Source organism: Oncorhynchus tshawytscha, linkage group LG10 (assembly GCF_018296145.1).
Source record: "Oncorhynchus tshawytscha isolate Ot180627B linkage group LG10, Otsh_v2.0, whole genome shotgun sequence".
In the NCBI taxonomy this organism is placed as follows: Eukaryota; Metazoa; Chordata; class Actinopteri; order Salmoniformes; family Salmonidae; genus Oncorhynchus; species Oncorhynchus tshawytscha.
Genome location: NC_056438.1, coordinates 48,295,045 through 48,402,181, shown reverse-complemented (window position 1 = coordinate 48,402,181; position 107,137 = coordinate 48,295,045). Strand labels below are relative to the sequence as shown.

At 41.5% G+C, this 107,137-nt stretch overlaps 1 protein-coding gene across 1 annotated transcript; it reads right to left on the bottom strand.

Annotated features, from left to right (window-relative positions):
* Positions 1-48,236: 48,236 nt before the first annotated feature.
* LOC112260359 (phospholipid phosphatase-related protein type 5-like) lies at positions 48,237-106,890 on the bottom strand. Its single transcript, XM_024435401.1, has 6 exons — positions 106,466-106,890; positions 86,250-86,382; positions 81,643-81,893; positions 78,629-78,805; positions 57,336-57,476; positions 48,237-50,129 (listed from the first exon to the last, which is right to left on the bottom strand). The coding sequence occupies exons 1-6, from the start codon at positions 106,667-106,669 to the stop codon at positions 50,100-50,102; spliced, it is 936 nt and encodes a 311-aa protein (XP_024291169.1). The 5' UTR covers positions 106,670-106,890; the 3' UTR covers positions 48,237-50,099.
* Positions 106,891-107,137: the final 247 nt, after the last annotated feature.

The following is a 107,137-nucleotide window of genomic DNA, read 5'->3' as shown; positions in this document are numbered from 1 at the left end:
AGCAGTGGAAATTGTGTTTAGTGTTAGTGATCTAATTAATGTGTTTGTAGTTTACACTTCCTCAGGTGTTGAACACCAAAGTAATTATCCGATGATAGTTGGTGCACAAAAAGATGTATACAATTCATATCAACTGAACAAAATAAAAATATAGAAATTCTGGAGTCCTATTTTGACAGTAAAACATAGCTAAATTCATGACAATCATTGGATTAGGTTGTACAAAATAACTTTAGTCATGCATTCCTGCTTGGATGTGTTAGATGAAACAACGTATTTCTTGAATACCTCAGTAGTCTATTTATTACACTTCTTAATAAAGTACTATGAAATATTTTATACAATAATTACTCATGATTTGGGTCTGACGGTGAGTTGGTGGCAAGCACAGTGATGTGGGCTCGTGTGGATAAAATGCCAGGGCCGAATAATTGTACCAGTCTGCCCCTGACATTACTTTAAATAGAGGCAATCGGTAGGAAACTTTATGCTGAACAGTGGTGTAAAGTACTTCAGTAAAAATACTTGAAAGTACTACTCAAGTAGTTTTTTGGGGGTATCTGTTCTTTACTTTACTATTTATATTTTTGACAACTTTTACTTTTACTCACTACATTCCTAAAGAAAATAATAAAGAAAACAAAGATAACTAAGGTCAGGGCGTGACAATGTTGGTATTTGAAGTCGGTCTTGTTAGCGTTTATTATGTATCTATTTCATGTTGCACTGTTCCACAAGTAGGCTAAAATAGTATTTTTTTCCATTATTTTATTTACGTATAGCAAGGGGCACGCTCCAACACTCAGACATGATTGAAAAACAAAGCATGTCTTTATTGAGTCCGCTGGATCAGAGACAGTATGGATGACCAGTTCTCTTGATACTGTAAGCGTGTGAATTAGATCATTTTCCTGTCCTGCTAAGCATTCAAAATGTAAAGAGTATGCTACTTTTTGGTGAATGTATGGAGTAAAAAGTACATAATTGTGGTTAGGTCAGGGTGTGACGAGAGTGGTATGTGTGTTTTTGACTTGTCTAGGGTTTTTTTTGTGTATCTATGGGGTTTTTGTTTGTCTAGGTAAATGTAGGTCTGTGGTGGCCTGAATTGGTTCCCAATCAGAGGCAGCTGTTTAACGTTGTCTCTGATTGGGGATCCTATTTAGGTTGCTATTTTCCATTTTGGTTTTGTGGGTTATTGTCTATGTGTAGTTGCCTGTCAGCACTCGTGTTATATAGTTTCGCGTTCGTGTTGCTTTGTTAGTTTGTTTAGTGTTCTTCGTTAATTAAAGAAGAATGTATGCTTATCACGCTGTGCCTCGGTCTCCTCGTTATGACTAATGTGACAAACATCAATGTGAAAGTAACCAGAGCATAAAATAGCTGACAGTGAATGCAAACTATGCCAGATAAATCCTACACATGCATTGAAATAAAAAACATAAATCAAATGATTTCTTAGGCCTACAGCCGACAAGGACGCGTAGAGACAAACAAACTCGACCATGGAATGAAGAAAATCATGAAATACTAAAGGACAAAATCTAGATTAAGGCCATACCCTTGATTCAGAAACTCCTCGGGAACAGGGAGGCATGGAGCTCCATGGCGTATTACTGAATGGACAGTGTCTCTCTACTAGCCAGCTAGAATTAGGCTATGCAGTTTGAAGGCAGTTATCTTTTTTTTTTGTGCACAGTTGAGTAGCCTACAATGCCTGTACGAAAATCACAAATTGTTGGATCAATTGTAAATTGCCACTCATATAAAAAAAAGGTGTGCCACCCACTGCTATAGGCTATATGAAGCCCCCCTTGTGGAACGGCGAGTACAGTGCACTACGTTTGTGAAAATAAACGTTTTCCCCCCCCCAAAATTATTTTTTATTATTCCGATTTTTCATTACCCTTACTTCCTGCGGCTATGCATAGAACATAGACCAATGAACACAGGAAATAGCAATATACAGTAGGTACCTAATGTACAGCACCTACATAAAATACAGAACAAAGGCTAGATATAATACTTGAACAATGAACAGCAGGGAAGCCTGAATACAGAACGAGAACAATGAGTCACATAGGGCGGCGCACAATTGGCCCAGCATCGTCCGGGTTAGAGGAAGGTTTGGCCGGGGTAGGCCGTCATTGTAAATCAGAATTTGTTCTTAACTGACTTGCCTAGTTAAATAAAGGTTCAAAAATAATAATAATAATGAAATTGAAAGCAAAGTACACAGAACAATAAACACAACCCGGCCATTGAGCAATTAGATGATTATGTCAGTGCCCCAGCTGTGTTCAGTGAAGTCTCCTTCTGTTGGGCCACAGGCTGGAACAGCCATTTACACAACACAGCACACATAGTCAAAGTATCCAACACGCAACATACGGCATCCATATTAGGAAGTCCCTCAGTTGTCAGACTAAATGAGTTTTGTCTGACAACTAAGAGAACTTCATAATATGGATACTATGCACACATCGAAACTGAAAGAGACAGTACATATGAGGCTTTATTTTGCAGGCAGTAGCTCTATAAGTTCATAGGTGTGTGGGAAATATTTGAGCTATTTTTAAGATCACTATCATAATTATTTGAAACAAATAAAATGGGACGTCTAAAAGTTTTTATGTGTACAGGCACCAAAATCACATTAGGCTACTCTTGTTCCATGCACGTATGGGCAGTGTGTGTCACTGCTGGATACACTGCGTTTCCACCGTCAGAATTCATTCCATAACCAGCTGCATTACTGCTAAAACCAGCTTTTGGTTGGTCTTAAATATCCCTATAAGCGCTGCCTGAAATTAGCACTTTGGATCATGTTTTTAAGAACGCACCTCAAATATTTCCACCCTGCCCATCTGAGAACAAGCGAGCTGATATAAGACAGGTAAATTGCAGAACCTGGCGTTAGGGCTGGAAAATACCAGTGTGACAGTTTTTACATGATGAAATTTCAAACTAAACGTTTGACACTAGCACAGCCTTAACGCCATATGAAAATAGATCCCATACTGTACACAGTATCACAAATGTGGACATGCCTTCGTGCAAGCACACATTAGCGAACCTGAAAGATGCAGGGCTCTACTTTAACAAATCTAACACAATGCTAAATCTGAGTGCGGCAAGGTAGCCTAGTGGTTAGAGCATTGGACTAGCAGCCAAAAGATTGCAAGTTCAAATCCCCGAACTATTGTTCTGCCCCAGAACAAGGCAGTTAACCCACTGTCCCTAGGTTGTTATTGAAAATAAGCATTTGTTCTTAACTGACTTGCCTAGTTAAACAAAAATTCCAGTCGGTAGTGCTATATGTGTGATATAAATTATTTAGCTAATTTCACTATCACAATTATTGGCACATTTCCTGGCGCTGGCGCAAAAGGGCTGGGTTTTAATGAATGAAGAAGTTGTGGGTGTGTCGAGGATTGGCCCCTCACTGGCCGATCAGAACGTGCCCCATGGAGAAATATGTGGTTGCTTCAGGTTGTCTATTTATTGTCTTTTATGTATTGCCTTGGAATCAACTCCAATTCCAAAGTTAGTCCGTTAAATGTCTTACAAAAACGAAATGCCAAAACAATACAGACTAAATCCAAAATGGGACTTGCATGGCTAAAATAATATGGACCTGCCTAAAATGCATAGATAGAAAGGAAACGTCAGCTCACTGTTTAACTTCTCTCAAACTTCATATTTTAATAAAGCTTTGATGATTAAGATTTATTCCCTTGCAGTCTCAGGAGCCGAACCCTTTATCGGCAGTTTTGACTACTTTGCGTTTGTATTGGGCAGATCCACACAAAAAAAAGACAAATCGAGAGGGGAGGCTATGCTTGGTTTATAATCAAATAAAAGGAAAATGGAAAAAAAACATCAGTTTTTATGTTTCTAAATAGGAAGTGTACAGGCACCAAAAGCACATTAGGATAGTCTTGTTCGGGTGTGCGTCACACTGGATAGGCCTCGTTACTGCTAAATGCAGCTTTTGGTTTACAAGACAAAACTTGCATACCTCTGTGTGTTTGACACTAGCGCTGACTTAACGGCAGATGAAAAAAGAGCCCACAGAGAGACATGTATGCACGCACACATGTAAGTACGCACACACACGCACTTTCTTGTGAGAGTACCATAGTCTCTCTGATTAAGGATCACTCTGGATGAAAGAAAGCAGATACTTAGAGCTACTCTCATTTACCAAGAACAAAGCATTTGATTGCAGGCAGCCAAAGAGCCCTTATGATATGCAAGTGGCTAGTTTCAATATGGGTCCAATACTTCAGAACCAGCCTATAAACATCTTTCATTGAGCTTTCTCATCAGAAGTGGCCTCTTGAGATAATTGGAGCAACATCATTTTGGTGTTGTGGGAATTTCAAATATTGCATAAAACACTAATTGTAAATTACGTTTTTCAATTGAATTACTTTGTTCATGGAGCTATAGTAATGTTGTTGCATGGGGGGGATAGCAATTGGGCACCGGTCATGTAGAGTCATGTCAATCAATCGTCACAAGAGGACTCCACAGCTACAGCTGCAACTATTAACATATCAGAGAGTTCATCAAATGCTCAAGGCTGTCCTCACCTTTTGATGCAGTATTATGTCAACACATACTGTACCTCTCCAGAATAGTCTCTTCCCACAGCTGCCGTGGAGTGCCGTGAGTCTGGTAAGCGAGACTCGTCCAGAAAGCCTCTATGAGCTCACAAACATTTTGAGCCAGTGGCCATGATACTGTGTGGAACAAATGGAGCAAAAACAACAGATTCTTGGAATCATTTGAACCAATCAATCGCCTTGGTCGAGCAAGGTTATGATCACGGCTTCCATCCACCCGTACCCATACATTCACCCATACATTCATTACCACTGTGATGTTTTACTTCCTCTTCAAGTCAGTGAAACAAACAAACATGGCCGCCTCTCCCACACCCGAGGCTTCCTTGCTTCTTCCCTGTTGTCTTCGGAGAATGATCAACAAGCCAATGAATAATTGATGGTGATGCCACTCCAGGAGGTGCAGCCCCTTGTCTTATTAATACAGCGTCCCCGGCTTGGAAATTGCAGCTTGATAATTAGTGTCGATTCCAGGGTCGTGAACAGACAAGTCAAGTCACGCTCAAGGATGGTGAGTTTTTTCCCCTCATGTCTGACAATGGAAGTCACATTTAGGGACGGAGAGAAGAGAAGTTACAGAAATTCCTCTGAACTATGGCTGTCCTGACAGACCCCATGTTATAGCTGACACTAGAGTCTCTAGTGTCAGCTCTATCCCCAGTCTATCACCACACACAGTCATGGGTGGTATTTACTATGAAAGATCTGAGTGACAGGTATTTCATTCCAGACATCAGGATGAGATTGCCTGACTATCAATGCTTTTCACAGAAGTAAATAGCGTTTGTCTTTTTCTCGCCATTTTACTGTTATTAATGACCCCAAACTACTGCCACTCATATCTGAAATAAATCTTTGGAATATTGTTAAACTCCCCCTGAGAAGTCTATCAGCGTCTGCAGGTGGGTGGTGACTAGAGAAGGTATAATATAAAAAAGACGAGTTTCTCTCATCTTCTATAAATGGCACTGTTAATAACTTTCAGGTAATGCAACTTCCAGGGGATTGCCATGGTGATGCCATGGCAACAAGGATTATTACTGAAAGAGGTGGACACGGTCTGCGTCAATTAAGGACATTGATTTAGCAGTGTTTGTCACATCTAAATCCACCTAAATGCTATGTGGGAGTAAGAGGACTTATTCAAACGTGCATCCCAAAAAATGTATGTGTAGGGTACAAAAAGCAATGTCCTGAAAAAAACCCAAGAATAACCCAAACATGTTGAATGCTCCTACACTTATTGAACGCTAATGTTGTTTTGCAAAGTGCAATGTGTCAAGAAGATGGTTTTCCTAAAATACACTCTGTTTACAGCTAATGCTCTCACAGGTTTGTACAACTGTACATGACCCAACATTAACATTGGCGGTAAGGATAATCTATCGATTTGAACCGTGGATCCATTCACTTGCCGTGTATTAGTCATTCGGGTGTGACACAGCTTAGTCAATAACAGAGCCAGTGTATCATCCTACAGTGTATCATCCTGCATCCTGCGGTCCTGGCTACTCCCGATGCTGGGAGGAGAGATGCTGTCTGAGAGAGGCAGTTTGCTAAAGGTCAGGGGGAAACAGAACAGCAGGGTCCTCACATGAATCACCAGCTGGACTAACCTCCTCTGACAGGGAACTGTCACTCACTGCATGGGCCTCCGGTTCTTGGTCAATCGCATGCCAAAGGGGGGACAGGAGTGTCCACCTTGAGCTTAAATCTAGGCTAGATTGAATTGTAAGTATGTGTCTCTGTATGTGACCATGTGTGATATATGACATATAAGGAGTATAACTACAAAAGTTAAATGTCACTATTTCGACATATTCTAATGAGACCATTTTGTGACTATTCAAAGAGTTGATACATAGAATTGGTGATACAGTCTGTATCTGCATAGCTTCCATCTTTAACGTACAGACATGTAGACAGCTCTGCTCCAGAGGATGTGATGCTGAGTGGGTTTGATGAGGCAGAGAGTTTGTGAAGAGGGGGTAATGAGGTAACTGAACCTGAAGATGAGTGAGTCTCTGGTATGCTGTCAGTCACAGTCTGACGCAAGCCAAAGGATAGTCATTGAAAGGGTGAGCAAGGAGGCTGAGCTTCTGGTGGTTTACATGAGATGATTTACATGAAGGGGTTTAGTCTCACATTTAACACTAAACATGGTACCAAGTAGAATGTTCAAAATAATAACATGATAATACGACCTACAGGTACTTTTTCCTCGTCAGAAACTTGATCAGACGAGCTATTTATTTCCCATTTCTCGGGTTAGACAGACAATGATGGCTGCTTCAAATGTTAGGACCTCTGGCACCCATGGTTTTTGCATGTATTCCCTCCACCACCGGAGCCTTGGACTTGGATGCTTACCAGACTCTGTCTGACCTCCAGCGGATTGAACAGGCTCCACTGTTGGTTGTTGTGAGGGTGTCTGTACGAAGGAATTGCAGGTGAGTGGGTGGAATTGCCCTCAGGCTGAACTGTGGTCACTTGGTCTAGGACAGTTCAAAAAAGCAGAGGAAGAGGATATAACACACAGTTATGGGTCCGTGTACTTTATGTATGTTACTCTGGTTGCTTGATGCTGTAAGTGTTTGAATATGAATGTGTGCCTTTCCGCTGTCAAGTCACAGCAATTTTTCAAGTTAGTGCTTCAAAAGCGATCCTTGCCATATGTACTGAGGACTAGGAAATAAACTTCCAAGCAGTTAAAGGAAAAGAAAACACTAACTAGAAAACTGTGCTCCTCTCAAGTGTATGTTAATAATGCACACATAAAGGGCAGACTCAGCGTGATATGTGATATGCGTGATCAGATTTTAAGTACTGTTAGCAGTTGATGTTACTCTTCAATAACACAGACCACAAAGCAAATCAGGGGGAGAAAAATAGGTGTATTTAAAAAGGACAAATCATCGATGTTATGCTGAGAGGTAGATGTTCATCCTTTAGTCCTCTTGACTTTTAGTCCTCTGTGTTGTGTATTTATCTTCAAAATATCCTTACAGTAGGTTATCGACTTGGCTTAATAAAATTAAATATTCAAATCGCATTTTCTGAGAAAAAAAGGGAGAAAAGAGAGGGACTCCAGTGTCATCGATCTCAGTTTGTCATATATAGGCCCACCTGTTTTCCAGAATGACAGGAAATGACAAAACACCAATTCAGAGGGATTGACACAAGTGATTTCCAAGCAGCCTGTCATGTGAGGTTGTCAGTGGCAACTGATACGGTTGAACAAATTTAGTAGTATGATAGCGATATTACCAACAAGTTTTCTGATAGTTTTCTTGGTCACTAACTACGTTGGAACGTGATTCTTATGTAGGGTCTGTAACGTCTGCTTCCAAATCACACACTCAAACACAGATCCCCTGAACGCAGCTCACTCTCAAGATCCCAATCACTGTAATAGTGCCTGTGTGTAGCTGGTGTAGAGGAGTCAGGCGCAGGACAGCAGATATGAGTAATAAACGTGATTTACTCAAATATTCACAAATACAACACAATAAATCGAGCGCACAATAACGTACCGTATTACAAACAAACAATCACTCACAAACAACCATGGGGGAACAGAGGGTTAAATAATGAACAAGTAATTTGGGGATTGAAACAAGGTGTGTATGACAAGGACAAAACAAATGGAAAATGAAAAGTGGATCTGCGATGGCTAGAAGGCCGGTGACGTCGACTGCTGAAAGCCGCCCGAACAAGGAGAGGGACCGACTTCGGCGGAAGTCATGACATTACGATCTGGCTCTGATGCCAAGGTGCCAGAACCAGCTGATACCCCAGTACGCACTGGGAGGGGGAGAGGTTAGTGGAGGAGTGGCGGAGTGAGTTGTGGGCCATCTCTGCCCAGGGAATGAACGTTGCCCACTCCCCCGGCCGGTGCTGGCAATATTACCACTGGGCGCACTCCGAGCAGGAGGAAACATAAACCCTCACGTCCTTGGCCAAGGTGGACCACCAGTACTTCCCACTAAGACAGCGCACCATCCGACTGATGCCAGGATGACCAGAGGAGAGTGACGTGTGGGCCCAATAGATCAACTGGTCGCGAACAGCAGATGGAATGTACAGACGCCCAGCTGGACACTGGAGGGGAGTGGGCTCTATACGTAACGCCCGCTCGATGTCCGCGTCCAGCTCCCACACCACCGGTGCCACCAGGCAAGAGGCCAGGAGTATGGGAGTGTGATCCATGGACCGCTCCTCTGTGTCATACATCCGGGACAGTGCATCTGCCTTAGCGTTCTGGGAACCTGGTCGGTAGGACAGGGTGAACACAAAACGGGTAAAAAACATGGCCCACCTTGCCTGGCGAGGGTTCAGTCTCCTCGCCGCCCGGATGTACTCCAGATTGCAGTGGTCAGTCCAGATGAGAAACGGGTGTCTCGCCTCCTCAAGCCAATATCTCCATGCCTTCAGAGCCTAGACGATCCCCCACATCATAGTTTTGCTCCCGGTCCCCCACATCATAGTTTTGCTCCGCCGGGCTGAGCTTCTTCGAAAAGAAGGCACAGGGGTGGAGCTTCGGTGGCGTAGCGGAGTATTTCAGAATGTCGTCGATATACAGCACTACACCCTGCCCGTGCAGGTCCCGGAAAATCTCGTCAACAAAGTCCTGGAAGATTGATGGAGCATTCATCAACCCGTACAGCATGACGAGGTACTCATAGTGCCCTGAGGTGGTACTAAATGCCGTCTTCCACTCGTCCCCCTCCCGGATACGCACAAGGTTGTAAGCCCTCTTGAGATCCAATTTTGTGAAGAAGCGCGCCCCGTGCATTGACTCGATTGCACTGGTGATGAGAGGCAGCGGGTAGCTGTACCTCACAGTGATCTGATTGATACCCTGATAGTCAATACACAAGCGCAGACCGCCATCCTTCTTCACAAAAAAAGAAACTCGAGCAGGCAGGTGAAGCTGAGGGCCGAATGTATCCCTGCACCAGGGATTCGGAGACATATATTTCCATAGCCGCCGTCTCCTCATGTGACAGAGGATACATGTGACTCCTGGGAAGTGCTGCGTCTACCAGGAGATTTATCGCACAATCCCCCCGTCGGTGGGGTGGTAATTGAGTCGCCCTCTTCTCACAGAAGGCGAGAGCTAAATCGGCATATTCTGAGGGGATGCACTGTAGTCACACCGATGGAAACCCCTACACACCTCCCTGAGCACTTCCGTGACCACCCCTTGAGAGCCCTCTGTTGCCACGAAATATTGGGGTCATGACAGGCCAACCAGGGAAGGCCCAGCCTCACGGGAAACGCAGGAGAATCAACAAGGAAGAGACTGATTCTCTCCTTGTGACCCTCCTGCGTAACCATGCCTCATGGAGCGGTGGCCTCCGTAATCAGCCCTGACCCTAATGGTCGACTATCTAGGGCGTGCACAGGGAAGGGCATATCCACAGGAACAAGGGGGACCCCTAAACTATGGGCAAATGAACGGTCAATAAAATTCCCTGAATCTCCACCTGAATCTACGAGCGCCGTATGCTGGGAATGCGGGGAAACCCTAAGGAAATGTAATAAACACATACATGTGAGCAACAGGGGGCTCTGGGTGAGCCTGGTGCCGACAAACCTGGGGTGGCACGGTAGTGCCCTGCATGCTGCCTGAGGGCGTACACACTCTCACGTCCCGAAGGAGCCGGGTGGACGGTCGCCAGGTAGTGTTCCAGCTGGAGTAGAAACCCCTGGCATCCGGCAGCCGTCCCATCATACTCCCTCGGGAGCGCGAGCCGAGTCCTGCTGGGATCGGGTGAAGGAGGGGTGGACAGTGGGGCCTGCTGTAGTGGGGCTGGTGGAGGCGCTGGAAAACCTCCTCCTCTCTCCCAACGATCCCATCGCCTGCTGCACGCGATCCATGGCGGTGCCCAGATTGTGCAACATGGTCGCATGCTGCCGTTTTAAGCGCAATATTTTGTCACGAAAAGATGCTTGGCTATGCATATAATTGGCAGCTTTGGAAAGAAAACACTCTAACGTTTCCAAAACTGCAAAGATATTATCTGTGAGTGCCACAGAACTCATGCTCCAGGCGAAACCAAGATGAAACTTCAACCAGGAAATGGGCAGAATTTTTGAGGCTCTGTTTTCCATTGTCTCCTTATATGGCTGTGAATGCGCCGGGAATGAGCCTGCCCTTTCTATCGTTTCTCCAAGGTGTCTGCAGCATTGTGACGTATTTGTAGGCATATCATTGGAAGATTGGCCATAAGAGACTACATTTACCAGGGGTCCGCCCGGTGTCCTTTGTCTAAATTGGTGCGTAATCTACAAGCTGCACGCAGTCATCCAGTGATTGAGAGGAGAGAGGAGGCTTTCAACGAACGCTATATCATGAAGAGATATGTGAAAAACACATTGAGGATTGATTCTAAACAATGTTTACCATGTTTCAGTCGATATTATGGAGTTAATTTGGAAAAAAGTTCGGCGTTTTGATGACTGATTTTTCGTTTTTTTTTGGTAGCCAAACGTGACGCACCAAACGGAGCGATTTCTCCTAAACAAATAATCTTTCAGGAAAAACTGAGCATTTGCTATCTAACTGAGAGTCTCCTCATTGAAAACATCTGAAGTTCTTCAAAGGTAAATTATTTTATTTGAATGATTTTCTGTTTTTTGTGAAAATGTTGCCTGCTGATGCTAACGCTAAATGCTACGCTAGCTATCAATACTGTTACACAAATGCTTGTTTTGCTATGGTTGAGAAGCATATTTTGAAAATCTGAGATGACAGTGTTGTTAACAAAAGGCTAAGCTTGAGAGCTAGCATATTAATTTCATTTCATTTGCGATTTTCATGAATAGTTAACGTTGCGTTATGGTAATGAGCTTGAGGCTGTATTCACGATCCCGGATCCGGGATGGCTCGACGCAAGAAGTTAAAAGGCTGATTGATCATTAGAAAACCATTTTGCAATTATGTTAGCACAGCTGAAAACTGTTGGTCTGATTAAAACCTGTTGGGGATAGGTGGCAGTATTTTCACTTTGGATGAATTGTGTGCCCATAGTGAACTGCATCTTACTCTGTCCAAGATTGCTAATATATGCATATTATTATTACTATTGGATAGAAAACACTCTGAAGTTTCTAAAACTGTTTGAATTATGTCTGTGAGTATAACAGAACTCATAGGGCAGGCAATCTTCCAAACAGGAAGTGAAATTCTGAATACATGTCTAATTTCAAGTCATCGCCTATCCACTTCCAAATAAGATATGGATCTGGTAGCACTTCCTACGCCTTCCACTAGATGTCCTCATACAGTAGAATGTGGAATGGAGCTTCTGGTGTGAACTTTGACCGAATGGGAGGGGAAATAGTCACTGTCCCGACAGAATGCCATTTTCCTGTGGCCATTTGTCTGTGGGTGTCACCATCGTTACATTTGGCTGCAGATGAAAACGTATGCTCCGGTTGGAACGTTATTGGATATATATGAAAATAACATCCTGAAGATTGATTCTCTACTTAGTTTGACCAGTTTATTTGACCTGGAATATATATTTCTGAAGTTTTCGTCCGAGTTCTCCTGGACCAGCGTCAGCTTTTGGGCACGTGAGCTGAAAGTGCTAGCAAATGCAGCTAATTGGACACTAGTATTGGACATTATGGAACAAAACAATGATTTATTGTGGAACTAAGACATTCTGATGAAAGATCATCAAAGGTAAGGGAATATTTATGATGTAATTTCGTATTTCTGTTGACTCCAACATGGCGGAGAAATATATTTACGTCTGAGCACTGTCTCAGATTATTGCATGGTAGGCTTTTTTCGTAACGTTTTTAAAAAATCTGACACAGCTGTTGCATTAAGAACCAGTGTATCTTTAATTATATGTAGAACATGTATCTTTAATCAAAGTTTATGATGAGCATTTCTGTTATCTGGCGTAGCTTTCTATAATTCCTCCGGATATTTTGGAGGCATTTCTGAACATGGCGTCAATGTAAACTGAGATTTGTGGATATAAATATGCATATTATCAAACAAAACATAAATGTATTGTGTAACATGTCATATGAGTGTCATCTGATGAAGATTTTCAAAAGGTTAGTGATGAATTTTATATCTAATCCTGCTTTTGTGACTCTATCTTTGGCTGGGAAAAATGACTGTGTTTTTTTTTCTTTATTTGGTGGTGGTCTAACATGTGTGTTATGTTGTGTTTTCGCTGTAAAACATTTTAAAAATCGGACATGATGGGTAGATGAACAAGATGTTTATCTTTCATTTGCTGTATTGGACTTGTTAATGTGTGAAAGTTAAATATTTCTAAAGAATATTCAGCTGAATGGGGGGGGAGAGTTCCCCTAGGGGATCGCCTTGCCATAACAGGTTGATTAAAGAAGCAATACAACGGACCTTCTTTAGATTAGTTGAGTATCCCACAAATGCATCAGCATTTGCGGGTTCGTTTACAGGCTCAAAATGGTCGGAAACAAATACTTTTCTTCCGACACGTGCCGGTCTATTCTTGTTCTGAGAAATGAAGGCTATTCCATGCAAGAAATTGCCAAGAAACTGAAAATCTCGTACAACACTGTGTACTACTCCCCTCACAGAACATTTCAAACTGGCTATAACCAGAATATAAAGAGGAGTGGGAGGCCCAGGTGCACAACTGAGCAAGAGAACAAGTACAAGTCCTCAACTTGCAGTTTCATTAAATAGTACCCGCAAAACACCAGTCTCAACATCAACAGTGAAGAGGCGTCTCCGGGATGCTGGCCTTCTAGGCAGAGTTCCTCTGTCCAGTGTCTGTGTTCTTTTGCCCATCTTTATCTTTGTTTTTATTGGCCAGTCTGAGATATGGCTTTTTCTTTGCAACTCTGCCTATTCTACCAAGCTGGCAGTTCCTTGCCGTTTTCAGAGTTCCAACCAGGTCAGGTCATGTATAGTTCAATTGTCCTCTGTGTTTTCTCAGTCACACATTTCTCACTCTTACATTATTGGATTATAGCCTAATTATCCTAATTATATACATTTCACATAGTCTAATAATAACGTTTCGGGGTGGAATTCTTTAGTCATTACTTTAAACATATAAATTCCCTTATCACCAAGGACGGTGACCTGTGCAGACGAGATATCACAACGAACTGAATCTGGCAATGGAGTGCTTCTTCTATGCGTATTGCATGCTGTATCAGGCTATATAAAGAAGAAGCACTCCATTCATGAACTCTCAAGGGGGCATAACATTAACAATACCATCCCATTTTGTGTCAAATCACCAATTGGCAACCTAACCCTTATGGGATTAATTGACACATAAACAAACATTACAATAATTCACTATGGTAATTAAATGATCATTCTTCTTCCAGTGTTCTCTGCATTACGCATCGCATAAAGAGTGGTAAAAAAATCAATACATAATAGTAAATAAGGTTATCCTAACAATAATCACATCCCTAAAGCAGTAAAATAACATATACTGTCGTGTCGTTGACTATCATTAAATGTCAAGATGGTATATTATCAAATCACTTCTCTACGTGTAATTTAATTAAGCGATTAAACTAATCATGTAACTTTAATTAACTAGGAAGTCGGGGCATAGAATGTAAATTTCCTGAATATAACTCTTCAAATATTTTCACATCATATCAACACAGTCGCTTATTAATGAATTTTACCTCATTAGTTTCATTACTAAATGTTACAAACTCTTGGATATTTGCACAAACCCTAGCCTCGATCATGAATCAGCAATATACAAATTGGTTTAATTATTTATTTACTAACTAACCAATCAAATCACAGAAATACATGAAAACACACACACAATTAGTTCATACAAGGTTTACTACATGATACAAAGAAAATGTCCCCTGCGGATGAAACCGATATGACGGCTTGGTAGACAAAGGAAATGGGGTGGGGACCGCTCAAGAGCGGGAGACTCATAGTTGTTAACTACACTCATAGAAATTGCTAATACTTTGAATATGAACAACCGCTCATTCAAAAAGAAATTGCAATTTACATATTTACGAGTGTATGTCTTGTTGTCTCTCTCTTTGGTCGCCGGTCCATCTGCTGGAGAGAGTCAACAGAAAAGTCTCTGGTTGCGTTCCTAATGGATACGTTAGACGTACCCATGTTGTCGCATAGAATAGATGTTTCGGCGGTTGTCGGTATTTTTCATCCTAGGCAACGTACATTTCCAGCTGCAGACTGAAAAGGCCTCGTCTAATATTTGCTCTTTCTGTGGCAATGTTTTAGAGTTTAACCATGTCTAGCCGTGTAGCCAAAGCTACACGCTGTATGGTCTCCTCTGCCTATAGAGTTGTAGTTCTTAACCATTTCACATGTAGCTACCGCTCCATGCTTTTCTGGTCTTGTAGTTTTAAACTATTTGTCAGGCGTGTAGCCACCGCTGCACGCTGTCAGGTCTAATTTTGTAGGAATTGGGTTTTATACTCTGTGGAAGAAGGGGGCGTTCCATGACCCAGACCAAGCCTATGCCTACGTGGGCGTGGCCACTGACTAGTTAAAACTTTACATCTTAACAAGTATCGCATTTAGAAGGCCAACATAAAATCAAATAAAATGTTATTGGTCACATACACATGGTTAGCAGATGTTAATGCGAGTGTAGCGAAGTGCTTGTGCTTCTTGTTCTGACTATGCAGTAATATCTAACAAGTAATCTAACAAATTCACAACTACCTTATACACTGAAATACACACAAATGTAAAGGGATGAATAGAATATGTACATATAAATATATGGATGAGCGATGGCGTGTGGCATAGGCAAGATGCAGTAGATGGTATAGAATACAGTATATATAGATGTTTCATCATCAACAGCAGCATGGGGAAGAGGAATAAAGTTGACTGGCATTATCAGGTTGCGATGTACTGTCTTCTCCCGTCCAGTGGAGCTGTTCTGAAAGTGTGATTGTCCACATTCATTCCAGTGACAAGATAGACAGTATCCTCCCAACGGTCAGCGAGCTTCCGCTTTCAACGCTCCCCCTTGTTAGCCAGCAACACTCGATCACCAATCTCCACTTCTGCTCGTCTGACTCTGTCATACAGATCAGCATGCCTCTTCAACTCCTCTGCTGCAGATGCCTGTGCTGTATTCATGGCTTCTTTCAGATCTCTCCTCAAGGACTGAACAAACTTGTCATAGTCGACAACTTCTGGGTTCTCTATGACAGAGCCAAAGACTATGTCAACAGTCAATCTTGGCGTCCTCCCAAACATTAGCAGGAAAGGGGAAAAGCCTGTGGTCTCGTGGATTGTACAATGAGGGACTTCAGCGCCTAAGGTCATCTGTGCTTTGCTCTCGTCAGCAGGGCCCAGATCATGTTTCCCAACATCCTATTCATCCTTCCGCGGGACCCGTTCCCTATCAGATGGTACAGCGTGGTGTGAGACTTCTGAACGCCTGCAACACTCACCAGTTCGGCTATTAGAGAGCTCTCAAAGTTGGCTCCCTGAGTGTATACGGCAAGGCATCCCGTAGACACAGAAAGTGATGAGCTACAGACTTAGCAGACTGGTTTGGACACAAGAAGGCATGAGCCAATTTGGTAAAGTGGTCAGTAACAATGAGCACATCCAGGTACTGGTTTGAAGAATCTTCTGCAGACCAAAAGTCTATGCACACTAGTTCAAGAAGCTCAGTTGTTATTATGCTCTCCAGAGGAGCTCTTGCTTCTGGATCAGGAGTTTTGCTCACAAAGCATCTCCTGCAGCACTTCACATTTTCCTTTACCTCCCTCTCCAGGCCATGCCAGAAGAACCTCAGTCTTGTCAGCTACACTGTTCTCTGTTGGCACTAGTGGCCTGCTTCATCATGGGCACCCTTCAACACCATTGCTTTCATGGAGGCTGGAACCACATGCAGATACATTTTCCTCTTTGTAACCACATTCTTCGAAACATGATACAGTACACCCATCTTCATGGTCAACTTGTCCCAACTTCTGAGAAGACACAAAACCTCAACACTCTCGTGGGCACGCTCTCTCCGGGATGGTCTTCTCCCCCTCTCCACAAAGAAGATGACTCTGCTCATCACATTGTCTTGGCGCTACTTACTCATCAGTAGGTCGTGTGGCAGAACATCGACATAGGTCTGCTCTGATGGCATAACAGCCAGCGGAAGCTGTGGCAACAGCATTGCATGTGAGCCCACATCACCCACCCAGCACCTGTGTGAATGAAGTACAGCTGCAACTTCATGTCTTGATAAAGCACCAGATTGGGGGTCAACAGTAGCCTGGCAGCTGATGACCACCTCGTTGGAGTCAGATGTTTTGTCAAAGGGGTGGTTGGACCAGCGAAACACGTCTTGCACTCTGTCTGTGCGCACAACAATAGCTTCTGCTAGTAAGGTCTCGTACGGGACCCTTGTCAGGCGATGGAGTGCAATGGGTCATAAGATTGGCTCTCTGCTCAAAGAATCTGCAACAGCCCAGGGATGTACTCTCGATGTAGAAAGGGTTTGTCGAAGTCTGGATGGGCCAACAAAACCTGGTCCAGTAAGGCTTGCTTTAGCTGGAATAAGGCCTGTCTGCATTCTGCCGTCCAGTCGGCAGCCATCAACTTCCTGACAGGTGAGTGTCGCCCCTTTTTCCAGCGTGGAGCCTTGTGTCCAGTTGTCAATCCAAAGGGAAGCTTTGCAATGGTCGAGCAACCTTCAATGGACTGTTGGTAATCACCGTCCCAAGGAATGACCTCAATTTCTTCTGAGATGGCAGTGCCATCTTCCATCAGATCAGCTTCTGTCACTCCTGTAATGGCCCTCACCTTCTCAGGGTCTGTAGCTACACCATCCGCACTAATGATATGCCCCAGAAACTTCACAGGCCTCTGCATAAAGTGACACTTTTTTGACACCAACTTCAGGTTGTGAGCTTTGAGACGCTGTATAGCCAGATCTTCAGCATAGACCAACACATCGTCAAGTTAACACAACAGGCTAAAAAACTTCTGATCCCCAAAGATGTTTAGCATCATCCTCATAAAGGTTTCAGGGCTATTACATTACCCCTGTGGCATATGGTTGTATTCGTACAATCCAAATGGCAATGTAAAATCTGAATTTCCGGTCATCCTCATGCACTTCCAGATTTATAGTAGCCAAAGGTAAGGTCCATTGTTGCTAAAAAGACTTTGGGTGGGTGTCTTTGATGGTGCGAGCATTGAGCAAATGAAAATCAGTACAGAGTCTCAGGTCTTCAGACGTCTTCCAGACAAGGACAAGACGTGAGGCGAACTCACTAATAGACTTCCTTATGATTTCACATTCTTCCATCTCATTCAACGCTTGCTTGAGCATCTCATAATGATTGGGTGAAAGGCATCAGGATGGCATCCGAATGGGTTTCTCATCACTCAGTTGAATGCGATGAAGACATCCAGTAGCTTTTCCACAATCCAACTTGTGCCTGGAAAAGATGGACTGGTACTTGGCTATGAGCTGGATGAGTTTCTTCTTACCAGCAGGAGACACTTGACGTCAATATCAGTCAAACCTAAGACCCCAGGACTGCTTGAACTGTCAGGTCCGTCAAGTCGGCGTGAACCGTCATCAGTCAGAGTCATCTTGGCAGTCAGTGAGTATGCCAGCTCTTCTCTGCACTTGCTACTGTAAAGCTGCTGACGAATCATCATTCACATCCTTGGGCATTTCCATAAACATACTTGTTCTCCCCACTGTAAATGTATGTGTGATTTACAGTGATGAGGTAGTCATAAAAAAAATGATGTTAAACAGTATTATAACACACAGAGTGAGTCCATGCAACTTATTATGTGACTTGTTAAGCACATTTTTACTCTTGAACTTATTTAGGCTTGCCATAACAAAGGGGTTGAACACATTTTGACTGAAGATATTTCAGCTTTTCGTTTTTTAATTAATGTGCAAATATTTCTAAAAATATCATTCCAAATGGACATTATGGGTTATTGTATGTAGGCCAGTGACACAAAATCTAAATTTAATCCATTTTAAATTCAGGCTGTAACACAAAAAAGTGTGGAAAAAGTCAAGGGGTTTGAATACTGTCTGAAGACACTGTGAAATACCCATGTGTTTTATCATCTCCCCTACCTCATTCCCAGTATAATTTATATCAATAATGCAACAGAAAAATAGCTTAATAGTTTTTTTTATTGCAACACAAATTCTTGCAGTTTACCATCGCACCACCAGGGTGTGGTGCTTCACCTCTAGCGCCTGTACGTCTTGCGGCTATGCTTGCAGAATCAACACAATTTTGTCCAGAAACTCTCAAAACCTGAGTGGCGCAGTGATTTAAGGCACTGCATCTCAGTGCTAGAACGTGTCACTACAGACCCTGGTTCACTCCTTGAACTTGCTTCCCAACTCTTGCTGCACCTTGTTTCAGTGTCATTAAGGGATGGTTTGGCTGGGGTAGGCTGTCATTGCCTGGTTAAAGAACTGAAACAGCTGAGCATTAAGACTCCTGAGCATATATAGCCCCTAAATAAAAATATATTTGCTTTTAGATTAGCCCAGGTGGTTTGGAAGGACAGGGAGAGAGAACAGAGAACAGCTCTGTCCAGATCCATTGTCTGATAGCGGCATCTCTGCCACGCAGTAGACACACACTTCCCCCTGGCCTTTCCCTGGTGCTGCCGCCCAGTTAAACTGTTGACCTTTTAGTTTTTTTGTGCACATTTTTATTGGTTTTGTTATTCTTTTGTTGAGGGGTTTACAGGTACATTATCCATTTCAAATGATGAATTCATAAATCAAAGAAAGAAATGAGAGAATGTGTCACTGTGTGCTTCCTTTCTGGCCTCTAGGTCACCAGGCCGCTCGTTTATTGAGCACACTTGTCACCAGCGGTACACGCATTTGCGTATAATGACACTCACCTGGACTTCATCACCTCCTTGATTACCTGCCCTATATGTCACTCCCTTTGGTTTCTTCCCCAGTCGTCATTGTTTCTGTTTCAGTTTCATGTCTGTGCATTGTTCGTGTCTGTTGTTTTGGATTATGTTGCGTTTATTTATTAAAACACTGTGTTTTAACACTTTTTTGGTCTTCCACTATTATTCTACAATGTAGAAATAAAAAGCCCTTAAATGAGTAGGTGTGCCCAAACTTTTGACTGGTACTGTATATATTTACAACAACAAAAAATTGGGGATTGGAAATGATGCAGACAATTACATTGATGGAAGCTACAAAAAAACATTGGCAGTAGAATGGCTTCACTGAAGAGTTCAGTGACTTTCAACGTGGCAGTGTCATAGGATGCCACCTTTCCAACAAGTTAGTTTGTCAAATTTCTGCCCTGCTAGAGCTGCCGGGCAAAAGTTGCTATTGTGAAGTGGACATTTCTTGGAGCAACAAGGGCTCAGCCGCAAAGTGGTAGGCAAGAAAAGCTCATAGAACGGGACCACCGAGTGCTGAAGCGCTTGAACATCATCTGTCCTCGGTTGTAACACTCACTACCAAGTTCCAAACTACCTCTGGAAGCAACGTCAGCACAAGAACTGTTCATCAGGAACTTCATGAAATGGCCGAGCAGGCGCACACAAGCTTAAGATCACCATGCGCAATGCCAAGCGTTGGCTGCATTGGTGTACAGCTCGCCGCCATCGGACATCTGGAGCACTGGAAACACGTTCTCTGGAGTGATGAATCACGCTCTACCATCTGGCAGTCTTGACGGACGAATCTGGGTTTGGAGAATGCGAGGAGAAAGCTACCGGCCCCAATGCATAGTGTCAACTGTATAGTTTGATGGAGGAGAAATAATGGTCTGGGGCTGTTTTTCATGGTTAGGCCTCTTAGTTCCAGTGAAGGGAAATCTTAACGCTACAGCATACAATGACATTCTAGATGATTCTGTGCTTCCAACTTTGTGGCAACAGTTTGGGGAAGGTCCTTTCCTGTTTCAGCGTGACAATGCCCCCATGCACAAAGCGAGGTCCATACAGAAATAGTTTGTCGAGATCGGTGTGGAATAACTTGACTCGCCTGCACAGAGCCCTGACCTCAACTCCATCAAATACCTTTGTGATGAATTGGGATGCTGACTGCGAGCCAGGTCTAAATGCCCAACATCAGAGCCCGACCTCACTAATGCTCTTGTAGCTGAATGGAATCAAGTCCCTGCATCAATGTTCCAACATCTAGTGGAAAGCCTTCCCAGAAGAGTGGAGGCTGTTATAGCAGCAAAGGGGGGACCAACTCCATATTAATGCCCATGATTTGGGAATGAGATGTTTGACTGGCAGGTGTCCACATACTTTTGTTGTCTATTTCTCAATATTGTCCACCATTAATTGGATATTTGAGTGATATAAAATACAAGTGAACTATACCTGACAAGTATGAGTTGCTTAGGTTCATTTCACCTTCTTTGTGGGCTTTGCTGATGTACTGTTAGCCGATGGTGTTTGCTTTGCAAGCTATTGGTAGAAACAGCTGGCTAAACATAGTGGTGAGAAGACCTAATGTACTTTTTTCTCTCCAATTAATGTAAGCCTACCAGGCAAAGTTAGCTAACATTATCCCCTTTTCAATCGTGTTTAATCACAATTGCTGACAGGTATGATAGGCTACATTGATTAAAAGGACCACGTTAAAATTGGCTAGCGAGGTAATAACTGATCACGTCAAGCTAATTAACAAGCTAACCTTCAGGGTATAAACTAGATGGCTAAATCTAAGTGTTGTTTGATTCACGTGCCATCTGTAGTGGTGATAACAGTAGTCCGACTGATAGCTTTACCAGGATGAGTAACTGCCAAATCAACAAAACCAACACAAAATGTCACCATGTCATTGGGTTTAGATTAAAAGTCAATGACTTTTAGCAAATCCAATCAATTTTCCACGTTGATTGAACGTCATCTCAGTGTTTTTTGGGGTTGAAATGATGTGGAAATATTGTTGATTTAACCAGCTTTTGCCCAGTGGGTTTTTGAATGACAAATTGCATGTTATATGATGCAGGCCTGCGAATGTAATGAATGCCTTGTAAACAAGCCTTCAGAGCACCTTTTACTCTACAGTCTGAATACGCTCCTAAGTAAACACGAAAGGAAGAAAGGGCTGAACGCATTGGAGATGGACTGCTGAGAAAGAGAGACAGACATGAGGACCTGACAACCCTCACTGTATGGCGCTTTCCTTTCTTTCACTGTCTCTTATCGCCTTCCTCTCACCCCTTAGACTCATTAACAGCCAACCGCACTCACCGCCAGTGTCAAAATAACCAACAACCTTATTTTCCAAAAGTTCACTGCAGGATAGAAATGTACTTTCCCTTTCTCTTCCTGCATGCTGAGTCGTTCTTTGCCTTTCATAAAGATCTCATTATTATTTTTTGCAAGGGGTTGTAGAATGGCTGAAGCCACTTTCTTCGTGTCTGCTCATACAAGTAAAGATTTCCCGTCCATCTTACTGTGTACAGGTTTAGGTACCCTCAAGCAGTGCCTTTCTTTACCTAATGCAGAACGAAAGGAATTAATCAAATGTGAACCAGAATGTTTTGCCCCTTTATTTCACCTTTATTTAACCAGGTAAGTTGAGAACAAGTTCTCATTTGCAACTGCGACCTAGCCAAGATAAAGCATAGCAGTTCGACACATACAACAACACAGAGTTACACATGGAATGAACAAAACATACAGTCAATAATACAGTAGAAAAAAAAGAAAACAAAGTCTATATACAGTGAGTGCAAATTAGGTCAAATAAGGGAGTTAAGGCAATAAATAGGCCATAGTGGCGAATTAATTACAATATGGCAATTAATCACTGGAATGGTAGATGTGCAAAAAATGGATGTGCAAGTAGAGATACTGTGGTATCTAAACATGGTGTAGTTTGAATTTCATTGTAGATAAAATGCATCCTCCAATTACATTGTCTGCCTACAGTATGCCATTTTCAATTTTTGTTTCAAATATCTGTATTAAACACACACAAGAATGGTGTATAGGTATACAAGACAGGTATACAATTCTTATCTAAACATAAAAGAGCATACAGGAACAACAAGACCCAGAGTTCTGGGTGCAGAACAAATAATACAAAACACGACATACAAAACAAAGACACGTAGAAAGAAAGAGGGAAGATTTCCCCCTTATTCCCCCAACCCCCCTCTTATCCCCCCAACTGCTCGGGTGGCAGGGCCAGCACATGCTGCCCAAAGGTAGATTAAAATATTACAATTGAGAGTGCGTTAATAAGTACAAATTCACAGCGCCGACTCGTCCAAGTAGGAGAGGAAAGGCTGCCAGATTTGATCAAATGTTGATAATTTATTGTTCAGAATTCTTTCTAAGTGTACAGTGTTTGCCAGTTCACTGAGCCATAATTTGGTAGAGGGCGCTTCCCTCCTTTTCCAAAACAACAAGATTAGTTTTTTTGCCGAGATGAGACCGTACGAGATTAGTTGTTTTTGGGGGTTGGTTAAGACTCAGATACTCCCAGGATTATCAGAAGCGGGTCTGGATCTATTGAAGTCTCCAAAACTTCAGAGAGAATCCCAAAACTTCCACACCAATAACCATGCAAGGTAGAGCATAGGGCAAAGCAGTGGAGTAGTGTACCCTGCGTAGCCTGACATTTATCACATGTAGGGGATGTGTCAGGAAATATCCTATGCAGTTTAGTTTTGGAATAGTGTAATCTGTGTAATACCTTGAATTGTATGAGACGATGTCTGGAATTAATGGAGCATGTGTGGATATACTCCAAGCTCTCTTCCCAGTCTGCCACCGAGATGTCAGTCCCTAGATCTTCCTCCCATTTTGCCTTGATGGCATCTGTAGAAGGTGTGCTAACAGATTGAACAGCATCATATAGACGCGATATCAGTTTATCTGAGGTGGGGCATATTGTTATGCATCCGTCAAACACGGAAGGTTTAGCATTCCCAAATGTTGGGAGGTGTTTTCTAACGTAGTCTCTAATTTGTAGGTATCTGAAAAAATTACTTCTGGGAAGATTATAAGTTTCCCTCAGCAACTCAAAGAAGCAAAGGTCACCTCTATGTATAAATCCCCTATGGTACTTATCCCCAACTCTCCCCATCGCTCAAAGGTGTTATCAAGGTTAAGGAGGGCAAAGGAGGGATTCCTGGCGACAGGGAGCATGAATGACATTGGTCTAAGCTCAAAGTGGACTTTAATTTGCTTCCAGATTCGGACTGTGCTATGTATAATAGGATTGTTACAATAAAGTGACATCTCCAGGTTGACAGGCGACAAAATCACAGCGCCAATAGAGAAGGGGTGACACTCCTCACGTTCCATACTAAGCCAGCTTGATGCCGGAAGTACGTCGTCCAACAGAAACGTAACAACGCGGAGGTTAGCGGCCCAGTAGTAAAATATAAAATTTGGGAGAGACAATCCTCCTTCCATCTTGGATTTACAGAGGTGTTTTTTACCTATCATGTGTGTTTTAAAATCCCAGATGAAAGGATTGATAATTGAGTCCAGTTGTTTATGAAAGGATTTAGGTATGAATACTGGGATGTTCTGATATAGGTAGAGCAGTTGTGGGAGGAAGACCATTTTAATGGCATTAATTCTTCCGAGCAGAGAAATTGGTAGAGTTCTCCAAAATAGTATGTTTGCTTTGAGTTTTTGTATCAGAGAGCGGAAATTCTCTTTAAATAGTAAAGAGTATTGTTTGGTAACTACAATTCCTAGGTAGGTAAATTTTTCTGAAGATAACTTAAATGGGAGATGTTCTAGCCAGGAGGTATTTTGCGACCGTATGGGCATTAATTCACTCTTGTTCCAATTTATTCTGTATCCCGAGAAGGTACCAAACAAATTGATCACATCAAGAATAGCTGGGATACTAGCCTGGGGTTCTGTTACATAGAGGAGGATGTCATCTGCGTATAGGGAGATCTTATTTAGGGTATCTTTAGTATTATAGCCGTGTATTGCTGCATGAGATCTAATCGTCTGAGTGAGCGGTTCGATAATTAGGGCGAAGAGCATAGGCGACAGCGCACAACCCTGCCTTGTCCCCCTATTGAGGTTAAATCGGGGCAACAATGATTGGTTAGTGAGTATTCTGGCACAGGGGTTCCTATATAAAAGCTGGATCCAATTTATGAACCTATCTCCAATATTAAATTTCTGTAGGACCTTGAATAGATAGGGCCACTCAACTTGGTCAAAGGCCTTTATGGCATCAAGAGATATGACGGCAAGGTCCACGTTGGGTAACCTCTGAGAATACATAATATTGAAGAGGCGCCTGAGATTGAAGAATGAGTTTCTGTTAGGGATAAAGCCGGTCTGATCCGAATGGACCAATTTGCCAATTAAAGTGCTAAGCCTGTTAGCCAGAGTTTTTGCTAAAATCTTTTGGTCTGTATTAAGGAGAGATATTGGTCTGTATGACCCTACCTCTTCTGGATCTTTACCCTTCTTATGTATAACTGTAATGAACGCTTCGTCCAAAGTAGAAGGGAGATCTCCATCCTCATTGGCCTGAACCAACATTTTGTGCAGGTAGGGAGAGAGCATGTTGCTGAATGTTTTATAGAATTCACCAGGGTATCCATCTGGGCCCGGGGTCTTGCCACTCTTTAGAGATTTAATTGTTTCTCGAATTTCATCAAGAGATATTTCCTTATTCAGGAAGTTAGAATCTTCCTGGTTCAGGGCAGGAAGATTACAGTCCTCCAAAAAATGTTTGCATAATTAAGGGGTTAGGATCCGCTTTAGATGTATATAGAGTCTCATAAAACTGCCGGAATCTGTCATTGATGTCTTTGGGGGAAGAGAGTAATTCCCCAGATGCAGATTTAACCCTGTGAATCATTCGGTCACTCACATTTTTTCGAAGTTGTCTGGCGAGTAATTTGTGTGGTTTGTCACCAAACTCAAAATATTTTTGCTTGGCATAGAGAAAAGATTTAGCAATTTTAGCTGAGAGAATCTGATTATATTCAAATTTTGAAGAGGTAATTTTTTTATGTTTCTCCATAGATGGGTGGCTAGCATTCTCCCTATCCAGTAAGTGAATTTGTCCCTCCAGTTCTTCCAGTTTTCCTCTGTTTTGCCTACTCCTGGCAGCCTGAAAGGAGATGATACCGCCTCTCAGATAAGCCTTCAGTGTTTCCCACAATAATGCTGGGGAGGTCTCTGTGTTGTCGTTGGTATCAAAGAAAAATGTAATTTGGTCTTTAAGATATTCACAGAATGTTGGTTCTGTGAGGAGCTGAGGATTCAACCTCCAGACCCTCTCGTTTGGTACAATGTCACCCAATCTCAGGGAGAAGGTGAGTGGACAGTGGTCCGAGATTATAATATCATGATACCTCACATTACAGGTATAGGGGAGTAGTCTAGCATCCAACAAAAAGTAGTCAATTCGAGTGTAAACCTTGTGAACATGAGAGTAAAAGGAGTATTTCCTACCCGTAGGGTTAGCGATCCTCCATATATCAAATAAGTTCGAAATTTTTATGTAGGCATTCATGAATTCGCTTGAATAGGAGGTAGGGGTTCGCCGGGTAGAGGATCTATCCAAATATTGGTCTAGCACACAGTTAAGGTCCCCTCCAATGACCAGGTTAGTATGGGAGATATCTGGAATCAGGGCAAGGACTCTTTTGAAAAAAGAGGGGTTGTCAATGTTTGGCCCATAGATATTTAGTAGAGTTACTGAGGTAGAGTGGATTTCTCCTATTACAATCACATACCGACCCTCTTTATCCGCAATAGTGGTTTTATGTAGAAGGGGAATTCCTTTCCGTACCAGAATCGATGTGCCTCTCGTTTTGGCAGAGAAGTTAGAGTGATACACTTGCCCCACCCACCTACACTTAAGTCTGCTGTGAGAGTTATTCTTCAGATGGGTTTTTTGCAAAAATATAATATCAGACGAGAGTGCTTTCAAGTGGGCTAGGACCTTGCCCCTCTTAATTGGTTCATTTAAACCCTTGACATTCCAGGAAGTGAATGTAAGCCCCGCCCTCCTCTCGTTTGTAGTTCCTATGGTGGCCTGCATACCATGTAACTTGATAAAAAGGTAAGAAAGCGCACCAAACCATCACGATCAGCATATGTAGCACCTACACCCGAGCAGTATCCAACCCACCCCTCCCCCTGCAAGCACCTTTACTTCCCACCCTGTACCCCTAATTTCCCCAACACTTACCCCCCCATCAACCCACATTTAAAAGGCATGTACAAACAGGAGAAAAAAAAGGGAAAATAAAAATATTAAACACATTGTCTGGCCGATGCCAAAAAAGCACGGCGCGACCTCGAACATGAGGTAAAGCAAAAATAAAATCCCAACTATACGTTCACCTCTCACTATCCTTGAACTTCTACTAACATATGAACTGAGGAGGCTCCTGCGAGTTAAGTGTTCAGTTAGCATCTAATAAACCTAAAACAAATAAGTTGCAACTTAAACATATTGCGCATTTAAGCGTCATCCTGGGTCAATCCCAGAGATAAGCAAGATATAGCCTCAAGATTATATTGCTAAGCACTGCCGGTCAAAAAATAAACCATCCGCAACCGACATAGTCAGCCGTACCTTTACATACTGTGGGTCAGGAGATCGGAACCAGGATTTGTTAAATTATACGTTCCCCCCATAAAAAAACATGTTTAATAAGAAAGAAAGAAAAATATATGTATACATATATATACATACACATACATATACACATACACACATGTACACACATACATACATACATACATACATACATACATACATACATACATACATACATACATACATACATACATACATACATACATACATACACACATACACACATACACACATATACATACATACACATACATACACACATATACACACATATACATACATACACACCTATATACATACATATACATGTATGTATACATACCCACACAAAAAAATCATATATAAAAATATATATTTAAAGAATATGTATATACATCCATATGCACACATACACATACACACATTCATACACCAGAATAACAATCTACACTGATTTAAAATATACACATACATAATACTAAAATGCTAAGTGAAAATAGTAATAAAGTACAAATAGTAATTATATGTACGCACACCTACACAGACATAAGCACTGCAGAGGGCTGGTGGGACTCTAGTCGGGAGAGAGGCCCACGGCCAGACAAAGGCAGAACGGCACAAAACATCAACTTGCTAACCAGGTGTCTGCCCCCTCCCAACCATCACCCCCAGTCCCCCACAAGCAATAAATAAATGGTATGGTAGTAAGAATAATGTAAGGATTGTAAAATAAATAATAAAACAATCGCGCCGTCGTTCTGCCCCTGGACAGGCAGTTAACCCACCGTTCCTAGGCCGTCATTGAAAATAACAATTTGTTCTTAACTGATTTGCCTAGTTAAATAAAGGTCAAATTAAAAATTAAATATGTTCTCATGTTCTGAGCAAGGAACTTAAACATTAGCTTTTTTACATGGCACATATTTTACATGGCACACATTTTTACATGGCACATACATGGCACGTATTGGATATTGGCACATATTACTTTCTTCTCCAACACTTTGTTTTTGCATTATTTAAACCAATTTTCATTTTATTTGAGGCTAAATTGATTTTATTGATGTATTATATTAAGTTAAAATAAATGTTCATTCAGGATTGTTCTAATTGTCATTATTACAAATAAAAAAATACAAATATTGGCAGATTCATCGGTATCGGCTTTTTTGGTTCTCCAATAATCGGTATCGGTATTGTCGTTGAAAAACCATAATCGGTCGACTTCTAGAATGAAGGCAGATGGTGGTTAACAAACTATTGGCCATTCTTGAATGCATATTTTGTTTCAATCAAAACATTTATCCTGCCTGGTGGCGCAGACGACACCATTCTGTATACTTCTGGTCCTTCTTTGGACACTGTTAACTAACCTCCAGACGAGCTTCAATACCATACAACTCTCCTTCCGTAGCCTCCAACTGCAATTAAATGCAAGTAAAACTAAATGCATGCTATTCAATCGATCACTGCCCGCACCTGCCCGCCCGTCCAGCATCACTACTCTGGACGGCTCTGACTTAGATTACGTAGACAACTACAAATACATAGATGTCTGGTTAGACTGTAAACTCTCCTTCCAGACTCACATTAAGCATCTCCAATCCAAAATTAAATCTAGAATCGGCTTCCTATATCGCAACAAAGTATCCTTCACTCATGCTGCCAAACATACCCTCGTAAAACTGACCATCCTACCGATCCTCGACTCCAACGATGTCATCTATAAAATAGCCTCCAACACTCTACTCAACAAATTGGATGCAGTCTATCACAGTGCAATCTGTTTTGTCACCGTAGCCACATACCATTGTTCCTGTTCCCAAGAAAGCTAAGGTAACTGAGCTAAACGACTACCGCCCCGTAGCACTCACTTCCGTCATCATGAAGTGCTTTGAGAGACTAGTCAAGGACCATATCACCTCCACCCTACCTGACACCCTAGACCCACTCCAATTTGCTTACCGCCCAAATAGGTCCACAGACGATGCAATCTCAACCACACTGCACACTGCCCTAACCCATCTGGACAAGAGGAATACCTATGTGAGAATGCTGTTCATCGACTACAGCTCGGCATTCAACACCATAGTACCCTCCAAGCTCGTCATCAAGCTCGAGACCTGGGTCTCAACCCCGCCCTGTGCAAATGGGTACTGGACTTCCTGACGGGCCGCCCCCAGGTGGTGAGTGTAGGCAACAACATCTCCTCCCCGCTGATCCTCAACACTGGGGCCCCACAAGGGTGCGTTCTGAGCCCTCTCCTGTACTCCCTGTTCACCCACGACTGCGTGGCCACGCACGCCTCCAACTCAATCATCAAGTTTGCAGACGACACAACAGTGGTAGGCTTGATTACCAACAACGACGAGACGGCCTACAGGGAGGAGGTGAGGGCCCTCAGAGTGTGGTGTCAGGAAAATAACCTCACACTCAACGTCAACAAAACTAAGGAGATGATTGTGGACTTCAGGAAACAGCAGAGGGAACACCCCCATATCCACATCGATGGAACAGTAGTGGAGAGGGTAGCAAGTTTTAAGTTCCTAGGCATACACATCACAGACAAACTGAATTGGTCCACTCACACAGACAGCATCGTGAAGAAGGCGCAGCAGCGCCTCTTCAACCTCAGGAGGCTGAAGAAATTCGGCTTGTCACCAAAAGCACTCACAAACTTCTACAGATGCACAATCGAGAGCATCCTGGCGGGCTGTATCACCGCCTGGTACGGCAACTGCTCCGCCCTCAACCATAAGGCTCTCCAGAGGGTAGTGAGGTCTGCACAACGCATCACCGGGGCAAACTACCTGCCCTCCAGGACACCTACACCACCCGATGTTACAGGAAGGCCATAAAGATCATCAAGGACATCAACCACCCGAGCCACTGCCTGTTCACCCCGCTATCATCCAGAAGGCGAGGTCAGTACAGGTGCATCAAAGCTGGGACCGAGAGACTAAAAAACAGCTTCTATCTCAAGGCCATCAGACTGTTAAACAGCCCCCACTAACATTGAGTGGCTGCTGCCAACACACTGACACTGACACTGACTCAACTCCAGCCACTTTAATAATGGGAATTGATTGGAAATGATGTAATATATCACTAGCCACTTTAAACAATGCTACCTTATATAATGTTACTTACCCTACATTATTCATCTCATATGCATACGTATATACTGTACTCTATATCATCGACTGCATCCTTATGTAATACATGTATCACTAGCCACTTTAACTATGCCACTTTGTTTACATACTCATCTCATATGTATATACTGTACTCGATACCATCTACTGTATCTTGCCTATGCTGCTCTGTACCATCACTCATTCATATATCCTTATGTACATATTCTTTATCCCCTTACACTGTGTATAAGACAGTAGTTTGGGAATTGTTAGTTAGATTACTTGTTGGTTATTACTGCATTGTCGGAACTAGAAGCACAAGCATTTCGCTACACTCGCATTAACATCTGCTAACCATGTGTATGTGACAAATAAAATTGGATTTGATTTGATTTTTTGATTTGATACACTACCCATTACTGCAACTTGTGCGCTCTCGTTGGTTGGCCCTCGCTTCATACTCGTCGCCAAACCCACTGGCTACAGGTTATCTACAAGTCTCTGCTAGATAAAGCACTGCCTTATTTCAGCTCACTGGTCACCATAGCAGCACCCACTCGTAGTACGCGCTCCAGAAGGTATATCTCACTGGTCACCCCCAAAGCCAATTCCTCATTTGGTCACCTTTCCTTCCAGTTCTCTGCTGTCAATGACTGGAACGAACTACAAAAATCTCTGAAACAGGAAACACTTAACTCCCTCACTAGCTTTAAGCACCAACTGTCTGAGCAGCTCACAGATTACTGCACCTGTATATAGCCCACCTATAATTTAGCCCAAACAACTACCTCTTTCCCTACTGTATTTAATTAATTTATTTATTTTGCTCCTTTGCACCCCATTATTTTTATTTCTACTTAGCACATTCTTCCATTGCAAATCTACCATTCCAGTGTTTTACTTGCTATATTGTATTTACTTTGCCACCATGGCCTTTTTTTGCCTTTACCTCCCTTATCTCACCTCATTTGCTCACATCGTATATAGACTTGTTTATACTGTATTATTGACTGTATGTTTGTTTTACTCCATGTGTAACTCTGTGTCGTTGTATGTGTCGAACTGCTTTGCTTTATCTTGGCCAGGTCGCAATTGCAAATGAGAACTTGTTCTCAACTTGCCTACCTGGTTAAATAAAGGTGAAATAAAATAAAACAATTTTAAAAAATTGCACTCACTGTATATAGACTTTTTGTTTTATTTTGTTCTACTGTATTATTGACTGTATGTTTTGTTTATTCCATGTGTAACTCTGTGTTGTTGTATGTGTCGAATTGCTATGCTTTATCTTGGCCAGGTCGCAGTTGCAAATGAGAACTTGTTCTCAACTGTGGAGTTTTGAGTTTTATGAACAACAAGGCAGATCTGGTTGGTGATAAGGTTCATGCGGTGGATCAGTTTGTCTGCATACGCAATAGAGGTGGTACGTTTCTGTTTTCTTAGCACTTGGACAGTAGGATGTGTTCGAGTGCGTCGTACAGGAGCCTCAAGTCCATAACGGAAGTAACGAATGTAACTGTGGTTCTGCGAATACCTGGAAGACTGTCAGTACGGTTGAAATGATGGATTATATCCCTGGTATACAGAAGATATCTCTATTTGGTAAAAAACTAAGTACATATTAAGGTAAGAACAGCTCAAATAAGCACAGAGATATGACAGTCAATTATTACTTTAAGACATGAAGGTCAGTCAATATGGAACAGTTGAAGAACTTTGAAAGTTTCTTCTAGTGCAGTTGCAAAAAACATCAAGCGCTGTGATGAAACTGGCTCTCCACAGGAATGGAAGACCCAGAGTTACCTCTGCTACAGAGGATAAGTTCATTAGAGTTACCAGCCTCAGAAATTGCAGCCCAAATAAATGCTTCAGAGTTCAAATAACAGACACATCTCAACATCAACTGTTCATAGGAGACTGTGTGAATCAGGCCTTCCATGGTTGAATTGCTGCAAAGAAACCACTACTAAAGGACACTAATAATGAGAAGAGACTTGCTTGTGCCAAGAAACACGAGCAATGGACATTAGACCAGTAGAAATGTGTCCTTTGGTCTGGAGTCCAAATCGGATATTTTTGGTTCCAACCGCCATGTCTTTGTGAGACGCGGTGCGAGTGAACGGATGATCTCCGCATGTGTATTTCCCTCCGTAAAGCCTGGAGGAGGAGGTGTTATGGTGTGTTGGTGCTTTGCTGGTGACACTGTTGTCATGACGTTGGCCTGTTGGGGGAGGTTTATGACCCCCATAAATACATCCCCCCCGTTTTCTCTCTCTCTACTCTATAGAGTTGACTCTTGAAAAGCCCTTTGTTAACATAGAGCATCTGGGAACATCAAAAGGTGGGAGGAAAGGAACCATGTTTCGGTAATCCAACCAGCTGAAAATATGCGTTGGTACTTTGAGAATATGATGTCAGATCAGTTGGCGTCTGAGACATTATTACTGATGATAGGACAACATAAACTGTATCTTGGAAAGTCGACACATTCTAGTTGTCTTATTCACATGGAATTGTTGTGCAATTTAAATGTTTAAATATGAAACTATTTGTTGTAAACTATGAAACACGCTTTTCATTCACCAATATATAAACCCGTTGATGAAAATTCAACTTCCTGTTCCAAGGACATGAGGACTTGCAATCCCCGCGTTAAATGGGACAACGTCACCTACAGAACTAAGCCTACCTCAGCGTGAGCTCTGGTTGAATGACAAGAACCTAAGGAAATTAGCATTGAATTTCAACGTGAAGATGACAATCCACACGACAAAAGGATGAATTTCGACTATACCAGCCAGAATATTCTACCACACAACGACGATACTACCGAGTACCCGTTCTACCACCAGAAATTCTTCAAATGACAAAAAGACCTTCCATCTATGACCAACCGATCAAAGCGCAGCTCAGAGTAAATATTTATTGCATTTTCCTTTTCCAAATGGGTGGGTATTTAGAATGCATAAGATTCTGTATTTACGATAGAGTAACTGCCTATGGCCCGATAGAGACACAAAATCTATTTGTTCCTCAGTCTTCCCGCTCTTTCATTAAAAACCCAACCCCCTTTCTTTGTGTAACCAGTTGTTATATCTGTTCCGTCTGCTAGGGACATTTTCCTGTATGACATAATTTGTAATCAATGTATGATCCATTCTGTGTATATGTAATTATGTGTGATTGTTTAGGTATTTAGTAAATAAATAATTAAATCAAATTTTGTATTGTGGGTTGAACTTGTTAGCCAGGGTTCGTGAAGATAACCAAGAATTTACAACTTTCAGATGAGACTAAATAAGGTGACGATTAAATATTGACTGCTATTGAGGTAAAAGATTACCAGGCTTTAAGAGTTCAATCGAAGATAACAGCTCTATAAACATTCTTTTGTGGTGGCCCGACCTTCTGGTTAATTACATTTACCTGATTAGCTTAATCAGGTAATATTAATTACAGAGAAATTACTTCATAGAATAGCATGTCATATCACTTAATCTGGCATAGCCAAAGACACGACACTGTCTGTGATTTATAGGACTATATAGGCGCTTAGTAGGACTATCATTTGTTTTTCAACAGGACAATGACCCAACACACCTCCAGGTTGTGTAAGGGCTATTTTACCAAGAAGGAGAGTGATGGAGTGCTGCATCAGATGACCTGGCCTCCACAATCCCCGACCTCAACAAAATTGAGATGGTTTGGGATGAGTTGGACCGCAGAGTGAAGGAAAAGCAGCCAACAAGTGCTCAGCATATGTGGGAACTCCTTCAAGACTGTTGGAAAAGCAATCCAGGTGAAGCTGGTTGAGAGAATGGCATGAGTGTGCAAAACTGTCATTGAAGAATCTCAAATATGAAATATGTTTTGATTTGTTTAACACTTTTTGATTACTACATGATTCCATATGTGTTATTTTATAGTTTTGATATCTTCACTATTATTCTACAATGTAGAAAATAGTCAAAATAAAGACAAACCCTTGAATGAGTAGGTGTTCTAAAACTTTTGACCGGTAGTGTAACTCCCCACTGACCATTCCCCACATTCTTATGTTAGAAATACTGATCCAATATCCACTTTCGACCGTGTTAGAGTTTAAGAGGGAAAACTGTCTGTGAAACAAAGTAACTAAAGGTGGAGAAAGACCCCCCTTGTGAACTGTGAACTGTCGAACCGGCCCAGTTCCCTCTTCCCCTTTTCTGTGGGTGAGAGAAGGTCTGGTTATTGTCAATCATTGCCAAGCTGATCTGACCCATTGATCCTCACATGACAGTCATGACAACATGCAGGGCAATGACAAGGTAGCAGCTGCGCATATGTTATTCAGGGGGACGCCTCTCTGTGCAGCCCAGGATGTGGCGACATTTCTGGTCGAGTGACATATCACACCTTCTGGGACAGGGAGCCCTACACCCTCGTAGGCCTGAGTGATGACATCCACAACCCGGTGTGAAAGCCTCTGCTTGGACAATGCAAGGACTTTTGACTTCCCAGCACAGAAACAGCTGGTCTGATTTCCTGTAGTGCTCCGAGGCTTGCATATAGCGTTTGAGGGAACGGACTGGACACGGGAGATTTGCTCGCTGCTCCTCCACATTCTGGAAAGGAGGGGGGCAGTAGGCCGCCAGTTCGATGTCTAGATTGATGTGAAGTGGTGATAAACTTGTCTAGTTAAATAAAGGTAAAATAAAAAAGTCAAACCTTAAGCAAAAAGACTGGATTGGGCCATAAAGGCCTTCCATCATAGGCAGAGAGGGCTCATATAAACTGTATGGAGGAAAGTCGTTTTCAGAGAGAACCATTTTATGTCTAGCTCCTCTGTTTGCTCAAATGGAGGTTTCATAAATGCCTCCATTACTAGTGGCAGCTCCCAAGATGCACGGACAGCCCTGGGGAGATGCAGCCGGCGAACACCTTGGATGAATTGGCAGATGAGGTAGTGGGCCCCTGCTGATTTTCCATTGATACGTAAATGGTTAGCCGATATGGCTGAGGCATACACCTTCAAGGTAGAGTACAATATTTTGTGCATAAAAAAATAATATTTGACCTCCTTTTTCTCCTCGATTTCGATTTTGGCTCATTGCTGCAACTCGACCAACGAGCTTGGGAGACAAAGGTTGAGTCATGCGTCCTCTGAAACATGACCCACCAAACCACGCTTCTTAACACCTGCCCGCTTAACCCAGCCGCACCAATGTGTCAGACGAAACGCCGTTCAACTGATGACCGAGGTCAGCCTGCAGGCGCCCGGCCCGCCACAAGGAGTTGCTAGTGTGCGATGAGCCAAGTAAAGCCCCCCCGGCCAAAACCTCCCCTAAAACGGACGACGCTGGGCCAACTGTGTGCCGCCCTATGGGTCTCCTGATCACGGCCGGTTGTGTCACAGCCCGGGATCAAACCCGGGTTTGTAGCAATGCCTTAGACCACTGAGCCACTCGGGAGGCACTGAGTTCAATAGTTTCTGAAGGAAACTCAATATAACAGGTACAGAGCAGTACATCAGTTCCTCCCCCCGGTAGAGCACCATTTGGTAAACAGCTTCCAGCAACCATCATACATCATCCTGGTCGATTGGGCTTTGGCGTTTTGTAACATCTGGAAAATAGCAGGATCACAGCTGATCAGTAGAGGGTCTGGCTCTTCAGATGCCACACCCATAGCTGTAGTTGGTCTGGGCTGGGGTGCCATTTCCTGACATCCAACTGTGAGAGCAGGTCCTGTATGTGAGGGAGCTGCCATGGCTCTCCCTACAGAAGACTGGGGGGTTTGGAAACCAGGGTCTCAATGGCCATCTGGGTGATACAAGCAGCATCTTGTGCTTTGCCTGAGAGACCCTATACAGTGTTTCTAAAATTAGAGGGGGGGCAGAGGGAAAGCATACAGTAGGCCCTCTGGCCATGTGTGGGCTAAGGCGTCCATGCCCAGGGGGCTCTTGGACTCTGTCAGAGAGAACCAGAGGGAGCAGTGGGATGTTTGCTCTGAGGTGAACAGGTCCACATGTGCTGTTCCAAACCGCTGCCATATCATCTTTACTACTTGTGGGTGAAGTCTCCATTCCCTTGGGGGGCAGTTTCTGTCTCGACAAGAAGTCCACCACATCATTCACCTTGCCTGGGAGAGACCTGTAGGGACTGTACAGACCTCGTTCCCCCTTGATGGTTGATGTGGAACACTGTCATTATGTTGTCTGATTGTATCAGGACATGTTTGAGAACTGGCAAAAAGTGATTTAGGGCAAAGGTAAAGTGTCTGAAGTTCTAGCAAGTTGATGTGCTCTTTCCTCCAGTGGGGGCACCTCTCTCCCAGTCTGTTAGTGAAGCGTCGGTGGTCACCACTTCCCGCCTTCCCGGAATTGATCCGAGGGGGACACCTGGTTCTCTTCCTCTCCGGCTGCAGAGTAGAGTAGCACGCCCTTGTCACCCGTATTTTGGTGTTTCTATCCCGCTTGGGGTCCAAGCAGAAGTCATTAAACCACACTTGCAGTGGTCGCTTTAAAGACAGCAGGCCTAACGGTGTTACTGCGAGCTTGACCATGAGTTGTTGGAATGTTGGTACCTTCACTAATGCACTCAACTGGAAATGTTTCAGAAGAAGAATGCTGTCCATGCACTGAGGCATTTATACCTGCCCTCATCGTTTGGGAGTTCAGAGCCATGCCAATAAAGGTACAAAAATAAATAATAACATATACAGTACCAGTCAAAAGTTTGGACACAGCTACTCATTCAAGGCTTTTTCTTTATTTTGACTATTTTCAACAATGTAGAATAATAGTAAAGACATCAAAACTATGGAAAAAACATAGTTGGAACATGTATTAACCAAAAAAGTGTTAAACAAATCAAAATATATTTTAGATTCTTCAAAGGAGCCACCCTTCGCCTTGATGACAACTTTGTACACTCTTGGCATTCTCTCAACCAGCTTCATGAGGAATGTTTCTAACAATCTTGAAGGAGTTCCCACATATGCTGAGCACTTGTTGGCTGCTATTCCTGCACTCTGCAGTCCAACTCATCCGAAACCATCTCACTTGGGTTGAGGTCGGGTGATTGTGGAAGCCCGGTCATCTGCAGCACTCCATCACTCTCCTTCTTGGTCAAATAGCCCTTACACAGGCTGGAGTTGTGATGGGTCATTTCCCATTTGAAAAACAAATGATAGTCCCACTAAGCGCAAACAAGATGGGATGACGTATCGCTGCAGAATGCTGTGGTATGGTTAAGTGTACCTTGAATTCTAAATAAATCACAGACAGTGTCACCAGCAAAGCACCCCTGCATCATCACACCTCTTCCTCCATGCTTCACGGTGGAAACCACACATGCAGAGGTCAACTGTTCACCTACTCTGCGTCTCACAAAGACATGGTGGTTGGATTTATCAGATGAAAGGACAGATTTCCACCGATCTATTGTCCAATGTTTCTTAGCCCCAGCAAGTCTCTTGTTCTTATTGCTATCCTTTAGCAGTGGTTTCTTTGCAGAAATTGACCATGAAGGCCTGATTCAGGCAGTGTCCTCTGAATAGTTGATGTTGAGATGTGTCTGTTACTTGAACTCTGTGAAGCATTTATTTGGGCTGTAATCTGAGCGGCAGTTAACTCTAATGAATGTATCCTCTGCAGCAGTGGTAACTCTGGATCTTCCTTTCCTGTGGCGGTCCTCATGAGAGCCAGTTTCATCACAGAGCTTGATGGTTTTTGCGACTACACTTGAATACATTTCCGGATTGACTGACTTTCATGTCTTAAAGTAATGATGGACTGTCGTTTCTCTTCTGTATACCACCCCTACCTTGTCACAACACAACTGATTGGCTCAAACGCATTAAGAAGGAAAGAAATTCCACAAATTAACGTTTAACAAGTCACACCTGTTAATAATAACCATTGCGATTAATGTTATTTACCGTCTTCTGCTTTTTATGAATAAAATGGCATCAGGGTAAAAAAATATATAATTTCAATGCCCCCTCCCTCCACACACATTAATGTTACTTACCTTACAGTTCACAAATTCAGTTAATTTCCACTCCATTCATATGCAAATACCTTCTAATCATACATTGGCTTGTCTGGCTGGCATGTTTTCATTTTAAACAGGCCTTACGTTATTAACACTGAAATAATATTAATCCTCTATTAGGATTTTTATTAAACATAACTCATTAGTACACTCTTGTGGTTGAATATATATCTATTTTACGTCTTATGATACAACAATGAATAATGTTGAACAAACAAATACCATTAAGGGAATCGTTACAATTTACAATAATGCACACCTTACGAAACAGCTGTGAAAACCAATCTGGCAATATTTTAGATTTAAATACATAAACATCAATATTTTGGGGGTAAATCAAATCTAATTTTATTGGTCACATACACATGGTTAGCAGATGTTAATGCGAGTGTAGAGAAATGCTTGTGCTTCTAGTTCCGACTATGCAGTAATATCTAACAAGTAATCCTGACCACGGTGACTTTAACAAGTATCATCAATAAGGGATCATAGCTTTCACCTGGATTCAACAGGGTAGTCTATGTTATAGAAAGAGCAGGTGTCCTTCAGGTCTTGAACACTCAGTGTATACGGTGCATTCGGGGAAGTATTCAGACCCCTTGACATTTTCCACATTTTGATACATTACAGCCTTATTTTAAAATGGATTAAAAACAAATCTGTTTACACACAATAACCCATAATGACAAAGTGAAAATGGGTTTATAGTAATTTTTCCAAATTTATAAAAAATGTATAATAATTTCTGTGGAGATGAGAGAACCTTCCAGAAGGACAACCATCTCTGCAGCACTCCACCAATCAGGCTTTTATGGTAGAGCGGCCAGACGGAAGCCACTTTTGGAGTTTCCAAAAGGCACCTAAAGGACTCTGACCATGAGCAACAAGATTCTCTGGTCCGATGAAACCAAGATTGAACTCTTTGGCCTGAATGCCAAGCGTCACTTCTGGTGGAAACATGGCACCATCCCTACGGTGAAGCATGGTGGTGGCAGCATCATGCTGTGGGGTTGCTTTTCAGCAGCAGGGACTGGGAGACTAGTCAGGATCGAGGGAAAGATGAACAGAGCAAAGTACAGCTAGATCTTTGATGAAAATCTGCTCCAGAGACCACAGGACCTCAGACTGGGGCGAAGATTCACCTTCCAACAGGACAACAATCCTAACACAGCAAGACAACGCAGGTGTGGCTTCGAGACAAGTCTCTGAATGTGCTTGAGTGGCCCAGCCAGGACTTGAACCCGATCGAACATCTCTGGAGAGACCTGAAAATAGCTATACATCCCATCCAACCTGACAGAGCTTGAGAGGATCTTTAGAGAAGAATGGGAGACACTCCCCAAATTCAGGTGTTCCAAGCTTGTAGTGTCATACCCAAGAAGACTTGAGGCTGTAATCACTGCCATAGGTGCTTCAACAAAGTAATGAGTAAAGGGTCTAAATACTTTTGTAAATGTGATATTTCATTTTTTTAATCTCGTACGCCACGATCATCACCTTTGTCTTGCACACGTTGAGGGAGACGGTGTTGTTCTGCTACCACACAACCAGGTCTCTGACCTCCTACCTACAGGCTGTGTCATCATTGTCGGTGACTGGGCCAACCACCATTGTGTCGTCAGCAAACGTTACAATGGTGTTGGAGTCATGTGTAGTCCCGGGGTCCTTAGCTTAGTGATGAGCTTTGTGGGCACTATGGTGTTGAACGCTGAGCTGTAGTCATTGAACAGCATTCTCACATAGGTGTTCCCTTAGCTCAGGTTGGAAAGGGCAGTCTGGAGTGCGATTGAGATTCATGGCTAGCGACGTGAGTGCTACGGGGCAGTAGTCATTTAGGCAGGTTACCTTCGCTTTCTTTGGCACAGGGACTATGGTGGTCTGCTTGAAGCATGTAGGTATTACAGACTCGGTCATGGAGAGGTTGGAAATGTCAGTGAAGACACTTGGCAGTTGGTCCGCGCATAATCTGAGTACTCATCCTGGTAATCCATCTGGCCCCCAGCCTTGTGAATGTTGACCTGTTTAAAGGTCTCACATTGGCTTTGGAAAGTGATCACACAGTGTGAACACCAGCTGGTGTTCTCATGCATGCTTCAGTGTTGCTTGAATCTAAACAAGCATAAAAGGCATTTAGGCCATCTGGTAGGCTCGTGTCACTGGGCAGCTCACGGCTGTGCTTCCCTTTGTAGTCCATAATAATTTGCAAGCCTTGCCACATCCGACGAGCATCAGAGCCGGTGTAGTAGGATTCTAGTACAGGATTCTTAGTGTATTGACACTTAGCCTGTTTGATGGTTTCTCTGAAGGCATAGCAGGATTTCTTATAAACTTCCGGATTATTGTCCCGCTCCTTCAAAGTGTCAGCTCAAGCCTTTAGCTCGGTGCAGTTGTTGCCTATTTACTATGTTTTCTGGTTGGGATATGTACGTTCGGGCATGTGGGGACGACGTCGTCAATGCACTTATTGATGAAGCAGTGACTGAGGTGGTGTACCCCTCACTGCCATTGGATGAATCCCGGAACATATTCCAGTCTGTGCTAGCAAAACAGTCCTGTAGCATAGCATCCGCGTCACCTGACCACTTCCATTTTGAGTGAGTCACTGGTACTTCCAGCTGTTGTTTTTGCTTGTAAGAGGGAATCAGCAGGATAAAAAAAGGAGGATAGAATTATGGTTAGATTTTCCAAATAGAGGGCGAGGGAGAGCTTTGTACGCGTCTCTGTGTGTGGAGTAAAGGTGGTCTAGAGTTTTTTTTACTCTGGTTGCACATGTGACATGCTGGTAAAAATTTGGTAAAACGGATTTAAGTTTGCCTGCATTGAAGTCCCCGGTCACTTGGAGCGCGGCTTCTGGATGAGCATTTTCTTTTGCTTTTTGCCTTATACAGCTTGTTGAGTGCGGTCTCTGTACCAGTGTCAGTTTGTGGTGGTAAATAGACGGCTATGAAAAATACAGATGAACTCGTTAGTAGATAGTGTGGTCTACAGCTTATCATGATGCATTCTACATCAGGCGAGCAATACCGCGAGACTACCTTAATATTAGACATCATGCACCAGCTATTATTGACAAATAGACACACACCCCCACCCCTTGTCTTACCAGACGCAGCTGTTCTGTCCTGCCGATGCACTGGAAAATCCAGCCAACTGTTTATTTTCTGTGTCGTTGTTCAGCAATGACTCGGTGAAACACAACATATTACAGTTTTTAACGTCCCATTGGTACATAGGATAGTCTCAAACAGAGCTCATCCACTTCATTCTCCAGGGATTGCACGTTGGATAATAGAACGGATGGAAGAGGTGGGTTACGCACTCGCCAATGAATTGTCATAAGGCACCGTGATCTCCGCCACCTATATTTCCTTATTTTCATCATGCAAATGACAGGGGTTTGGGCTTTGTCTGGGAGCAACATTAAAGAAAAAATGTTTGTCCAGTTCGAGGTGAGTAATCACTGTTCTGATATCCAGAAGCTCTTTTCGGTCATAAGAGACGGTAGGATCAACATTATATACAAAATAAGTTACAAACAATGTGAAAAAACACACAAAATAGCACAATTAGTTAGGAGTCTGTAAAACGGCAGCCATCCCCTCCAGCGCCGTTCTCACCTTTCTATATTTGATGTGTATAGACAGAATGGAACAGTGGCGGTCAGTGCCGTTTAAAATTAGGGAGGACAATTTTCTTTTCATGAGCATGACCTTATTTCTATTACAGCATATTGGATGCCTCTCATTTACATTCCATTCACCCAGTTCAACTAACAGCGATAGGTTCAGGCTACTACATGATACAAACATTTTCCATATACCCATCATGAGGTTGCTACAACCTATCATACGACTGAAAGTTTACTATGTAGGTGCACACAGATTGAGAGACAAATTAGACAGACAAAACACATGGACAAACAGTTACATTCAATACCGCCTTGCACACTCTCCCCTGCTTCTAGCTGATATAGTGTAATCATTAGTCCAACAGTTTTAAATGAGTTTCTATTGAACAAATCCAGGTATGTTTGTCCCCGTTTTGTTCCATTTGCTTCCGTTTAAACGTTTAACAGGAATTAATACACCCCTGTTCAAGCATTAACACAGTTCACTTTCACTCATGTTGTATTCCTTCTTGCATCTATGCGCTCTCCTCCTCTCACCTCTTCCTTTCACTTGTGGACTTCAATGCACAACACATCAGCTGTATGTGACCAGGCGAAAAAAACTTTTCAAGCCAAACCGCTACGCACAGCCTACATCATTTTCACCATATAAGCTAAAGTAAAGTCATAGTTAGCACAGCTAATACAACTAAAGCGTTAGTAAACATGCTAAAATTACGCAGTAATATTACAGTGTACAGTCAGTAAGCAGTTACACCGGCGGGCCCCGGTGGCAATAAATTAGCAGTACCAAAAGCTTACCTTGACTACCAGTGTTGTGTTGGAGTTCCAGTGTTGTGTTGAAAACTCATAGCCAGCTAGCTAACATAGCATCCCTCTGTTAAAGCAGGACGTTCAGTAGGCTAAACTATTTGCTAGCTATGTAAGTGAAACTGAAGGTTTAAAAAATGACCTCTCTTTTCATTTCTCTCTTGCTTCTCCTTCATTTTGGAAGAAATTAATTTGTATTAAACTGTTCAACTATTGTATTTCTCTCTCTTTGAGTCAACCACTTATGACATTTTATACATTGCAGTGCTAGCTATAGCTTATGCTTTCAGTGCTAGATTAATTCTCTGATATTTTGATAGGGTGGACAACATGTCAGTTCATGCTGCAAGAGCTCTGATAGGCTGGAGGACGTCCTCCGGAAGTTGTCATGATTACTGTGTAAGTCTATGGAAGGGGTGAGAACCATGAGCCTCCTACATTGAAGTCAATGCACCCAGTGGAGGACGGAAGCTAGCTGTCCTCCGGCTGCACCATGGTGCTACCCTACAGAGTGCTGTTGAGGCTACTGTAGACCTTCTTGACAAAATAGTGTGTTTTAGTAAATCATTTGTTGATGTGATTATATTTAGTATAGTTTTTTCTAAAAATTATAACTTTTTAAATGTTTTACCATTTAAATTTGTATGAAATTCACTGAGGAGGATGGTCCTCCTCTTCCTCTGAGGATTTGGCTGACCGCACTAGTCTACCTAGGGGAGGGCTATGTACTGTAGTCTAGTCGTTAGAGCATTGGGCCAGCTGAAAGGTTTCTGGTTCGAACACCTGAGCCAACAAGTTGAAAAATCTGTTGATGTGCCATTGAGCAAGGCACTTAACCCTAATTTGTTACAGGTGTGCTGTAATACTGTGGATGATCATGTAAAACAACACATTTCACTTATCCGGTGTATGTGACAATAACAATGTTTTACTATTTTTAATTTATGCCACTGACTTTATTTCCAAGAATCCTATAGGATTTGGCGTAGTAGGCCTATGGTATACATTAAGAGATGGGCATAAAATAGAGACTGAGATCTAAAAAAGTAGCTTAAGAAAATGCACATCACAGCACAACTCCTCTGACCTAAATAGCTGTAGCATCTCCCTCCTGAGCATATCTGGTGTTTGGGTTAAAGTTAAATACAAGATTAAGTTAAAGATGAGGACATCAAAGCCTGCTCAGAGAAAGTATTTGAAAGCAAAGCCTCAGTATAGTAAGAACGCACTGCTCCATATGATATGATAGTCTGGTCAGCTTACTGATGTTCGTCAGTAGAGCAAAGTTGTATTGAAGTGTATGAAAGTGTATTCTCATTTTGTGTGTGACTGGATGCTGCTGGGTGTAAGTGTAGTGTGGGGAATGAAAATGCAGAATAAGGTCATGAGAACCGGAGGAAACTCCACAAGAGAACTGGAGGAAACTCCATATTAAGGAAACTTTATTGATTTTTATGAATAACTCATTTACGGGAGGTTCACTGTTTACACAGCAAATGTTTGGTTTAGTTAATTGCAATGCACTAGACAGGGTGAAGGACATAAGTGAAGCCCATCTGATGATAATGATGGAGCGATGGATCTCTAAAGAGTCCACAAAATTTCCTAAAGTGAAGGATTAAATTGAAACTTTCGCTGGAGAAAACTCTAACGCGGTTGCTGAGGGGAAGGATTAAATTGAAGCCTTAGTGGGGATGAAACTTTATCTGTAGCTCATTGCTTTGCGCTGAATGGCACGGTTGCTAGGGTGAAAACTGTGGTTCAAGCCTTAGCTGGAGGAATTGTTGCATTTCCATTGTCGCATTCATTGCACTTGCATTCAGTAGCATCTATGAATCACATTATTATCATTAATAGTATTGACGTCAAAATGGGAGAACCAAGGACACGAGTGGTTCCTAACGTTGTGGGATTCTCGCTAGTGTTCACAGAAAAACTGGTTCTGAGAGATTAGAATAAGGACCTGCAATCGTAACAGTTAGTATACAGCAATCTTCATGTCATGCCATAGGTTCTCAATTGGATTGAAGTCTGGGCTTTGACTAGGCCATTCCAAGACATTTAAATGTTTCCCCTTAAACCACTCGAGTGTTGCTTTAGCAGTACGCTTAGGGTCATTGTCCTGCTGGAAGGTGAACCCCTGTCCCAGTCTCAAATCTCTGGAAGACTGAAATAGGTTTCCCACAAGAATTTCCCTGTATTTAGCGCCATCCATCATTCCTTCAATTCTGACCTGTTTCCCAGTCTCTGCCGATGAAAAATATCCCCACAGCATGATGCTGCCACCACCATGCATCACTGTGGGGTTGGTGTTCTCGGGGTGATGAGAGGTGTTGGGTGTGTGACAGACATAGCGTTTTCTTTGATTGCCAAAAAGCTACATTTTACTCTCATCTGACCAGAGTACCTTCTTCCATATGTTTGGGGAGTCTCCCACATGCCTTTTGGTGATCACCAAATGTGTTTGCTTATTTTTTTTCTTTAAGCAAAGGCTTTTTTCTGGCCATTCTTCTGTAAAGCCCAGCTCTGTGGAGTGTATGGCTTAAAGTGGTCCTATGGACAGATACTCCAATGTTTTTTATAACCCAACCCTGATCTGTACTTCTCCACAACTTTATACTGAGATTATATGACAGATCATGTGAAACTTAGATTGCACAGAGGTGGACTTTAACTAATTATGTGACTTCTGAAAGTAATTGGTTGCACCAGATCTTATTTAGGGGCTTCATAGCAAAGGGGGTGAATACATACGCACGCACCACTTTTCCGTTTTGAAATATTTTGAAATTTTTTACATTTCACTTCACTAATTTGGACTATTTTGTATGACAATTACATGCAATCCATATAGAAATACATTTAAATTACAGGTTGAAATAAAACAAAATAGGAAAAATGCTAAGAGGGGTGAATACTTTCGCAAGCCACTCTATGGCTATGTATGTATGGCTGGTTATATCCACTGTCCAGATGGATGGAATGTTCCACATGTTTTTTTCCATTGGCGCAAAAGAGAGTCATTTAGTGAATCATTTCAATTATATTTTTCTGTTCAGTCAAAAGTTAGGTTTCTCTAAATATTTTCTCCACCCTTAGGAACATAATCAGTATCAGTGGAATGTAATCCATCTTAATTTAGATTAACCCCTGGTTTAAGGGGTCTGTATACATAAGTTCAGTTTGCTCCTATCAAAACTCGGCTAGGCGGAGCGACCGTCTGTGCTCTCATACTCCCTAAAGACCTTTGCTTGAAAAACAAGAAAAAACGTCTCCATCTTGAGCCACCGTAGCAACAACATAAGCAGAAACACTTCCTCAAAATAGTCCAAATTAATCTAAGATAAATCAAGAAATCTATCATTCATTTAGATGTTTTTGCCAAGGTCTTAGTTACGCAATTTTACATCTAGCTAAGATATTTGGTGCATTATTCTTCTCGTGAAAAAATGTGCATGAAAACCAGTCGTCGACACCAAACACTTCATGTTCCCACTCCTACTAAGATTAGCACTGTTGACCAATAACCAAGGAAGGGGTGTAGACTTCGACTTGTCAGCCGAAAAAAAATGTTGTGTGCAAAAACAGCACAAAAAAACCTGTGTCACTATGACAATAAGAATCAATCCATCCTTGACAAGCAAATTCATTGCAACCGACTTTCAATGTCCTTATTACTCCTTAAATCCTTCCCTAAAGTGTACAGTGCCTTCAGAAAGTATTCAACCATCCCTTGACTTTTCCCACATTTTCGTGGGATTGAAATGGGTTTAATTGTCTCTTTTCTATAAACGATCTACACAAAATGCTCTGTATTATCAAAATGAAAAAAAAAATCTAAAAATGTATGAAAAATAAAAACACTAATATATCTTCATTACATACTGTAAGTATTCAATCCCCTGAGTCAATACATGTTAGTATCACATTTAGCAGCGATTACAGCTGTGTGTCTTTCTGGGTAAATCTTTAAGAGCTTTGCACACCTGGATTGTACAATATTTGCACATTATTATTTAGATATTCTTCAAGCTCTGTCAAGTTGGGTGTTGATCGTTGCTAGACAGCCATTTTCAAGTCTTGCCATATATTTTAGAATTGATTTAAGTCAGAACTGTAACTAGGCCACTCAGGAACATTCCATGTCGTCTTGGTAAGCAACTCCAGTGTATATTTGGCCTTGTGTTTTAGGTTATTGTTCTGCTGAAAGGTGAATGTCTTCCAGTGTATGTTGGAAAGCAGACTGAACCAAGTTTTCCTTTTCCTTTCTGTTTCTTTTTATCCTAAAGTCACCATTGGCCTCATGGTAAAATATAAGAGTGGTTTCCTTCCTCTCTGGCAACTGAGTTGGGAATGACGCCTGCATCTTTGTAGTGACTGGGTGTATTGATACACCATCCAAAGTATAATTAATAACTTCACCATTCTAAAAGGAATATTCAATGTCTCTTTAAAAAAAATATATATTATTTTTTACCCATCTACCAATAGGTGCACTTCTTTGCGAGGCATTGGAAATCTGAGTTTGAAATTCATTGCTTGACTAAGCTAATTGTATGTGTGGGGTACAGAGATGAGGTAGTCATTCAAAAATCATGTTAAACACTTATTTCCATGCAACTTATTATGTGACTTGTTAAGCACATTTTTACTCCTGAACTTATTTAGTCTTGCCATAATAAAAGGGTTCAATTTCAGCTTTAAATGTTGTATTCATTCGTAAAAATGTCTAAAAACATAATTCCACTTTGACATTATGTGATATTATGTGTAGGCCAGTAACAAAGAATCTCAATTTAATCCATTTTAAATTCAGGCTGTAACACAACATAATGTGGAAAAAGTCAAGTGGTGTGAATACTTTTTGAAGGCACTGTATAATGAAACTCAAAAAGCTTTCCTTAATTTATCCTAATGATAAAACCTGTAAAACCCGCTGAATTTGTTTCAAAAGTTGCTTAAATGTTTTTAAAAAACCACATTGTATACACTGTTTGCTCTCTGGATACAATAAATTGGCAATGTGATATAGGCTATTTTGCACAATAAAGTTGAAAGAAATTGATTATTTTAATATTTATTCATTTAGGTATCGATACTTTCTTACATATAACTGTTTAAATCCCAATCGTGATACTTTTTCTATTGGAGTTTTGTTGTTTGAAGTGGATATATAGCATTTTGCCACAAAGCATGGTTATTTGTCTCTCTAAAATAAAATGACCTTGCAATATATTTGAAACAAAATTATATCTGTCTTTTCACTAGCCCATGTCATGTTAAGATGAAAAACGCTGAGCTCTATCTCTTTCACAAGATGTGTTGTTAATTCATGTCAATTTAAAAACATTTCTGAAAATGGATATATAGTATCAGGTTTTGAAATGAAACTTCAAAACAGACATGCTTGGGTCAAACCTATTTATTTTGATTTTATTCAAATACATTTACACCGCAACTTTCTCACAGTTTAGTTATTTTTTCATTTTCTACAGTGTAAGAGGTCCTGCAGCTGCTACTGGGTTAATGTTACTCATAGTGATGAGATCAATAAACAAATATCTGGTATAATGGGACAATATCAAAACAAAAGAGTTATAAAAGTAACGAAATCTGTACAAGCGAAAAAAACTAACACTCAGAAACTATATATAAGATCAAAACAATACACAAATCCAACTTTAATATTATACATTTTATATTATATATTATAATTCATATATTTACGTATTTTTTAAGTAACTAAATGGTTGACAGTGAACAACATCTCCAGAATCATTCAAATGCCCCCTACATTTTCTATAAAAACTAAGACAAAGTAAATAATGAGATGTTAAAAGTATAAAAACCATGCCATCATATTGTACATGTATAGAAACCTTTTCTAACTGCACATGAATAGTAGAACTCTCTATTTTCAGATGACGGTCTGAGACTGTTAGGGGTCATACAGTACGACATACCATTCAGACAGTACACTGTAAACAGTACAGCCACGTACAGTACAACAGTGTAAAAATGTCATCTTGGAGATGAACATATAACAGGGGTTTTCATCAAATTGTGGTGGTATAAAAACAACTTTACCCATAATGCATTTGGGAAACTGAAGTCTGGTCGTGCATCAACTATGAATATCATTGCTGGCCTGTGAGTTTAAAACAAAACTCCATATTGTGCTTAACAGGTATCTGACATATCAACAAACAGTATAGATCCATGCTTTTGCAACACAATGAAATAGGAGGAATGAAACCCGAGAAATGAAAAAACATCTCTTTATTTCCATATTATTTCCGTACTGGCTCTGTTGCCTGACCGTGGTCATAGTATGGTTGTTGATTGTCTGGCAAGCCCTAAGCAACATCCTTCAATCCACAAGAGAAAATGATGTTCAAAGGTTTATCAAGCACACACACACGGACACACTTTTACGGCTCCATGCACATATGCACACACAGTCGCCTAGTTGCACACCTAAATGCCCATGTATTTCGAGCTAATCGTAAGAGGGACACAATTCATTCATGGATTTCTCTGAAAACTACCAAAGCCTATATAAAATGGCAATGATCTTTGGCTCTTCATTCTCTCAGGTCTGGTTGGTAAAATCTAGACAGAAGTAAGCCCATACATATTGGCTCTGACAAGATACAGCTTGGATTGCACTTTCACAAGCAAGCACATAAAAAGTAATAAACAGCCATGATAGAAAACACATTATACACGTTTACGCTGTTGGCTAGGATTCATGATCGTTGACATTGAAGGAAATAAAATTAAAATGCTGTACAATACATATATATATATATATACACACATATATGAGACGTGTTTGATACAGTAACTTATAGTATATACAAATAAGGAATACTTTTTGGGAAATCAATGATCAATGAACACCATTCGTCAGGCGAAGAACAGAAGGAGGGAACATGTTGATTGGAGAGCAAAAAAAAAGTAAAGATAAAGGATGTTTGATTTGGAAATCGGGTCATACTGTATAGATCAAGGTTGGGGTCAATTTGAATTGAAGTCAATTCTTGAAGTGATTTGAATTTAAAATAAAATAATTTTTTGCTTATTGAGAAGTCTTGAAAACAGATGTCTTTTTTCAATTATTGAATTGCAATTTCAGTTTACTTCCAGAATTCACTAAATGCATCTGACCACAACCCTGTTATACATAGATATCATCTTCAGGATCTGTGTTGCCCTCTGGCGACCATGGCAGTAAGCAGCAACCACATCCAACTGTGTGTCAGGTGACACATTCATTGTCATGTGACCTCGGCGAAAGTATTAGAATTCTAAAGGAAAAAAGAAGCAAAATGTGTCTTCAATGATTCAGTATATTTAACATTCAAGACATTCTCTGCATTCAATACATCCCAAGATTAGTAACGCCATTAAGGAACTATTAAGTACTGAAGCATTTTTATGAAGTAAACTGATTACTTTAGATTAGACATTACTTGGTAACATGATATTTGCGATCTTGATATAAAAAAAAGCACAAATTAGCACAGTCAAGATACAGTATCAGTCCTGTGACATTTTGGTCCCCAACATCTCTTGCTTTCCGTATTTTAATTATATAACGACCCTTACATAACCTCGAGCTAATGAGTCAGTTGCTTTGATTGCGCTGAGGGGCTTGTTAGGCTGACAGTCCACACACGCATGCACACACACAAAATGTAAACGCACACACACACAGACACAAACAACACACACAAAGTGGGCCAAGTAGCATGAGGTTAGCACAGTGTACAGCTCTTGGGTTGCCTCAACAGTGGTTGCTCAACTAAAAGATTTCAGATTATGCTGTGGGACATTGAGGTAATTTGTGGATTAGTACGGTACCCTGCGTCACTACTTCATTTCTCCAGGTCAGCGCAATGGGGAGTTAGAGCACTGATTATGCTTTTGGATCCCAAGGCGCTAATGTGTCTCTAACTGCACGACTTGCAATTTCAATGAACTGAATGATGAGGATGAAGAAGGTGATTGAATTTAGAACAATAGTGTAAGAATTGCTATTCCTCTGTCCTGCACGCACACACCCTACTCATCAGTATTACTTACTAAAACTGTTGTTACACTAAGGTTTTTATTCTAAGAGAAATGAAAATGTTCAATTATATTCCATGATATTCTTAAGATATACAGTTGAAGTCGGAAGTTTACATACACCTTAGATAAATATATTTAAAATCAGTTTTTCCACAATTCCTGACAATTCATCTTTGTACAAATTCCCTATCTTAGGTCAGTTAGGATCACCACTTTATTTTAAGAATATGAAATGTCAGAAAAATAGTAGAGAGAATGATTTATTTCAGATTTTATTTCTATCATCACATTCCCAGTGGGTCAGAAGTTAACATACACTCAATTAGTATTTGGTAACATTGCCTCTAAATTGTTTAACTTGGGTCAAACGTTTACGGTAGCCTTCCACAAGCTTCCCACAATAAGTTGGGTGAATTTTGGCCCATTCCTCCTGACAGAGCTGGTGTAACTGAGTCAGGTGTGTAGGCCTCCTTACTCGCACACGCTTTTTCTATTCTGCCCACAAATTGTCTGTAGGATTTAGATCAGGGCTTTGTGATGGCCACTCCAATACCTTGACTTTGCAAGTATGCTTGGGGTCATTGTCCATTTGGAAGACCCATTTGCAACCAAGCTTTAACTTCCTGACTGATGTCTTGAGATGTTGCTTCAATATATCAACATAATTTTCCTACCTCATGATGCCATCTACTTTGTGTAGTACACCAGTCCCTCCTGCAGCAAAGCACCACCACAACATGATGCTGCAACCCCGTGATTCACAGTTGGGATGATGTTCTTCAGCCTGCAAGCCTCTCCCTTTTTCCTCCAAACATAACGATGGTCAGTATGGCCAAACAGTTCTATTTTTGTTTCATCAGACTAGAGGACTTATCTCCAAAAAGTACGATCTTTGTACCCATGTGCAGTTGCAAACTGTAGTCTGGCTTTTTTAATGGCTGTTTTGGAGCAGTGGCTTCTTCCTTGCTGAGTGGCCTTTCAGGTTATGTCAATATAGGACTCGTTTTACTGTGGATATAGATACGTTTGTACCTGTGTCCTCCAGCATTTTCACAAGGTCCTTTGCTGTTGTTCTGGGATTGATTTGCACTTTTCGCACTAAAGTACGTTAATCTCTAGGAGAAAGAACATGTCTCCTTCCTGAGCGGTATGACGGCTGCGTTGTCCTGTGGTGTTTATACTTGCGTACTATTGTTTGTACAGATGAACGTGGTACCTTCAGGCGTTTGGAAATTGCTCCCAAAGATGAACCAGGTTTACCGTTGAGGTCTACCATTATTTTTCTGAGGTCTTGGCTGATTTCTTTTGATTTTCCCATGATGTCAAGCAAAGAGACACTGAGTTTGAAGGTAGGCATTGAAATACATCCACAGATACACCTCCAATTGACTCAAATGATGACAATAAGTCTATCAGAAGCTTCTAAAGACCACATCATTTTCTGGAATTTTCCAAGCTGTTTAAAGGCACAGTCAACTTAGGGTAATTAAACTTCTGACCCACTGGAATTGTGATCCAGTGAATTATAAGTGAAATAAATCTGTCTGTAAACAACTGTTGGAAAAATGACTTATGTCATGCACAAAGTAGATGTCCTAACCAACTTGACAAAACTATAGTTTGCTAACAAGAAATTTGTGGAGTGGTTGAAAAATAAGATTTAATGACTCCAACATAAGTGTATGTAAACTTCTGACTTCAACTGTAACTGTCAGGAGAGAAGAACAGAACTGCTGGCCTGACACTGAAAACTTCCAAGCTACTGGAAATACACAGTGCTTGTAGATGGATGGGGTTACGTGTTCCACAACATGAATTATACATTTTTATAATAACTTAACTTAGCTTTAGTTATTGTTTTCAGATGAATTCATGTATCCTATATACACCAATAGTATCAATTGGGAAAATGCCTTTTAAAATAATAATTGTGTATTATTTTTCATTCTTTCTTACTTAGCAAGGCATGATATCCTTCACTACTAACTACTGGCTTAATTATGGGATGGTGTATGCGTGTTTAATTTACCTCCCTTAAAATCTATGAACACTGAAGCAGGCAGCCAGGCAGTCAAAGCGATCAGTGAGCCTGGATCCAAAAGGTTTTCTAACGCATCCTAATGTGTCAGATTTATTTGGGTCACCTTCTGTACTGAGTTTGAAGATGGCCTATGGCCATGTTGATGTTGTGTGTGGCAATGCATTTAGTGTGGAAATGCATTTAGCTACAGTCTCCCTGCTGCTACACTAAACTGTGCAATGAGTGAATCCATACAGCAGTTTAGGTTTCCACTGGGTGTTTTTGGATTTCTAAAGTACATATAGTCCCTCAAACCTCAACTACTACATATTTGACTATTCTTGCCATTAATGCTTTGCTCATCTACCTCTCACCCATGCATGCATCTATGAACGCAAACACAAACACACCTCTCCACATCTCCTCGTTCTTATTCACCTCACACACCTCAATCTAATGAGATGTGGTCATCCTCCTTTGCGTTGATGAATGGCCCAATGTAACTTCCCCTGGACTCATTGTGATTTCAAATAGGGGGAGCACGGGGTCTCCATAAGGCACTTCATCTTCAAAATTACCAAGGGGGCCGGTGACATACTGTATGTCCCTGTAATGCATGACCTTGCATTCCCCTCGCTATAGGGTCTGCAAAGGCTACATCATTAATCTTCAGGAGCAATGCTACTGTATTATGCTTATAGAGGCAACCCAGGAGCTGTACAGTGTGCTAGCCTCATGCTACTTTGCCCACTTTGTTTGTGTGTGTGTGTGTGTGTGCATGCAGGTGTGTGTGGGTATGTGGAGAGACAGCCTAACAAGCCCCTCAGCGCATTCAAAGTGCAGTGGTTCTTCCTGTAAGGTGTGCTTCATACTGCAGCACACCTTGCAGGCTGCCGCAGAGATCTATGGCAAGTTATTTAATTGTCAGCCATTGTTACCATTAATGCTAGTTAGTGCTAGCTTGACCACCAGAGGATATGTTTGAGAAGCATTTGATAGCCTTCAATATTGGCTGTACTAGAGAATTTAAAACCTTTTATTGTAAGAACATAGTATATGGGATTGATTTTAAGAAATGTAGCTTAATTTAATTAATATTATAGTGTTTCTATTCCAAGAAAAACGAAACCCTCAGTGTTTCCGTTAGGAAAATATGGCACTGTACTACGTGACGGTCGGGAGTAGGCTACAGTAATAAGAGCATAACATTTCCACATCCTAATTGTAGTCTAACCAATACCCAAATGGAAATTCAGTGAAAATACAAATCTCATTGATTTATCAAGACCAGTCCCCAACGGTGCTGAAATAGTTGACCACGGTGGGTAGGCTATTGCTTCAAATCCTATTGCTTCTAACTTAATATGCTTTTCAACACTAGTGAGACTCATGTCGCCGACGGTAGGCCTACAGTATATTGAAAAATACTTTTTTCAATGACGTGACTCTCCGCCAATAATTAGATTTAGATGATTGGAGGATTCTAAATTAATATCTAAGGGGCATTTTTCTTTAGAGCAAATCGGATCTGTGAGAATATCTAAGGGGCTTTATATCATTCTAAATTAATTAAGAATGATAATAATAATCGCTTTGTTTAAAAAAATAACAATATTTTGGAGATTTCAAATAACCTAAAGTGAGTGAGAAAAAGGCCATTCTTGAACATGGGGTGAGATATTCTTACTAATTTGTAAATAAAGACAGTTTGTTATTTAGAATTATTTCTTTCTGTTTTTAGAGGGAGATGAAACCAAAAGCCCAAAGTCACCTCATGGGTCTCCCGGTTGCAGTCGGGACAGGACGGGACAGGTATCGAACCAGCATCTTTCGAAACGCAGTTTGCACTTCGATGCAGTGTCTTAGAACGCGTCGCCACTTGGGAGGCCCCATCCACAAAGTTTTTAATGCTGATCAATTGCCTTGCACAAAGTATCAAAATACTGTAAAGAATCTATTTTCCTGCTAATAGTGCATAATGGACTATTATAATACATGGTGTCCAGGTCTGGATAACCAAAACATTTCTTTATTAAAGTCTATCAGAAAGAATGTTGGTACATATTTATTTTGATCCAAAGCTATGAATGAGTGAGTCACTCAGCTTTATGTAGGTGCCGAGGCTATATGACTGCACCATCAACTTGATTATTTAGCTTATATTCAGTCAACACATACAGTTGAAGTCGGAAGATTACATACACTTATGTTGGAGTCATTAAAACAAGCCACTCCACAATACTTTGTGCATAACACAAGTAATTTTTCCAACAATCATTTACAGACAGATTATTTCACTTATAATTCACTGTATCACAATTCCAGTGGATCCGAAGTTTACATACACTAAGTTGAATGTGCCATTAAACAGCTTCGAAAATTCCAGAAAATGATGTGATGGCTTTAGAATCTTCTGATAGGCTGATTGACATCATTTGAGCCAATTGGAGGTGTACTTGTGGATGTATTTCAAGGCCTACCTTCAAACTCAGTGCCTCTTTGCTTGACATCATGGGAAAATCAAAAGAAATCAGCCAAGACCTCAGAAAAAAATGGTAGACCTCCACAAGTCTGGTTCATCATTGGGAGCAATTTCCAAATGCCTGAAGGTACCATGTTCATCTGTACAAACAATAGTATGCAAGTATAAACACCATGGGACCACGCAGCCGTCATATCCCTCAGGAATGAGACGCATTCTGTCTCCTAGAGATGAACGTACTTTGGTGCGAAATGTGCAAATCAATCCCAGAACAACAGCAAAGGACCCAGAACAACAGCAAAGGACCTTGTGAAGATGCTGGAGGAAACAGGTACAAAAGTATCTATATCCACAGTAAAACGAGTCCTATATCGACATAACCTGAAAGGCCGCTCAGAAAGGAAGAAGCCACTGCTCTAAAACAGCCATAAAAAAACAGACAGACTACGGTTTGCAACTGCACATGGGGACAAAGATCGTACTTTTTGGAGAAAGGTTCTCTGGTCTGATGAAACAAAAATAGAACTGTTTGGCCATAATGACCATCGTTATGTTTGGAGGAAAAAGGGGGAGGCTTTCAAGCCGAAGAACACCATCCCAACCGTGAAGCACGGGGTGGCAGCATCATGTTGTGGGGGTGCTTTGCTGCAGGAGGGACTGGTGCACTTCACAAAATAGATGGCACCATGAGGATTGAAAATTATGATGATATATTGAAGCAACATCTCAAGACATCAGTCAGGAAGTTAAAGCTTGGTTGCAAATGGGTCTTCCAAATGGACAATGGGACCAAGCATACTTCCAAAGTTGTGACAAAATGGCTTAAGGACAACAAAGTCAAGGTATTGGAGTGGCCATCACAAAGCCCTGACCTCAATTCTATAGAACATTTGTGGGCAGAACTTAAAAAGTGTGTGTGAGCAAGGAGGCCTACAAACCTGACTCAGTTACATAAGCTCTGTCAGGAGGAATGGGTCAGGAGGAAAATTCACCCAACTTATTGTGGGAAGCTTGTGGAAGGCTAACAGAAATGTTTGATCCAAGTTAAACAATTTAGAGGCAATGCTACCAAATACTAATTGAGTGTATGTCATCTTCTGACCCACTGGGAATGTGATGAAAGAAATAAAATCTGAAATAAATCATTATTTCTACTATTTTTCTGACATTTCACATTCTTAAAATAATGTGGTGATCCTAACTGACCTAAGACAGGGAATTTTACTAGGTTTAAATGTCATGAATTGTGAAAAACTGAGTTGAAATGTATTTGGCTATGGTGTATGTAAACTTTAACTGTATGTGGTAACTGTTGCTCCCAATGTTCTGAACAGTGTTTTAATCAATACACAGCAAATGGGTTACTTAACCCAATTTGACACACAATGTTTATACCCGAACAGCTTTGCTATCAAGACACTTTGTATAGACAGGTAACGAGGCATGCAGGATTTCATTCTTACATGATCAGTTTAAACAGTGTGCGATTTAGCCCAATGTAACAATGTGTGTGGCTTCTTGCTAATCACCTGTATACAGATGATTAGTAGACAGACTATTTTCAGGGACTGGGATTGTGTACCTCTTGCCAGAGGCATTGTAAGAGCTTATAGAAATTTTACCTGGACTACAAAACTAAGAAGATGAGACTCTCAACCCAAAGTGATACATACTTTATATTCCAAACCCCAATGTATATTTTTGTCAATGTTCATATTCTTTGGTCAATTTTCAACCTTCATAATACACATCTGGAAGACATTTTTATCTTTCTATACAGATAATGAAGGATATACTGTATCTGATGTGTCTTTCTGTATGTTGGACACAGCAGAATGGACTGAGGTTGACAAACAAGGTACTCTAGAAAACTGTATTCCAAGCAAAAGCACATTATATTGTATTTAGCCTACTGCAGTGAAGTGTAGCTGAAAATACCTGTGAGGCTATGTACTTCTCCATGGTGTTGTCCATGATGCGGGGCTGGCCCATCATAGGAACACTGCCGACCACTCTCTCCTCCGGTGGTATCTCGTTCAGCAGGGTCTTCCCTTTGAAGTTCTGCACCACCCCTAGAACCTGCACTCACAGCCACGGTCACGGGGCAGACAAAGGAAAATAGATAGGGGGGATAGATGTGCGTGGAAGAGAGAGACAGAAAGAAAGAATAAATAGAGATGTGAGAGAGAGGAGAAGGAGTGGGAGACTTAGTAAGTTAGTTAGGCTGAGATGGAAATAGAGGCTCTGTGGTATTTTTGCAGAGCTGAGTGCCTGGCAGAGTGCCTTTCACTTCTCATAACATGGGTTATGTAAGTATTTTTTTCTATTATAAAGGAATCGCATGGCTTGTTGCCCAAAAACATGAATTTAAGGAGTTTCATCCATTACCAGAGCCCAAATTAGCTTTTTTTGTGAGACGTCTATCTAAGGCAATGTTCAGATGGAGGAGAAATGCAACTCAGAGAACAATGATCATCTAGAGCAGTGGTCACCAACCAGTCGATCGTGGTCATCAACCTGTTCAATCTCTAAGGCATTTGTAGTCATTTACCAAACATTTCTGTAAAAAAAAAATTAACGATAAAGCCTTGCGTTCCTATAATTCTTTCTTTGTTTAGCGCTGTTGGTGGTAGGTGCACATGATTCAGCAGCACTAGCGCCAAGAAGGCAAAGTGTTCCTATTTTGAACCATTTAATGTGTCTGAAGGTAGAACTCTTCATACCCGGCAGGCCCAGAGAGCAAGTGCACCTATAGGCCTATCGCTGGCCAAGCAGATGGTTCAGATCACTGTGTCTGCAGTTTCCTCGAGCCAGAGACATAAAACAAAGCCACTGCAAAGTTGATACTGTGAGATTTCCAAATGTTTAAAACCATGACTAAAGAGAGACAATGAATACAGCAAAGAGCTGCTGTTTTTAAAAGTAAATTCATGTTAAAGTTGCTAATCAGCACTATCAACATTTTATTCAACACTTTTACAAGTCTTAAATGTGTGTTCTCACTACTTCCACTCACGCTACAACCAGCACTGCAGCTGCAATGAATGAGTATAGAAAAGCGTTTCGATAAGCTTGCAAGATTCTCTTTAGCGGCTTGTGTATTTTTTTATATTGAGGAATATTTCATTTCCTCTGGTCATTTTAAAATAAACTATTATTAATGTTAATGCAAATAGTTCGGGTAGCCATTTGATTTCCTGTTCAGGAGTCTTATGGCTTGGGGGTGAAAGCTGTTGAGAAGCCTTTTGGTCCTAGACTTGGCACTCCGGTACAGCTTGCCATGCGGTAGCAGAGAACAGTCTATGACTGGGGTGGCTGGGGTCTTTGACAATTTGTAGGGCCTTCCTCTGACACCGCCTGGTATAGAGGTCCTGGATGGCAGGCAGTTTAGCCCAGTGATGTACTGGGCCGTATGCAGCACCCTCTGTAGTGCCTTGCGGTTGGAGGTCGAATAGTTGCTGTACCAAGCAGTGATGCGACCAGTCAGGAGGTTCTCTATGTTGCAGCTGTAGAACCTTTTGAGAATCTGAGGACCCATGTCAAATCTTTTCAGTCTCCTGAGGGGGAATAGGTTTTGTCGTGCCCTCTTCACGACTGTCTTGGTGTGTTTGAACCATTATAGTTTGATGGTGATGTGGACACCAAGGAACATGAAGCTCTCAACCTGCTCCACTACAGCCCCGTCGATGAGAATGGGGGCGTGCTCGGTCCTCCTTTTCCTGTAGTCCACAATCATCTCCTTTGTTTTGAATACGTTGAGGGAAAGGTTGTTATTCTGGCACCACACGGCCAGGTCTCTGACCTCCTCCCTATAGGCTGTCTCTTTGTTGTCGGTGATCAGGTCTACCACTGTTGTGTAGTCTACAAACTTAATGATGGTGTCGGAACAATGCTTGGCCATGCAGTCGTGGGTGAACAAGGAGTACAGGATGGGACTGAGCACGCAACCCTGAGGGGCGCCAGTGTTGAGGATCAGCGTGGAAGATGTGTTGCTACCTACCCTCACCCCTGGGGGCGGCCCGTCAAGAAGTCAAGGATCCAGATGCAGAGGGACGTGTTTAGTCCCAGGATCCTTAGCTTAGTGATGAACTTTGAGGGCACTATGGTGTTGAACGCTGAGCTGTAGTCAATGAGTAGCATTCTCACATAGGTGTTCCTTTAGTCCAGGTGGGAAAGGACAGTGTGGAGTGCAATAGAGATTGCATCATCTCTGGATCTGTTTGAGCGGTATGCAAATTGGAATGGGTCCAGGGTTTCTGGGATAATGGTGTTAATTTGAGCCATTACCAGCATTTCAAAGCACTTCATGGCTATGGGCAGGTTACCTTAGTGCTCTTGGGCATAGGGACTATGGTGGTCTGCTTGAAGCATGTTGGTATTACAGACTCAATCAGGGACATGTTGAAAATGTCAGTGAAGACACCTGCCAGTTGGTCAGCACATGCTTCGGAGCACAAGTCCTGGCAATCCGTCTAGCCCAGCGGCTTTGTGACTGTTGACCTGTTTAAAGGTCTTACTCATGTTGGTTACAGAGAGCGAGATCACACAGAACATCTGATACTCTCATCAATGCCTCGGTGTTGCTTACCTCGAAGCAAGCATAGAATGTATTTAGCTCATCTGGTAGGCTCGTGTCACTGGGCAGCTCGTGGCTGTGCTTCCCTTTGTAGTCTGTAATAGTTTGCAGGCCCTGCCCTCCTACGAGCGTTGTAGCCGGTGTAGTATGATTCAATCTTGGTCCTGTATTGGCGCTTTGCCTGTTTGATGTTTCGTCGGAGAGCATAGCAGGATTTCTTATAAGCTTCCGGGTTAGAGTCCCACACCTTGAAAGCGGCAGCTCTACCCTTTAGCTCAGTGCGAATGTTCCCTGTAATCCATGGCTTCTGGTTGGGGTATGTACGTACAATCATTGTGGGGACTACATCCTCGATGCACTTATTGACAAAGCCAGTGACTGATGTGGTGTACTCCACATTGCCATCAGAAGAATTCTGGAACATATTCCAGTCTGTGCTAGCAAAACAGTCCTTTAGTTTAGCATCTGCTTCATCGGACCACTTTTTTATAGACAGTCACTGGTGCTTCCTGCTTTAATTTTTGCTTGTAAGCAGGAATCAAGAGGATAGAATTATGGTCAGATTTGCCAAATGGAGGGCGAGGGAGAGCTTTGTACACATCTCTGTGTGTGGAGTAAAGGTGATCTAGAATTTTTTTCCCTCTGGTTGCGCTTTTAACATGCCGATAGAAATGAGGTAAAACTGATTTAAGTTTCCCTGCATTAAAGTCCCCTGCCACTAGGAGCGCTGCCTTTGGGTGAGCGGTTTCCTGTTTGCTTATTTCCTTATACAGCTGACTCAGTGCGGTCTTAGCGCCAGCGTCCGTCTGTGGTGGTAAATAAACAGACACGAAAAAGTAGATGAAATAGTGTGGCAAATAGTGTGGTCTACAGCTTATCATGAGATACTCTACTTCAGGCGAGCAAAATCTAGAGACTTCCTTAGATTTCGTGCACCAGCTGTTGTTTACAAATATACACAGACCGCCCCCCCCTCATCATACCGGAGTGTGCTGTTCTGTCTAGTCGGTGCAGAGTATATCCCACTAGCTGAATGTTTTCCATGTTGTCATTTAGCCACGATTCGGTGAAACATAAGATATTACAGTGTTTGATGTCCCATTGATAGGATATTCGTGATCAATGTTGTCCAATGTTTGTAAATTGGCAAGTAATATTGATGGTAAGGGGCGTCGGCAGATCCTAACGAGGCACCCCGCTCTGTGTCTCTTTCTCTTGCCTATGACGGGGATTTCGGCCTTGTCGGGTGTCTGAAGTACATCCTGTGCGTCTTGCTCTTTGAAGAAAAAAATCTTTGTCTAATCCGAGGTGAGTGGTCACTGTCCTAATATCCAGAAGCTCTTTATGTACAAAATATTATGTACAAAATAAGCTACAAATAACGCAAAAAAAACCCACATAATAGCACAATTGGTTAGGCGCCTGTAAAACGGCTGCCATTTCTTCCGGCACTATCTTAACTCATGACGTTACTACCATGCAGGAATCTGTAGGTAGCTAACCAACCTGGTTTAATGTTAACTACAGTAGCTAACATTAGGCTATAACTAGTCAAGCAAATGGGTCTGAGATACAAATAATAAGATCACACATGGAACAATAGCTAGCTGGCCAGCCAGCTAACGTTAGCTAGCTAACAGTACACTTTAAATTGAAATGAAAACACTTTGACAAAATCTGAAAATGTAGCTAGCTAGACTATCTTACCCGAACTAATCATCGATGGATGCATCTCCTTCGGACGCCATGGTTGCTCTTAGTATGAGGATGGAAACAGGTGTTTTCTCCATCTCCTTAGCTATCATACTCAAATTCCACTTGTCTCAAAACTCAGTCCTCCAGAAAGTGGAGAGCATACACGTAACGTTAGCTAGCTAACAGTACACTTTAACTTGACATTAGGCTTATGAAGTTTTAATACGCAATACATTTTTTTCAAAGCAGCTCGAGAGGACTACCTAGACATACTGACCAGCTCAAATAGAACCAGCTCAAATAGACAGAAGCATGCTATATGGCAGACCAATCCAAACTCAACTCTCGGCATTTCCAGTCTACTTATTATTTTTTATTTTTTACTTTATTTAACCAGGTAGGCCAGTTGAGAACAAGTTCTCATTTGGTAGCAAATAACTGTCATTGGCAGCAAAGAACTGGAAGGAAAGGTGGCCAAAGGAGGTGTTGGCTTTGGGGATGACCAGTGAAATATACCTGCTTGAGCGCGTGCTACGGTTGGGTGTTGCTATGGTGACCAGTGAGCTGAGATAAGGCGGCGCTTTACCTAGGAAATACTTATAGATGACCTGGAGCCAGTGGGTCTGGCGACGAATATGTAGCAAGGACCAGCCAACGAGAGCATACAGGTCGCAGTGGTGGGTAGTATATGGGGCTTTGGTGACAAAACGGATGGCACTGTGATAGACTGCATCCAATCTGCTGAGTAGAGTGTTGAAGGCTATTTCGTAAATTACATCGCCGAAGTCAAGGATCGGTAGGAAATAGGAAGCCGATTCTAGATTTAACTTTGGATTGGAGATGCTTAATGTGAGTCTGGAAGGAGAGTTTACAGTCTAGCCAGACACCTAGGTATTTATAGTTGTCCACATATTCTAAGTCAGAACCGTCCAGAGTAGTGATGCTAGTCGGGCGGGCGGATGAGGGCAGCGATTGGTTGAAGAGCATGCATTTAGTTTTACTAGCATTTAAGAGCAGTTGGAGGCCACGAAAGGAGTGTTGTATGGCGTTGAAGCTCGTTTGGTTTGTTAACACAGTGTCCAAAGAAGGGCCAGATGAATACAGAATGGTGTCGTCTGCGTAGAGGTTGATCAAAGATTCACCAGCAGCAAGAGCGACATCATTGATATATACAGAGAAAGGAGTCGGCCCGAGAATTTAACCCTGTGGCACCCCCATAGAGACTGCCAGAGGTCCGGACAACAGGCCCTCCAATTTGACACACTGAACTCTATCTCAGCCAATCACTGAACTCTATCTCAGCCAATCATGGCTAGTGGGAAGGTTGCTGTCTATTTATGTGGCCAAACCAACTAGGCTTGTCATTTAACAATTTTATTTGTATTTACAGATGGCATACAAGTTTGTTATTAAAGCACATGAAAGTTCACATGTTCCAGAAGGCATTTCTTCTGTTTAAACTTTTTTAAAGTTTAAACGGCTCTCCTGTGAAGTAGTGACCCCCGACATATGCAGTCAATTGAAATAAATTCATTAGGCCCTAATCTATGGATTTTACGACTGGGAAGGAGCGCAGCCATGGGTGGGCCTGGGATGGTATAGGCTCACCCAACTGGGAGCCAGGCCTACCTACTGGGGAGAAAGGCCCAGCCAATCAGAATGGGTTTTCCCCACAAAAGGGCTTTATTACAGACAGAAATACTCCTCAGTTTCATCAGCTGTCTGGGTGGCTGGTCTCAGACGATCCCGCTGGTGAAGAAGCCGGAAGTGGAGGTCTTGGGCTTGCGTGGTTACACGTGGTCTGTGGTTGTGAGGTCGATTGGATGCACTGCCAAATTCTCTAAAATGACGTTAACATTAAAATCTCTGGCAACAGCTCTGGTGGACATTCCTGCAGTCAGCAAGCCAATTGCATGCTCTCTCAAACTTGAGACATCTGTGGTATTGTGTTGTGTGACAAAACTGCAGATTTTAGAGTGGCTTTTTATTGTCCCCAGCACAAGGTGCACCGGTGTAATGATCATGCTGTTGAATCAGCTTCTAGATATGCCACACCTGTCAGGTGGATGGATTATCTTGGCAAAGGATAAATGCTCACTAACCCGGATGTAAACATATTTGTACACAAAATTTGAAAGAAATAAGCTTTTTGTGCATATGGAAAATTTCTGGGAACTTTTATTTCAGCTCATGCAACATGGGACCAATACGTTACATGTAGCATTTATATTTTTGTTCAGTATAATGTCAAAATGCTCTGAGAAGAACAGCATTGGCAAGTCAATTCAAGCAAAGCCAGTATGCAGTAATAATGTATTGGGCCTATAGCCTACTTCGCAAACCTCATTGCTACAGAACTGTTTTTTAACAAGTTAATGTTGCATTCGCTTATGTTTTTTTAAAGTAATGTTTAATAGATCCTGCCTTGCTTTTGGACTCAGAAAGTGATCTTGACTCAGAAAAGGTTGGTGACCACTGATCTAGAGGGACTCTCCCATTACCATTACAAGGCCAAACGGCCCTGCAGTCATTTGTTGACTTATATCCCAACAATAAATAATACCGTATGTGTGGTACTTTTCAGTATATGGGTCAGTATACTTCCGCTTCAGATATGGTATGTTATGAAATTGCAATGTAGTAATAATAGTTTGTGCGCAAGTTGTAATCTTACGCCACGGCACTAAATTATATACACATGCATGACTGAACACTGCATGTGAGAGTGAATAACACAAGCAGGGCACAGGCGTACAGAGAATTGACAAAAGTAGGGCACATCAAAGGTAAAAGACATATTTGACTTAACGTGAGACACATACACATGTTGTGAATACATCCAGGAAATAGCATTCTGTCGTTATATGTTCATGTACTCTATAACACTTTAGGGGGAAAAACATGCAGTCACACACAAGACACAGACATGGATGCAAGTAAACCTGCACACACACACCTTTACCCCATGGCCCAGGCACCCTGCGGTTTTCACACACACACCTTCACACACACACACACACACACACACACACACACACACACACACACACACACACACACACACACACACACACACACACATGGCCCAGGCACCCTGCTGTTTTCTGTTAGGCACTGTGCTTTCTTGCTGATGATGCGTGATGTGCGCCTGCTCGCCTGTTATACGGTGGTTTGATCTCCGATATCTCCTGCTGGGTCCTTTCCCACCTTTCCCCATTCTCGTTAACTAGGTCATACTAGACTGTGTTCCAAATGGCACCCTATCCCCTACATAGTGCACTACTTTTGACAAGGGCCGTTAGAAAAGTGGTGCACTACATAGGGAATAGGGTGCCATTTGGGACGCACAGTAGCACAACCCTCCGCCTCTCCTCTACCCAAGGATATACTACAACTCTCCACCTATCCTGTCAGAAATGGATGATCTTTGTGCTAGTAGTAATTTAGACTTGTTGAGGATAAACATGCCATGAGCAGCAACTTTGCACTAATGTTTCCACACTCAATTTGTATGCACAACCAATTAAGCAAGATTTCTCCATAGACTAGTGCTCTGAAATCCAAGAAACTCAAGCAAATCTAACGGTTTTCATACTCGCTCTAGCAAGAGACACACCAACTAATACGTGTATTGCAGAGATATCAAAAGGAGCCCACTCATAGAGGAGCTCAGTCACTTTCCCTATACTAAACACAACAGATCCACATGGCCCTACTGTGTTCATCTGAGCCAATTATCCAGCCATACTAGGGGGAAAACCCAGTGTTTTCCATAAGTGCTGGCCCGTCGGCTAAATAGACAATAACAGAGTCATTGTAAGCTGGTTACTTTTTCCACTTCATAAATGAACTAGGTTTCTTTTCATTTAGATGTTTCAATTCGCTAGTCAGAAAAATCCGTAGTCTTCTCCCGCTAGAATGAACGATGTGCATCTTACATTGATCTATTGGTAGGACAGGCACCTGTCAGTCACAAAGCGAGCAATGACAGGGAGACTGCTGGTTTGTACAGTTTTTCAATCTGCTGTCTGTTCCACCTCTTGGTACCGGTGTTATTTTTGTGCCCTGTGGTTGGCTGAAGTCAAATCTATTTATGGAGGAGAGCATGATGCTTCTTCCTCATCTCCTGTGAGTGAATTTACACGTCCTATGTAATGTAACTGGTAACGATGAGTTGAAATCCACTTAATTATTGTTTTGTGGCACGTGCATATACTGGTAGGCTGCTACTGCTTTTTGCCGATTATCTGCAGATAAATTATGAAAACATTCAACGGCGTTGAATCCTCACTGCAGGATCAATAGGAAGTGAAGAGAGTGCCTCAGTCTGGTCCAAAATACGATAAAAGCCAACAGATTTGCATTTGTATTTATTAAGGATCCCCATTAGCTGCTGCCAAGGTCCAAACTGGATTAAGGCAATTACATCAACCAACATGTACTGCTTTATTTAACATCATACAACACATTATTACACCACTACTCTACTACTACATAATTACAATACAAAATATATAATTCCATAATATTTCAACATTACAATGTACGTCTGTGTAGTGTGTTTAGAACATGTTAGCATATGCGTATGCGTGCCTGTCCTTGTTGTTCCATAAGGTGTAGTTTTATCTGATTTTTAAATCTGATTTTACTGCTTGCTTGAGTTACTTGATGTGGAATAGAGTTCCATGTAGTCATGGCTCTATGTAGTACTGTGTGTTTCCCAGAGTCTGTTCTGGACTTGGGGACTGTGAAGAGACCCCTGGTGGCATGTCTCGTTGGGTATGCATGGGTGTGCTAGCCGTTTGAACAGACAGATCGGTGCTTTCAACAAGTCAATACCTCTCAAAAAGACAAGCAGTGATGCAGTCAATCGCTTCTCTATTTGGAGCCAGGAGAGATTGACATGCATGTTATTGATGTTAGCTCTAAGGGCCAGAGGTACATTTAAGGGCCAGAGGTGCTGCTCTGTTCTGGGCCAATTGTAATTTTACTGTGTCCCTCTTTGTGGCAATTGACCATATGACTGGACAGTAGTCCAGGTGCAATAAAACTAGGGCCTGTAGTACTTGTTTTGTTGATAGTGAAGCTACCGTTGAATCAATATGTTTTGACCATGACAGTTTACAATCCAGGGTGACATGAAGCAGTTGCTCAATTTCCACATTACTCATTACAAGATTTAGTTGAGGTTTAGGTTTTAGTTAATGATTTGTCCCAAATACAATGGTTTTAGTTTTAGAAATATTTAGGACTAGCTTATTACTTGCCACCCATTCTAAAACTGACTGTAGCTCTTTCTTAAGTATTGTTGTGATTTAACTTGCTGTGGTAGCGGTCGTGTATAATGTTGAGTCATCAGCATACATAGACACACACAGGTCATTAGTAAACAGCTGCCCTGGGGTGTGCCCGACACTACCTGGATTATGTTGAAGAGAATTCTATTAAAGAACACCCTCTGTGTTCGGTTAGATCAATAAATCAATAACATATACATATATGTTTTTTCAGCAGTCAAAAGTCTAGCAAAAGTTTTTATTATCAATTTCTTGATTGAACGCCATTGAACACCATTTATTGAACACTCACCTTCAACAACATAGTGTCCTTCAAGCTCATCACTAAGCTCGGGGCCCTTGGTCTGAACCGCGCCCTGTGCAACTGGGCCTGGACTTCCTGACGGGCCGACGCCAGGTGGTGAAGATAGGCAACAACAATCCCGCCAAGCTGATCCTCAACACAGTGCCCCAAAAGGGTGCATGCTCAGCCCCCTACTTCCTCTCCCTGTTCAAGATCATCACTAAGCTCGGGGCCCTGGGTCTGAAGCCCGACCTATGCAACTATCCTGGACTTCCTGACTGGCCGACCCCAGGTGGTAAAGGTAGGCAACAACACCTCCGCCACGATGATCCTCGCCATGGGGGCCCCACAAAGGTGCGTGCGCAGCCCCCTCCTGTACACCCTTGACTGCGTGGCCAGACACGTCTCCAACTCAATCATCAAGTTTGCTGATGACACAACAGTGCCTGATCACCAACATGCTTCAATCATGTTTCAAGTTTTATTAGTTGTATGTACAGGATACACATGGTATACACTGTCCAACGAAATGCTTACTTGCAGGTTCCTTCTCGACAATGCAACAACAATAAGAAATAAGAAAATAAAAATATGAACATAAAGTAAATGGCTGAGTAGAATAGAATAGACATTTTAGCATAATTATAATACAGGAAGGCACAATTTATAGTACAATATTTACACAAGGAGGGATTGGAGGGCAAGTGTTTAAATTGTGCAGTATGAGCAAATCGAGTCTGGTAGCAGTCATTGTAATTTGTGTGTAGCATGAATGCATATACTCTATGTGTGTGTGCACCACACAGGTGGATTTGCGGAGCTCCTACCTACTTGCATTCTACGCGTTGCGCGACACAGAGTCGTCGGGGTTCGTTCTGCTGACATTGAATTCTGAACTACGGGCTCTCAGCAAGGTATGGATTTCTCAGTTCATCCAGGTTTTTGGGTTGGGGTATGTCCAGATTGTTATTGTGGGTACATCATCATCAACGCATTTCCTAATGAAGTCCGTGACTGACGATGTATATTCCTCAATGTCGATGAATGAATCCTGGGTTGAGGAATCTTTGAGCATATTCCAATCAGTATTTTCAAAAACAGTCCTGCAAGCATCGAGTCTGCCTCCTATGTCCAGCGCCTCACTATTCTCTGTATTGATGGCTCCCTCTTGAGTTGCTGCTTGTAGGCATGGAGAAGGAACAGAGAGACGCTATCTGATTGGCCGAAGTGAGGGTGGGGGATGGCGTTTTACACATCACGGCTGTTTGCGTACACATGGTCCAGCACCACGTTGTTTCCATTCGTGTGGCAGTTTACATGTTGGCGATACTTTGGAATCATTTGTTTACAATTTGCTTGGTTAAAATCTCCCACGGCAATCAAGACTGCTTCCAGGTGAGACAATTCTTGCTGGTTAATTAATGTGCTTATATAGTTCAGTAAGTGCGGCCTTGATGTGTGCTTGTAGGGGTATGTACACAGCTGTGATAATAACAAGTGAATTCCCTCGACATATCGTGGGGTCGGTATTGAGGCATCGGAAACTTCCATGTCAGGTGAACAGGAGCTCGAGACGTTTTCAACTTCGGTACACAAGGAATTGTTAACGAGGAAGCATTCACCTTCCACCATACCCTAATCAGAAGCCACCATACGATCCATACGCAAAATTACAAAGCACAGTCGAGTGAATTGTATGTAAGCCATGTGTCTGTATAAACAAAGATACAGCATTCCCTGATGTCCTTCTGTAATTGAAGTTTCTTTTCCAGCAATTGGATATTAGTCATCAGGATACAAGGAATCATACCACAGGAGGTTGGTGGCACCTTAATTGGGGAGGACGGGCTCGTGGTAATGGCCGGAGCATTATGACTGGAATGGTGTCAAATACATCAAACACATGGTTTGATAACACTCCATTTACTCCGCTCCATACATTATTATGAGCCGTCCGCCCCGCGACAGCAGCCTCCACTGAATCATACCTGTAGGTCTATTCATGGGTGCCTGACTTTGTATCTGGCGGGGGGTCTGAGGGTCCTCCCCCTGAAAATGTAGCATTTTTAAAACCATTTCCTGTGATTCGATATTTTTTCTCAACAGGGAATCAATGTTTACTTGAAAGAACACAAAAGATGTTATTAGGTTTTTGCCACAATACATTAAATTGAAGTGCAGACTAGATTTAGATTTTGCTGCAATAAATTCAATTAAAATAGTAGACTAGACTAGTTTTTCTGACTTGACTACTAATCTACAGCCTTTCTCTAAGTCCCACCCACAGTGATTGACAGGTCTGAAACCCTAACAACTCTGTGACTCAAAAACACCCTGCCCCCTCCCCTGACAGTCCCACCCACAGTGATTGATTGAAAGTACAAACTGTTAAAGGGATAGTTCACCCAAATTACAAAATGACATTGCTTTCCTTACCCTAAGTGTCCACAGCAGCAGAGCCAATAAAATACATTCAGTGCAATCGGAAAGTATTCAGACCCCTTGACTTTTTCCACATTTTGTTACATTACGGCCTTATTCTAAAAAGTATTAAATCATCAATCTACATGCAAAACCCCATAATGACAAAGCAACAACTGTTTTAAATGTACAAATAACAAACAGAAATTCCTTATTTACATAAGTATTGCTATGAGACTCAATTGAGCTTGGGTGCATCCTGTTTCCATTGATCATCCTTGAGATGTTTCTACAACTTGATTGGAGTCCACCTGTGGTAAATTCAATTGATTGGACATGATTTAGAAAGGCACACACCTGTCTATATAAGGTCCGACAGTCGACCAAGCCATGATGATTGAAGAAATTGTCCAGCTCCGAGACAGGGGAAAGGGTACCAAAAAATGTCTGCAGCATTGAAGGTCCCGAAGAACACAGTGGCCTCCATCATTTTTAAATGGAAGAACTTTGGAACCGCCAAGAATCTTCCTAGAGCTGGCCGCCCAGCCAAACTGAGCAATCAGGCAAGGGCCTTATTCAGGGTGGTGACCAAAAACCAGATGATCACTCTGACAGAGCACCAGAATTCCTCTGTGCAGATGGGAGAACTTTCCAGAAGGACAACCGTCTCTGCAGCACTCCACCAATCAGGCCTTTATGGTAGAGTGACCAGACAGAAGACACACCTCAGTAAAAGGCACATGACAGCCTGCTTGGAGTTTACCAAAAGGTACCTAAATTACTTTCAGACCATGAGCAACAAAATTCTCTGGTCTGATGAAAACAAGATTGGCCTCTTTGGCCTGAATGCCAAGTGTCAAGTCTGGAGGAAACCTGGAACCATCCCTACGATGAAGCATGGCGGTGGCAGCAGCATCATGCTGCGGGGATGTTTTTCAGCGGCAGACTAGACAGGATCGAGGGAAAGATGAATGGTGCAAAGGACAGAGAGATCCTTGATGAAAACCTGCTCCAGAGCGCTCAGGACCTCAGACTGGGACGAAGGACCAACTTCCAACAGGAAAACGACCCTAAGCACACAGCCAAGACAACGCAGGAGTGGCTTTGGGACAAGTCTCTGAAAATCCTTGAGTAGCCCAGCCAGAGCCCGGACTTGAACCCGATCAAACAACTCTGGAGAGACCTGACAATAGCTGTGTAGCAACGCTACCCATCCAACCTGACAGAGCTTGAGAGGATCTGCAGAGAAGAATGGGAGAAACTCTGCCAAGCTTTTAGTGTCACACCCAAGAAGACTCGAGGCTGTGATTGCTGCTTCAACAAAGTACTGAGTAAAGGGTCTGAATACTTATGTAAATGCATTATTTCTGGGGGGTTTTGTTTCATAAATGTGCAGTTTTTGCTTTGTCATTATGGGGTATTGTGTGTATATTGATGAGGGGGAAAAAAACAATTTCATCCATTTTAGAATAAAGGTTTTAAAATAACAAAATGTGTAAAAAGTAAAGGGGTCTGAATACTTTCCGAATGCACTGTCATTTGACAAACAAACATTATTGTGGCAATTCATATATTGCAGTAAAACTGTAAATATGACTTTAATCTCAAGAGGACACAGGTTAAATGTTAAAAAAAGGTTATCTTACTTAGAAAAATTGTCCTGATCATATAGGCCTATAGACGATATCTGAAACACTGAATTCATACATTTTCAGTAATTTTAATTGTAAAGTAATGTCTTTTTACTCAATACCACAATCTTAGAGGTAAAGTTGTTATAGTATTCAAATTAGCTGTGTATTTCAAGGCATTCGAATGTACCAGAGGCCACAAAAATAGAGCTTGTTCTGCAATGTTTTCCCCCCGAACCTCTTAAGCCCAGAACTCCCTGGTTGGTTACTTTTGTTATTTGGCTGGCTACTCCATGTACTTACAGAAAACAGAACTGAACCATGACCATTGATTTTCCAGGTTTTCCACCCAGATCTACAGTAGATAGTTAAACAGGGATCAATCTATGACAGTCTTAAGATTAATCATTGGGAGGAAATGGTAAAACAGGCCTTAGATCAGTGCTTAGAGGAAATGTCATCCTACATCTTGTGGCTATCCCTGGTGCCTCTTTTTTTAAAGATGGTGAGAGAAAAGGGTCACACACAGGGTTGTATTCACTACCCAGCAAACAGGGGACGTCCGAAGGACATTCTGCAAAGTTCCCATTAGGTCCCTTTAAGGGTTTTGGCGAGACTTTATCCAACTCACGTTCTGGGAACGTTCCAGGAATATTAAAACATATCGTTAACCTCGGGACCAGAAGAGGATGTTCAGTATAGGTCCCGGTTTGGTCACAGTATAACTTTATAACAAGTTATTATGATGTCCATTACATGCTGACCTCACCGCCCGCGTTTTGTGTGCCAAAAGTTGTCAGGATTTTGTTTCATGGTCATCTGGAGGTTTGTGTAGTTCCCGCATTTACCCAGGGACGTCCACAAGGACGTTTTTAGGATGTTCTTGGGCATTGTATTATGGTCCCCTGGAGATTTTGTCTAGTTCCCGGTATGTTCCAGGGGCATCCCAGAGGATGTTATTAGGACAGTCTTGGAATGTGGTGTCATAGTCTCCTACAGATTGTCATCTCTGCATTCATCTCATATAAAATATTCATAGAGCAGTCTTTTCTATTTCCTGAAATCTTACCAAGGTACGTTCAAGACCAGCATTTCCCACTTACACAATATCATGCAAATGAGTTATGTAGGCAAATTTACTTGGACCAGAATAAGTCATTTCTTTTCTTTCACTTTGAAAATGTGGAGGACGTTGTGTAGATCAGTAGGGGGAAAAAAGTCTAACCTAAACACTTTTTAGATTTAAGGCAGCAAAATGTGAAGACTGTGCAAGGGATGTGTAGACTTTCACCTTGGACTGTAGAGAGTTCAAACATGTTACATGTAAAACGTATGTACATGTGACCACAGAGAAGGCCTTATCATGAAGAGTTAATGTAGCAAGCATATAATAAGCATGTAATACATACTGTTGGAATCGGCAAAACTTTGAACGCTATGGTATCGGTTCTAATAAAAAAGTATTAAGTGCCGTGACCAATTAATTATTATCCGGGGAAGTGTGTAGTGCTATCTTCGAAAATAGTTCCTAGAAGGTGTGTATTATAGTGAAGAAATCTAAAATACCCTGAACACCGTCGGGAGTGTTCAGGAATAATAACTGTTGATATGGCGACAAACAGACCCGTTTCTCCCTGTAAAATAGAGCTAGCAGATTTTAGTACAAGTATGGAGGCGCTAAAAGAAGCGCACAAGAATTCTACCAATTCGACTGGAATATGGGAAAAATGTTGCAAATTAGATCAAATTGGACTACATTTTCCTGCTGACGGAGAATTCAAAAAATTCAGGGAGGCAATTATGACTTGGCATAAAAACATACAACCAGAATCAAAAGCTCAATATACCAGCGTTTTGATGTCAGCATTCTATCAACAGAAAATGCATCACAATAAACCCGGACTGAGTAGTAGTACGTTGCTACGGGAGTGTATTGATAGAATTTGCACTTCTGCTTTGATGGCAGGTTTTAACCCTGTGATCAAACCGGTAATTGCGTGGTAGTATATTTAATTCAAGACGATGTTTTGAGAGTGGAATATAACTCCGCTCAACTCGCAGACGGGCGAGGGGTTAATAGGGCCATTGAGAAAATCACTACCTATAGTTTCAATGGCCAAGATAAGACAAAAAAACTTAGCGGAAAAGCATCAAAGCGTAGGGAGACTGAGTCCTGTTTTAGGAGTGGCGCTATTGGTCATTGAAAAAGGGACTGGAGAAAATGCTGCCAGGCAAGCGTTTGCATCATTTTCAAAAGCGCAACAACAAATCCTCCGGAAAGTAGAAGGAATGGAACTTTCACCGAGCGGTGTATAGTCTCTGTTCTATTGGTGTATAGTCTCTGTTCTATCAATAAGTGGTTCATAGACATTTTATGTGCGAGACTGCAACACATTGGTAGACAATTTGGCCTAACAGGGTCATAAAGCATCATATGACAAAGCACAACTACCAAAGCAAGAGGTAACTTATTTTGGGGTTTTGATTTCTAAGGGCATGATACACATTACCGGGGATCGGGTAGAAACAATGCGTTCTTTGGCATGACCAAACACTCCTCGCACGCTCAGGAAAACCTCAGGAGTTTTCAATTTTGTAAGACATTTTATTTCATCATTCTCTGAAATTGTTGAGACACTTACAAAGTTGACGAAAGGGGGGATCAAGAGTGTGAGGAAGCTTTTTTCGAGTTAAAGAAGCAATTGTGTCAAGTGCCAGCATTGGGATTGCCAAATCTAAAATGATCTGTTAAAAAATGTTGTTCGTGAACAGGGAAAATATTGTAGCGCGAAGGTTACGCAAAAATGAAGAGGGCCAAGGGGAATGCTACCGTACCTTAGAGAGGTACAGGCGACAGAAACGGTGTTGCATAACACGGCTTCCATTACAATGGGTCAAAAAGTTGATTTGTATGTTACACACGCAGTAGCAACCATAGTGAACATCACATGAAAATGTACAATTTCAGGAGATTGGTGCTTTGAAACCTGCGTTGTTAATGCTGTTGTCTGGGGAGGGTGAATCACATACATGTGACCCAGATCAGATTACTCCAAAACCTAGGCCTGATTTGCAAGAGACAGCATTGGAATCGGGAAAAATATTGTATACAGATGGCTCTAGTGACATGAACACTGAAGGGAAGAGAGTAACATAACGGGGTACGCTGTGTGTGGTATGCATTTGGAGTAGTTCATGATTTCGGTACATTGTGGTCACAACGGGGCATGTTAACAGCGACAGGAACATCATTAGAAATGGTCTGGAGGTAGAGGCATTATCAGAAGCATGTCAGTTACCCAGTAAATTAACAGTGGTGAAATGTGAAGCTCATACTAGTCGTACAGGTAAAATCGCCATAAGGAATCGTAAAGCAGACAGAATGGCTGCCTTGGTGAGAGAAAGTGTTAGAGAACCACATGTATATATTGCGGATTCCTTACGATGACAAATTGGCTAAATTTGCCACAGGAAAACATATTTTGGGTTGAAGAATCAAGGCGAAATGCCAGGGGAATGGATTCTAAAGGTAAAATATTTCAATTATATGGCCAAGCACTCCTTGCAAATGCAGAAGGCCTTAGGGTTTGTTTAAATCAGACATTTTATGTGGTTTTATTTTTAAATAAATTTACATTTGATGTCTCATTCTGGAATGGAATTCTAGAATGGACGAAAGAGTGGAGGGGTCACGAGGAATTAGTATAGGGGTTACCTAACCTAAAATGAACTGGGATCATGAGGAATTGGTATAGGGCATACCAAACCTAAAATTTACTTTTCATATTTTATGTGGTGTGGTGGTTATGGAGAATCATGGGGAAAAGGAGACCAGTGAATCGTTAGACTCGGTGGAGAGATACTGTCGCCATGTTGTGGGATTTATTGTATGGGGTCTTTTGAATGCAGTTAAATTGGGTATGCAGGAGGATGGAAATGTTTTGAAGAGGTATTTAAATGGTTTCCAAAGGAAAGGGAAAGGAAGGGAGAGGAAACATTTAATGGTGTAGAAAGCTCTGTACACAAAAAAAATCCTAATGAGAAATGATCACCCTCATTAGAAATTGACGGAACAGGGGGATTTCATTATAAAATTCACGAGAAACACCATTCCCTATCCAAATTGTATCATTACTTTAGGAAATTATGATTATTTCCGTAGGGAGTTGTAAAGAGTTGTAAGTCTAAGTTGATTAGTTATTCGAATTTGTTCATTTTTGATTTAACATGTTTTTGTTTAATCACGTGTATGAAAGGGGAAAATGACCAGTTCCCTGAGGTCCTGGTCTTTGGGTACTTATACAGTGGTACTGTGTTCAGGCTGCATATAGAAAGGCAAACAGGGATGACAGTTACTTCAAATGGATTGTGATATATGTATTGCTGATTTCATGTTGTGTTTTTGTTTTGATACAAATATCACCAGATTGGGATCCGGGAGTGGGAATACGGGATCTGGGAGTGGGAATACGGGATCCGGGAGTGGGAATACGGGATCCGGGAGTGGGAATACGGGATCCGGGAGTGGGAATCCGGGAGTGGGAATCCGCCCTGCTAACTATTTAGACCGCATTGAGATATTGATCTTTCTTTACCAGGCCAATCATGACAGGAATACAGGGACAAGGGGGGGGCTGTATTGAGAAGAGTTATGACCAGCAATAAAAGGTTGTTTATAAATATATGTTCTAACAGGGATGATCTGTGCTAAGTTGGTCAACTGGAATTGGAGCCCTAGACTCAAAGTCAGCACTGAGGTCAGTCAATCTAAATATGGGTTGGAGAATTTATCAAACGTTTCAGTTGTGATTGGGATACTTATCTCTGAGTGTCATCCTGAGGGGAGGTGGTTTGTTTGGGGGGGAAAATCACTGGATGAAAGCTTGGGACAACCATGAACATTTGAACTGTTTTTACTCTGCATTCAGAATTGTTACGTTACATCGCATCAATGAGTTGTGCTAAGCTATTAAACATGTACTTTGTGTTAGTATGTTTATAACTGTAGAAAATGCATTAGGAGTATAGTGTGTTATGGGTTAGATGTAATGATGGAGGAGTATCATTCCCCGGAGACTGTATATTGTTACAGGAGACCGCTCATGGAAGAGGGAGAGCAGCTAACTGTACACAATATGGGGATTTAGTTGAACATTACACATACCTAGATCGTGGTAAACAGTAGAAGAGATAGTGGTGGCATTTCAGACACTATGGTAAAGCTTTCAGGACACCTGAGACTCAGACTTTTGTTAGTTTGGATATTAATCCCAACTCATTCATTTTTCTCCAATTTCTAACAGCCGGTGAACATTTGACAGATTACATGCAGGAGGTGTTCTCACGGCAGGCGCTGTAGGGACAGTAACTGAAGGAGCTGTAGGGACAGTAACTGAAGGAGCTGTATTAGTAGCGAAGGATGCTATATTGATAGCATGGAATTGGGCTACTGCACTATTGTCATGGGCCATGTTGGAAGTAGCAATGGTTACTAAGTAGCAATGGTTACTTTCGTAGCATTGTTGGGATATCAGTTTATGATGACTCATGTCACATGGATTAGTAACTGGTAACTGGGGGGCTGATGGGAGGACAGGGGATGTGGTTATTCAAATATCACAAATGATGTTGTCAGGAAATGACCCATGTGCTGCAGTGTGTATATCCTCAGGTGGAAGCAGAGGTATAACCAAGGGCACGGGCTGAATACTGGAGAATGAGTGTACATCAAGAGACACCAGGCGGGGGTGTTGGGACAGCGTTGGTTTGGGACCCACACTACTCCATACAGTACCTGCAGTGGTAAAGATCGTCATGTCTCTCCTTGGGGGGGGTGCATAGTTCTCACGTGAAGTGAGTACCAGCTGCATGATGGGTGGGTGAAAACACCATGACTGAGGAAGCGGAGCAAGAGAGAGATTCCACTGTAAGACATACAGATGTGTGGGGTCTGGGAGCTACTATAAACATCATAGTTGGGGTTAGCTGCTTTACTGGTTAATGCATCATTATGATAAAGGATAGAGGGGTCATTGTACTCTGACCAAAAAATGTTGAAGGCATTGATGTGAAAGCAGATACAGTGCTGAGTTACCTCAAGACAATGTAATGTTGATTAGGAATACGCACTTGCATATCAGGTGACGTGCCTATCAGTTGAAATGGAGGAGATGGGGAACAAAGTGAAAATGACATGACTTGGGAACAACTCTCGGAACCTGGGGCCGAAAGGGGAAGACTGGGTGTGAGCATGAGGAAGCTTTTTTAGAGCTTTCATTTTTGTGGAACTCAGCAGGAAAGTATCTGGGAGGCATAGAGGCAGGTGAAGAGAGAGTGGGAATTGTCAGGGTCTCAGACTTTGGTTTTCATTTATATATAATTATGCATAGCTTATCACATTGTTTATACTGTTATGTTTTGTGTGTCTTTTTGTTGCTTTCCAAGTCTTGTGCTATCACTCTCTTAGGAACCAGAAGGTGGAAGTGGAGAAACCAAAGCCACTCCATCTGACATATAACAAGTCAGCGTGATTCAGCTGGAATGGCATTTTGTTATGTGATGATAGATGGGAATAAAATAGTGTGATCATAGTACAGAGGCCATAAGTCTCTTCATTTGTAAACCTCGAGGTGAATGTTGCTCATTGTTTGTTCCATTTGTTAGATTGTGTAATTCATGTTTTATAATAATTAGTTTTTGTTTTTGTGTAAATTCATGTTTTATTATCATGGTTTATCCATTTATAAGTAATTTCGAAGTTTATGTAAATTGAACATTAGGACGCTATTGTTCAAAAGGAAGGACTGTTGGAATCGGCTAAACGTTGAACATTGAGATATTAAATAAACGATAGAGAAGAAGCCTTGAATAGAAAGAGTGAAAGAGACTGGGTTTTATGTCACAAGTTAATGGTTCTCTGTAGAAAGCCAGAAGGCTTGTTGATATAGGCAAGACAGATGGATATCTGTGGATTAGGTGACGGAGTGGTTGAGGTCAGGAGGTGAGGACAGATTCCCTTAAGGTAGTAATAAGGGTTTGGTATCCTGTTACCCTCTTTCTGTTGAACCATAAGATGTAAGGATTGGAGAGAAGGAGGAGGGTCTTAAGTGGGATGTATATAACTGTGATGGAGATAAATGTTTTCCTGTCTGAATACAGCTGTACAGAACCTTTGGGAAGAATTAAACTTGGTTAAAGCTTCTCTAGTGTCCGTGAGTCATTTACTCTGGAAAATAAGAACCTATCAATATGTAACAAACCCGTTCAAAGAAACAATCCCTCCATCTTTAAAAAGAAGGCTGTAGTATAAAGATGTTGAGATCCCTCACCATGAAGACTGCTATGGCCCCTCCGATGATGAATCCGGCGATGACGTCACACCAGTGGTTGCGGTACTCCACCACCCTGTTGATGCCCGTGAGAAACGCCAGACATATGAGACCCAGAGATAGGACAGGCTTGGCCAGCTTGGTCCCCTTGGCCTTCACTGTTAACGTGATGTACATCTGCAGCAGGGAGACACACATCAAATCCAATTTTATTGGTCACATGTGCCGAATACAACAGGTGTAGATGTCACAGAGAAATGCTTACTTATGAGCCCATTCCCAACAATGCAGTTAAAAAGTAAGACGAATATTTGCTCAATAAAAAAGGAAATAGTAACACAATAAAAACAATAATGAGGCTATACACAAGGAGTACCAGTACTGAGTCAATGTGCAGGGGTACGAGGTAGTTGAGGTAATACAGTATGTACATGTGGGTAGGGGTAAAAGTAACTAGGCAATCAGAATACAGAATAAACAGAGTAGCAGCAGCATATGTGAAATGTGAACGTGTGTGTGTGTGTGTGTGTGTGTGTGTTGGAGTGTCAGAGTAGTATGTGTGAGTGTGTGGGTAGAGTGTAGTGAGTGTGCATAGAGCCAGCGCAAAACAACTAAGATAAATAAATAGGTAATAAAGGGAGTCAATGTAAATTCCAAATGGCCTGGGTAGGCTGGAGTCTTTGAGAAATTTTAGGGCCTTCCTCTGACACCACCTGGTCGCCTGGTATAGAGGTCCTGGATGGCAGGGAGTTTGGCCCCAGTGATGTACTGGGTCGTATGCATTACACTCTGTAGCATCTTACGGTCAGATGCCGAGCAGTTGCCATACGAAGCAGTGATGGAGCCAGTCAATGTGCTTTCAATGGTGCAGCTGTAGAACATAGAGGATCTGAGGGCCCATGCCAAATCTTTTCAGCCTCCTGAGGGGGAAGAGGCGTTTTCATGCCCTCTTCACAAATGTGTTGGTGTGTTTGGACCATGATAGGTCCTTAGTTGATGTGTACACCTGCTCCACTATTGCCCTGTTGATATGAATGGGGGACCTGTTCGGGCTTCCGTTTCCTGTAGTCCACGATTAGCTCCTTTGTCTTGCAGAGGTTGAGGGAGAGGTTGTTGTCCTGGCACCACACTGCCAGGTCTCTGACCTACTCCCTATAGTCTGTCTCATCGTCATCGATGATCAGACCACCCACGACAAACTCAAAGAATATGGCTGCCTAAATATGGTTCCCAATCAGAGACAACGATAAACACCTGCCTCTGATTGAGAACCACTCCAGACAGCCATAGACTTTGCTAGATAACCCCACTAGCTACAATCCCAATACATACACACCAAAACCCCAAGACAAAACACACCACAATACAAACCCCATGCCACACCCTGGCCTGACCCAATACATGAAGAAAAACACAAAATACTTAGACCAGGGCGTGACAACACCTGTCAGGTTGATAGATTATCTTGGAAAAGGAGAAATGCTCACTAACAGGGACGTAAACAAATTTGAGAGGAATAAGCTTTTTGTGCGAATGGAAACATTTTTTGGATCTTTTATTTCAGCTCATGAAACATGGGACCAACACTTTACATGTTGTGTTTATATTTTTGTTCAGTATACATTTAAACTTTCAATTAATTTGAAGTTTCAATGAAGTGGAGATGAAACATTTGCTCTAGTAACGTTTGGAGAGGACATTGTTTCTGCTCTTCCAACTAACCTCCAGTCCCTCACCCCTCTAGCGACAAGCATGAAGGAGAGACAAGGGTTATTCAGCCGAGTCTGTATCTGATTCTGAGAGACAACGTCCAATAAGGCTGAAGAGCAAGAGGCAGCAATTACTGCTAAGCGCTAGCTAGTAGGCACAGAGCAGCCCTGAGACCCAGAGACATAGCCTACAGTATTAACCAGAAAGCAATTTGAATAACTAGCCCTGCATTGACTCCAAATGCACCCCTCCTCTGGCAACAATAAATAATTCAAACAAAATATTAGACATGATTGCGCAAATACAAATATTGTCTTCTAAACATTCTTAATGCTGGATGAGTGTTAATGATAAGCATGTCACCAAACTGCTCTGTCTAGCCTCTACCCTCAGGCTTCACGTACAATCAGTCGCTTTGAGAAAAACAGAGACATCCAATCTTAGAGGGCAGGCCACTTGAGCTGAAATTGGAAAGGAGGGAGCATAGAATAGGATGGGGGAAGTGATTTTAGAGCACCCTTTCCCCTGCACCGTCTTCAGAGAGGAAATTCTTCAATAAGAACTAATTTGATCAAGGTGCTCAACAGCATAGACACCACCAACAACAGCAGCAACCCTCCAAAATATCAATGGAGGAGCATTCTGAGCAGAGCAAAGCATTCTGCTCAGTCTAGATCTAACTGTTTCATTCAATAGCACAGCAGCAGCACAATATAGGCTCGGAGTGAAAAGCCATGGGCCTACTTTTCTGAAAACCTGGATGCAATTTGGTTCTAAATCTGAACTAAACAGATGGTTACCACAAGGATATTGTAAAAATGTCTGTTGTACACATTTAACATAATTTGGCTGTTCAAAGAAGTAATGCCAAAAACCTTACAATGAAACTAAGCTCAGTCTCAAAAATTCATGGGCAATCATTAACATTCTGAAATAAGCAGAAATTCCGTTTTGGATTTGATAGCAACAACCTCGCTTGAGCAGATCGGGGAAGATTCTCTATCAACATCAAATTTCTTAAGTAGGACCACCAATATAAATTAACTATGGATAATAGGCCTTTTAAACAAAGTGGTGTAGATCATCTTCAAACTGTCCTTAGAAGTACATTTGGCGTAGTCGGCAGGATCGGATATGCATAGTTAGCATGAGATCCCCCACTTCACCGTATGTACTGTATAATAGATAACTGTGGTAATATCATCCTGCATCCCTAATAGTCCACCAACAAACAAACAAATACGTAATAGTAATAAATAAATAATACATAATAGTAACTTCTACAAATAGTGTACTACACTTACTGCTGTGTAGAGCGCGGCGTAGACACTGAGTGCCGCCTCTTTGGAGGGGAAGGATTTGCGGGCGCGCATGATGTCGTCCTCGTTTCCTGTGCACACCCCCTTTTGGTTGATGAAGCGGGCGGTCTGCATGCAGCCCAGGGCCGTGTAGTTGGGCTTACACACCGTCAGGAAGTGGGGGGACAGGTTTCCTGTTACAACCTGGCCTGTGTTGACAAAGATGTCTGTGGAGAACAGTCCGAACACATACACACCTGGAGAGAGATGGGAATCAGAGAGAGAGATGCGAATCAGAGAGAGAGAGAGGGAGAGAGAGAGGGAGAGAGAGAAAAAAAAAATCAACAAAGGTTAGAGGTGAGGAAGTGAAGAGACAGGGTGGTCTCCAACCACTATGTTAAATGAGTCATAGACTAATGATGAGTATGTGATTATCTTTGTCTAGATGAGAATCCTTCACCTTGAATGTCTTTCCTTCAGCTTGAAATCCTCCAGAAAATGAAAAAATGTTAAAGGCTTGACTGCAGTGTCTGATTAGACCAGGGATGGGCAACTTGTGGCAGAATAGTTTTTTTGGGGGGGGGGAACTGATGCCGCATTCACGTGCTAGTCAGAACTAGGAAACTCTGAAATGTCTAACTTGTAGTTAATCACGTGTCGTGTTCAACAAATGACCAAATCAGACATTTCAGAGTTTCCTAGTTCCGACTAGCATGTGAATGCGGCATCAGTGGAGGTCTCAACGTATTGTTAAGGGTTAGAATAGTAGAATACACAAAGTGCAATTTAGAAGTTTGGTTGTGTATCAGCTGTTTTTCTATTGTCATGTCAGTCACTGGCAGTCACTCAATTAGCCCATGTCAGCCAAAGTGTTGGATTGGTAAATTAATCTACCCAGCTATCTAAACTTGTAGTAATCATAGTAAATTTTTTAAATCACTCTCACTCAGATATCATTTTAAAAATGGCAAGCATTTCTCTCCACCCTATGGCAAAATGTGTAGAAATACAGGACATTGGCTGTGAAACTGCACATTTGACAGAATGGTTACAATTGCAGCAAACCTTCTTTAAAACTACAACATTTTCATAATATGTAGAATCACAGGTAATTAGCTGTAAACTGCACATTTCTCTCTCCAACAACATAGAAACAGTCCCTGGGACATAAACTATGTCAATGCAACAGGTCAAACTGACAATGATTACAAGAGAGGGGCTCTGGGATTGTTAACTTCAGAAGGTACCTATTCACCTTATCGGGACACTGCATAATCTAATGTGTCTGAATTCCATATACGAGTGTTTATGAATGATTACATATCTCTCCCTTTGAAAGGCTTCCTAAGGCAAGTGCATTGGGAGAGCAGTTAAAGGGGCCCGGATCATGAACAAGTTTATAATTGATCAATAGTCCTATGTGTGCTTCAGGCCACGTGAATGTCAGGAAGAGAGCGCTGCCCCTGAATGTGGGACACCTGTCTCTAGTCTGTTTTTACCATTACCTCATGAGATACAATTATTTTTACTTTATGGAGTTATCAAGAGCTGTAATTTGATTTGTTATTTTTGATTTATTAGGCAGTGTTGGTTTTTGGGGACGCATGAGTCACGATGTGAGTCACGATGTGAGAGTCATGTATCCAAAGGGGTATTACCGGTCCCCTATGGTACATATGCAAATTAGGTTCCCTGGGCCTTTAGAAAATATGCAAATAGCTTTTCTTCACTTGCCTGCCAGTAAAAGGAAAAATATGTTGGTAATGGTTGAGTTACTCCAAATGGGTTGAAGTTTTCTTTGTTTTCTTCTTGCTTCAATAACAACTTTCACCAGATTGGGTCTGCTGGATGGTCAGGATGTCTTCCTAAGGATTAGCCCTCTAACTCTCTGACCCTGTAACTCTGCAGTGAGATCGCCAAGATGATAGCTGAATACAAGCCACTTTTGAAGAAGGAAAAAAAATGTTTGAGCTGTGTGTTATTCTCTTTGACTTTTGTTTTAGAAATATGTATTAACAATATTGGTAGTAGTATTAATTTGTCATACAGTAAATAATTTGCCTTGATGACAAGAGGACCAGAGTGTCCAGAGAGGCAACTGACCACCTGGCAACATTCCGGTATGTGTGGGACCTTGTCCAGCAAACTGTGAATGAGCAGCTTTCCTCCAGACGTGACACTTCACATTCCATCCAAAGAGTTCAATCTTGGCTTCATCAGACCAGAGAATCTTTGTTTCTCATGGTCTGAGAGTCCTTTAGGTGCCTTTTGGCAAACCCCAAGCGGGCTGTCATGTGCCTTTTACTGAGGAGTGGCTTCCGTCTGGCCAGTCTACCTTAAGGCCTGATTGGTGGTGCTACAGAGATGGTTATTCTTCTGGACGGTTCTCCCATCTCCACAGAAGAACTGAGGCAATGGAAAGATGTGGGGTGATGCAAGAAAGCCATGCCACCAGCACTCAGAGCAGCCAGGTCCAGAAGAGGAAGAGGTGCCAGCTCAGGTCCAAGCGCAAAGGATGGAAAAGTCAGCTGCTGGTGTTCTCAGTGCAACACACGTGTCTGCAAAGAGCAGTCATATGCTTGTGGTTTGTAACAAATGCAAGATGCACACTTTGATTGTAAGATTGATTGTAATAAAAAATATGCTAAGATTTTCAATAGCTGTAATGAATTTTCATAATATGTTATCATTGAAATGTGCATCAAACTGTTGAAGAGCGACTAAAAGCATTTCAAACAAAATAATTATTGAAAGGTCCAAATCATCACTCAAAATAATTATGTTCCACAAAATGGATAATATTTTAGACACATATAAATAAAACACAGATATTACATTATCGGGTCATTTTGACCCAGCATATGCATTCTTGGGGCGCCATGTTTACTATGCATCCTAGGGTTAAAGTAGAAATAGAATGAAACAAACAGGCATTCTATGTTTGCTCTATTATAGTGGCCACTATAGGAGACATTGATCAAGTACACAAGGCTACATGTGTGCAAAAATAACCCCCCTCACTCACACAAAATTGTTACTGTCAAGTTCAACACAAAAAAAGCAATATCCTTGAGCTACACTGCACATTATTACATTGTACACTTTCTGCCTGTGGACATCTGTTCTACAATGTGCCAGCAGAGCATGATACCCTTGGTTGGTATAATCTCTTTCAGGCAGAGAGTACACCCGGCATACCCCTTTTATCCACTGTATTGAGAGGGTTAGTGTATGGCATTTCTTTCACCTCTATTAGCATCTAGCATAATAAACCAGGCCCAACTCCAGCTACACATTTTCACCTAATTCTCTCATTCTGAAAATGAACCACATTCTGTAGAGGAAAAACATTACTTCACAGATACTAGTTAGTTCGTTAGCTAGTTAGATAGTTAACATTTCACACAGATTGCCAGGGTCCAGAAAGCAACTAACGCGTTATAACTTGAGGAACGGCAAGGAGTCGTATACCAGTTAATACTGCAGCGAATTGGTTAGGCTACTAACGTTAGCTCATCTGATGTTGTACGTTAGCTAGCTAATGTTAGCTGTCTGACTTTATTAGCCAGAAAAGTTTCACACAATAAACTCAATTATTAGATCAACTAAGTAGGCTAATGTTGCTCAACATTTCTCTGGCTAGCTAAGGCTTCTCATCTACCTCTTCGTTATAGTTCAGGGGACACACTGCCGTAACTGTCTTTGCACTATCTGCTGTCTTTCTAGAACGCACGCTGATTCTGTAACTATCAAATTGGTTGTCTCTTCTCTTCAGTCGCGTGCGGCATTCTGTTGTTATATGAACGACTGGCTGAGCCTTGGATACAGCAGGTATTTCTCCAAACGCACATCACTCGTCTGCTTACAGCCAGTAATGATCCCAAGCCTCTCCCTCCTAAACTTTTCTCATCGGATCTGCACGATTCACGTAGGTCACCTATTTTGGATTCAAAACGACGAATTTCACCGAAAGGTGACTTGTTCGCATCCGCATCCCTGCAATAACATCTGCTAAATATGCGTATGTGACCAATAACACTTGATTTGATTTGATTACACTAGCATTGGGCTTCTTGTCCTATAAGCTGTCACTGGCCAAAACACAGTCTCACAGTCTGTTCCCCAAAAAATAGCACGGACTATATTACAGATATTCAAACAGCTTTTATCCAATCAATTCTGCTCCACTTCATTTCTTTGGGGCTTTTGGAAATGTTATTTTCTTACAGCAAGGGTAAACACCACAGAGCATGGCTTCAAGCAAGCACACGGCAATGACAAACACTCCATTCACCATCTTGACTGCAGCCAGACCTAGGCATATGTGGGTAGGTTTAACTTTGTTGACACTAATGATAGCTTAGAAAATGTTGCTACATTGTACTTTACTAGCGGCATTAAATATAGGTAAACATCAGTCATCATCACTCGTCATTTTGAGTCAGACATTTCCTGTACACCACTTACTGTATACCAACAATCTTTGCAGACCTTTGACATCACATTGCAACGAAGGTCCTTGCTACCACATCATGAATTCGGGCAGCCATTCTGCATGGGGACAGTAAGCATTCGGCAAGTGGTATGGAGGTAGGTTACTACTAAACACGTACCCAGGAAGCGGAAGGTCCTGCGCACCAGAGGATTGAGGTAACAGCAGTCTCCCATGACGATGATCTTCTCCCTGTTGTCCAGGTCCTCTGACACATACTGAAGCAGAAACAGCACCGACTCTATGGCTGTGATCTAACATACAGAGGGAGAGAGAGAGACTTTAATCACTGATAACAGGATCTGAATATTGTGAATTCTTTGGGCAAAGAATGCACACCATGGTCCCCGTTAAACCATCTTCCCTGTAGCAATGCCTTCGTGCCACATCAACCAAATGTCCTATTGAGGGCATGCATTAACATTTATTTTGTTTTCTCTCTGCAACCACGCATAGAGTACAACACTTAGACCTAAGATGGAAGAATACTGCACCAATGAACAATGAAATTGATTTGGGCTGAGATTCAGTTCAGCTGTAATGCCAGTGTTCAACTACAGCTGTTGGACTTGACTGGGCCATTTAGCCCAATTGCCAAAGTTCAATGGGGTGATAAGCACCTTTAGGTAAAGACACTGTGCAGACACCCAGTATAATGTCTGCAATAATTTCCCAGAAACAAACATAGGCGTTTTGTGGTGGTAGAGTGTTAATCCTTGGTATGTGACAAGGTAGGTTGGCGATCATGACACATTCGTGACACAGGGCATCAGGTTTAGTCTGCAGGTTTACCTATTCCAACACCTAGACCAGCGCATCAGGGATGCTGTGTTTAATCCACTTCAGTGAGTTGAATCCATTTCAGTGAGATTATATTATACTGTCTCCCTGGTGTCCCTAGACTCTAGCTGCAGTCAGAGCCCCACCTGTTTTGAGCCCCACATTATTTGGGAAAAAAGTGTTGGCATTAATACGTGTTATATCAGTTTGCAAACAATGTAAAAAAATATATAATAATAATCTTTGAGTTAATAAAGCATGGTCTCTTTATTGCTTTCTTGAGTAAGACAGCTCCAAAATGTAGGCGTTTCAGCCTAGCTCAGTGCTTCCTTTTGTGGTGGGGCAGCCAGCAGAAAATACAGAGCGCAGGGATTGGTAATGTTCTCTAGTTGCGCCATGATTGGCTCAGTGTCCTGTCAATCATGGGGACACAGTGAAAATTCAAGCCCCTTGGATGCTGCCATAGAGTTGCATTAGAAGTGCCCATCCAAGAAGACTCAAGGTCATTGGCCACAGATAAAATGACGTCAAATCACGTTCTATCTACAGTAGCTTTGATTGGACTGATCAACATCATACTTTCAAAATCTTAGATAGCAGTCATCATCATGAATCAAGTTGACATTCTACTGTCAAATCATTTTTATCCTTGTCATATGAAGAGAAATTATAAAGAGAAATTATAAACAAAATGTATCGGTGCTCATCGACCATTGCATATAAACATTACAAGTTGGAAATCGCAAACTTAACAATGAGTGGTTTGGAAGGAATCAGTGGCTAACTGCAAGCATAGCAAAGCAATCACTAGTCTGCTATTCAGTGGAGTGGGTGTGTGGTCCTAATTCTGGGGTCTAAGTGTCTCTATTCCAAGCTTAAAATGATAAACATTCAACATTGGCCATGCTGTCAATCCAGCATGATTTCTGCCACGCTCAACACAACTGTTAACACAGACCTGGGAAATCTGACTTCAATGAGTTCAACACAACTGGGAACTCTGGGGGAAAAATGAGCTCCGACTGGGAAAATACGTTTTGAACGGTCAGCCAACTCGGAATTGTAAGTCGGAAACTCGGGCCTCTTTCTAGTGCAACGACCTGAAGATCACTAACGTCATCATGATTCGACCTTGTTTCCAAATTCCCAGTTGTCTTGAAAGCACCATAAATCCAGAGAATGCCATACTTCGATGACAAAGTTTAATGACAAAATTTGCCCACAAATTTGTGAGCACAGCACAACAAGGTGAGTCCATAAACGTCTTGTACGCTGCTGCATAAAATTATATAATATGCCAGGGAGATATGTATACTGTAGGTAAGAAAGTAATACAAAGTGTATGTTGTGTAGTAAGCTGTTAGTAGCCCATGTCCCTAATAATTTGGTATATTTTCCCCTCTTAAATTCACCTACTGTTCTGACTTTGTGGTGCACAGGTATCACATTTGTGGTGCACATGTAGCCAATAACCTGTTTTAGAGAAATGTAATCATCAAATATTGAAGGATGTCATTGTCTGCTTATATGCCCCTTTTCTTTTACCTACTGTTCCGACTTGGTGTACAGGGAGAACACTGAAAGAATGGCCCATATTCTGAATTCTGTCGCTGTAAATTTCAAAAGTGCTGAACCAATAGTTAAATTGACTACATCCGTCCTAGCTCGCTCATTAATGTCTTAATCGAAATTACGGATTGCCTCTTATCTGCTTGTTGACCCCTTATGCCATAGTTTGTACACCTCAATTGTCAGTATTAACCACATTTGTTTAAGAAAGTGAGCCATATCAGCTATGTTTTTTTAAAGGCATTAAATGAGGCTGAATGAACTGTTTTGCTGCCAGACAAGGCTCTGCTGATAGCCAGGTGTAGCAGTGGTAAGGTGTTGGGACTGCTGTTGGGACTCTGCCGTTGGGACAGCCATAACAGTTTGTGGGCACCATTTGTCACCGTTATAGTGCAATTAATGTATTGCTTAGTGTTGTGTTGTGTAGTGTAGTGGCTTTGCTGGCATGCATCACATATTTTCTTGTTTTGTTTGCCACTGTTTGTGAGTGTGGTCCAATCAAGAACATAATCATGATGGAATCACACCAGAAAAGTATGCCAACTGGGCTTATCCCTAAGTACTTTGATTTTCAGCTCTATGTAAGCTGTAAACATACATTTCACAAGGCATAATGGTACAGTTCTGAAGCACTCAAAAATTTGACATAAGTTGCATGGACTCATTTTGTGTGCAAGAATAGTTTTTTAGAATGACTACATAATCTCTGTACCCCACACATTCAGATAATTGTAAGGTTCCTCAGTCGAGCAGTGAATTTCAAACACAGATTCAACCACAAAGACCAGAGAGGTTTTCCTCTCTTTTGCCTCACAAAGAAGGGCACCTATTTGTAAAGAAAAAAGAAAGCAAACATTGAATATCCCTTTGAGCATGAAGTTATTAATTACACTTTGGATGGTGTATCAATACCCGTGGTGGAAAAAGTACTAAATTCTCATACTTCGCAAAAGTAAAGATACCTTAATAGAAAATGACACAATTAAAAGTGAATGTCACCCAGGAAAATACTACTTGAGTAGAAGTACATTTTAAAATTTTTTAAATATACTTAAGTATCAAAAGTAAATTAGTTGTAGTAAAGTAGTTGCTAAAATATATTTAAGTAAAGGGATGTTCTCTTGATAAGTGTGCTGTCACGACTTCCGCCGAAGTCGGGTTCTCTCCTTGTTCGGGCGGCGCTTGGCGGTCGGCGTCGCCAGTCTTCTAGCCATCATCGATCCACTTTTCATTTTCCATGTGTTTTGTCTTGTTTTTCCTCACACCTGGTTTCAATTCCCTCAATCACTTGTTGTGTATTTAACCCTCTGTCCCCCCCATGTCTTTGTGTGGGATTGTTTATTGTAAGTGCTTGTGCACGTGTTGATTGGTGCGCGACGGGTTTTTGTACCCAATATCTTGTTATTTTTATGCCTTTTAGTTTTGCTATTAAACTGCTCCGGCTATTTCAAAGTTCTACTCTCCTGAGTCTGACTTCCCTGCCACCGGTTACGCACCCCTTACATGTGTGAATTTGACCATTTTCTGTCCTGCTAAGCATTCAAAATGTAACTTTTGGGTGTCAGGGAAAATGTATGGACAAAAAAATCATTTTCTTCCGGAATGTAGTGAAGTAAAAGTAAAAGTTGTCAAAAACATAAATAGTAAAGTACAGATACACCCAAAAACGACGTCAGTAGTACTTTAAGGTATTTTTTACTTCATTACTTTACATCACTTATCAATACACTACAAAGATACAGGCGTCTTTTCTAACTCATTTGGTGGAGAGGAAGAAAACCTCTCAGGGATTTCACCATGAGGCCAATGGTGACTTTAAAATAGTTCGAGTTTAATGGCTGTGAGAGAAGAAAACTGAGGATGAATAAACAACATTGTAGTTTCTCCACAATACTAACCTAATTGACATAGTGAAAAGAAGGAAGGCACTAAAGTAAAACTGCAAAAAATGTGGCAAAGAAATTCACTTTATGTCCTGAATACAAAGTGTTATATTTGGGGAAAATCGAACACAACACATCACTGCGTACCGCTCTTCATATTTTCAAGCATGGTGGTGACTGCATCATGTTATGTGTATGCTTGTCATCGGCAAGGAAGATTACATTTTTTGTATAAAAACAAATGGAATAGACCTAAGCACAGGCAAATCCTAGAAAACCTGGTTATCTGCATTCCAACAGACACTGGTGTCACGCCCTGGTCTTAGTATTTTGTGTTTATATAATTATTTGGTCAGGCCAGGGTGTGACATGGGGTTATTTTGTGTTGTGTTGTGGTATTGGGGGTTTTAGTAGGTATTGGGATTGTGGCTGAGTAGGATAGTCTATGGCTGCCTGAGGTTCTCAATCAGAGTCAGGTGATTCTCGTTGTCTCTGATTGGGAACCATATTTAGGTAGCCTGGGTTTCACTGTGTGTTTGTGGGTGATTGTTCCTGTCTTAGTGTTTTGTATTTCACCAGATAGGCTGTTTCGGTTTTCATTATTTCATTTCGTTAGTTTTGTAGTTTCTGTATGTATAGGTTTTCCTTCATTAAAATATATCATGAATCATCATCACGCTGCATTTTGGTCCGATCCTTGTTCTACCTCTTCGTCAGAGGAGGAGATAGAAGAGAGCCGTTACAACTGGAAGATAAATTCACCTTTCAGCAGGACAATAATCTAAAACAGAAGGCCAAATATACACTGGAGTTGCTTTCCAAGATGACATTGAATGTTCCTGAGTGGCCTACTGTAGTTACAGTTTTGACTTAAATCGGCTTGAAAATCTATGGCAAGACTTGAACATGGCTGTCTAGCAATGATCAACAACCAACTTGACAGAGCATGTCAAGAGAATGTTAAAAATAATAATGTGCAAATATTGCACAATCCAGGTGTGCAAATCTCTTGAAAGACTCACTACTGTAATAACTACCAAAGGTGATTCTAACATGTATTGACTCTGGAGGTTGAATACTTACCTAATCAAGATATATTTGTTTATTTTGTATTTATTTTTACTTTGACATTACAGAGTATTTAGTGTAGTCGTTCACAAAACAATGACAATTAAATCAATTATAATACCACTTTGTTACACAGTTTTTGGGGAAAAAGTAATGGGGTGTGAATACTTTCTGAAGGCACTGTACCATTTGACCCATCAGCACTTGAGCCCAGTGCACAACAGAATTCTTCACAGGTAGGCCTACTGTGGAGCACCAACAAACCACATTCACTCTATTATTGTAGTACTGTTTTTTAATTTATATGACTGAACAAACCATCCATTTAATCTATTCCCACTTTTCTTTTAATGTTGTCTAACACTCATTATTTAGAATTTAGAAGCTTACTGTAAATAAGACATGAGTTTTGTCAATCTGCTTAATGACACATCACTCGTTCTTTGCGATAAAAAAACATGCAAATATATTGTTCATATTTCAATAAAACTACATAATTCAAAAAGGCAGCTTATAGCCATTAATGAAGCTCTGACCAGCTCAACCTTTTCCAGTGTATCTCGGCAAAGCACAGGGACCTAAACCCTATGTCATTTATTCACATCTCACTGCAAACCCATCCCCCTACTACTGTGAACAGGAACGAGCCAGAGCCTTATTCACTGCTCACTAATAATAGCAATCATGCCATCTTTGGCCCATACATGTCAACAACCCTGATAAGTGGGAATGTTCTTCTGGCCGCTTTACAAGGACTTCAGCAGGTTATTATTTTATTCTTGTTCATTTTTCCGTACAGTGACAGCGCCGAGCTATATTTGCAGCCTATCGAGCCAATGAAAACTCTCAAAGTTATAGTAGGATTTTGTGAAGCTGTTGGCTGCCTTTACATCCCGCTTTGCGTGTCCCAAACTCTACCCAAATGGGTCACTTTGACTTGATCACCAGTTGGTGGGAATGGTCAAGTCTAGAGGTTGACCGATTAATCGGAATGAAAGATTAATTAGTTTTTTTTATATACTGTATATTTTTTTCAGTTTTATTTGTACAGTTTTATTTAACTAGGCAAGTCAGTTAAGAACACATTCTTATTTTCAATGACGGCCTAGGAACGGTGGGTTAACTACCTTGTTCAGGGGCAGAATGACAGATTTGTACCTTATCAGCTCAGGGATGCAATCTTGCAACCTTACGGTTAACTAGTTCAAAGCTCTAACCACCTGCCTCACGAGGAGCCCGCCTGTTACGCGAATGCAGTAAGAAGCCACGGTAAGTTGGTAGCTAGCATTAAACTTATCTTATAAAAAACAATCAATCAATCATATTCACCAGTTATAACTACACATGGTTGATGATATTACTAGTTTATCTAGCGTGTCCTGCGTTGCATATCATCGATGCGGTGCGCATTCCCGAAAAAGGACTGTCGTTGCTCCAACGTGTACCTAACCATAAACATCAATGCCTTTCTTAAAATCAATACACAGAAGTATATATTTTTAAACCTGCATATATAGCTAAAAGAAATCCAGGTTATCAGGCAACATTAACCAGGTGAAATTGTGTCACTTCTCTTGCATTCATTGCACGCAGAGTCATGGTATATGCAACAGTTTGGGCCGCCTGGCTCATTGCGAACTAATTTGCCAGAATATTACGTAATTATGACATTACATTGAAGGTTGTGCAATGTAACAGCAATATTTAGACTTAGGGATGTCATCCTTGTTTTCTAAATGATAGTTTCCGGTTTCGACCATATTAATGACCTAAGGCTCGTATTTCTGTGTGTTATTATGTTATAATTAAGTCTATGATTTGATAGAGCAGTCTGACTGAGCGATGGTAGCCACCAGCAGGCTCTTAAGCATTCATTCAAACAGAACTTTTGTGCGTTTTGCCAGCAGCTCTTCGCAATGCTTCAAGCATTCTGCTGTTTATGACTTCAAGCCTATCAACTCCCGAGATTAGGCTGGTGTAACCGATGTGAAATGGCTAGCTAGTTAGCGGGGTGAGCGCTAATAGCGTTTCAAACGTCACTCGATCTGAGACTTGGAGAAGTTGTTCCCCTTGCTCTGCATGGGTAACGCATTTTAGAGGGTGGCTGTTGTCGATGTGTTCCTGGTTCGAGCCCACGTACCGGCGAGGAGAGGGATGGAAGCTATACTGTTACACTGGCAATACTAAAGTCCCTATAAGAACATCCAATTGTCAAAGGTATTTGAAATACAAATCGTATAGAGAGAAATAGTCCTATAATTTCTATAATAACTACAACCTAAATCTTCTTACCTGGGAATATTGAAGTCTCATAATTAAAAGGAACCACCAGCTTTCACATGTTCTCATGTTCTGAGCAAGGAACTTAAACGTTAGCTTTCTTACATGGCACATATTGCACTTTTACTTTCTTCTCCAACACATTATTTAAACCAAATTGAACATATTTCATTATTTATTTGAGGCTAAATTGATTTTATTGATGTATTATATTAAGTTAAAATAAATGTTCATTCAGTATTGTTGTAATTGTCATAATCACAAATTTTTTGGTCCTCCAATAATCGGTATCGGCGTTGAAAAATCATAATCGGTTGACCTCTAGTCAAGTCTATTCTGACCTATGGCGCTCAATCATGATTAGGGTTGCAAAATTCTGGCAACTTTCAATAGTTCAGGAGGTAGTACTCCAACTGGGATTTTGGGAAATCAGGGAATATATTTAAAGTTCCCGGAATTTTGCAAACCTAATCATTTTTATGGAATGGTCTGTCTATCCATGTGAGTGATGCAGACTCAGTCTCGACCTTTAAGTCTTTATTGAATACTCATCTCTTCAATAGGTCCTATGATTGAGTGTAGTCTGGCCCAGGAGTGTGAAGGTGAACGGAAAGGCACTGGAGCAACGAACCGCCCTTGCTGTCTCTTCCTGGATGGTTCCCCTCTCTCCACTGGGATTCTCTGCCTCAAACCCTATTACAGGGCCTGAGTCACTGGCTTACTGGTGCTCTTCCATGCCGTCCCTAGGAGGGGTGCGTCACTTGAGTGACTTGTCTGGGTTGGCGCCCCCACTTGGGTTCGTGTCGTGGGGGAGATCTCCGTGGGCTATACTCTGCCTAGTCTCAGGATAGTAAGTTGGTGGTGAAGATATCCCTCTAATGGTATATACTGCCTGTTTGGCCCTGTCCGGGGGTATCGTCGGACGGGGTCACAGTGTCCTCCTGTCTCAGCCTCCAGTATTTATGCTGCAATAGTTTGTGTCGGGGGCTAGGGTCAGTCTGTTATATCTGGAGTATTTCTCCAGATATACTGTATCTTATCCGGTGTAAATTTAAGTTATTTCTCTCTCTCTCTCTCTCTCTCTCTCTCTCTCTCTCTCTCTCTCTCTCTCTCTCCTTGAGCCCTATGACCATGACTGGCCTGATGACTCCTTGCTGTCCCCAGTCCACCTGGTCGTGCTGCTGCTCCAGTTTCAACTGTTCTCCCTGCGGTTATGGAACCCTGACCTGTTCACCGGATGTGCTACCTTGTCCCAGACCTGCTGTTTTCAACTCTCTAGAGACAGCGGGAGCGGTAGAGTACTCTGAATGGTCGGCTATTATCATTTGACCCTGCTGGTCATCTATGAACATTTGAACATCTTTGCCATGTTCTGTTATAATCTCCACCCGGCACAGCCAGAAGAGGACTGGCCACCCCTCATAGCATGGTTCCTCTCTAGGTTTCATCCTAGGCTCCGTTTTTTCCTAGCCACCGTGTTTCTACACCTGCATTGCTTGCTGTTTGGGGTTTTAGGCTGGGTTTCTGTACAGTGCTTTGTGACATCAACTGATGTAAGAAGGGCTTTATGAATAAATTTGACTGATTGATTGATAATCATGATTGACAGAAGACCAGGGGAGGGGAGCTAGTCTGGAGCTGGTGGGAGGTTTTAAATGGGTCACGAGTTTCAGATTTATTTAATGAAAAATACTCCAGTCGAAACTTAAACGACTAAACCCATGTAGAAAGTAACCTTTGAAGTTTGAACTATGTCTTCAATCACAGTATTTTCAATATAGAGTTATTAGCAGCGCTATTTAGCGTATTTGGTTGATGTTGTGGTCTCATAGCAGTGAGCTTAACATTCTTCATCAAGAATATAGGCAAAATGGAATTATTGACAACGAAAAAGTGGGGACTTTCGTTTCCTTGTAATATAACCGATACATTTACTATCAATATATCATTACAAATAGTTTTCCGGATTGCATTTTTCAACAACAAAAACATTGTGATGTGAATATTGGATCGCGACTGAGACAACCTGGTTCAATTTGGGTCCCAAAGCAAAACAAGTTGAGAACCACTGGTCCAGTATTGAAACCAACCCATACCTGTGGCTCTGTCACAGATGACACCTCATTCCCATATGGGGCACAACTTTGGGTGGAATTTGATACTTGCACTTTTTTGCCTCTCATAAGTACACATTTGATTGGGTGAAAAAAAAGGGATCTGGTGTTCTGGTGTGTACATCATAGATGGCTTTAAACTTTGCCGGTTACACTGCTCATTTGAAGCTTCAAATTACATTGAAATGAGGTGAGTATTAGATAGAGGTTACTCAAGCTGTGCGGCTAGTGGTCAATCAGAGCTGGCCTGGACAATCAGAGCTAGGCTACATCTGAAAATGATGTGCTAACATGAGATGGCTGTCACAGTGTCATAAGAAGTAGACCAAAGTGCAGCGTTGTACGCGTACATTTACCTTTTATTTGAGTAAATGTCACCAACAAAACAACTAATGAAAAACAACCGTGAAGCTTACAGGGCTATAGTGCCACTAACAAAGATAACTACCCACACTGAAAGGAGGGAAAAAGGGCTACCTAAGTATGATTCCCAATCTGAGACAACGATAGACAGCTGTCCCTGATTGAGAACCATACCCTGCCAAAACATAGAAATAAAGAAACATAGAAAACAAAACATTGAATTGCCCACCCCACATCACAACCTGACCTAACCAAATAGAGAAATTAAACGGCTCTCTAAGGTCAGGGCGTGACAATGGCAAAGAGGACATATTGGACATCCTTTACATTTTGGAATGTCCTCAACTGCTGTATAACTTAACTAGTATATTAACTAGTATATTGTGTCTGCCTCTGAAGAACTTGTGAAGATATTGAAGAACTGAACAAAGCAGAAAAACTGTGAAATAAAAGCCTGAACGACAAGACTGTCTACAACTGCTATAGTAATTAACTATTTGTTATCGAATGCCTTGGAGAATCTTGTAAAAAGATAACTGATCTGTTGCATCCTAAGATGCTGGGTTCTTTTACTGAAGAGTCGACTACTGTTTCCAGTGTCTTCAGCCCAACTCTCCAATACATCATTGAACTTTTACCGCCCTTTGCATCTCATAATCCGATCACTTCAATACAAGAACGGAAACCCCATTATCATTTGTTAATTTAAATAACTCAACCCCTGCATACAAATCCCATTGGCTATTTGCAACCATTTTACAGCGAAACTCATTAACACATTTCCCAATACACCACATGATCCATTTAAAGAATTACAAATAAACATTTCCACTTGAAATTACGTTTTGTGACTACCAATGATGACCCAAATTCAGTCTTTCACAATATTGAGATTAGGGAAAGAGACCAAAATCCCCCGAAAATCTCACTTGCATAAATCACCCTGGTAAAGTGAGTCCACCTCGTGGAGTCAAATGATCTTTTTTAAAGCAACGCGTCAAGTGGAAAATCTCACAACGCAGCACCGTGGATTAATAAATGCCTAGATCTAGCTTTAAGCATCCTGAGATCCAGTCGCAGGGGCCTGAAGTGCTTTAAACAGATGATGTACAGTATAAATAAAGCTGGAAGCTAAAGGAGGGGAGAAAGCAAGTTCACTATATGTGTGGGGACTGTACTAGTAATGACAGGTTCACATAGCTCTGGTTTTAATGAATTTTTTAAGTGCACAATGTGTAGAGCTAATGTGTCCCATCCCATGACACTCTACATGTCATGGTATGAAAATAAATAATACCATGACAATAATTAAATAGCAGGCATAGACTTTTTTTCACATTGTGGATAATGGATGTCAAATCACTACTCAATAATGATCATTACAATGGTTTGGAGGGCCCTGAGATTTTCCTCGTCCTATCAAGGCTACAATGAGAGCAAAGTGATTGCAACCAATATATTGTTTGATGAGTTGGGGAGAGGTACAGTATATGTCAGGATGGTTGAGGCTACTAAATACAGTAATACACACTACTATACAAACTGTAAACACTGGGAGTTGGCGCAGGTCTCCTACCATACTTCGCCACACTCCCCGTGTACACTCCTCGTGTGCCCCCCCCCCAATAATTTTTTGGGGCTGCCTCTCGGGCTTCTAGCCGTGCTGCCGTGCTGCCTCCTCATACCGCCACCTCTCAGCTTTCGCTGCCTCCAGCTCTGCCTTGGGGCGGCGCTATTCCCCAGCCTGTGCCCAGGGTCTTTTGCTGTCCAGGATCTCCTCCCATGTCCAGGAGTCCTGAGATCGCTGCTGCTGCCCGTTACCACGCTGCTTGGTCCTTTGGGGGGGGTAGTTCTGTAACGTTCGGAGGAGTAGGAGAGATCGGACCAATATGCAGCGTTGTTCGTGTCCATGTTCATATTTCATACGGCGAATGAAACAAAACAGTTCTGTAAGGTGAAATACACTAAACAGAAAACAACTACCCACAAATCAAGTGGGGAAAAACAGGCTACCTAAATATGGTTCTCAATCAGAGACAACGATTGACAGCTGCCTCTGATTGAGAACCATATTAGGCCAAACACATAGAGAACTAAAACTAGAACAACACATAGAATGCCCACCCCAACTCAGGCCCTTCCCAACCTAAACAAGAAACATAACAAAGGAACTAAGGTCCGGACGTGACAGCTATAGAGTGTTTGTTTGCAATTATACTGAATAAAAACATAAACGCAACCACTTCAAAGATTTTACTGAGTTACAGTTCACCGAAGGAAATCAGTCAATTGAAATACATTCATTAGGCCCTAATCTTTGGATTTCACATGACTGGTCACAGATACCTTTTTTTTAAGTAGGGGTGTGGATCAGAAAACCAGTCAGTTTCTGGTGTGACCACCAGGAATTGTGTACAGATCCTTGCGACATGGGCCGTGCATTATCACGCTGAAACATGAGGTGACGGTGGCGGATGAATGGCACGACAATGGGCCTCAGGATCTCGTCACGCTATATCTGTGCATACAAATTGCCATCGATAAAATGCATTTGTGTTAATTGTCCATAGACAATACCTGCCCATAACATAACCCCACCACCACCATGGGGCACTCTGTTCACAACGTTGACATCAGCATACCGCTCACCCACACATCACCATACATGTGATCTTCAGTTGTGAGGCCGGTTGGGAGTACTACCAAATTCTCTAAAATGACATTGAAGGCGGATTATGGTAGAGAAATAAACATTCAGTTCTCTGGCAACAGCTCTGGTGGACATTCCTGAACTCAGCATGTCAATTACACGCTCTCTCAAAACCTGAGACATCTGTGCTATTGTGTTGTGTGACAAAACTGCACTTTTAGAGTGGTCTTTTATAGTCCCCCCATCACAAGGTGCACCTGTGTAATGATCATGCTGTTTAATCAGCTACTTGATATACCACACCTGTCTCGGCAAATATACCCACACCTATCTTGGAAAAGGAGATATACTCACTTACAGGGATGTAAACAAATTTGTGCACAAAATTTGAGAAAAATACGTTTTTGTGTGTATGGAAAATTTCTGGGATCTTTTATTTCAGCAGTGGTGTAAAGTACTGAAGTAAAAATGCTTTAAAATACTACCTTTTGGGGATATCTGTACTTTACTATTTATATTTTTCAACTTTTCTACTTCACTACATTCCTAAAGAAAATAATGCAATTTTTACTCCATACATTTCACCTGACAACAAAAGTACTTGTTACATTTTTAATGCTTAGCAGGACAGAAAAATTTACCAATTCACACACTTATCAAGACAACACATGGTCATACCTTCTGCCTCTGATCCGGCGGACTCACTAAACACAAATACATTTTTTGTAAATGATGTCTGAGTGTTGGAGTGTGCCCCTGGCTATCCATACATTTTAAAAAAAAAAGAAAATGATGAAGTCTGCTTTGCTTAAAGGAAGAAATTTGAAATGATGTATACTTCTACTTTTACTTTTGATACTCAAGTGTATTTATAACCGAATACTTTTAGACTTTTACTCAAGTAGTATTTTACTGGGTGATTTTACTGGATAACTATCTATTAAGGTATCTATATTGTTACTCAAGTATGACAATTGGGTACTTTCTCCACCACTGTATTTCAGCTCATGAAACATGGGACCAACACTTTATATCATGCGTTTACATTTTTGTTCAGTGTACATCGTTAACAAACTACGGAGTAAAACAAGCTTATATTGAACAGTTGAACTAAGCTCATGAGCGATTAATAAGTTATATTCTTCACGAATCAATGGGTACACATCATTCATTTATAAGTCCAAAAATGTATGTAGCAAGTGCAGATTGCCGCTTTCAACTATATTCTCTACAACAACCAAATATGCCTCTCTAGTTCCACTGTGGGACTGTATTTTACAGTCTCTGTTTTCACAGTCTCTTAACTCCTTTCTTAAGACAGACAGACAGACGGCACAGTGGATAACTGGGCCGTCTCCTTTGATTCAGCTTGAGTAGTCCTTGTTCGAATTGTCAGTGTGTGTGTAAGTGCCTGATGTAAGTGCCTGCATGTATGAATGTGTGTGTGTGTGTGTGTGTGTGTGTGTGTGTGTGTGTGTGTGTGTGTGTGTGTGTGTGTGTGTGTGTGTGTGTGTGTGTGTGTGTGTGTGTGTGTGTGTGTGTGTGTGTGTGTGTGTCTGTGTGTGTGTGTGTGTGTGTGTGTGTGTGTGTGTGTGTGTATGCGGAGACAGCTCTCCACACACATATCGATTTCTCCCGCAGAGTATATTTCTTACAGCTGCGAGTTACTGCTGTGGGTCAGGACAAGACAGAGTAGTGAGGACCTGTGGTTATGAATCAAAAACGGTTTGATCGTAAAGTCAATGTTTACAACGGCTTGTCACCCTCATGTTGTGAGACTTCAGTCCAAGGAGCACCATTCCCTAAAATACCAAAGAAATACCCTTTGTAGCTCATAACATGTATAATCTGTGCATTACACGTGTTTGTGCTCATAACACGTTCACTAATGAGGCATGGTTCCTGTCCTTGTTTTGTATACTCTCCTTGTAAGTTATCAACCTTGCAGCAAAGCTAGCACCCTTAGCCATTGTCAAGATTACTAAATGGATGTGCACCACCATAACCCTCAGGGTGCAGGAGAGAATTTGTTCGCTTTTCAGTGCATCCCTGAACAGCTTCTGGAGGGTTTATGATAATAATGGCTATCATTACGTGTCTAGTGGAGTGTGAGATTATGACCTGTTAGTAGTCCCATCCATCCTAGCCCATTATCGAACACAATTCCCCAGAACATAGCAGATAATAATAGTGATTGGGAGAGGGAATCTAAGAGGCCTTGGTATCAGGCAAGGGCAACCTTTCATTGATCAAGTTAAGGTGCGGAGAAATGCGTCTCAATGGTCACGCTGCTACTGTTTTATTGATAGCTGGGTCCGTCAATATCCGCTCATCATAAATTCCCCCTCAACATTACATAGGAACCATAAGGGATATCCGGGGAAGTCTAGGGGAAGGCTAGGGGTGAGACACTCTTCAGTGGATGTTTCTGATTCTCGTCTGTCAAGGATTCGGGGGTTGGACTGGGCCAGGCTTGAACAATTACTGATTCTCGTCTGCCTAGGATTCAGGAGTCGGACTGTCCCATCTAATGATGTAACATCCATCGCTGCCCGCCCAGGATAGGAACCCACAGAGTCAAGGATTGGTGCACTCAATTCAAAGGTCCTTAGACAAAAGTCTTTGGGTGCAGGGTTGAAAAGGACTCGAGTTCACAACAATACGTAAGACCATAGCTACTGACAATCAGTAGCCTACCAAAACAATGGTAGTACTTCATGGCCCAAAGAAACGTGACCACTCGACAAGCCATGACGTGCTCTCGCTAGCTAGTTCAAATTTGCAATAGTACTGTCACGTTCTGACCTTAGTTCCTTTGTTTTGTCTTTGTTTTATTATGGTTGGGGTGGGCAGTCTATGTTCTTTTTTCTATGATTTGGGATTTCTGTGTTTGGCCTGGTATGGTTCTCAATCAGAGAAAGCTGTCAATCGTTGTCCCTGATTGGGAACCATACTTAGGTAGCCTGTTTTCACCCTTGAGTTGTGGGTGATTATTTTCTGTTGTGTGTCTTCACCAGACAGGACTGTTTCGTTCTTTCACTTTGTTGTTTTGTATTTCAGTGTTCAGTTTGATTCATTAAATATTAACATCATGAACACATACCACGCTGCGCTTTGGTCCTCACCTTCTTCCACCGACACCGGCCGTGACAAGTACACTGAGGTGTCGAATCATGCTTTTTAATCTAGCTCTCTACCTCTGTGAATTTGCCCAAAGCTCAGGTCTCAGTGCAGTTGAGTAAAAGCTTAATTTTTTATGAACCTCTTCACTGTTCCCTCTCTATTTGCAAAAAAACCCAGAATCTTATATTGGTATGGATTTATTTTTTTCTGTCCCCTTCCTTCTCAAAGCTAACAACTCTTGGGGAATGAATGGGAATGGATGGGTCTAGAGGAGCGGTGTGCGAGATGAGTGACAGTAATGAGACAGTTGGATAGAAGCGCTTAACGGCACAGAGGTGCAGGGTAGTCAGACTCAGTTGGGGAGATGAGGTAAGGACTGACCCAAAGCCTGCCCTGACTCAGTGTCACGTCTGACCTTTATTTCCTTTGTTTTGTCTTTATTTAGTATGGTCAGGGAGTGAGTTGGGGTGGGCAGTCTATGTTTGTTTTTCTATGTTTGATTTCTGTTTCGGCCTAGTATTGTTCTCAATCAGAGGCAGGTGTCGTTAGTTGTCTCTGATTGAGAATCATACTTAGGTAGCCTGGGTTTCACTTTTGAGTTGTGGGTGTTTGTTTTCCGTGTGTGTGTTTGTTGCCACACGGTACTGTTTCGGTTTTCGTTGATGCACGTTATTTTGTTTTGTTCTAGTGTTCTGTTGTTTTTCGTATTAAACATAATGGACACTTTCCACGCTGCCCATTGGTCCTCCGATCCTTCTCGCTACTCTTCCTCAGAAGAGGAGGGAGGAATGCCGTTACACTCAGTCTATCACAAAGTCAGAGCTCTGATATTACTTTTGACCAAAAGTAAAAGTATCTTACTTAGATTGTCATTAACTCAAGTAAAAGTAACCCTCTTTAGAAACTACTCTGGTAAAAGTAAAAAGGTATCTGGTCAGAAATCTACTTAAGAACTAGTTTTTTTTTACAACTTATGGTAAATTGTGACAGCAAACAAAAAGATCAACAACTTAGTGCAATTGATTTTACATTAATTTCCTTATTTAAGCATGCCAGCACCATCTTGCAGATGTCCTCCAGCACAGGTAGGCTGTACAGTTTCAATTACAGTCTTATTCAAAGTTGAGTTAATATCCAAGCTATGATGCTGCTGATGGTCATTAGTAGCCTACCAAACTTGCTAACTGCCTGGTACTCAGCACTCTATTGTCCCTCTAATCACTCTGGCATCAATGCAAATGTGATCGAAAATCGAATCAAACACTTCATGAGAGCCCATGAGCTCATATTGAGCAACATTTCTATAGGCTATGTAATTGCGAGAGAGAAAAAAAGAGGAGGAGGCATACTATATGTATTTCTCAACTTTCCTAATAACAAGCACATTGCTTATATTTACAACAGGAGTATAGCCTACCCGGCTTGCATGAAATGTTTGTTTTTTTATATTTAAACTTTGTTTAACTGAACCACGCCAAAAACATCCTTCATTCACTATTGTGCATAGATTACTTGTATTCCCGCTGCCACTGTTTCGATACAGGTGCATGATAATGGTCCATTCTAAATCAAAAAATTATTTCACACCTATATTATTTAGTATATGTAAAGACAAGATTAAATCAAGAATAGTCTGATGGGTGACAATATTAGCCTATCACTTGTGAATGATGCCCAGCATAAGAAACAATGCCTTTTTTTTGTGTGTCTTTTTCGAATCAGTCGCACACCTCATGTAGCCTAGCCCATAGGCCTGTATGTTTTGATAATGTTTGTATCACAACTAAAGTTGCCAAATAACTTCTTAAAATTAAGCACATTAATCCACTTTACAAGGGGTGCAGAGCCTAACTGGCATACATAAGACCATTTTCACCATAAAAATGCGCATTTATAATAAAAGCATAACAATTTGATAATGGAACATTCGCGCTTATAGCCTACTTCCTTGTGCGCATTGCAATATCTTCAATTCCAACTCGGGAATTGGATAAGGACCCGCGCAATTGCGTCCCCGATGTGTCTGTCTTCACTTGTAGCCTGTGAGAAAGACCCGATCACGATAAAGAGATAAAGAGTCATGAGAGTGAGAGGTAATTCAGAGCGCTCAGCACTCAGGGAGAAGGGCACACAGGCCACTGGCTGCAAAAGGCATGGATTTTTTATGGTGCGTTACGCCCACACAAAGGGGATGCCGCCGTTAAATTCTAGGCATTATCCAGTGTTTGTCAAATTGTGAATGAGTGACTGATCTAGTGTGTACAGCCTGCGTAAAAAAAAAACAAAGCAGAGCTGATGCCTTCAAGCGACTTTTTTCAAATCATCATTAGAGTCGTATCATGCAGCCTTACAATGTATTAAAAATCAAAACACATAGCCCAACGTTTGTATAAAAACTAAAGTTACATTAATAACTAAATTAAGCATCTGGAATACCTATTTCTTTGTGAACCGCTCAACACAGAATAGCTGTATGTGCACACTCCCTCAAATCGCTTGGAGAAAATATCCTTTCTATTTTATTCAGCTTTTTTCAATTGTATTCTTCATACTATAAAAAAAACGCCATAGTATTCTAAGCAAATCTTGTCTGCTAAATGAACTAGTATAGCCCACAGCCATTTTACATAGCCAGATCAGGACCTAACATAAGGACAACTCCGAGTATGCTATTCTGTTCTTCTGAAATAGACTACATTTTCTTCAATCAATTAGCTTAATTTCCCTGAGATCAAATTTTAATTAAACTAAATAAAGTTTCAGAAGTGATACTCGTATCTGTTTCTAACTACAGAAACGATTTCAGAGCAATCTGAGATGGTGGGTGTCATGGCTTGCTGAAATGCCATGGAACGACCCTGTAAGCGAACAGACTCAGGGGACCACATCTTGACTAATAGGACATATCTTGACAGATACGAAGAGATAAGTATAAGAATATGAGTAAATTCATAGACAGGGATTGCCTGTGTTTTTCACAAATAAACCAGATAGGTTTGGCAAACGGCAGTGCCCCATGTGCCATGGCCAATAATTATACTTATTATCCTGGTTACCCAATGCATCTAGGTGTTTTTTAAGCCTGAATCCAAAACAGCAGAGTACAGCACCTGCATGACTATTGAAAGTTACATTATGCCTAGTAGTTCTATTTGGCCATATGGCAACTTCACTATTCCTTTCAGACATCTGCTTGATGCACAGACATACATTTATTTATATGCAAAATTACCCACTTGGCACGTTTAATTTTGATGTACCTTTGGTTAAGTTGTTAACTAACGTTAATTCGACGTGAAATAAAAAATATATAAAAAATTCACCATGTCATTGGATTTAGGTAAAAAGTTGGGTTAAAAGAAGGATGAAATGCCCTTACTTTAATGACTTTTTGCTATTTTTTTAAACCACTAATTGACTGAAATAAATGAGGTTCAATTATTTGAATTTCATTTTGTTTGTTTCTATTATGTAAGCTCAATGCGCACATTGCACTGTTTCTCTAGAGATAAATCAAATCAACCCCGAACTGTGTGATATAGTAGGGAGTTGTAGTTTCCAAAAGACTAAAATTTCAACATATTAGCTCAGAAAACGTGGTAATTAACTACATAATCCATTGAGCGCCTACTTGTCCAGTGTGTGTTTTTTTATGCCTGCTACATTAGGTTAGTGTGGGCCAGACAGGGAGAGGAGAGAGAAGAATGCGTGATAGAGAGGGGTTGCTTCGTGAGATATCTATACTTGCAAATACATTATCTAAGTGATTGATAGTTGGTATTCAGCAGTCATAAAAGTATGCCTTATTTACTTTGAAGAATTACTAAAATAGTGATTTTGTCAGACAGCATAGGCAGCAGCTCTATAGAGATCTGATGATGATTTGGAATGAAATAATAAAGTAATCAAATAAAACAAATGTAACATACACAACCAGGAGTTGGAACCAAAATGATTCTGAACTAAAATATAAACGCAACATGCAACAATTTCAGTTACAGTTCATTTAAGGAAATTCAGGAAACTAAAATAAATAAATTAATTAATTAGTTTTCCGCATTGATTCAACTTAATCACATATTATTATTTTTGAAATGACGTGGAAACAACGTTGATTCAACCAGTTTTTGCCCAGTAGAAAGTTCATGTCACGAAACACCTGAAAACATCCATGGGGACCGTCAAAAGGGTACAGTACAGCGGGTGCTACATAGTATCAGCCATGTAAAAGCAATGGGGATATATTGTATGTCTAATCAATAAGATATATGGTTGGCACGACTAATTTCCGTCGATTCATTGCCAATGTAGAAAAACAAACACTTAATGTTTACCTAGACAGGTTGCACCATTGAGGTCTGAATACCTCTTTCCCAATGGAGACCTGTTCAACTGCTACTGTTGTAACCTAAAGTTGTACATTTGTGTGGTTCATTCCTATGCAGTTGGTGTGTCCATTAGTTTATGCCTTCCTTATACAAATATTTGTCAATTTTCCAAAACTCACCAAAAGCAACGGCAATCCGCAGACCACTGCGTAAAGTATTACAGGAGGAACAGCGCTGGACGTCTCGGGTCCATGGTAGGGCTTGGTGTAGGCATTGTCATAGCAGAAAAACCCTTGGACGTGCACGTTGAAAGTGTCGGTGTACTCAAAGTAGTATGCCAACATGACAGTCCCAGCCATGATCACCAGCTGGAAGTAAAGCATGGTTGTATGGAACCCCCAGCCGCCCGGTTTTTAGGCTACTGCTGTAACCCGTCCAGTACTCCACCTCGCTCCGCGTTCCATCCACATATATCTCTCGCTACTACAATGGAAGATAATCCATAAAACATCGTGTTAGGTGAAGAGGCGAGCTCAGTCTTGACACCGCTCAGAGGTCCATGCCAGGGTGAGCGCTAAGACAGAAAAATAGTATGGAGCGGGTTGGGAACTTGAGCGCGTGGGATGGAATAGACTTTCCTTCCGTGACGTGAGAGATATGCGTGGAATGTACGGAACCATAGGCATACAGACTTCTTATCGCAACATCAGCAACATCTGTAGGCAACTAGATTCAGCTAAAGTGGTTGTTTGTTGGATAATAATAATTTGTCCACCTCTAATTGACCACAACTAAGCCCAAAAGGAGATTGTATTGGAAAATAACATAATTGCACAGCTTCATTGCATTTT

Excerpts from the sequence above, each read along its gene's own strand:
- LOC112260359 (XM_024435401.1), bottom strand. The coding sequence starts at position 106,669 with ATGCTTTACTTCCAGCTGGTGATCATGGCTGGGACTGTCATGTTGGCA. Across the intron at positions 86,383-106,465 it reads GCGGATTGCCGTTGCTTTTG|ATCACAGCCATAGAGTCGGT; the intron begins GTGAGTTTTGGA and ends TCTGTATGTTAG. Across the intron at positions 57,477-78,628 it reads GGGCCATAGCAGTCTTCATG|GTTCTAGGGGTGGTGCAGAA; the intron begins GTGAGGGATCTC and ends CTGTGAGTGCAG.